General features: G+C 44.5%; 2 protein-coding genes across 2 annotated transcripts; both read right to left on the bottom strand.

Annotated features, from left to right (window-relative positions):
* Positions 1-76161: 76161 nt before the first annotated feature.
* On the bottom strand, positions 76162-125811 carry MRPS6 (mitochondrial ribosomal protein S6). Its single transcript, XM_084279375.1, has 3 exons — positions 125587-125811; positions 89649-89788; positions 76162-76799 (listed from the first exon to the last, which is right to left on the bottom strand). The coding sequence occupies exons 1-3, from the start codon at positions 125629-125631 to the stop codon at positions 76619-76621; spliced, it is 366 nt and encodes a 121-aa protein (XP_084135501.1). The 5' UTR covers positions 125632-125811; the 3' UTR covers positions 76162-76618.
* Positions 109617-111758, bottom strand: SLC5A3 (solute carrier family 5 member 3; the record flags this gene model as incomplete). The annotated part of the gene is made up of 1 exon (XM_084279085.1): positions 109617-111758. The coding sequence occupies one exon, from the start codon at positions 111756-111758 to the stop codon at positions 109617-109619; it is 2142 nt and encodes a 713-aa protein (XP_084135211.1).
* Positions 125812-144179: the final 18368 nt, after the last annotated feature.

The raw sequence follows: 144179 nt of genomic DNA, 5'->3' as shown, positions 1-144179 counted from the left end.
GAGATGATGAAACATCACTTTAAGAGACTATATAATTGGTCTTTTTAGCTTCAGTTCCTCTTGCTCTTTTTTTTTCCTTTGTCAAAAGTGTTTATACAATAAAACTTCTGATAATTCAAAAGAAAGAAAAGAAAGGAAAAAAAGAAAAGAGAGAAAAGAAAGAAAACACAGAAAAGAAAGAAAGATCCTGAAAATCTGTGCGAAAGCAAACTGACCTCATAGCTATTGCCCAAGGGTTAGGGCAGATGAAGATATCATGTGACATCATATTCCTTATTCCCCTGCTGCACAATGTTTGTCTCTGAGCATCTGTCTCTGGACAATTGTGTAATACAAGGCAATGAGGTGTCTGCAGGATCCACGTCTCTCAAAGTGAAACCGGAATCCCTCTGCTTACAGCCTTTCTGGGCTTTATCAGGTCAGGCATTGTGAGGGTTTGTTTGCGCTGCCAGTTACATGCTTAGATACACAATTACAACTGTCCTTATAAGCAACAGATTAAATTGAGCTCATTACCTTGTGTAAAAAGAGATGATCCTTTTATGTTTCCTCCTGGTTTTCACCCTAGGCACATATGAAAATCTTTTTCCTCTTCTAAGGACTTCTTTGACTCTCTGTAAGAGACTATGGTTTTGCAAACCAGTTTTACACCTAGGGTAATGCAGCTGAAGTTACTCCAGTTAATGTACCTAGTGCACCCTGTGTCAGGCAGCCTGGTGTCAAACTGTGACTGGGGGAACTGGGAGAAGGGGAGGGGAGCTGGGAGGCATGTGGTGCTGGCTGCCACCTTGTGTGACCAGCCAGCACAGGCTCAGGATGCTGCCAGAATGCATTTCTTCCCTCATGGGCAGAGAAAGAACAAGCTGTACCAGTGATACAGCCTGCGATGCAGTAGCATCAGCCTTGGGAGAAATAATGCTCATGAAAAGTTCTCATGGTATACAAGTTAAATTAGGTTTCAGTCCCAAAACAGCGGCCTGACCTGTGTACAAATGTAGCACTGAAAGCACTTCAAGCTCAGCAGCAGGGCAACTCATTCTGCCTCAAGCAAGTTCATACAGACCAAGACTGATACTCATCCCTCAAGCAGACTTACACCCATGCCACTTTAGTTAACAGGCATTCAGACAACTCATGGTGCAAGGTGAAAATTGTTTGACTATAGATGTCACAAAAGCTGGAAAGCATGTTACCTGAAGGGCAAAATTCTGAACTCTCACACACATGCATCTAAACTCTCACACATATGCATATACACAAATAAATAACTTTCTAGTCTTATAGTACAATTAATTGCTACATTTTTTTTCTGAAGCTAAAATAATCTGGATGGAAACAATGCCCATTCAAAATAATAATCAAGGTGGAATGGAAGATGTGAACTGCCCACTGTCTTCAATGAAAGCCATGTGGTGACATAAGTAACATTTTAGATGACAGGTCCTACCTCTTATATCTAGAGAGTTTGTAAACGTATGCACAGTAGTTTAAAATGAAGATGATGAAGATCAGGTTGGCCCCAACTATTTATTGCATAATTTACCCATTTGTTAGCTAGCTCCTTTTATAATATCACTGCTGTGAAGAGTACCACAGTTCTATTGGTTTCGTATCGTTTATCTGGGATGGAGTTGGAATAATGAGACCCAGTTTATATATGTTTCTTTAAAAAAAGAGCTGACCTGTCAGCATATGAGCAGCTTGACTGGAAATAGTCTCCTGCTTAAAGACAGCCATGCATGTACATGTCCTGCTGAACTAGTATCTAGAAGGGTTACTTGCAGTCTACAAGACAAAATAAAACAATTATTTATTACTTGTAATAAGTATTAATTATAATAAACTGATCGGTCAATTCAATTAAAAAATCACTTTTAAAAACCTGCTCCTCCCCCAGCTCAAAAATTACTTCTTCATAATGATTTTTTATGTGAAATATTACTGTAAAATATTTTCGAGCAGAGGCTGATGCTGTCTGACATACTCAAAACTACTGCCACATTTTGCAGAGACAGAACAAGATTGAAGTTCATGAAGTCCAAATTTCTTGGACTTATCTTTTTCTTTCTTAGGGGAGAAAATTCAAGATGCATCATAAACTGACAAAGCCTCCTATAAATGTCTCCCTGTTCTATAAAGTATCATTACAATTTCTTAGAATGAGTACAGCTTTCAATTTACAGTAAGGAAGAATTATGATAGGAGGTGGGGATAGGAGAAACACCTTGTAAGGACGCGTGGTTAGTACTTAAACCACAAAACACTGAGTACATATCAGGCCCGATTCTAAACTGATAAATGTTCTTGGCTGCAATTGTTCTGCTGCAGGTAGTAAATTAATTTTTTTTAATGAGGGTTTTATCCTAGTTTTCTAAGGAGACCAGGCTTATGTATTCACACAAACTACCCATTGTCACTGATGCCTTTTGAAGCAACTGGCCAATTTACAAAACTTGACAGAAGTTTCAAAGATATTAAATTTGCCCAGTATTTCATGGAAATGGGCAGGCTAGTGAAGGAGGCACATTAGTGCAAATTACTGCAAGGTATTATTAGACACCAGAGAAACCACACACAAAAAGATGGCTCAGAGAAAACAATTCCTCCTCTGTTTAGTAGGTCAAATAACCACTTGTTTGTGTCTCTCCACAATTCCCTTTTTTTTCTTTTTCCTTTTTACAGAGCAGAAACATTCCCCAACATCCTTGTACGTGCCTGTCTTTGAAAAGTCCATTACTGTGCTCACCACCAACATATTGAAGTTTCTCATTGTTTCTCTTAGAGCAAGAAGGAAATGAAATTATTCCCATTAGAGTGTGGGAGCTGGGTAAATGCTACAATGGCACAAGCCAACCTCCTCACTAGATCACCTCCCTACTGCTTTACAGGCCCACTCTGCTCCTGTCCTTCTCAGGCTTGCCGAGGCCCCCTGGGCTGAGCAGTCTAATTGTCCAGAGTGGATTAGCATATGAAATCCTGGTTTAAAATAAAATAAATAAAATTAGGCGGCCTAATTCCAACATCTTTTGAGCTAAAAAGTCCTGGAGTAAGCAATGACAGAATTTAGGCACTAGGCATGCTGAAGTCATGCTTATCACAATGATGGGAATCTTCTTAAGTGATGTTTACCCCGGTGGGAGCCTCTAAGTGTGATGAGCTCTTAACACCAGGTAAACTAACATAAGGGTTTGTGAGCTCATGAGCACAGGAGAGGGCTGACCATCTGCTTCAGGCTGCTAAGAACAACCAACAAATTCAAGGTCATCAACCCATAATATCGTTCATATTGCTTTTAATAGACCACAACCTTGAGCTCCTTTAACCGGTTGCTCCAGCTGCCACTTGGAGTTTCTAGCAGTGCTTTCACTTGCTAACTCTTTCAGACAAGAGACTTCTTGCTATGTTGGGTGAAGTGTTTCTGTTCTTATAGTGAGATGTGGGTCCCTGACTGCGAGAGAGAATGCTCACCAGATAATGTTGGCAACTGCAAAATAACCCTTGCCCTGCAGTATCATTCTTGAAAACAAAACACATTTTTTACAGGAAAAAGGGAATCATGAGAGACAGATCATGAAAGACCAGAGGACAGAGATTGAGGGAGTGCAGAGGAGAAGGCTGGGAGGTTGATTTAGCAAACCAGATGAGGACAGGTATTCCTATTCTCTTGCTATAGGCAGAAGGCCATCTGGAACTGGGTCTCACGGGATGCTGGCCACTTCATGTAGAGGCATCAAAATAATTTCTTGTCCCCCTGCTCGGTCTGTGAGAAAACAGTGTACAAAAGTGTTCCTCTGCAATTTACTAATGGTTGTGAGATGCTGCTACAGAAATGTGTGGATCCTTGCTGTAGGCAGGACACTCTTCAGATCAGCCATGAAGAGGCAAGTTACAGGAAACAAGCTCTTCACTGAACTTAAAAGAGCTCAAAAGCATATCTCCAATCCCCTCACAGCCTCAGTGAAGAGAAAGAAGGGTCTAGATGATCTCCAGAGGACCCTTCCAACCCCTAGCATTCCGTGATTCTGTGACTGAAGTGGAAAAATTCTTTATTCTGTTGTCTTGTGCTCAGTCGGATGCATTCATGCAGTGCTCAAGTATCAATACAAGAAGGACCACAAAAAACTTGGAAAGATGATGCTAAAATAATGAAAACACCTGTAGCCAAAAAGCTAGCCTTTTGTTTGGATCCTGTCAGGGAAAACTTAGCTTTCACTGTCCTTTCACTGATGCAGGCTTAAAAAAATCTATCCAGCCATGCACGACCAGCAGTTGAACTGTAAGCGTGTCCAAGTGCTTGAAGTACACAAGTCTGTGTTAAGTGCTCCCGTAACCTATGTGGGAGGACAGAAGAATAAAAGACTCAAAAAAGCTTAAAAGCAAGATAGTGCAGGTTGCCTAGAAAACAAGACTGACTACTAGTCAAGAATAGAATTAAGGTTTTTAGCAAAACGTTGTTGAGTGGCTGAAGTTTGGGTAAGCAGAACCGCTGTGACCTAAACATGGGGCATGTCCCAGACCATAGAAATCTACAGCCCTTTTTTTCTATGAAGAGCTCCTTTATCTGAAGAGGTGGTTGGCTTTCACAAGCCTGCTTCTGTGAAATAAGACTGCTCCAGACTAAGAGTGGGGACCCAAACTCAGTCCTGCGGATCCCACTGTTGTGATAAGCAGAGCTCTGCTGTCCCGTGGATATCTGAGGGAGGACCATTCCCACAAGTAACATTGCATGCTCAGCTTCCAGGGCTATTCTGTTTGGGTTGTCATGAACTGATGATGCTCAGCAGCAGTTTTATAAAATGAAGTTAACAGATTTTTTTTAAATTTTTTTTTAAGTGATGTTGCAATTTCCCTCTCTGACAAATTTAACAGACTAAGAAAGATTTCTTAGTGAGAAGTATAATTTCTTGCAAGAATTGTGTTAGAAAAGTCAAGCCCGTAGCATTATACAGGACAGCTGAACCAGTAAAGTAACAAAATTTGAAAAAAAAGAACTGTGTTTTCCCTTCATTTAGAAGCACAAATTCACGGGTAGGAACTTAACATACATTTAATTGTACATGTATATATAGAATTTTCTAGGAATTTTGTCAAGGTACAAAATCAGGCTGGAGAAAAGACTAAAAGGAATTTGAGAGTCCCATACTTCCCAGACATTTGTACCTGGTTTGATAGGCTTATAATTAGCACACAGTTACTTAACAAAAATAATCTTACTAGGTTCCCATTACTTTCATCTCAGTTTTTTAACTATTGTGATATTCCTCCAGGCTATTGCATGACACGCCAATAAAAAGGCAGGAGTACAATAGTTTTCTTTGTGTTGCTGTCTCTTAATCTGCAAAACAGATGCAGTAAGTGTGCTAGGCACTCCAGATTGCTTTCAGCAAAAAACATAACTTTGGCAGGTTAGTACTAGTTAAGAGGCATATGGTTTGCTATTCTCTGTGGAAAGATAGCCGTAAGTCAGCCAGAAAATTCAGATTCTTATAATTAACAACAGACAAACATTTGGCTAAAAATTCATGAGGGTTTTTTGTTTGTTTGTTTGTTTTTTTGTTTTGTTTTGTTTTTGCATGGCTTTCTAACCATTTATCCTTCTCTCTTCTTTTTCTTTTTTTTTTTTTTTTAGAAAAAAAAAGAATAAAACCCACACAACTCTGTGATTGATGGAGTAACTTATGTTGCAATTATCATAACGATGTCCTTGTTATTGTTTCAGAAAAATGTTTGGGTTTTGCTACCACCCTCTTCAGATTTGACATGAATTTAAAGATGAAATGAAATAAATCTAGATTCTTATAAATCATAATTTGGGGACAGTCTTTTTTGAGTGAAGCCAAGCTGGCCTGTACTTTGCAAACCAATCAGCGAGAGAGAATAAAAAAAACTTGCCTAAGCTTGACACAAAGACGCTGACTTTAGAGGACAGGCCAACCACTGAACTTGTATATACTTTCCATTAGCTTTCAGGGGAATCACGTACGTGCTTCAAGAGCAGAGTCTGGCCTATTGCATCTGGCCTGTTAGAGAAATTATGAAGCTTTAAAACTTCACGCTGAGAGGGACAAAGCGCATCCCAAGCAACAGAAACACGACACTTCCTGACCAATATGCTTGTGGCATCTAGGGCTCTGCTTCAGAAAAGCACTTGTGCAGCTGGTGGGTTTTTTTAAGCTGCTGCATAAGCCCAAGCAGAGGTTAGGCAAAGCCCTTGAGCACGCACACATTTTGACAGGCTTTCCCGCAAGCCTGGCAGAGGTAGGGCACAGATTCTCCAGCAGGCACAGAGGCAGTGACTGGTGACAGCCAGCATGGCTTCACTAAGGGAAAATCATGCCTGGCAAATCTGGTGGCCTTCTGTGATGAAATAACAGAGATAGTGTACAAGGGAAGGATGACAGACACCATCTTCCTGAACTTGTGCAAGGCATCTGACACTCCAGCATGACATCTTTGTCTCTAAATTGGAGAGACGTGGATTTGACAGATGGACCACTTAGTGGATAAGGAACTGGCTGAATGGTGGCACTCAAAGACTTGTGGCCAACCGCTCAATGTCCAGCTGGTCAGAGAATGGACTGAGAGCAGCCCTGAGGAGAAGGACTTGGGGTGCTGATCGATGACAAGCTCAGCATGAGCCGGCAGTGTGTGTGCCAGCAGCTCAGAAGGCCAACTGTGTCCTGGGCTGCATCAAGAACAGCGTGGCCAGCAGGTCGAGGGAGGTGATTCTGCCCCTCTGCTCTTGTGAGACCCCACCTGGAGTGCTGTGTCCAGCTCTGGGGTCCCCAGGACAGGAAAGACATGGAGCTGTTGGAGCGAGTAAAGAGGAGGGCCCCAAAGATGGTCAGTGGGCTTGTTCAGCCTGGAGAAGAGAAGGCTCCAGGGAGACACAATTGCAGCCTACCAATACTTAAAATGGTCCTACAGGAAAGTAGGAAAAGGACTGTTCGTCAGGGAGTGTAGCAATAGGACAAGGGGCAATGGCCTTAAGCTGAAGGAGGGCAGGTTTAGGTTAGATGTTAGGAAGAAATTCTTTACTATGAGGGTGGTGAGGTGCTGGCACAGGCTGCCCAGAGAAGCTGTGGCTGCTCCCTCCCTGGCAGTGTTCAAGGCCAGGCTGGATGGGGCTTTGGGCAACTTGGGCTAGTGGAGGGTGTCCCTGCCCATGGCAGGGGGGTTGGAAATAAGATGATCTTTAAGGTTCCTTCCAACCCAAACCATTCTATGAGTCTATGTATAAAAAAGGACAATCCATACCAAAAAGCAGTGTCTCCCTGTGACTGTTGTAAAAAAAATGAACACAAAAGTTGTGGATATGCCCAAGATAGGCAACTGGAAGGGATCTTGGCAGCACTGACCTGCTTTCCTTACCATTGGACAAGAACAAAACAGGAATTCCCCCCTGCCTGGGCTTTTACACCTGCTTCAGTTCATCCCCTTCCCACAAGAGGGTGATGGTCCTCCCTCTCCGGGCAGTAGCACAGGAGTGACTCCCGAGGGAGGTGAGACCAGGTGGAGCCGTTAAAAAGCTCCAGAGCACACAGTGAGCTATAAACCATGGCTGTGAAGGTGCCTTCACACTCCAGTTACCTGGTAAACAAAACCTGCAACTGCTTTACTGCAGCCTTCTGACAGGCTCCTGTTAAAAAAAACAGGAACTACCAGTCCAAGGATGGAGCTGGACCCATGCTAACATCCCTTTCCCTCCTGGATGCTTCAGGCCTCACTGTCAGTTTGGTTGCCTGGCCGCACTCTCCCTCTTCCTCCTATATGACCTCCTCTTCCTCCCATGGCAGCAGCAGCACAGCCCCCCAGTGTGCCAGAACTGGCATTACAAACACACACAAGAAATGATTCAGTAAATCAGTCAGACAGCACAGATTCCCAGCGCAGCGCCTTGTTGTATGTGGATAGCAAACATTATTCACATTCTCAGTAGTTCATTAAAAGAAAAGCCAAATCAAGATATTGCTGTTTTTTCAGTTTGCCTGCTTCCAAATACCTAATAATAAAATATTAGTTACATTAGAAATGATTCACACAGAAACTGGGCTTTGAAGGGGAGAGAGGCATAGTTAGTACGCAGTAGAAAAGGCTGCCCACATGATTTGTTAGCTCTGGAAGGAAAAGAGAGCAGCTAGCACAGTGGAGTCCTGGTCCCAGCCTAGGGCTCCAGGGCATGCCTGTAATCCTCCTAATAAATAATCTTGAACATATTGCTGAACTCAAATTTGGGTCCCAGGAGCTCTCCCAAGCTCTCCTTCCTCAGCAACCTTACAGTCCCCATAACAACCTGGCTAGCTCAGCTATCCCTGTCTTTCTCCACAGTCCTGTTTCTCACTGCTCTGTAATAAAACACTCAGTTTTAAGCCCTAAATCCTTGTCCCTCTTCTCTTCTCCCATTTCTGCTAACATTCCTTTCTCAAGCACTCCCTTTTGTCCCTTCAGCCCATCCTCACAGTGAGATGACCATGCTAGGACCGGGCTGACAAGCCAAGTGCACCTCAGAGGTGCCTGGCTGAGGTACCTAGCACGTCTGCTCCCAGCCCTTAGGCTTGAGATCATGTAGGAGTTTTCCTCCCAGAAAGCAAGAATATGGCTTTTCCTCCCTTCCTCTGTCCCAGAGAAGGCTGTCCCCTCCTCAGTCTGATCGTGTTTTTACCATAGCAAACCCCTACTGCTGCAGAAATTAAGAGTGTTGATGGTCCACTTGGCCAGACCGGATGCTACTCAGCCACACGTTGTTCTCTGACAACTTTTGGTGCGTGTTTGTTACAGCTAGCAGGTTTTAATCTGTGCCTCAAAAACCCCTTGAGAGGTTTGACAGAAGCACTCCTCCCCACCTTTAAGGGCATCTGCAAAAGGACATCTTAAGGTCCCTGTGCAACACTTGATGATCAGCGAGTCAGCACCTTGCCCATGAAGTTGTAGGGGGTCTACAGTCTGGAAGGACTTGAAAGCTCCAGCACAGGACGTTGGGGGTAGTTTGTGCCCATGGTGACCAGTGGGAGAGACTGCCTCTGAAATAACATGTTGCATATCTGCCTGATGAATCTGTAACAGCTTGTTATTTCTTCCAAGCTTCTAAATCCTATCAGACATCTAAAAATCTTTTCGCTCCCCTCCTTTTCCCCTGTCCTAAGCGATTATAAAGAACCAAAGATCTGGAAACTATTTCAGACAAATCAGAGGGAATTGTCAACCTACTTTGGCCGATTTATAAACTGAAAATGTATCGTTATCCTGAATGATGGGTGGTGGAGGGCAGTGGACTGAGAACAGGCAGAAATAACTCGTCTTTTCTCGCGCTGGTTAAAAACTATTTGTTTAGAAATGTTGCTGCTTGGAAGAGAGAAAGAAAGTCTTTTGTGGTTGTACCTTTTCTTTTTGTAAGCCGCCACTATAGGCAGAAAGCCCTGGTATCCTGCCCGTAACACAGCTAGGCCCACGCTGCACACGCATCGGCTCGGTGCCTGCAGAACAGGCTGCGGTGCCCCAACGCTCTGCACCTTTCAGCAGAGAAGCTCAACTCTTCTGCAGACGCTGCTGGAGTCGAGTGGTGGAGCGTTTGCCAAAGGCAAAATGAGAACAAAAAGCCCTTCTCTGTCCAGCCACTCCCTGCCTGCCTCCCTCCCTAACTGCACAAAAAACAGTAATTCCGTGTGTGAATAAAACATGTTTGTGTACTTTTGGACAGTGGAACTGCAGAATTCAGCTAAATACATCCCTAATCTGTGAGAACCAAAGCACAAGTGCTCTCCTTTCTCTCCCCTCGCCCCTAGCCATCTCTTTCAACAAACTCACCCTTCTGAGCCATCCATTCATTTCCCTGAGGTTAGGCTGCTGCTTAAAAGAAATGAAATGTTCAAAATATGGTAGAGTAAAGCTATTTTGAAGAAAAAGAACAAAAACTGGAATGACCATGTATCTGTCAAAGCCTAATAACTAACACCGTGAATTTCTTTCCCTGACCTGCCTTTGTCCATTATACTTTGACATTGAGCGAGGCTTTCCAGGGCACTGCTACACTTCATGAGGCCATGCCCAATTTTTAGATGCTGGGTTGCCATGGGGAATTCACAGCATCCAAGATACAGGGGCTTCCGTTCCCACAATGAGGAATGAGAACAGCACGCCTTCAAGCAAGAGCCACAAAGTACAGTTTGCTGAGCCAGCCAAGGGAAATGCCAAAAACATGGGTATGTCTCAATATTGTCCCTCTCAGGACTCAGATGCCATCAGCAGTTTTCAGAAAAGTCCTCTCCCTCCCAAAGCCAGCTAAAGTTTTCTCAGTAGTGTAGGCAAAACTGAATTTTACTGCTCCAAAACTAAGGGGCATGAGGAGGAAAGAGGTAGACAAAAGGATAGTGCTATATAGAGAACCAGGGGATGGAGACTGGAAATCTAGGTCTGCTGATCCTGCTGGTTTCCATGGAAAACAACTTGTGACAGTGATTCTTGCTGCCAGGATCATCACAGTCCCAGACATCCAGACTCTTCCCTGGGTAGCAGCAGCATCCTGCCCAGGCAAAGGAGGCAGTGGTGTGGTTTTGCTCTCTCATCGCTGCTACGTAGACCGCTGCTATAGATACCTGAAAAACCTGCCTGTGCCTGGTCTTCCTATTTAGTGCATGATAGTACCACAACTAGGCTCCTCTTTTCTGAATATATCACCTTAGCAGCTGGGCACATCTGTAACGATGGACACTGCATGCGGCCACTTGTTAGCTCTGCCCCAGCCAAGAGTGTGCAAGCTGGTGCCACCACTGAGCATGAGACTGCACCTACCTTGCACATCCAACAGCAAAGCAGACCTCCTCACTGCCAGCACAGCTCTCACCCAACACGTAGAAGTACCTCATAGGGCTGGCTCGGGTCCCACCAGCTTGGTGGACGGGGTTGGCATGGCATTGATCTCATCTGCTTCCACAGCCATATAAACCGACACTATGTCCCCCCTGCTGCCCTTCCTGTAGGTTCAGATGATTTTGCCCCAGACACGGCTCCAAAGGGACTGCAGAGTGAGTGGTCCCCTGGGAAACCTGTGGTACAGATCCACATCTGATCAGGCAGGACAGGGAACTGGACCCCTATGTCACACAGCAGGGATGAATGGGGGGAGCCTGGAAATAAGAGGGGTACTCCCAGTCTTCCTTCCCCTGATGGATGATGTGGTACAGAGAATGTTTTCTGGGCACATTTGCTCAGAGCACAGGGGGTAACACAGACTGGGAGCCGCAAGCTTTTGATCTTTAGGGAAGCTGGGCATGAGACAGGGGCTTGTTGCTTTGACCCCATCAAAACATACTGCCATAGTGCCCAGAGTAGGGACCTTAGCTGCTTTGCCATCAGAGAGGCAGATGAACACTTCTGCTGCCCCTGAGGTGACTTAGCACCGGAGCTAGATTTTGAATCCAGACATTTACAGTGAAGCTAAAGTGGCTGTGTCCCACTTGGGCTGCCCAGCAGAGCTGAAGTATGCAGTGTCAAGGACTGTTTCATCATTCCATGAAGGATGAGCCACGCCAGTGAGATACATTGCTATGCCTATATATACACCCTAAGACAATGGTTTTGGTCAATCAGTATCAAGAAACGCTATCATATGTCTGATTTTCAGCCACTGACCTGAAGTTACATAACAAAACCAAAACATTCATTTAAGCCTCTCCATAATACAGGGGTGTGCGTGGGGAGACGGGGAGGGGGAACCAAAAACAAATAAGTTATTCTTGCAGATTTGATGAAAGGTTCATGGGCCAAACAGTTTTGCATGAAACCCAGTAATTTTTACTTCCCTGCTTAAACTTGAAACCAGCCAAATTGTGTGTGGTTTGTGCTATTGCTGTGAACAGCTTATATGGCCATACTAAGAGCAGTTGTAATTATACTATCACAGCTATACATTAGTTAATAAACAACATATATAATCATATAAATACCATATTTCGATGCCAGGACTTGACCAGTTCAAGCAAATTCAACAGTGTTTGGCACAACAGAGCATTCTAAGAATTTGTACATAATCTGCTTTTTTGCAAACCTTTTGAGAAGGAGCTATTTACACAGTAAGCATGTTTTTCTTCAAGAGATTATACTCCTTCCAAGTCAATTAACTACATTCCAATGAAAACAGGGAGAATTTTAAATAAATGATACTAGCCTGATCATAAAGAAAGAGAGGGAGAAGGAAAACACAATGGAAACTCTGAAATTGTGGTTGGTTAAATAAAAACCCTTCTGTGCACAGCTGAAAACATTTTCTCTCCTAAAATACCGACATTTTACCATGGGAGAAAGAAGAGCAGCATTAATCTTACAGGTGTTTTCACTTGCTTTGCTTGCCAGAGTGTCTTTGTTAACTGTCTTATGTTATGATTGCTATGTTAAAGACATTAATTACACAGTTCGGTTACAGAACAATTGGGGGGGAGGGTGGGGAGGAAGGCAAGGGAAGTCTCCTGTGGAATCAGGCAAACTGCAGGATAAACCAGCCAGGATCGGGGTACAGCAACTTTTCTTTGCTGAAGGCACAACTGACCTTTCCAACATCTTAGGTAAACAGTTTATCTTAGCATTAGACCACAGTAGCACCCCAAAAAATTACTACCTACCATAGGAGATGAAGATGGGTTTCTGAGGCAAGGTGTCTAGATGGCCATTACCCAGGAACACAGATGCAAGGGGACGTGATCAGAACATGTCAAAAGGAACATGTCATCCCAATGGGTCCAGTTTGCTGTGACAGCTGCTACTCCTGGTGACACCACCATGTGAAGAGCAGCTGCCTTTCAAGTGAAATTTGGCAGACAGCAGCTTCCATAGTAGCCCAAGACATTAAGAGGCTGAAGGAGGAAAACTGCACCATGTAACCTGCCATCTTCATTACTGAGAAGGAAGAGGACACACAGTTGGAAAGCAGTCACACACTTTTCTCTGCAGTTATATTTGAACAAAAAGGAAAATCCTGACAGCTGAATTCCCTCCCTCTGTGTGCCTCAAATCCACCAGAGGGGAGCCAAGCTGAGCTGGGAACACTGAGTGCTCAGCTCTTATGTGAGTGAATAAATTCACATCTCAGTAAATGTCCCATTACATGCGGGCATCCTCTGAAGGTATAGCATTTACATAAAGCCAGGGTGCCAGAGTCCTTGGGAAAGGACAGCCCCTGGCTGCCACATAGAGGAAACCACTAGGTATAGAACAGGTTTGGATGCCATTGACCTGTAGGGTGGTCACTATGTACACAGAACTTACAGGTTTCATTTCTGGTACTTTAAAATCTACACTCAGCTGCACATGCCCAACCCTCAATATTCGGTGAATACCTATCTGCCTACAGGCAAAGGCAGAGCCAACCCTCAGGTTCCTCCTCACTTGTCACATTGATAAAGCACGAGTCATATTCAGATGTCAAAAAGGGTCCTTCTGCACAGAACTTTAAAAAAATCTGTACAAGCCTGTCTTAGGTCAAATCCCACCCTACTGCATTCTACGTCCCTCCTGTGAGAACCCCCCTCTGAAAAGGGAAAGACTACTGTTGTTGTTATTTCTATTCCCTTAACACTATGGACCAGGGCCCCTTTATTTTAGGCACTATACAAACAAATTACTCAAACAGCCCTTCCCTCGGGTGATCCCCGAATAGGAGTGCATAAAATCTTTCATTTTTCTAGACCTCCCACTTCCTACAAGAACATCTACTTACATCACGATTTATGAATGTGAGAAAATAGCTGAAGTTTGTCTTTTGAGAGCTGAGCACTGCCAAGGTTAGAAAGAAGCTTTCCTTGGGTTCATACATCATGCAGTGGTAGAGTTCCTTCTCTGGAGCATGTGGTTCCTGGTTCTAATCTCAGCTGTGGTGACGACCAGTGTGTTCAGCTACTGCATGAGAAAGTTTGCTAATTGCCAGTGTCTGTGCTAGCGTCTGACAGATACAGCAGATGTCACGGCCAATTTTCAATTATGTGCAGAAATAAACTGCATACCCTGGGAGAAACCAGAGCTTCCAGGACTTCCTCACCCCCAAAATCTTAGGTGTTTCATCTGTTTCCTAATAAAAAGCAAGCATAGTGAAGAGCAGATTAATAAAAAGCTCTTCTAGCTCTAAAGTTTTAATAGTGAACGTGAAACACCCTTCCCTTTCTTTCACATGGACTGTGGCATCTCTTGCAGCCCAAGAGGCAAGCAGGAACTTAAGGCCTTGAAGAACAGTGCCCTCTTGGACTGTTAGCAGCTCTATGAAGAGCTGTGCTTGAACTGCTGTCCACCACCACTGTGCATTTATTTCATGGTTTTATTGCCTGTTCACTAGACAAGCACCCACTGTTCTTGCACCACTCCCACATTCAAACCAAAGGCACACAGGTCACCTTTGTACATGCAAGCTCCGCTTCAGTAGCTTGGTTCCAAGGAAGTTTCACTAGGCAACTGTGGTTCTCTCTCTTGGCCAACCTTAATGTTATAACAAGCCTCTTCTAGCCAGTTTTTCTTGACCACCACACCAGCAATTAGCTGAACAACCTCCCTGGATTTCTGCATTATCCTCTTGTTTTCTAAATCAAATTTAATAATGTTTCCAGGAGTTGAAAAAATATCATAGAACAAGCTACAATTGCTTTTTGTCTTTGATGCCTACCAGAAGCAAGTCTTGACTAATAGGGGTCCTAGCAATTGAATTCCACGTTTTTGTTTGTTTCCTTTCCTGGTGAGCTGCTACAAATGAAAGTTCAGTTTCCCTGGCAAATTCCATAGCTGTGTGAAGTGTTCTTAGCCTCCTTTCACATCTTGGTCTGTAAATCTAAGTCCAGCTGAACATCTACAAATTGGCCGGCTGTTAATTTATCTTGGAAAGTCCCATGTGGATATGCCTGGAACCTAAGTTTTCTCAGGTCCTCAGTTCAGATGGGGCCCCTTTTTTTCTCTTCTAAGTCTCATGGCAAGAGTTGGAGCCAAATATGGATATATCTTATCCTACATCCGGGTCTAAATAAAAACTGTGCCACAAATCATATTTCCAAGATATTTTTCTTCAAGCAATTTGTCTTTTTTTTTTTTCCTGAGGAGCACATTCTACCGTACTGTTAGAGCTAGTTGCTATTAGGCTTGTTTATGGAAGGAGGAAAAAACTAATGACAACATCAGAGAGATTCTTTGGTGAGATCCTATTTACAAAGTATGCCCACAAAGTCCTGTTTCCCAGAAAAAAAGTAGAAACAAATGACAGCAGAACATTTTCTTGCTCACAGTTACTAAGTCTCCCCCTTCTGTCAGTTCTGCTTTTTCTCATGATGACATTCTTAACTGTTTCTGTGTATTTGCTTGCTTTTTCTTGTGTGCTGTGACTGCCAGTGGCTGTGGACCCTCCATTTTGCAATTAGGAACAACTCAGCCCTTATTCCTTAGCATCTGACTAGGACTCATCTATTTTTTTCAGCCCCTTTCAGTACAGGGCAAGGATTTTGCCTCAAGGCAACTAGTGACACCTTCCTATAAAGTGCTCAATATCACATGCTATATTCTGCTCTGCATCTTCTGAGGCCATAGTTCACCCCTCAGTCATGTGAAAACTCTGTGCTGACAGGTCACGTAGCAGTTGAAGGCATGGTCATGTGGGCAGATTATGAAGGGTCACTGCTGTTAGCTAGGTCACACAGCAGTGATTTTGTGCCATGGACATGTTGCCAGGAGTGTCCCAGAGTGCCTCAGGTTCACCTCCTCACTCATTTTTCCCAAGAATGTTAGGATGCCAGCAGAGGAAGAGCAAGACTGTGGGGTTGATGCTGGCTTTGTACCTTCTGGACTGCTCTGACTCTGGCTACCCCATAATGTCACAGGTATTATAAATTCTGACAGTTTCTCCAAGACTGCTTCTCTGCTATTCTCACAGCCCTTCTACCCCCAACCTGTTTTATTCCCCAATTCCTAAAACATTTCTCATGATTTAGCTTCTGAAGCTACATCAAAGTCCCTTATCATTCATTATCCAGTATCTCACTGTGTGCAACCTTCATATGTACCTCAAAGAGGCTGGATTTAGACCTTTCTCAATCACAGCAATAGGTTTTTGTTGCCTTTTTTAGACAACTGCTTCAGATCATGTCTACATAGACATGTACAGACAAAAGACATGATGTCTTCTGTATCCTCTGGGATGGCTTCATGGCCAGGTATGCTAATTTGACTTCTGAGTGGAAGTCAGGCCTGACCATGCAGACATGCCCTCTGAAAGGCTTTCTGATACTCACAAATTCAAGTCTGGAAAATAAGTTTTACCTTGCACATTCTCCTTCATGTCATTTCCAGAAGCACAAACTCCAGAAAAACAAAAGCATCCCAGAAAAATCAAGGTACTGCATTTCCCAGAGCTGCAATTCCCTTCACCTTTCTCTGAAATGTAAAAGGAAACAATTTTTTCTTCACAATATTCATCAACTTCTTGATGTGCATAAAAACCTCCAAGTCAAGATTAATCTACCCAAAATGTAGGCTTCCCCCACTGCATTCACCAACCACTGAGCTAGGCTTCCTTTGTAGTCAGCCAGCTGAGGTGCTTTGCAGGGCATGATTCATCCCAACCTTAAGCAGGTATCTAAATTAGGGCAAGAAAGACCTCAGGGTAGCAGCTCTTATGCAGACATCTACCCCCAGACACCTAAAGTTCAATAACATGAATCCCACCTCCAGACACTTTTCAGCTGACCCAGTTTATCAACAACTGTCATTTGCCTTAGCAAAAGGCAGACACTTTCATCTGTACTTTTATTTCTGTACTTTTATTGAGAACTCCAGGCTTGTACCACAGATATCTGGGAAAGACTAGCCCTTCAGACAGCACCAGGGGCTTAATAAGAATGAAAACGTCTTCACAGCACAGCTGACTTCCAGTTGGAGCACTCACCTGGACCTCTGTCATCTGATTTCATGCACAGCTGCATTCCCAAATCAAATATATACTTAATCAAGTACTTACAGGACTCTGAAGTATGTATTTTGCACCATTTCAGCCCAAGCTACCTGCTATTTACTTACTATTATTGTTCAAACAACTCCCAAGACATATATGGAGCTTTACAAACACATCAAGCAGATAGATCCCAGTCCATAATGCCTGTGAATCTAAACAAAACATAGCAGCAAGTGAAGACAGACTACTGTGTGAGGGCTGAGGAAATGGTTACAACCAGCAAGAACAGTTTGGTATAAACTTAATATTTAGAAAAAAAAAATAGTTTGCACATTTTTAAGTTGATATTTCTGGCCCTGGTATTTTATGCTTGAAAAGCTTCTTCCTGACCTGTCTGTTTTCATTTGCATTGAACCATTTGCTTCATCGGAGTTTCCCAAGAGACTGCAGGGCTGTCACAAACTCCCTGCCACTCTATTTTAAGCATAATATCAATGTACTCCAGCATTGGAAGTCTTGGGAGCTGTCTCCACCCTTGCTGGCTGCCAGGGAGTGCTGACCACAGGGCCCCCCTCCAGTTGTCTCCTAAGGTGCTTTCAACAGCGGCCTTCCTTGGAAGACGCCGCTCCGTTTCCCCATGGCTGGCAGCCTGGCTGGGGAGAAAAGATGGGAAGAGGTTCTGTGCCTGCTGCACTTCTCCACACAAGACACAGCAGACCAGCACCTCTTTTGCTGCCTGTGCCAGGCACGGGGGAAACGTGGAGGTGCTTTGCCTGACACCGGGCAGGGTGTGCAGAGGCACGACAGGAGCACGGCAGTGCTGCTTCTCCCCGCACCTCTGCCCCTCTCTGCACTACCACGGCTTGTGCTGAAGGGGCACGGGAGGAGATGGGGAACCACTCCAGACCCAGACTGTGACTGTCTCCCTGTAACCCCACAGGCTGATGATCCCAGCCCGCTAGGCAAGATTTCTCTGCCCTGCTTGGCAGGAGAGCAGAGGGAGCCAGGCTGGCAGGAGACAGCAAAGCTCACTGCAGTGGGGAATGCCACCAGCACTCAGGGCTCAGCCTTGTCCTTCCCTGCCCTCAGCCAGCCTCCAGCCATGCCAGCTGGGCCCCACAGGCAGCTACACCATTTGCTGCAAAGGGGAAGAGAGGGGCCGTATGAGAAGCCCGTAGCAGAGAGGGTGGGTCTGCTTGTTGCTCCTCTGCAGCCCAAGGCAGCTTCAACTGGGTCCTGCCACAGGCAGTCAGGGAGATCAGAGCTGCTATCCACTGCTACCTTGTGGGTATGACCTTGGGAGCCCCAACAGCTGACAGCACTGGTCTTTTGCAGTAACAGATAGCAATGATTTTAATTAATATTATAAAATATCTTAGCCTAGACATGACAGTTGAATATGATCATACGGTCTTGTCCTGCTATAAATAGGGTTTAAAATATGTTTATTGGCTACCTGACTAGCAGGGAATTTCTTCTGACATTTTGACCCAGCTCATCTGTCTCTAATATTTCTGATCCTCAAACCTCTGTTTAACATCTTCTATAGCACTGCCTGCAACAGCTGTTCATCCATCCTAAATGACTACTCTCATGCTTATCATAATCTGTCTCTAATAGTAATTACACATTATTCTCTCTATCACCTAATGCTAAATCCTGAATGTAGGCCTAGCAAGACAGTTAGGATTAAGTGATACCACACCTTATTAGACAGCTGTTCATGTGGGGTCACAAGGCCTTCTACTTTCTCTCTCCATCCCTCCCTGTCTGGATGTCCTGAAGCTTGTGCTCAGTACATGGGCTTGCAGCAGGAAGAATGCCTCTGCTGAAGGGTTTAACATGCAATGGAAGGCATTGGGGAATGTCTGACCACCAACTATGGGGCCAAAATACTCATTGGGTCCACGGATACCACCGTGTTTCAAGCAGCACCAGCAATACAATATTTAAAATTTCTTTTATAATAAGAGATTTTCTGTCCTACCCCCAGCCAGTATTGAGGTTGGAACACATGTCCCCTTTTCCCACAGCTGCCAAGACCACTGTCACACCCTTCCTTCAGGAACAGCCATTGACACTGGTTCTGCACATGCCAATGACATACCCACTGTGGTTATAACTACAGGCACAGGGGGCCACACAAACATCCATAGCATGCCTATGTTGAAGTCTTTTGATGAGACCTGATGTCACCCAGCCTAGGGATGCTGATGATTCTCCTAATGATAGTCAAGGTCCAGGAGTGCCTGCCCATTACTACTATCCATGAAACACAGGGACGAAGCTCCCTGGTAGTCCAAGGACTATTGACCACTATAATTCTCCTTAGCCTCCCTTTGGAAAGCTTGCAGGGAAGCCTTCGACTGAGAGTAAGTTTTTCCACTAGCTGCAGAAGGGTGAATTTAATCTCTAGTGCATGCATACTGTACAGTGGCATAAATTAAAGCAAAGTGGAGCTGAGGAAATCAATTAGAGTGGAGTCTCTGCAGGATTTAGATAGTTTGCAGTAAATAAGGCCTGAGGCCACACACTGAATGCTGAGAATGAGCAAGTAATAACAAATGCTGCCCAGTCAATGAGCACCATCCGGCCAGCATGCTAGAGGGGCCATCATGTCACAGAAAATAGAGCATACAAGTGTGTGACTGGAAACCACATCACACTGCATACATGCAAGCAGCTGGGATGGACAACACACAAGCAATTTAATTCTTCTTTTTGCAACTTCTGAGCACTTTATGTCCCAATCTTTACACTTTCTCATTTCTTAGGTTGAAGGTTCTGATACACTGTAGGGCAGAGACTTATTTATCATCAGCACTACCTTCATCAAACCCAACTCTGAGTAACAACTAGTGGAACAGCATCCTGAAGCAATCAAGAAGTATTCAAAAGAGGCACACGGGAAGTAGCTCATGGAAATGTACTGGGCTGGAGCACATAAAGTGTGCCTGAATTGCCCCTGGGAAAAGCATGGCTACATGCTGTTTTGCAAGAGAGGCTGCACTCTGCAGAGAGGTAGTTCAAAACTCAGCACGACTACAGATTCTTTCAAGTGCTGCCATAGTATCTTATTGTGGAAACATATATGGATCTGCAGAAACTTATTTCACCTGCCTTGAAGGGACTAAGATACACAGTGCAACCTTGTAAGGGCTGACAGTTGTAGGACATCAATAATTCAAAACCTGTATATGACTCACACTGCCCAACCCATCCCCCTGAGGTTGCTTTTACTTAATATTCACAGAAGGCACATTGTTATTTCTTCTTCAAAAAAGTCATGAATAACTTACCATTCATTACCCAAGCACTTTTTTTTTACAATTGACTTCATCTAAAAGAATAAGTAAGCACATAAAATGTTGATTTCCCAACCTCTTAAAATCTTCTTAGTTCATTGTTGTTGAGCACAAAAGTATTATTCAGTATCTCTTAGTTTGCAGAGGACTAAATTTTTAGGCTTTTGTTTAAAAGGCTTAACTTTGTTTTGTAAGCAATATTCACCTCTGTTCCTAAAAAAGTAACCTCATAAAAAAAGAAAGCAAAGCCAGACTAGATTAACATTTCCATTAATAATTTCCATATTAATATATCAGAAGTCACACTTCAGGCTACCAAAGAAATGTGGACTGCTAGAGTCCTGTTACACCCTTCTTGGCAGAAGATGGTAAATTCTCAAGCACTCCAGCCTGGATCATTTTAAATGTCTCAAAACAGAGTGGCTTCCTCTACCCACCACAGGAAGAAGCAATTTCTCCATTGCAGGCTTCTTCCATGGGAAGAGGTGGAATCTGTCACCAGTCAGCTGCTGGTTTTCTGCTTATGAATCATACATGAACCAACTGGCAATGGCACCTCTTTGAAAGAAGCATGAGGTTTGTCATCAGTTACCACAGAAACAGTGATTTTCACAGAACTGGTTTACCTGACTGATCTAGAACATTATTTTGGTTTGAAGACAAGTGGCGGAATCACGATTGGGTTAGGCCATTGCTTCACCATCACTATCAGCCAAAATGAAACCTCAAAAGGGGGTCTTGCCCTTAGCCCCCAGCTGCTCAGTCTTATGCCATGTTGCTCACTTCCTCCCATTATCCTGTGTGTTTGAGATGCCATGGGGAAGCAAATTAGGATACTGATCTGGGTTAAAACAAACCTTTCCTTATTGAGAGGGTGACTAACTTGGACCAGTTACCAACCCAGTTCTCCTATGGCCTTAAAAACACTTGATTTAATGTGTCCAAGAGAGGGGTGGTGTGGGAATTGAAGCTTCTTCACACTGAAGCAGTGAAAGGGCAAGACTGTTTCACTGACTGGTTTCTGCTAGTACAAAATTATCTTGGAACTAAAGCACTCGTGTCACTGGATGAAACAAGATGCTACCCTGAATTTGCCTCTCATCACAGAATCACAGAATGGTTTCCTCTCTGGTTTAAGATATTATTTTACTTACATAAACAGCTAAAACTGTGGTATCTCCCACAAGGTATCCAGGGGCTGGAGTACCAGAGTACCTCTCCTATGAAGACAGGCTAAGAGAGTTAGGCTATTTAGATTAGATATTAGGAAGAAATCCTTCCCTGTGAGAACAGTGAGGTGCTGGCACAGGCTGCCCAGAGAAGCTGTGGATATCCCCTTCCCTGGAAGTGTTCAAAATCAGGTTGGATGGGGCTTTGGGCAACCTGGTCTAGTGGAGGGTGTCCCTGCCTATGGCAGGAGCTTGGAACTAGATGATCTTTGAGGTCCCTTCCAACGCAAATTGTCCTGCAATTCTTTGATTTTGCCATTGGCAAATGTTTTTGGATCTGTTGGTCTCTGAGTTCAGAGTTGCTGGGTTTTTGTTGCACTTTGTATTATCTTCTAGGAGGTGGCTTTGCCAGAGGATGGATTTTCATTTTGAACTCAATTTAGAGTAAAGGGCTACTTCAGCACTGTCCTCAGCAAACTGTTGTTTGACTCACAGAATGCTCTACTTGCTATGAGCCAAAGGGCTGACACAGGACATGTGTCAGGAGAGGACTGACAAGGCACAGCAGGAGTACAAGAGGGACATACAATCAGGGCAACACTGAGAAGATTTTAGGCAGAGTATGGGGATGAACAGAGCATTTACTCACTGCATGGATGTGTGTTTGATTCAGGTGATGAACCAAAACTTTCTAGGCCTCTTCTGCACCTCGAGGAGGAGTAGAAAGTCCCTTTCCTTTTCAGGCTTTCCAATGGAAAGGGCTCCAGGATATGGGGAGGTTCAGCTAAGCCCAGACCAGGGCTGACACGTCTTCTGGGCAGTGCTCTGTGCAAAGGGTACATATCAGGTTTAATCACTGCTGGCACTGCAGTAGCTACACTAGACTTCCTCCCACAGAGGGGAAATGTACTTGGAGAGGGAAACCTTCACATAGGTCTTTTGTATTGTAAAGACCCTCTCTTGCCTCTGGCCATCCAGTGTTCACAGGCACCAGGCTCCTGAGCAACCTGATCTAGTTGAAGATGTCCTTACTCATTGCAGGGGGTAGAATCTTTAAAGGTCCTTTCCAACCCAAAACATTCCATGACTCTGTGATTCATCTGGGGCTGAGGTGCTGGCAATGCAAGTGCTGTGGGTGTGCAGAGCCTACCTGCAAGAGGTGTGTTCTACACTCCTATTTAGGCTGCCACTGGTAGAGGTGTAAGACTTGCATTTGCCCATGTACCTGATGTGAAGTTGCTTTACCAAACAGTATCATAGCTTTTGACACAGTACCCCATGACATCCTTATCTCTAAACTGGAGAGATGTGGATTTGATGGGTAGACCATCCAGTGGATAAGAAACTGGTTGAAAGGACGCAGCCAAAGGGTGGTGGTCAATGGCTCTATGTCCAGGTGAAGGCCAATAACAAGCAGTGTGCCCGAGGAGTCTGTCCTGGGACCAGTGCTCTTTAACATCTTTATTCTTCAGTGCATCCTCAGTAGGTTTGCAGACAACACCAGGCTGAATGGTGTGGTTGACACAACAGAAGGAAAGGAAGCCATCCAGAGGGATCTTGACAGGCTGGAAAGGTGGGCCTAGGTGAACCTAATGAGGTTCAACACTGCCAAGTGTAAGGTGTTGCACTTGGACCGGAAGAATCCCAGACAGAGATACAGACTGGGAGAAGAGCTCCTTGAGAGCAGCCCTGCTGAGAAGGACTTGGATATTATGCTGAATGAGACACTTAACATGAGCCAGCAGTGTGCTCTTGCAGCTCGTAGGGCCAGTGGTATCCTGGGCTCCATCAGGAGAGGAGTGGCCAGCAGGGACAGGGAGGTGATTGTCCCTCTCTACTCTGCCCTCGTGAGGCCCCATCTGGAGTCCTGTGTCCAGGTCTGGGGCCCCCAATACAAGAAAGATGTGGAACTGTTGGAGAGGGTTCAGAGGAGGGACACAAAGATGATTAGAGGGCTGGAGCACCTGCCCTATGAAGAGAGGCTGGGGGAACTGGGCTTGTTCAGCCTGGAGAAGAGAAGGCTGCGGGGGGACCTCATTGCAGCCTTCCAGTACCTGAAGATAGCATGCAAACAGGAGGGCAATCAACTTTTTAGCAGGGTAGATAATGGCAGGACAAAGGGAATGGATTGAAGCTAAAGGTTTAGATTAGATATTAGGGAGAAGTGCTTTACACAGAGAGTTCTTGGCTGCAAGCACACATTGCCAGCTCATGTTAAGCTTCTCCTCCACCAACACCCCTAAGTCCTTCTCCTTAGGGCTTCTCTCAATCTATTCTCTGCCCAGCCTGGAGTTGTGCTTGGGATTGTGCTGACCCACATGCAGGACCTTGCACTTGTCCTTGTTGAACTTCATGAGGTTCACATGGACCGACCTCTCAAGCCTGCCAAGGTCCCTCTGGATGTCACCCCTTCCCTCCTGTGTGTCACTGTACCCCACAGCCTGGTGTCATAGGCAAACTTGCTAAGGGTGCACTTGATCCCACTGTTCATGTCTCTGACAAACACATTAAACAGTGCCGGTCCCAATACCAACCCCTGAGGAACACCACTCATCACTGGTCTCCACTTGAACATCGAGCCACTGACTGCAACCCTCTGAGTATCAAATGCTTTTCGCGAGTCCAGGTAGATGTTGTCAGTCATTCTTCCCTTACCCAACTACACTGCAACCCCATCATAGAATACCATCAATTTTTTCAGGCATGATTTGCCCTTAGTGAAGCCCTGTTGGTTGGCACCAATCACCTCCTTATTTTCCATGCACCTGAGCAGAGTTTTCAGGACAATGTGCTCCATGGTCTTGCCACACACAGACATGAGACTGGCTGGTCTATAGTTCCCTGGGTCTTCCTTTTTTCATCCTTTTTAAAAATGAGGGTTATGTTTCCCCTATTCCAGTGGGAACTTCATTGGACTGACGCAACTTCTCAAATATGACGGAGAGTGAGTGGCTTAGCCACTTCATCCACCAGTTCTTTCAGGACCCGCGGATGCATCTCATCAGGTCCCATGGATTTGAGCACCTTCAGGTTTCTCAGATATTCTTGAACCCGATCTTTCTCCTACAGTGGGCAGTTCTTCATTCTCCCAGTCCCTGCCTTTGACTTCTGTGTCCTGGGCAGTGTGACTAGAGCCTTTGCTAGTGAAGACTGAGGCAAAAAATTCATTGAGTACCTCAGCCTTCTCCATATACTGGGTAATCAGGTCTCCCATTTCATTCCAGAGTGGGCTACATTTTCCCTTGTCTTCCTTTTATCACTGACAAACCTATAGAAACTTTCTTTTTGTCCCTGATGTCCCTGGCCAGATTTAATTCTAAAAGGGCTCTGGCTTTCCTAACCTGATCCCTGCCTGCTCAGACAGTTTTTTGTGCTCTTCCCAGTCTACCTGTCCTTGATTCCACCCTCTCTAGGCTTCCTTTTTCCATTTGAGTTTGCCCAGGAGCTTCTTGTTCATCCATGCAAGCCTCCATGTGTTTTAACCTGACTTTTTCTATGCTGGGATGCATTGCTCCTGAACTTGAAGGCAGTGATCCTTGAATAGTAACTAGCTGTTTTGGCCCTTCCTGGCTTTGTTCCATAGCACTCTACCAAGAAGGTCCCTGAAGAAGCCAAAATCTGCTCTCCTGAAGTCCAGGGTAGTGAGCTTGCTGTGCTCCCTCTTTGCTGCCCTGGGATCTTGAACTCTACTATTTCATTGTCACTGCAGCCAAGGCTATCCTTCAGCTTCACATCCTCTACCAACCCCTCCTTTTGGTGAGAACGAGGTCCAGCACATCACTTGAAGGAAGAAGTTAATGCATTCCAGAAGCTTTCTTCGTTGCTTGTGCCCTGCTGTGTTGTCCCTCCAACGGATATCAGAGTGATTGAAGCCCCTTGTGGGGGAGGGGCAGGGCTTGTGAACATGAGACTACTCCCATCTGTCTATAGAGGACCTCATCCCCTCCATCTCCCTGGCTGGGTGGCCTGAGACAGACCCCCGCTATAATGTTCTCTGTCCCTGCACTCCCTTTAATCCTGACCCATAAGCTCCTCACCCATCCCCAGATGCACGCTAGTGAATAGCGCAGGTTTTAGCTCTCCCATCAGCTGCCTACAACCAGACTAAGCTTGAAATTTCCAGCAGTGGTCTGCAGTGGCAAAAAGGGATGCAAACAAAGTAAACATCTGGAGATCTGTAGTGCCTAGGCAAGATCAGTTTCAGCAACATACCATCAATAAGTGCCCCAAAATGCTTAGAAATTATTTTCTAAGCAACTGCGGCTTTGTCTCCTGCCATCGCTAAAACCTGACATGTAACATGTACATGTAACACCATCACTATAAACACAGGGTAAATCTATGTAGCAAGTGACTTCCAACTGAAAATGCCATGTCACTTCTAAGTTTATGTATGAGTGCATATATATATATAAAGCATAAATATTGATATATACACACATATATATACAAAAAGAATTTTCCTACATTGTTATGTTATGGGCCATATTCTTTAAAAAAAAACCAACTCTATCACACAACACACAGTGAACTCTTTGCAAAAATTAGCAGTTTGGTGTCATATCAGATGCTGCTTGTTATTTTTTTTTTTTTTTTTTTTTCAAAATTACCCCAGGTGGGTATAACCAAGCACTGGTATGCTCAATTTAGATGTTCATGTTTAGATTCCATGAGGGAGAAGTTAGAGCATGACACAAGCTACCAGACTAAAACCATCTTTCATGTGCCTCTAGAAATTCAATAGAAGAAATTTAGCAATATGATCTAAATTCCAGCAGCCTTGACAAAGATCAGCTCAAACCCCTGTTGGGCAACATCTCACACACTCGAAACTGTTCTGGTGTGTGTGATATATTCCCCGAGCCAGAACTCAATAGCACAGAAGTGGGTGGGAGACCTCAGCCTTGAGGTAGGACCACAGACCTGCTTGGCATTTCAACTCAGAGAGTGTAGAGCAGCAAGAACTGGTTTTATCACATGGCCAAAGAGAGGGGACATCTGGTTCAATCTTCTCATTAGACAGGCAGAGGCAACCCTTGTATCAGGGCTCTCACAGTTCAACAGTCAGAGAAATCAAGGGTCCCCTCTGCGCCCCAAGCTGTCTCGATGAGCAGTACCATTGCCCCAGACACTGACACCCCTTGTGCTTAGAGGACGCCATTCATTACCAGCACTTTCCCAGTGACAGCATTTTCCAAATAGTGTAAAGGAAGGAAAGAAGAAAACTAGCCATGGACTTCCTCTCTGGTGACAACTCGCCAACAGCAGAGGTGAGCGACCCTGGCAGCCCTCTGCTGATGTAGACACATGTGGAGGCTCTGGCACATGCATGGCCAGTGCCCTGCTCTACCTCAATAGTTGTCAAAGCTTCTGAGCACTGCTTGTTACTGCCTGTCACTGCCTACTGTCGCCTGCTTTGAGTATGTGGACTCTGAAGGCCTAGCTTTGGCAGCACACAGTGCTAGGAGCAGCATACTCACCATGTTTTAAAAATAACACCATGCACGCCTCGCACCTTCGCTTGAAAGATATCTAAGTGCTTTATAAATATGCATGAAGCAATCCCCAGTGATGTGCCAGAGATGTTCTATAGACTGTGCTGAGGCATGTTCCCAAGAGTGAGGATCTGCAGAGGCAATTCACAATAAAGAAGCATTATTATTGCCTGTTCTTCCCAGTTCACCTTGAGAATAAGATGTAAATACTGTAATGGCACCTCTGCCTGTGTCGTTTGGGCAAAGCAGCCAGCCTCAGAACAGCACAGTAAGGAAAGGAGCATTTAGATGCAGCTCCCAAGTTGTATTATCTCTTATGAAGACACAGCCCATTGATTTTTCTGCATGTATAATGACTTCTATTGCTCCTCAATGTACACTAAATCACATTCCTGCCTCTGCTGATTAGTGGAGACTTCATATGAGAGCTTATACTCAACATACTATTGCACAAACCCAGAATTATAAACAAAATTAGTTTCCAAATCATGGTATCAAGTAGTTTGGCATCTACCTATCTAGCCAGCTCTCTGTATCTGCAGTTTGAAGGTGTTGAATAGGGCAGAATTCTAAATTTGGAGAGCCTGATGTGATCAAATTGGGAGCAATCTGTTTTGTGACTATGCAGTCAAGTGTGTGAGCCTGGCAGGAGGAGATTAAACAAGATTGGGGTGTAAATTTACATTAGTTGAAAGTATAAATCGGGCCTTAGACATGTTAGGCTGACACTAGGCCTGTAAATAATGACACAAGCACAATAAACAGACTCTTGGCAGGACGCTGCCCTTAGGACACAATGGTAGAGACTCCTGAGATTTGATGAAGGAATAGAAAATAACCAAAAAGGGATGGGAAATGCTATCAGTCCACAGTATGTATAAAACAGGGGACTATAAAAATCAGAACAACCTTGAGGCCTCCCTGATCTTTCTCAGCTTCTTAGCTGCCCACATTCCACTTGCAAAGTCGTAAATAAAGAAACGAAGATTCTGAAGCACTTCAACAACAAAGCAGTTTCCAGGTATTCTATCAGCAAGAGCACTTTCTAGTGTTTATCACAGAGATAGAACAGCAAAAACATTGTGCAGGCCTAATCTCATTGGCCACTATAAGATCAAAACCAAAACCAGTCTCATCTGTCCCTCAACTTCTCTAAGTTAACGGCTTTGCTCTACATTGGCACTTTTGAGTCCTCTTCTGAGGTAGAGAGCTCCAGAATCTTTCCAGTTAGTCAAAACACTGCTGTCTAGGATGCTAGGATGTGGATAAAATGTCTAAATAAATAAGATGCTTTTTACTTTTTTCCCTCAGAGATTCATATGGGATTTTTGTCCTCTCCAAAGATGATAACCACAGAGTTTATTTGGTCAGCACCACTGAGGAAGAAGGCCTTTGACTGGTTTGGGAGTAGGTTCCAGGTTGCTATGCAGTCACTGAGGGATGAACAGTAGCCCACCTTTCCATGTACTCACAAAGACTTTCAGTCCAGACCCATGTTCACATTAGCAAGTAAACTGGAGTGAAAGGACATCTGTACAAGAGGGAAAGAGAGGAAACAAACACTAGAAATATTTGTGCTTATCCACCCATCCATAGGAGCTGGTGTCCCTATGGCTTGCTGCTTCCACTAGACTCAGGCCACTCAGTATGCCCAGCATGGCCTAGAGTGTCAAATGAATAACTGCAGAATGAAGGGACTACAAACTCTGCTTCCAGTGTGTTTTGGTCAAGTCTACGCAACATGCCAAGACTTTTCTCCTGTAAGCAGTCTGATTCTGTCTGTACCCCTCCTCCTCAACAGATGCCAGGCTCTACCAATCAGTTTTTTGTCTCTTCCTTTTCAGCCACTTGTACATCCCCTTGGTAGTAATCCAGAAAAAAAGTCTCCATCTTGCTTTCTGGCATACTTTATGGAGCACTAAGAGCACACAAAACAGTCTTTCTGCTCTGTCTCTGTGCCTAACACTCCAGCATTCTCAAGCAGCCACCTATAAACTGCTTAGCTTCTGAAGTCGTGGTCTGAAGCGTGCCTCAGTGCCAATTTTCTAAATCTCTCTACTGGCTACATGTGCCTGTCAAATTTCAAGAGTTGCTAGGCAGGCCAAATAGAGGCAATTTATCTTGGAAAAATAGCAAAAGGCATGCCCCTGACATTATGGCATCCCATTGCGAAATCACAAACATGGAAACACCAAAGCTTCTCAGCAAAACCTCCAAAAGAATTTTATTTCTTTTTAATGCAGTGTGGACAAAGCAACAATTTTCAGTATCCTTATTCTTGGCAATGATTGAACTACTCTAGGCAAGTTTTCCCCAAAAACATCAATCTGAAGTGGCTAATTGACCCACAAAATGCCTTCTAAAGTGGTTCAAGATTGGCAAAACCAAGTAAAAAATAATAGGTTTAAATTTGGACAATGCAGGAGACCTACCTGTGCTATTCATGTGCATGTAAATACTTGTGCATGTGACAAGAGAGACTAATTAATTTTTCAGTCCTATCCTATTCTAGCACCAATTTGGTGCTAAATTCACTAGTTTGGCATCAAAACAGTCTCCTGGGGTAGCAAGAAAGGTTGGAGCACATCCAGGTTTCACCTCCACTGGCTGTCAGGATGCTCACAAAGATGTGTAGTCAGAGGTAAGATATGCTGCCAATGCCAACAATTTAGAAGTAGCTGAAGTGCCCAAAAAGCTAAGAGGAAGGACTGTTTGGAAAAACAGAGAGGTTCAACACACTGTTAGCTTTTTCTAAAGTTAGGCAAAAATGTAACATTTTTCTCTAGACAGGAACAGTTTCTGGGGAAAGGGGGAACATGCTGCCTTACACCAAACATTTCCCAGATGCTGTACGGAACAATAGGCCTCTGACAAGCTATCTTAGCTGTATCCATCTGCATCCCAAATGTGAAACACTGGCACAAGTGAAAATTCAACTGAAGCCTCTTCTGCTCACACCCAGAATCTACATGGTGCCTCACAAACCCAGGCATGCAGCCACCACAGCCATGTGCTTGTGCAGTCCCCACTACACTCTTCCATTTCCCTCTGGATGAGGAAAGGTTTGTAGCTGGAATGACTGATGTGATGGGTTAAGACAGAGATTTTGAGTACAGGAGAGTTTTTTCCTGCTGTCCTCCTGCCATGGATTTAACATTTGTCCTTTCTTCAAACAAGGTGTTGCTCTCACTGTACAGAGAATGACTTAGCAAAGGCACAAACTTTGCTGCACTCCCGGAGACGCCTCCTTCTCTCACTCAGGTGAGACCGTGTATCCAGCTGCATCCAGCTTAACTCGCAAATCACCCTTAGGAGGTAATGGGCAGGCTGTCAGGAGGAGGCAGTGGAGCAAGCCACATGTGCACGTGTTTATGGCTGCCACCTGCACAGGAATCGTCATGCATTTAGCTGCTATGGTAGTTCTCAGCAGATCCAGACTGGGAATTCCTCTCTTTAGCAGCCCTGTTGTGACAGCAGATCAGTATTTGCAAGGAAAGCTGGTGTTCAGCTTTGATACTTGTTAAATGTCACAATGAATAGTGGAAATAAAAAAGCAAACTCCCCAGTCAGAGGAGGAGGGAAATTCAACTGGAGTTACACCCCTGAAACTCAGACCTCTATGGAAGGGAGACCGTGCACACTTTCCCAAGACTCCCATGCATTCACTCTCAAATCTCGCTCATCTGTCCTGTTGTGCAGTATACAAATTTATAGGTCTGTTTTCCTCCTATTTATTTTGTTTAGTATCCCATTTCTAAGGAGCAATTCACCGTGCATTATGCAGCAGCTGCCAGTAAGTCACTAGGATAGACAGCCTTGTTTTCCACAGGGAAGTGTGTGTAGTCAGAAAGAAATGAAGCATCTAAAAATAATGCCCTTAACACTCTACATGCAGCTGGTTTTCTCCAATTTTCCATTGGCCTGCTGCTGTATGCTGATGACAGTGTAAGAGGAGATCAGAGAGCCAGCTCAGTACTTTTCCATGGAAGGATGAAATCTCTAAGAATAACAATTTATCAGAGAAGCTGTGTCTGTTTGACCTGGCTCATTTTCAGAGATTAGAAACCAAATAACTCACAATGTATTGTGTTGACTTTGAGGGCTTTTTTTTTTATCTAAGAAGTGATTTTCATGTTTCATCAGTTCTCAGAGCAGTGCGGGGGGGGGGAGGGGAGGGAGGGAAGAATGCACATCTGTCTTCCAAAGTGGATCAGTGAGAGGATAATAACAAATAATGATAACTTACCCACGTGGAGTGCCTTTCATCTTGAAGGATTCCAGAAATGCTGTAGTTTGTGGTCCAGTCCTGAACTGCTGAAGTCACGGCTGAATTCAGTGAGAACAAAAAACATAACCCAAGCCATTGCAGCATCACTGCCACCCTGCAGGTAACCAGCTAGCCTATAGCTAGAAATATATATACATATATATATTGCTGGGGAAACAAGTGCTTTTGAACTGACTAGTCATATGCTAGTTGAATTTGTATGTTCCTGCTTTCCTGGAGCAGAAAGAGATCTGACACAGAAGCATCCAACAGCCCTGGTCTTCCACACTGCCAGATGAGCAGGTCAGTTGAAGGGAGTGGCAGACAGCCCTCTTGTGATGGAGGAGAGAGTCATGAAAAGGGCTTGGAAAAAACCAAACCTCATCAGGACAGTAACTGACAGACTTGTTATCATGACCTCACTGATAGAAACAGACCCTGCATCACTGGCTACACCTGTACTAATAGACTGCACAATGGTAAGGCCCATGCACTGACCCCGAGGTGAACTGGCACAGATTGGCCACATCTGTGCTATTAAAGTCTCTTAGCCCACAGATCAGGATGGATGTATTCAAACTGCCTGTTAGGAATGGTCCTAATGCCACTTGTCACCAACACCCCAGGAACAATTAAATCGTCAACTTAATTAAACATCAGGGAAAATCAAGTTGCAGTGCCTGGGCTTAGACCCTTTTAGTCTTTATTTTACTAATATAGAAATAACTAGTGGCTTCAATGAAGTAGTGTCCCTTTTACTCATGGGCTGGCCTATGCCCAAAGATGTGGGTGCACATAAAGTCAGGGACAAGCTGGAAAAGGCTTAAACTCCTTGTGGGTATTACCAAGGCAAAGCCTGCCTCCATGCAAAACCAACAGAATAGAAATGAAGTGACCAAAGATGCTTTCAGATTAGGCTACTGAAATAAAAGGACTGGACAACCCCTCTTGTGAAGACAGACTGAGAGAGTTGGGGTTGTTCAGCCTGGAGAAGAGAAGGCTTGAGTGACACCTTATAGCAGCTTTCCAGTACCTAAAGGGGGCCTACAGGAAAGCTGGAGAGGGGATGTAGTGATAGGACAAGGGGTAATGGCCTTAAACTGGAGGAGAGTAGATTCAAATTAGATGTTAGGAAGAAATTCTTCCCTGTGAGGGTGGTGAGGCCTGGCACAGGCTGCCCAGAGAAGCTGTGCCTGCCCCATTATCCCTGGCAGTGTTCAAGGCCAGGTTGGATGGGGCTTTGGGCAACCTGGGCTAGTGGAGGGTGTCCCTGCTCTTGGCAGGGGGTTTGGACTAGATGGACTTTGACATCCCTTCCAACCCAAAGCATTCTGTAATTCTATGAAAAAGCAAAATCCATACAGCAGCAAGGAGTCAGATTCCACCGTTGGTTACCTCCACGAAATCAAAGGCATTTTCCTTTTCTGTCTCCTCCCCATCCTCCTTTGCACCATACAAAAACATTTCTATTAAGCTAATGAGATGTACATTCCATCTCTTTCCCAACTTGAGGCCTGACTACTTTGATGACTCAGAAATGCCAGGTGCAACTTCAAAGCAACAACTCAGTAGGTTATTATGATAGAATCTCCAAATTAGATCTCAAGGATGCACATATTAAAAATATAACGGCAAATTTGGAAGATATGAATGCATTGCTTGAGCCCCTGGAGAAACTGCTCACATTCTCAACAGAGAACTGAAATAAAACTACCTGGCTTCTGTGGTGGAGAATGATATCAGGATTTCCTTGGAGGAGTCTCAGTGAAGTCCCCAGCCAACCTAGGGTGCAGGGGAAAGTTCTTTCCTGTCTCAGTGGACATCTGTCAAACAAAATCGGATACATTTTCAAGGACTCTGCCAAATTTAGGCACTGTACTCCTGCCTGCCTGTCATGACCAGTCCGGAGGTCATGCAAGAAGAAATAGTTCTCACAGCACAAAACCAAGTGAAGCAGATTGCATAGCAACCTACTCTTTTCAAGTGTAATACAAGCTTCTCCATTCCCTCCAGGAAAATCCAGTCTACGTGCTATGATGCCACATCCCATCTTGAGTGCTAAATTTGTCCAGTGCACAACATCTGGGAGATATTCACATGCACATGAAGAGCCCTGTCCTGCGACACAGAGGGAGGAGCCACGTGGAACCACACTTGCCCTGAATGTTTGCCAGGCAAAATAGCACCAGATACTATATATAAAAAGGTGCAATTTAGAGGCACAAATCCACTCGTCCTGAAGGCAATGGCAAAATTACCATCTGCTGCAACCACTGATCCTTCAGGAGACCCTCAGAAGAGGCAGCAGTGAAGCTCTGTCATTGCATTGCCAGCAGAAGTTCAACAACATGGTGGTAATACGTGGAGCAGGTGGCCAGCAGTCATTTGCACAGCTGTTGCAAATGCCTAGCAAGGATAACCCCAGTGAGAATTACTAATAAATTTAGCCCTTTGGAAAATACTTATGGCTCATATCATAGTCTGAATTTATGAGCTGGGCAGCAGTATAATCCATTGTCATTAGGGATGTGGCTCTTTTCTCATCTAGCAGTCTCCTTCCAGATGTTTCTGTGATATTTTTATGTTAATTTTCTTTCCAATAATCTCATTTAAGAATACAAATACACTCAGAAAAAAAAATTAAAATATGCTGCTGGGGTGTGTGCCATATGCTGCTGCAGCATCCCCCAAAAAATTCAACTAGTCATCATGCCATGCCTGCACACAAGTCTTAGGCCCACTCTGAGTACAGCACCATCAAGACGCACTTGGACAGGAACCTAGGCTGCACTTAAGAATGGCAAAGCAGATCAAGATTGCTCAAGTCAGCCCCAATAATAGTCCCTTCTTTCTCCAGAAATACCTATCAGATAGCAGTTTCCTATCTTTTCCCTTAGCCTCTCTTCAGCCAATATCTGTCACACTGCGGAGGCCAATCTCATAGCATGGTAGGTATCCCAACTGTCCCCATGAATTTAGAGATCAGAAGTACCTAAAGAGTTAAGGTTAAGTGTCCATCAAGGTACTCTGACCCCTGTCAGATTTTGCCTCTTGTTTTGGCCTCCACAGGATCTGTTCTCAGCACAAAGTCCAGTGAAATCAAAGGAAAATTTCTGAATTTTAAGTCTTTGCCCAGGATAGACACGAAGTGATCGAAACTGTGAGCAAGCCAGAGGGTTATATGCTTTGAAAAAAAAGTGGTTCTTAGAACATTTGGATTTGACCATTATTTTGTTCCACTATAAAATTAGGCTGGGAAAAATAAATGTATGTTACAATCAAATAATATTTATTTTGTTCTTTCATGTTTACAGCCTATAATAATGAACGTGTACTGCCTTGAAGGCAACTCTAATTCAAGGCAGTCTACTCCATAAATCATGGTTTCTGTGAGAGAAATAGAAAAAAGATTAACTTTGATGTCCTGTAGCCCAAAGCAGAATTGTTCGTGAGATACATGCTACTACAAAGAAAGGAGCCTTCCAGGTGTTGGCAAGCTATGCATGAAAATAAAACTTTTAACATACAGTAAAACTGTTGTTGGTTATAGGAATATTCCCATAGATTACGATGTCCATCTGAGTGCACAGGACAGCCACAGGATGCTTGAATGGTCTCCACAGCCACGCGAGGAACTGCAGGTACAGTATTATACATGACTCCTGCTCTCGTTTTTTCAGAAAGCTGAATTTGCCAAATACTAACCTGGCTACACTGGACTAGCTCAATGGTGAGTGTGCAGGGGGATGCTGTGCTACTCCAAAGGCTGGTAGAGCAGGAACGCTCCCACACTTCAGCACAGATAGCCACCCTCCTGAAACGCAGAGGATGGCAGTCTGACCCCACCGTTGTTATCAAGCTGGGAAAATCATTACATCTCCCCACACCTCTGTGTCCCAAACAAACACTCTGTCAGCCTTGGTGATTTGGGCTGTGTGTTCATTCAGCCAGGGACTTTTTTCTCCAAGGTGTCTGTACAATTCCTGGCACACTAGGATCTCTAGACACTCTCGCAACACAGAAACCAGTAAGAACCATCACTGTGCCCAGAGCCTGCCAGGGCAGCTGCTGGGGCTGCGTCCTGGAGGCACAGTTGTGTAATGCCTCCACTTTTAAGTGTTATGACTTGAAATTTCCATTCAGAGCCCATTCGGCACCACTTGAGGGGGAACAAGAATTACTGGGTTAGACTACACTTGGAAGCTCCTAAGTAGGACACCGCTAAGGCCAAACTTTCGCCCTCACTCTGAGCTCACGACTTGTGAGCTCTTGCCTATTTACTCCAGTTTTTTTTCTTTTATCTTAGTTCTCACACAGAGCAGGGATCATCTGTAGCCACAAGGCTCCTTTTTCACATCTGCAGTTACCAAACTCTGCCTTCAGGTAGATAAAGTATATCTGCATGTTGCAATAGAGAATGCTGTCATTTTCCCACACTTCCTTCTTTTTTTCTGGGTAGGTCCATCCACAATCCTCAGATTTCTCACACCTGTGAAGGCGCCTCTTCATATCTCCCACAAGGGAAAGTTGTGAAAGGTCTAAAGTTTCCTCTGTGCCCAAAACAGCCTTTTCCCCATCCTGTCAACATACCCCTTCCTCACTTACCTATTCCTTAGCCCTGATTCAAACAGGAAAGAGGGTCAGCAGCACACAGCTTCTTTGGCCTGGTGGTGCAATCCAGAAGAAAAGAATAAATGACCTTTTGAGCTATGAACTTGCTTAATTCTTATGCCAGTATTACACAGTAGTTGTAGCTAACAGAAAACACATACAGTTAATGCAGCAAGTACATTCCCAAGATGGGGGGTACTTTGCTTGAACTGTTCCGGAGGTGACTGAGGAGAACAGGACTTAAATAAAGCCTCACTGAAGGTGGTATGTTCTCTCACCATGCCTCCAAGAATCTGCAATACTGGGGAACAAATAGAGCGGATGAAAAAGGAGTGAAAGTGTCCCTGAGCCCCCATAAATCTGCCCCAGAATTGGCACAATAAGAGTATATTAAAAAAACAACATTGTTTACAAGCAGCACATGAATGGAAAAGAGGTCAAAAATAACCCCACAGAAAGAAAGATGTGACAAAATGCCTACCCAGACATGGTCTGTAGTCATGTCTTTGCTCTAACTGCTTAACAGGGAAAAATACGTGAAAATCACCTGATTTCTTAATTAGGCAGCAGAAAGATAACTTGGCCCAATTCTGTAACCCTGAGCAGGAGGTCATTTCTGGTGAAGACAGTCTAGTGGAGTAGGCTGAGCTCCCTTTGCCTTTTTCAAGGCCTATGACATTCATTTGCAGGACTATTATCCCCTAATTAAATACTTCAGCTATTTTCCCCCCACCCTCACGATCCACAGCAGTGCCAGAGCTTGGCAATCGTGTGCAACTGCAATAACAAACTGGCAAATTCACAATGGAAGTAAACCATTTCAATTAAGAGTCAGATTTCATTTTTAAGCATCCAAGAACTTTTTTAACCAGAAGCAAAAGAAACCATTTTCCTCCAAATTAGGAATCTGCCTACTAAATGAGAAGTAGCATAGGGCTGGTACAAGATACCCTTTATTGCAGAAAATTTGGTGGAATATTCCACTGTTATATTATTGTTGGTTACAAAACAAAGAAAAAAGAGAACAAGAGAAAAGTTTTAGAGAATAAAGTGTCCAAACATCAGTTTCAGCTGTGCTTTTGCAACTCCAGTGAGGCCAGGATAACTCAGGGACATGATGCAGGATTTTGACTATACAGTGTAGTGACCACTTCTTACAGGCCTAAGAGGTATGCATCTCACTGGCTGGACAAATTTCTGGACTAGAGCACCTGGAGAAAAGGGGGTTGAGAGGAGACCTAATTGCTCTCTACAACTGCCTGAAAGGAGGTTATGGAGAGGCAGGGGTTGAGCTTTTCTCCCTAGGGACAAGTTATAGGACAAGAGGTAATAGCATCAAGTTACACCAGGGGAGATTTAGATTGGATATTAGGAAAAACTTCTTCCCAGAGAATGTTGTTAGGCCAAGGGAGATGGTGGAGTCTCCATCCCTGAAGGTATTTAAAAGACAGTTAGATGTGGTGCTTGGACATGGTTTAGTGGTGATTAGCAGGTTGGGGTGATGGTTGGACTTGATGATCTAAAGGATCCCTTCCAACCAAGACAATCTGTGATTCTATCATTATAGAAAGGAAAGGCAGGAATAAACATGGAGATTCATCTGTTCTCTATCAGGTAAACCTATGAGACACAAATAAGGGAAAAGATGGCTTTGTTGAAAATCAGGTTAAAAACAGAGGTTAAAAAAATGAAACCAAAATTGTGTTAGAAAGATCACCAAAAAATGGAGAGGAAATTTTTTCTTGAACAAATATAAGAAGGACCCAAAGAGAATATCTGATGGTACATGGGCATCTCTTGGACAAACAGTTCAGTGGGAAAATGTCTACGACATGCTGAGGGCAGCTTTCTATTTTAGGTGGAGGAAGATGGTAAGCTTTGACTACGCCTTTTGTCCAATTCCAACTGATTGACGAGTGACAAATTGAGAGATAATTTGAATGAAGTGGCAGAGTTCAGTATTCTAAGAAAAAGGAAACATGAGAGCGGCAGACAAGGAATAATAGATCTCAGGAGATCAGACTTCACCAGCTGAGCAAGTGTCTGGTAGAGTCTTCTAGGAAGATAATTGGGGATAGCTGTGAGTTAGTACTAAAGGATACTAAATGGAACGTGCAGTGGCAAACCACAAGATTGAAAAGAAAGGTCTTGATGCAACCTCTGAGCCTGCAATGCCGAGTTCTTCAGTGACCAGAATATAAAAAAAAAAAAGAGCTTGTGCAAAATAATGAAAGCAAAAGCACGTAACTAAGGATGAGTGAATTGGAATAGATAAAGCACAAGGTATAAAAATGAATGAGAAGTGACAAGGGATATAAAGGTGATTAGAGATAAATTAGAGGAGTAAAAGTGGTGTTTTTCCAAGCAGTAATGGAGAAGAGCTCACAAAGGTGTACAGTATATGATAATGCACTTCTTTCTGTGTTCACCAAAAATAAAGTTAACTGACTTAGTATTAACAAAGAAATAGCAAGATAGGCCACAGTGTTGAAAACACAGGTTAAAAATATTTCAACAAATTAAAGATGTTTAAACTGCCAGGGTTTGAGGAAATCCTCCCTCGCATGGTAAGGAGGTAGCTACAGTACTCTGAGAACCTTGAGTGGTTCCCTTGAATGGCTGGTAGACCGAGAGCGTAGTACTTCTCTTTAAAGAGGATGGGAGAATTTCAGATCTGTTAACAAAACAGGAATCCCTGGGAAGCACAAACTCTTATTAAATAAAACTACAATTTTTTCAACTACCCAGAAGATTATAACAAATAATTACACTGGGCTTGTCAAGAACAATTTTTGCCAGACTAATACAACTCCCTCCTTAGAAAAGATGACAAACGTAGTGGATTCAGGGACTTTTTGGTACAAAGTGTTGCTTGGCCACTGGCTGCTGACTTACATTATCTTCAACAAGCTATGGTCTAGGTCTAATTCTGGGCCTGTCTGGTGGGACTTCTCAAATAGGAGAGAACAAAGCACAAGGCCCCTTGCAAACCTTGCTATGGCATGGGCATGAGGTGATTGTCTGCTGTGTGACAATGCTGAAGTCAAATTTGCTGAGAGGTGCTGCTTGAAGTCCACAGTTCTCCTACTCTGACCTCACAGAAACAGTCAGGTTTTTAACTGAAAACACAGCAGAGGTAATATTAAAGGAGGGCTCCTCAAGAGCCAAGTGCTGGTCCTGCATACTACATGGACTGGGATTTCCTGCCTTAGACATAACCATCACACTTGGGTTAACAGCTCCTCTACTTAGCAAAGGAGAGCAGAAAGGGGAGTAAAGCTAATTAGAATATAATATTCTACACATTCCCTGTTGCAGAACAGGGAGGAGAATAAAAGATCTCTCAAGATGCTGTTCAGCCCGCTATTTCTAAGATTTTTAAATATTTTTTTTCCTTCACTGTTACAGAGCTTTTTTGATTTCCATAGAAAAATACCTTCTTTATCATTGATGCCAGCTGAGTAGTGTCTGTGTTCCTCTTCACTTTGCATTGGCTCAGCTTACTCTCAGCAACAGACCATAGCCAGGCATTCAGTTGAGTTAGAAGACAGGCGTCCTTTTACGTGCTCATACATCTTTGCTTCTGCAGTAGGGAAGCTGGGAACTAGTGAAAGAGTGCTTGAAGGGTCGCGGGGAAAGCCATTATGTGACATGAAGGAGAGATTCTGACTAAGCCAAGACAAGCACGGGGTTCTAATATGAAAGAGAGAGAAGTTAAGGGAGGAATGATGATGCTGTGGGAGGAGGATGCCTTGCAAGACACAAAAATGACAGAAATGGTAGAGAATTCAAGAGGATGAGTAGGGAAAGACAGCCAGCAGACACACATTCCTACGGAGGAAACAATTTTGGAAATCTCATTTAACTATTCATGCAACCTTCTCTCATATGTAGAAAAACACACACATGGTGCTCACAGAAAAAATTTATCCAATTTATGTATGTTAACAAATACACACAGATAATCTCACTTACCCCCATGGTCCCAGAGTATGTCCTGGTTATATTCTTTATCTAATCTGATGTTGGTCAGAGAGTGAGACCAACATAGGATACCTTAAAACATCAAACTTCGAAGATGGTATCCTTGGGCATCCCATATGGTCAAGGGACAGATAGAGGTTTCTCCAAGAGGAAATTGAGAGCAAGAGCCTGATTTACACATCCAGAATCATACTGTGTAGCAGGTTTCCTCTCTGGATTACACAGCATAGGAGCCATCCTTCTGAATTAGATAGCTAAAATTAGTGCAAGTATGAACTAACGTGTTTCAATAGAACAAAGTATGTGATTGCTTTCAGAACAGACTTGGAAGTTCAGGTCATTTTTACATAAGAAACATACAAATATTTAAATTCATTTGCAGTCTTCCACAGAATTTTTCAAACCTTCGCCACAAAATTGAAACCCTTCCACAAGCTGTTTTCCAGTTTTCTACAATAAAAAAATACAACACCAAAGATTCAGCAAGTCAGATGACAACTAGCCAGTTTGTTTAAGTTTAGGTTGCCAGACACAGGAAGATTTTTTAGCTCTTGGTTTTCCTAATGGAAGACATGAAAATGTAATTAAATCCAGATATTTTTACCAAGGAAATTTCCATTTTAAGAGCCATTTCAAGTTAAAATTTCCACTGAAAAGACATTCTAAAGAGATTTCTACCCAAGGCAATTGTGCAATATAAATATCTAGACTGGATAAGAGAGAACAAAGTAGATGTTTTGATTTGGCAACAATCCTAAACACGAGCAAACTCTGACCATACAAGTAGTTCTGCAGAGGACACCCACTGCAGGACCTTGCAGTTGTTACACTAGATAATCAAAACAAAGGCACAAACATCTTTGCATTTGCTGTACTTGGAAATTGCCAGTTCTTGTGTTTAAAATGCTGCTTTGGCTTACAGTTGCGCACAAGCTCATCTGGTGGCCAGTTACTTGTCTAAGATGCTGAATCTTCTCTAAGACCTGAGCAAAGGACAATCATAGATTTAGGCTGTCACTCAGTGACATGCTTTCTCAAGACAGACTAATGTACCAAATAAATGAGGTGCCTTCTGTGAAAAATACACATTTATTTTATTAGACAGACAGATAATGTTTGGAGAGTGTTAAGAAGGTAGATTAATTGCTTTGCAGTGGGAATTAGTAACCAATTCATTGGTGAAAAAGTTATTTTATTGTGAAGAAGAGCAACCGAATTAGGATAATTCACATCATTTTCATTAGTAAAGATGTTTTCAGTCTGAATAGAGATGTTTTTGTAGCCAGTAAGAACATCATGTGCATATAAAGAAGCAAAGTTTCAGCAATTCTAACTTTAGTTCTGGAACAATAAAAGCTGAATAGCTACTTGGTCAAAGATATTCTTTAGACTCATGTTAGACCCATCATTCTGTGTTCTGCTGTATTTCACATGGACTGTGACTACCACAGGCAGAAAGGCCAGTCGACATCTGGATTAATCAGTAAAAACAAAAGAGAAAAAAATACTTCAGAGCTGGACTTCGCTATTTGTTAATGCCAGCACGCAGGCTTGGGGGGTGTTGCAGAAGACACACTTTGTATTTCCCTCTATTATGACAGATGCATTCTTATTTATTTGTATTGGATATTATCACACATCCATCCAGTTACGATGTAGTCAGGGCAGTGGATGTATAACAACATGTTCAGCTATCTTGGAGACCCACAAACCAATCTGAATCGGTGCAAGTTTTGTGCTTCTCTAAACAAGGTTACCAACATGGTGCCTACCAACAGAGGTACCTGGAGACACAGCAGTCAGCAGTGCAGCTGCTTCATGTCTGGGTACTGGGCTCTGCAGTAGGCTTCCCAGCACTGAGCTAGGCAGCCAAGCTCATTACAGTGTGCCTAGGGATCTGCCCACACAAAGGGATTCGCAAGAGGCAGTTCAATGGACAACAGATGCTTCAGATGGCTCAGAGGAAGCGACAAGGGCATACATTCAAACACTACACCAAGCCCAAGGCTCAGCGGCCTTACTCCGAGTTGTAGGAAGTACTTGCCTCCATGTCACTCCACTCTGAACCCTCCCCCATTCTGAAGCACCTCAGCATTTCCTTTCAGGGCTAAGCCACAGCTGTCCTGCATGGATTACCACTGCCATCCCAGCCAGTAAGAGGAAATGACGGACCATTCATCAAAGGGTTTGAGGCCAGTTCCCTTTCTGGTGAGATTCACATCTCTCTCCCACATGAGCATACCAGGCTAGTTTCTTCCACCATGTGGGTTTTCCTCTCAAGGGATAAACAAATAAATAAAAAGCTTGATTCAGGTACAATCCAGTCCCACAACAGAGCATTGGGTCTGGTGTAGAGCCCTCTCCTTCCCACCAGTGAAGTACAACAGGGTTTCCCTAGATCTCAGCTCTCTAAAGGATGTGGTTAGAGCCTGTAACTATCAAGAAGCAATCCATCACTGACTGTCAATGAAAGGTAGGGGCTTGAATAGCAGAGACAAAAACAGAGAGAAAAATTGTTCAGGTTTCTCAGTGACAGTCAGGCTCTTGAAGGCACCTCAGTTGGGGTGGCCAAATCATCAGCCATGTCTGAGACAGCCTAAAGAGTTTCACTCATAATAGAACAGGTGAACTAAGTAACCTGAAGGCTAGAAAACACAGAGAAAGAAATAATCCACCAAGACCAGTAGACTTGAAGAAACTTCCTGAAATATATTTTTGGGAGTTACAAAATCTGAAAGGCTTCCAAAATGCAGAATATCATTATAAAGTTATAAGACAGAAACTGAGAAGAAGATCCAACACACAGGACTCTGACCCCAGAAATCACGCTTCCAGGAGGTAGGCTGCCTGATGAAATCTGTGCTTAGGCGGGTTCTTTTTTCATGTGCCTGGCTTTTCTGCAGACACTCTGCTGAAGATCAGAGCAACAGGATCAGCAAACGGCTACCCTGGAAGATGTCTTCTGAAGAGAGGCAGGAAGGAGGAACAGCACAGATGGAGCCCTCGGAGAGTGGGTGTCTAGTTATGTGTAGTGTCTAGGGAGAATGAGGATGAAGAGCCTAGATACAGCTAGACTGCAGGGCTAGCTGGACTGATACAAGGAGACATCTCACAGAAGACACGGTGCTGGATACTGCTCAGACTGACACAACCAGTCCACAGGGGTTTAAAGGAGCAGGCTGGTGGGTGTCCATCCAAAGGTGGCTCTCTGCAACTCCAGATCAGTAGACACCAAAACCACAGATATCTGGCTCAGATATCTGCTAAATTTCCATCTCCACGTGACATCCTTAGTATGAAGCCAAATAATTGGTGATGCACTATCAGACAGGCACTGAAGGTTTCTTTGCCATTTAAAAAACACTCTGAACTGACCCAGGTTAACTTGAAGATATTTGGACCTTTTGGAATTTCTTTTAGGTACTTCTGCAAAGGAAGCTGATTTCTAAATCTTTGAGCTATTAAGAAATTATCATCAAGCCAGAAACATCAGACAAATGGAAAAGTTGTGATTTAACATCTTGAGTAAGAGTGATCTGATGTCTGAATCTCTCTTATGATGCCATGCCCCTAGCTCTTCAGCCCCTCATCCTGCATTTCAGAGAGCAGAAAAACAACAGCCTCTGACTGCAAAGAGGAATAACTACCACTACAGTACTGGTCCTTTCCATGCTGGAGGACACATCACAGCTCTGAAAACTAGGTTAACAACTGTGTGCACTTTTAGCATCAAGCAAGGCCATGCCAAAGGGGAAACAATCAATAGAATTGGTTTCTGTCTTTATAAATGGCTGATAATTGATTAGTAAAGCCTGATACTACTTTCACAGATTTCAGTCACAAATCTCTGTTTGCATGAAATGAGAGGAAACCTTGGGAACACAGTAAGGTTTATGCACTAGTGTGCACCGAATCAGCGAAGTGGACCTAGCAAACAAGTTGAAAAAAGTAAAGCTGCATTCAGGATTGGATTGGATTGGATTGCTTGCCCTCATTTTTACTTAGAGGCGCACAAAGAATACCCAGAGGATTAGCCAGTTCCATGGTTAAAAGCTCCAGTGCCCTGCCAACACTAGTTCTCCCACTGTTACTGTCTCTGCCAGCAGCCTAACGATGGGAGATTTCCTCAAGTATGCTACTGTAGACACAACCACAGTGTAAATAGTTGGGCTGCTGCTTCTCTGGAAAGCCAGCCATGCCAAGAACTGTCAAACAGCAGCAACCAAGGTGGATGGCTTTCTGCTCCCTCTTGTTCACAGCAGTGATGGACGAGGTGCAGAGGTTAAGCAGGTTTGTCACAGGGCTCACGTTGTTGTGAGTAAACATTTTGCTCTCGTTCAAAATAATGAATGCCATGGTTCAGCCCCAGGCAGTGGCTGAGCACCCCACGCTGTTCCATCACCCCTCCCCTGGGAGGAGAAACAGACACAGCCCCGTGGGTTGGGATAAGGATGGTTACTGAAACAGCATCACAAGGGGAGCAACAACAGAGCCTGGGACAGAACACACACACGTGGTGATAACACAGAGCACTTTACCGACCTGATGACTAACTGACTGCACTCAGACTGTCCCAGAGCCACACGGGGCCGGCCCTCCCTGACCAGCCCCTTTTATGGGGGCACGATGTCATGTGGTGTAGAAATAGCCTGGGCCAGCTCAGCCCACTTGTGCTGGCTGCGCTGGCTTGGCCGGAACCAGGACACTGAAACAACCAAAAAGAAAATGAAAACAAATTTTAAAAGAACTGCATCTCACACTTAAAAATCATACACAAGTACATCCATAATTGCAGCAACCACAGGAACAGAGAAGTAACTTTTGGGTAGCCAGACCCTTTTCTCTCCTGTTCCATCTGCTCTTCAGCCTCTCCAGAAGATGTAGAATCCTAAGAGGATAGACTAAGGCTGAGTACAGGAAAAGAGTGTATGGGACAGACAGAGACTCATCTACCTTCAAATCAGCCTCTTACCATAAAGATCTTCACAGCATTGCTCCAAGTTTCAGCTTTTCTCACATTTAAAAGTTTGCCTTTTGCAGAAACTACTCCCTGCCCTGTTCTACAAAGCAGCAGCACTGCCTTCCTGCTTAGCAACCTTGAAAAGTGCCAGGTTAAGCATTCTAGAAGCTGGAGCTGCCCATGGACCCATAGACCAAAACCACATCTGGCTCGGATTTCTCCAAAATTTGTGTCTCCACACGAACTCCTTAGCAGAAAAGAGAATATTTGGTGATGCACTATCAGACAGGCACTAATGGTTTCTTTGCCATTTTAGAAAAACTCTGTTTATGGATGCGACAGAAGATAAATGACCTGCTTTTCATTTCCAAGAAGGCTGCTTTATACATCTCTAGTAGTCTAATAGGGGCTTAAGTATAGTTTACACCAACTAGTATCTACCAGATGACATGGAAGCATTAATATACACGAGAAGCAGGTCTCCCCCTCTATTTTCTGTTTGCACAAGAAAATTATTACTTTTATGTTTGCTTGCAGTAAATGCCAAGTATTATAATGTAAATAGACAGGGCAGTAGGAAAGTACTTAGGGAAGATGTACCAAATTCATTGTTTGCAGTGATTCTACTAAGTTCAAAAACAGACCTAGCAATTAATTTGCTTTGATAGAATCATGTTTTTTGTTACACTGTTCCACATATTTAATTAAGTACTAATCCACCTCCAAGAAATCAGAGTAAACTAAACTAGAGAGCCATTACCTAAAAACATGACTAGGAGCCAAGCATTTGAAATTCATTTATTGATACAAAACATAAGGCAGACTTCCAGCACAAGCAGTCCCCCGGGTTTAATCTTAAGATCTATAATGAAAAATCTCTTCTCTTTACCACTGTAGTCTTTCATCTCTTCCCAGGAGGGGAAGAATCATCTTCCCAAACCCTCCCTTGCGGTCCTAATTGTCAAAAGGGAGTTTTTCTGTTACTGCAGCACTGCAAGGCTAATGAATTTACTGAAGTAAAGATTGTATCTGACAAAGACCAACTACTGAACTACAGCAGCGTACCGACTCCCAGCCATGTGTTCTGGGCAAATCAGCTCCAGTCAAACCAGCATCACAAGTTAGTTTTCATAAAAACAGAGTTTGTCACTAGCTCAAGAGACACTGTGAGATAAAAAAAAGTTTCATATAGGGAAGAGAGTTGCTCCTCACCTGGAACTGAATACAGACTGTTGCCTAAATCAGGGCTGGGGGATTTGCTAGGAAACTGGCACACTTTCAGAGAAGATGACTTTTCTCTCACAGGTAGGATGGAGTGGATTTTTGTTTACCTCAACTTGTGGAGAGGTTGGGGTGCTGGAGTTGGGCTAAATTGACACTGTGGACTTGCACTGAGGCCAGCTGAGATGGTCAGGATCATGAGGAGATGTGACCTCCAACTACATAGCTTCAGTTGCTGCAAGCCCAGCTGTTGGACCTAATTACCCTAGCAAAACTGGGCTCTTCCCAGGGTGTCCAGTTTCCCTTGATGGGGGAAAGATTGTTGCTGAAATAGCACAGGTACAAACAGCCATATTTAGATGGACCCTGAATGAAATGCTTGCTGTTCTGCAGCATTCCTTTACTTGGGATTTTTCTTGTCCAAGATGGTTTGGTCAAAACAGCATTCATTTACAAAGCCTCACAGTCAATCCCAAGCTTGCTTTCTCAGGAACTAAAACATTTTGGAGGGAAATTACAAATATGTGTGCCATCAGGACAGTATTTTCTGCCCCGCAAACCTCTCCAAGCCCAGCAAGTGTTGCCCTAGGCCAGCAGCCAGCCTGGAAACTGGCCAGCCTGGCCAGCCACACTAGCCTCCTCAGCAAACTGAAGGCCAGTTCTCAGCACTGGCTCGAGACTACAAGGGAACCAAGAGATGAGGGTTTAAAGTAACAGAGTGGCAGTGGAAAAGAGACTGTCTCAACCTTTAAGGCATCCAAGAGACCTGCAGAGTCCATTGAGTCATCTTTGTATGACTGTAGTTAGCAAAACAGAGTATGACTTACAGGTATATTTATGCTACAACTTTGTGCTGTAATAACTCAAAAAACTGAGTAAAGCTTTCAGGACTCAGTCTTTACGATGTTAGTGAAAGAGAAACCACTTAGCACTGATCAAGACTACCAGCTTTTGTGGTACACAAAAGGTACACATTACCTTACCTTTATGCCCTCTCCTTGATAATACCTGATCATTTTAAGTGAACTCTGCAGACACAAATACTCCAAACCAAACCAGTTTGTGGAAGTACACAACACAGTAACTGATGAGAAGACTGGGCTGTCACTGTTCCACCATGTCCAGTCACCTGAAGTTCAGCAAGGGGCTAATTCCCCTAAATGAACACATTTTTCATAGCACCTTGGTGATTCAGATTCCTAAGCTGTTTCCACCGAGGACAAAAGATATTTAAATGTAACAGGATATAAATGTTTCAAGGTCAGAAGTCCCCTCTGGGGACTTCCACACTGTGATGCTGACTGCTGAGCTGCTAAGTCACTGAGTGGAAGCTGTAATGCTGTGAGCACCCAGCCCTTCAGGGAAGAGCTGCTTCCATTTCCATGAATGCAACAAACAAGGAGCCACCTAAGCCAGCCAACAGTTAAGTTCCAAGGACTAGCAAATTCCTTAAATCTGCCAAGAAAGAAAGTGCCTACATCCCATTTTCATCCAATAGCTCTTTTGTTACTGCACTCCTCCAGGCCATGGAGTTGGTACCCACTTAAAGTTGAGTCAAGTATCTCCATTTTTGGCTTGGATTGCTAATATTGCTGTTATACAGCTGTATCTAGCCCTTGGTACCAAAATAGCTTTAAAATCCGGACCTTATGATCCAAAGTTTCTCAGAAGTTAACAAAACTATGATTCCTGTATCCTCTTTGAGGACAATTATTTTAAAGTTAAATTCTTTGAATGGAAATTAAAATATTTAATCTGTGATAAACATCTGGACATCCCCTCTGAAAAGCATGTAACTACAGGGATACCTTTGGGTATTCCATCCTATTTTAAACTATTTTTGAAGGAATGATTCACAATTTTTGGTTTGTTTCCACTTTATAGCAAGGATAAGTACATAGCTCTTAAATGTTTGCAGAGCTGCTAAGCTCAAGAGACTCAAAAAGAAATTCATTTTCTAACAGGATTGTCTGAACGAAGGTGCAGTCAGACTCATCAGTGCACAACTGCTGAACTGGACAGGTCTGATAAATGCACCAGGGTGGAGTCTGACACAATGGCAATGGGATTTGGAACGTGATGTTTGGCTCCTTGTGACTCTGTGCAACCCAACCAGCGTTAAAGGAAGCAGAACTGGAGTGTTTTCTCTGAGCTTCTTGTATTTGCTGATAGCCCAGATACAGGAAAGAGAGGCGTCAAAGAGTAAGGAAGGCCAAAATCCCCCCATCCACAGCCACACACACATTTGGAATGCAGCTCAGCAGGGAGGCACCCAAAATCATTGTTGGAAGAACAAAGGCAAGTTTTAGATGACAGGCATTTCAAACAACAGAAAAGTTTGAGGAGACCAATAAGAATAACAATTAGAATGGGAAAGGATTAAGTGGCCAACAGAAAACAACAAAAGGAAAATTAACATCTTTTCAAAAATCACAAAGCAACTTCAAAAGCAGGGTAAGAACAATGAAAACCCCAAATTATACACAGTTTAGCAGCAAAGCTCAGAAAGAAATGAAGTGACTCCTGCAGAGAAAGGGTGTGGGGAGATCTTATAAATTTACCAAATTCCAAACAGGAAAAAAATAAAAACCATTCTCACACACATAGCCTGGTAGGCAGCCAGTACAACTTGGTGCCACGATTTTGGAAGGCCACATTCTAAAGTCCATTTCTAATGCTAATAGTTTTGCAAAGGGGAAAGCTAGAAAATGAAACCATACTAGCCAAGTCCAACTAGGGTTAGTAGGAACTGCCAACTAGTGACACAGCAGCACAAGGTGCTCTGTCACACCTTGCTTTTGTGCAGCCATCATCTAGTCAAACTTCAACAATTTGGGAGGAAAGCTTTTATGACAAGCACTAAACTCAGATGGAATTCTGACATTTATTTTGAAATTATCATACAAAATTTCCTAGAATGAGATTTGGTGTTGATAAATTATCCCACCACTTAAAGCAAAACCATTCCTCTGAAGAACTTTACTACTCCTGTATCATTGGATAGAATGTGTTAAAATTTAGCAAAGGCCTAAAACTTAGCCTACCTGTGTTATGGGTTTACATTCTGCCATAAAAATCCAAGTGAATTTAATTATAAATCTTAGAGGAACTACACTTCACACATGCTTGGCAGAGACTTCCTTAGTTTCAGCAGCTAACGATTCCAAACCTTTCTTCTTCTCCAAACCCTTTCCTTCCACGTCTCTTACTGTTTGTCAGGCTGTAGATAAAACCAGGGAAGACTTGCAAGCTCTGGTTTGGGCTTCTCCAGGCTGGCATGAGGCTGGACACTAGACCTGAGAGCAGGAAACTGATTTGCTACTCTTGGATGCTGCCCCTGTTGGCATCCAACAGCAGAGCGACTCAGATGATGAAACAAGAAAAGAGATTCAGGAGAAGAAAAAAGAGAATATTGAGATTCAGAGACAATATGAGAGAAATTGTGACAGAGAGTTGGAGGAAAGGACTGGAGCACATCAGGAAAGTTGCTCTTTGGATTAGAAGCTGGAGACAGTATGGAAAGGGGGAGCTGGAACCCTAAGGCAAAGAGCATGTGACTGGCAGCCACAAGGATGGAGGGGACAGGGGATCTGGTCCTGCTAGGGGCAAGAGCAGGAGCCACGGAAGGTAACAGAGAAACAGTTGAAGGGGAAGCCACAGAAACTGATGTGAAACTTAGAGATGAGGAAACAGACACTGGCATCAAATGACTGGATAGACAAGCTAGGCCGGGGAGCAGCTGCAGAGAAGAAGAGGAAAAAGGGAGACTCAGATTTTACTGGTGTCTGGGCATACACAATATTGAGAAACATAAGTCTGTTCAGGCAAAGAAACCGAGATAAGAAGTCAGGGACGAAAGGGCTGGGAGCAGAAGAACAAGATTGAAGGGGAAGCTGAAGAAAGGAGACTGCAATGTATAATAAACAGGGCATGTAAGACAGGGCTATATCATGGAGTCAGGCCACAAATAAAAAACACAGGATAAGGGAGAGATATCAAGCAGAAAACTGGAGTGCTCTGTGCATCAAAAGCAGTTCCTGGGGGAAGAGAGGAGAATTACAAATCTGCCAAGTGAGAGCAAGCCAGGCCACAGAATCAAAGTCAAGACCACTGAGAAGGAGAGACTGGGACAGGGCAGGAGAATGGGTCAGCAAGGAGAGGGCACAAGGAAGGACAACGGAAAGGTGGGGAACATGAAGCGACACCAGAAGGCTGTGATATAGCTGAGCACTGAACAGAACTGAAGGTGCTCACAGTCCACCTTTCCAGTGCACCTGTGAGACACATTTGCTGCTGGTCCAGACTGGGAATAGCAGCTGCCTGCCACTCTTTGTTAGTGTAAGTATCTACACACACTGTGAAGTTTCCCTGCACAGATGAATGTCTCAGCCTTAGTGTTCAGAGGGTTGGACGCAGGATCACTTTCCTTTTTTCCCCGAGCAAGCGAGGCACTTGCAGACAAGATGACTGTGTTCAAAACTTGCAGCATTAGTGTAGAACCCTTCTTTACAGATTCACAGAAGCGCAGAACAGTAAGGTTTTGAAGGGACCTCTGGAGATCATCTAGTCCAAGTCCCCTGCTAAAGCAGCATCACCCAGAGCAGGCTGCTGGACTGTGTGGGTCTCGAATATTTCCAGAGAAGGAAAGTCCATAACCTCTCTGGGCAGCCTGTTACCTCTCTCATATCTATACACTCAGGTAACCATTTTTAACAACACAATCAAAAGCCATTTTTCTTTCAGCTTCATGCCTCAATCCACGTGTGGAATGGGAAACACTCTCTTAACAAACACCTATTCAGTAGTTTGTTTTCCCATAACTATTCAGCACTGGCAAACATTATTTACAGCAAACAATTTGAATTGTCTCTGAAGAGAGTCATTACCTTGCACAGTACATTTCCTTCAACGTATATCCTTAAATATTTCCTTACTCACTTCCTTACTGATTTCCTTTTCTGCAGCATTTACAGTGTTAGCATTTCCAAGGCCTAAAGGCTCAATAGTTTCTTCAGGAGCCCAAGAATGCAGACAGACATTTAAATGGAGTTTTAATAATTAGGAACAGCATTGCTGGGAGTGTTTGGTATATTGCCCTACATATTTGTCTGTATTTGAATAAACACCTTTGAAAAATCTGGCTCTCTGTGCTTGCACAACATCAATTCATTTATTTTCACAACACTTCCCGGAGGGCAGGGCAGACAATATTAGTCCCTCGTTAGGAAACTGAAGCAATGAAAGTGTCTGGCCAGAGTGGGTGCCCAATTTGAAATAGGCAGGAATTGCTTTCTGTAGCATACTACTGGCAGCAGTTCTGCATGTGCCTCAAATGAGCCCCAAGGCTTGCAAGTAATTCAGGAAATCAGGAACACACCATTCATGGCCACCTGCGGTTGCATGAATGATTGTCCCAGGATCACATGGAAGCTCTGAGGCAGAGCGTGGACAACAGCTTGCACTGGAGCGGGCCAGCATGAGGCTTTTCTTTATCAGGCAGTTGTCTTCCCGCCGCCTGCAAGCCCTGACACATATTCGTACTTCAGTGACAAGTGACAAGACTCCAAGCAGCAGCCTCCTTCGCTACACCACGATTCATCTCTGGAGGAACAATCCCGTCCTACAGACTGCATCCTGTTAAAAACCCAGTGTAATCCCACTGTATATTTGAGAAGGTAGCACAAGCAGTGCTGAACCCAGCCTTGCCTAACTTTGGAGTGAACAGGAGCCTGTGCACTTTCTTCAGCTTGAATCAGTGTTTGTTTCAGAGCCATGCACCTTAGAGCCTGGACACGGGGTGAAGATCCCAGGCAGCTGATTCTGTTGACAGCCATACCACAAGCCTGCAGGGCAACTGCAGCTCAGTTACCTACTTCCCCAGGTCTCCCTTTGCTCTTCTCTAAAATAGGGATGTTAATATTGACACCAATTCTAAAACCTTTTGAGAGCTATTTGAAAGTTAGGCATTATTACTGTCATTGCACATAGCAGGTTTGATGTACAATCCATACGTACATGTATATTTAGTGGCTGCTGAGCTGATGGAGGTGACACACCAGGCTGAACAGACCACTGCTCGGGTAAATCCTAGGTTCAGGTCTTCAGCCAGCTGAGCAACATCATTCCATGGGCTGAGGACACAGAGACATTGGAGTTTACACCTTAATCCCACACTGAGTATACCATACTATAAAGATGAAAGGATCTGATGGAAGGACATAAAACAACAAAAGAAAAATCAGTGGATCAAGCTTACAATGCCAGTTTTGCTACTAACCCACTACTAACCTGAAATTTACATAGTTGAAATTCCCCGTGACTTGTTCACAGTCAGCACAGAAGCTGTGTGCATAGCTGATCTAGATGTCAACGTAGCTTTCTCGCTGTTATTTTATGCAAGACATCACATCTAAGCCAACAAGCCTGGTGTACAAAGGGAAAAGAACAAGCTCTCTGAGTTAATAAAAAACTAACATAAGCCTTGGCATTCAGAATGATTGTCTTTGATTACTGTACCATTAAACTGACATTGGAATGATGCTTGGACTGCACTTGAACTTTGTAGCCAATTGCATCAAAAACTGAGATTTGCTCTTACTCACATTTTTGAAATGCAAAGCATCTTCAGAGAGCTTGCTTCTAACCCATCTAGTTTGCATTGTGTCATATTGTTACAGATTGGTCAGGAACAGATTTAGCTCCAAGTTTAAACATCAAGAGTAATTTAATAAAGGTATTCCCTTTGGATACTGTCTTTGAAAACAAGTAGGCATAAGTATGTATGACGACATGGCTGCACTTTAGCAAACCAATGGCATTTTTCTAACTTCTTCTTCTCCCTGTTATTTTTCTAGATTTCCATTTTCTAGATACAAATCATTATTAAAAAAATCATTCTGGTTGATGAGATTTAAAAGCAGGATTACAGAGAGATCGAAAAACTCCAGTCAATTGGAGAAAATAATTTGCTACTCAACAGATTTGTGCTTTGTTGCTGATCAGAATGTAATAAAACCCACATTAATACCCACGTTACTGAGCACCATAATACCACACAAGAGCAACAAGCACACACTTGATGAGATTACAGTTCCATACATTTGGAACTAGCTAAAGGAAATACTTCTCAAACAGGTCCAGAGCCTGTCCGGGGAATTTTCCGCAACAGAAAGTAATTGTGATAAATAGCACAACCATCTCTTTGAAAAGAACAGGATGGTTTTCTGGCCATTAAGCAGCTATGCTTGTGAAGATAAGGACAAATAGAAACACACGCATTCTTTCCAAGGACAGCCTTATTTTTTCAGTCTTGTCTGTGGCCTTCAGTGACAAGAAGCAGCTCCAGAAATAAAGCACTGGTCTGTTGCTGCAGTTAAGTCCATATTCATCTCTCTAAGTAACCTACTTTAAAATTTCCATTGCCTGAGCCTGGCAGAGAGCTGGCCTAGGGCAGGATTCAGGCCTCTAGATAAGCTTTAGGTCAAGCGTGAATCAGAGGTAAAGTGTTTATGGAGTTTGGGGACTGCAAATCCCAAAAGCGGTCGGATAAGAGTTCATGTAAATGTTAAATCTTACAGGATCATCTTTCTTGTAAGCCTGATGCCATCTTGGGCCATAACGAAATGTGCAAACAGCTTTAAAAGAAAATTTCTGAATACAATGTAACCCAAAACCGAGAGAGCCAAGCCTGGTGCTAGGAACCGTTATCCAGCTCTAATGCTGCTGCGAGCAGCTGATTAGCAATCGCATTGATATTGGACGTATAGCAAACAGCACTGGGCTGATGGCAAATAGCAGTCAGACCAGAGGGGCAAGGCTGAGCCTCGCTCTGCTGCCAGAGAAGGTCAGTTCACTTTGGCCAGAAGAAAGGAGGAGGAACAAGGAAAGGGATACCAAAAGTGCAACATCTGCACACATCCACCTCAGCATCTGCAAAACAGTTGCAGCAACACACTCTGTGTGTAGACCGCCAGAGATTTCTCACCCCTGAGCTAAAGACTGCACCGGGGCTGAACAGCAGAGTTAGCCTTGCTCCCTGAACAGAACTCTCTGAACTCCTTGCCCCTCAGCCACCCCAGCGCTTGGAATAAAAGCAAACAGAAAGGTTGGAGTGGAGGCTTCCCACATGTGGGTGCAGTGCCAAGACACACACTTCCCCCCCCCGGCCCCTGCCAAGGCTGGTCACATCCCCTGCAAATTGGCCAGCACTTCTCAGAGCCTACAAAAACTCCTATCCACACCTGGGTTTTACCACCTGGTTTAGTCATTGTGAGGCCTCCAAGAGCAAGGACCAAGGAGGGGCACAGATGCTGTGCCACCCTAGTAACTGTATTTCCATCCCAGCGAGGATTTCTGTCATATCAGAGAGAGATTTACAGCGTTCTTTTTGTAGGAAAACACATCTATTTCTTAGCAGCACGAGGCTAATTCCCTGCCTCGCTGCCTGCTGCTAGGCTTTGCCACGTTTTACTACACTGGACTACCCATTTTGGTGCACTGACAGTTTCACTTTCTCTGCACAGTGTGTGTTTTTGAACTCACTCCGCAGCACGCTGCGAAGCAGACAAGGGAGGGGGGAGTAAAGAAGGAAGGAAGGAATGTGAGAAGGTGGTTCAGCCCCATGGAAATGTTGCACTTCCCCTGAGATTAAGCTTCTGTTTTCTCAATAGTCCCAATAAGGGAATCTAAATGTTTAGCAGAGCAAATCTTAAAATAAGATTACATGTACCATGTTGTCCCAGCCAAAAACATTACCCCTGCTTAGCGGCAGCCCAGATGCACTGGCATGAGTTCACACCAACTTGCTGGTGGGTGCAGAGAGAAGAATAACTGTTTGTGTCGTCTGCCTGCAGCTTCTCCACTGCTCACAAGCCCCGTGAAAACACCTCGAGGGGCTGCTCTGCATTATTTGCCTGCCACTGTACATGCAGACGGCACTTTGTGAAAGGAGGGAAGGTCTGCTTCCCTGTTTCGGGAAATACCCATCACGAGGCAGCGGAGCCCTGCTGATTTCAACCACGACACTTCTGCTGTACGGTAGACCCAGTGTCGGTCCATGTCCCCGCCCTAAGCACCTTGCAGTTTACAGCCAGAGCCTGCCCAATAGACCTGTGGCATTCGGCCCAGGCCACACGGACAAACACTGGCTACTGAGCTAAAACCCTCACGGCCCTCTCTGTGTGCCTGCACCTGAGAAGGAAGTTACCTGGATGACTGGCTCTCAGGAGCACATGGCAAGGTGTGCTCAGAAAAGCATTTATAAAAAAAATAACAAAATCCTGAGCGAGTTTGTAGTCCTTCTCCATTCATTTATACTCACTGGCTGTGCTGACTGAATCAGACACAGTCAGTTCCCAGCTAATTTCCCAGGTTCAGCTAGTTGAAAGCAATCCAAACTCAAGTTGTCCACTGTACCCTCACAGTTCCCACATGCAGTCTACTACATCAAGGAAGCATCCTACAGTTTCATGCCAGGGAGTGCAGTTTCTGGGAAAGATGCCACTACTTCTTCTAATCAATTGTTTTAAGATGACACTACTTCACCATGGCTGAAAGTGCCACTCTTGGGGACATATGAAAATAATTCCTTCATTTTTAGGTCAAACATTGCCCTACAGCACCGCACAGCCCACATTACAAGAGAAATTGAAGTGAGAAGAGGCCCATTCTAGTATTGCGATGCCCAGAACAGAGCACAGAGCTCCTAGTGTGGTCCCATCTGGAATGTCATTTAATATCCAAGTCAATGAGGTTTCGAGTCAAGAGGATTAGCTTAATCCAACTAGTCCCCCCTCCTTGGGGGTAAGGGAGGGGAGCAGTAGTTTAGGTTTCAACCTCAAGTGATACCTCATTCATTTAGAAAAACCCCCAGCTAAGAGAGAGAATGTAAGGCCTGAGATTTCTCACACACAAAAAGAAAAAAGAAAACCAGCATTAGCAAACCCTCATCCATCTGCTATGATTGATAGCTATTTATCAGGCCATAAAGAAGGAATGAACAGACTAATTCAATTTTGCCTTAGTAAAGGCTCAGCTGTAAGGGAAACCTGAGCTTGTTACAGTTTTCGTACTGAACAACAAGAAATATTCAGGCAAAATGGATGCTTCTGAATGCTTTGGGCCTGAGGAGCAGCTTGCAGTACCTGAAGCAGCACCCCTTCCCTTTGGTGCACCCATTTGGTTAAGAAGTAAACAAGGCACACCTTATCTGCACTAGATCTCCCTGCCCGCTAAGCCTTCATTAGAAGCTGGGCATATGTAAGAGAATTGGGATGGATTATGCTAGGCAGCATTCCCAGGAATTGGATCAAATGACAACACTGGCACCTACAGAGGGCCAAGGAGGAACAGCAGGAGCCAAAATTACCCACCTTGCCCTGCAGCCCCCACCGTTACAGCAGCAAGGCTCACCTCTGCCACAGAGCTACAGAAAGCCTTTAGCCTGGAATCAGTGAGAACACACAGAGGTTGGAAAGCACCTGAGGAGCTGCCTCCTTCTGAAAGACATCTCACCTCAGGCAAACTCACCAGGACTAGGAGTTGCCAGAGCACATTTGTTCCCAGCCTAAGGGTGTTTTCATTGCAGTACAAATTTGCCGATTCAGGCCAAATCCAGAAGCTCACAAACGGTCTTTTCGGTGGCCTGTGCCTGTCAATACCAGGCCGCACGTGTGCATGTGCTGTCATGCACACAAGCAGGACTCCCATTAAGCCGCTGTAGTAGGAAGGCCTATGCTGAGGCCATTCTGATCTGATGTTAAACTGAGTTTGGGAGCCAAAATGTAGGTTTCTTTCAGACAGCTAACACACTTCTTGATTTCACAGGGTGCAAAAGGTGACTGGGAAAATGCCAGAGCTAAAAGAATTTTCCAGTAACGAATCCAGTTCTTATAATGATACCTGCCTGCAGTTTCCCAGTTGCTGAGCACAAACAAGGTAATAACTCAGTGAATTGTTCACATATAATCAGCCATCTAATTGTGCATGCCACTGCCAGGGTGGACTATGCAAATCCACCTGCAAAATTAATATGTGGGTTCTGAAAAGTGAACTTTAAGATGTCTATGGTGAAAGGCAGCCAGCAATGTCAAGTTCCAAATGTCTTCTATGACCTTATCATGAAAATAAATGGCACTCAGTTGAATTCTTAATCCTCTTCTGACCATTTGACTTTGAGGTGACTTTCCCTAGAAACTTAACTGCCCTCCCTCCAGTCATCCTTCACATCGCCGTGAGACCATATATAAACTTCAGGAAGGTTCTTCATCAAGGTAAAGTGCACCAGCTCTGCTCCATCTCCTGGAACAGTACAGAAAGTCGGTCCCCTCTTTTCAATCGTAAAGCAGCTGACAGTAATTGCTTGTTCTGTCTTGCTTCCAAGCAAATGAGAACAAGGACCTAAGGAACAATAGAGTAGAAATGACACTTGTGAAACAAGCATGTTGTAAGTCCTAGATAATCAACTATGACAAATGCATTCATAAATGTATAATTGTTACATGAAGCAGGGGGGGGAAGGGGTGGAGAGGTACTGTGTTCAGACTCACAGACCATTGAAATTAGAGAGGGAAAAGAAACAAGCCACCTGGGGCCAACACAGAATCATCACCAATGGTAGCTCATTAATACAAGGCCCTAAGGAAATAACATATGGCTAAACAGGAAAATTCAAGAGGCTATTCAGGCTGGACTAGCATGCAGTTGCATGTTTTGAAAACCAGTCATAATGAAAGCAATGATAAATGACTGTGAAAAACAAGAGGGAAATCAGAAGAGCCAAGATTGAGTTTGAAAAATAAATAGCCCAAAGTATTAAAACAAATGGACTAGAGGTCCTTTCAGGATTTGTCTACATTAGTGCTTCGGTTCAGATCAGGACCATGCTTTTGAAACAAATCTCTTCATCTTCACTTAATATGCTGTGTTCATGTCTCAGAGGAGACAATCTAGATTCTTCTCAGATGAAACTAAACTTGAAGATGCACTCCAGGAATAGACTGAATGTGCGCCCGTTGCTAAGTGGTGGTCACTTTATGGGACCAGGCTAGAACAAATCTAAAATAAAAGCCACTGGAAGTTAGTAGTGTGTGGATCCTGCGTCCTCATCAGCACCAGTCTCTCAGTTCCACAGGCCTTCTCCTGCTGGCCATCAGCATGTGCTAGTATATCCACAGCCTCTGTGTCTCTGAATCTTGAAATGAGAATCTGAAAAGAAAACTGAACCAGGAAATGTGTGAAGTAACCTGGGAACTCACTAGACTGGTGAAGCTTTAGGGAAACCATCAGAACAGGGACTGTATTTCTGAGAAGACGAAGGATTCCTTTGCACCCACCTTCAGCACTAAAGATGTTGCTATCCCAAGTGTACATATTTAGCTCCTAAAACTGTCTGACTAGGAGATCAATGTGTCAGCAATAGTGCCTTATGCTAGAGCACAGGAATGAGTGTAAAAAGGACCCACTTTCTAGGTTTACCTCCATGAGTCTGAGTGAAATCAAGCCAGATTCTTACATAAATAGCAAATTCATCAAAACCAGACCCCATTAGAATGGCTGGGAGGATAGCAGAGTTTTGTACCTTTATTTCAGAAAGCTCAAGAGCTAAGTTTTAACTACTAGGTCTCACAGGTTAAAATAGTTTAAAACAAGATGACCCCAGAAAATCATTCAGACATGGTCATTTCTCACAAATGTGCTATCTGTCCTACAAAAATCATATGTCATCTCTTTTCTAGAACATACTGGTAAGGGCACTGGAGAGACATTTGACAAAGATCTGCAGGAACTCTAAAGACCCCTAACAGAGGCCCTGCAGAAGGCACTACAAGTCTGGGGTGGATGTGACTGAGTCACTGCAGTTTGATGAGGCTATCTGTGCCACCATAACAGAGCAACTTTCCCTTAGGTGTCCATGCTCTGCAGCTACAAGCCCAGGTAAACTCATGCAGCAAAAATTATGCAAAAATCAGGAAGCAATGACATGAAAATCAAAAGCCAATTTTCCTCATGACCAAAGGTGGCAATGAGACCCTTCCAGAGCCAGCCTAGGTCAGCTGTCTTGAAACATAAGCACTGATGACCTGGAAAGTGAATTAAGCAGGGAGGCAGCAGCATTTCCAAATGGTGTACAGTTATTTAGGTTAGTCAGGCAATAAGATTTTCCAGAGGAATGGACAGTAGCTATATGATGCCAAGCAAAATTTAATGCTCATAAATAATACACAGTACAGGGGAAAACTGTCTTTCATTGTTGGGGAACGCTGCCAGAACCACATCAGCTCAGCAAAGGGCTGCGTGTGCCACTTCAGATGAGCCCAGGGTACCCTGACTCAGGGTTTGAGTGCAGTCAAAGAACTAAGGTATTTTGGCTGCAGAAGAAATGGCCTGCAGAACAATGCAGAGAGATTATCATTCCAGCTTCCTACACAAGCGTAGGTGGCAGGCACAGCTGGGAAAGGGCCCTGGTCGCCTCATTTCAAAGTCAGCATCACAGAAGTCACTACTGATCACTGACCTCCTGTTGTCCTCTTCCATCTGCCAACTCAGACGAAATAAGCTAAGTTAATTTAAACAGTTTATACAGTAGGGTTTTGCCACCCTGGTAGACTCACTTTGATTGGAACAGGTGAAGGAGTATTCACACAGGCAATTATGCCATCAAATCAGAGACAAAGTTCTCTATGCAGTGAGGTGTGAGAAATAGCTGGGGACAAGCTTGGGGAAGTGTGAAGAGGTAAAGAATATGACAACATTTAACTGCAGCACCAGGAACGGGATGGATTGACTGTACACAAAATCTGGAAGACAGTTCCAACGAGGCTATTTGGTTATCTAACACCATTAACAGTAAGTGCATTTAATGCGTTTTAATGTGATGGTAGATAAAATGTTTTGAGTACTGGACTTATGAATCAATCTTTCCAGGCCTAGTGTGGTAAACGTTAAGCCAAGAGGGTCCAGAAGAGTAAACTGAGAACATGTGATCATTGAAATCTCTCCTTGGACATTCTGAAGGCCATTTGTGAGTTGTCCCAGCTGTTAGCACCCAGCAGTAAAACGCCTGTAGTCTCTAGAAACTCCAAAATGCACCTAAGGCTGCTGAAGTAACACTCTGGACCTCTCGCCACTACGCAGGCAGGGACAGGTAGTGGCCCCAACACTCCGAGATGAAGCTAAGCAAACACTGTGGTCATCTTGGCAGCTGCAAGGCCTTATCTGCTTAGATCAACAGCTCATTTCCCATGTATACATAGGGCTTGGGCTTGTCAGCACTCTCCATTCACTCAGACTCCACCAGGCTCTACCTGACAGACATTCCGGGAGCAGTCTGAACTCACCAGGAACTGTCACAGGAGAGGGACACGGAGAAAGAGTTAAAAGTAGACAGACATTTGCTATCACATGGTACTCCCACCTTTGCATTCTCAGCCCTCACATGTTTTTGGCCACTAAAGGATACATACCTTGGAATTGTTTGTTTGGGGGTGGAGGAAATGGGTGTTATGTTTATCTGTAACCGCCACCACTCTCATTGCATGTACCTGTTCTGGTAGCCAGGAACCAGTATGCCCAGTCTTGCGTGCACAAGTAAACAAAGTAAACAAAGTAAACAAAGTTACTTAGCCTGTGCTTACATGGTTACTTTAATCCCATACCCATCTATGCCACCACTGGCTGAGGCTTCCTTTTGCCCTTACCCCACAGGAGCACATCAGGATGCTCCTGCTTACTGCCCAGGGCTTTCACGCACCAAGAAGTATGTAGCCAAACACTGATCCAGATCAGGGAACTAATTCATCTGCAAACAGATTTATTGGGTTTTTTCCTGTGAGGTTGGCTTTCAGACAGTCAACCTGGCACAGCATGCAACTGCAGTGGCATTAATGTCACCAGCAGAAAGGAAAGGTGAGGGGAATGTGGTGGCCTTTCCAGCATTACCATCTGCTTATCTGCAGGCTCATACTTAAGTTCTCTCGCTGTCAAAAGAAAGTTAGGCATATACTTAAAACTGATCCTGTGTCTCAGATGCTACACAGTGCTTTTTAGCAGTTTTAATTTCTACCAGAAATAAAATTCTATTCTACTTGTAAAATCTCTGCCAGCAAGCTTCACAAAAGCAAAATTCTCCATGAATGACGATTATTGATACTATGTGATATTTGTATAGCAGCATGACATTATAGAATACAGACAAGAAAAAGAAAATTGCCTGAGATCATCTGACGACTGTAGTTCCAACAGCATACGTTCATTTCAGAGCTGATCAAAACTCAGAACTTCTTTTCTCACCGACGTTTGACATTTTGAAGTTTGGATTTGATCCAAGGATAAAACCAAGTATTTCAATAATTTCTCAATAAATGGACAATCTGGAGGAAAGCAAGAATTCAGAGCTATCTGATTTCCACAGGCAATTTTAGGACTTTGAATTTTCATTTTAAAATATATTCAGTTTTATTGAAGTTCTCTTGCTTCATATTTTCCTGTTATTTCATGACTAATCAATAGAATTATGCACTGACTAATACCGACATGTCATAATATGACATATTATAATTTAAATACCCTTCTATTCTACCAAAAAGGGGTATTTTTAAAACCATTACGGGCAGTTGCTGCCTAGTACCAATCAAAACATCTTTTTTTCTCTCATAGGATAGTTTGATGCTTTGACACAGAAAAGAAAGGAAGATAAAATATTTCAGTCAGCACCGAGCAGAAGCTGCTCTAAATTTCATTTAGAATAGAACAAAAAATAAAATTTCAGTGATAGAATGTTTGAACTGCATGTCATACTGTATGTACTACATCAATGCTAACAGTGCATACAATATCTAGAAATAGTTTTAAAAAATGAAAGATAAGGAAAAAATATTTTGAAATACAAAAGAATGTTACAATTATGTAAAATTAGGTTCTTTTCCAAAACAAAATGTGCAGCAGGAGGAAGAGAGTAGCTATCCATTTCATTCTGCTGTAATTTTAAAGCCCAAGTCTGGCTCCATCTTACTAATGAAAGCATTTTTCTTTGAAGCTGATGTGACCACTTCTGTGAAAACAGAAAAAAAAAAAACCCAAACAACAAACTGGGTCAGAAAATGTCTTTCTCAAAGAGAAGGAGGTGATAACAAATATATTATACCAAATTCTTCTATTTTTCTAACCACTTCTGTGTTACTACTAATTAACAATCACACCTTATCTCATAAGTTTTCTCCAGTAACCTTCAGGTGTCCTGAAATATATTAAGATAATACCAGAGTAATTTGCCCCAGCATCCCAACATATTTAAAGAGCCAAACTTAACACACAGCCTCTTTGGGACTTCTTTCATTTGTAAGAAAAGGTACTTATGCAGTATCTTTAGCTCTGACGATGCCTCTGCAGTGAAAGGGAAAAGCCTGAAACGCCATCTGTACATGCCAGTGACCTGACAGGGACCCACCAAGCGAAGATAAAACTGGAATTTGCAGCTGTGAAGGGCAGAGAAGAGGCAAAACACCCGCGAGCTGCTGTTGAGCAGAGGCACATTCCTCTTGGAAGATAAGGCCTCGGTGGGCGGCTCCTCAGAGTCAGCAGCTGGCCCGTGCCAAAGTAACGCACTGAAATATTGGTAATTTTCAGAAAGTGCTCAAGCATTTCTGTTGCATGAACTGCAAGGCAGGTTTTATTTAATTAGGTTTAAAACAAACCAAAAAAAGAGGCCAGGTTTTTGACACAGCCTTTCCAACTCACAGAGCAGTGCATGGCTGCCACTAAATCCTCAGGAAGCACCAGGCCCCACCACCCCCTCAGGCCCTACCAGGACTTCACTGATTTTCTAAGCAACTTAAAAAAAAAAAAAAAAACGAAGGTTATAAAAATAAAATAAATAGTTATTTTAGATACAGGGTCGAAACAAGTGGATGGTCCACTGTCAGGAGGCTGCTGGACTGGTATTGCTAACATCATTGCTGCCCCTTCCTGCTCACCGTGAAACTACCTCATGTGCTGGGCCCCCTCTCACTGCTGGCTGCCCAGTCCTGCAGTGAGGTGGACATAAGGCTTTCTGGGCATGGCCATTGCCACCTTTGTTCCTACATAAAGGTAGAACATCTCAATGTTTATCACCACAATCAGCATAAGGTGCTGGCAGGAAGCAAGTCAGTTAGTCAGGTGGTCCGCTTCTCTCCAGCCCCACCTTGCAAAGAGGCTGAGATATCAGGAAGCCCATTTACATAAATGGAAGAAATCGTTGTAATGAAGAGTGGAGAAGAGAAAACAGCTTCATCACTGGAAGCAGCCCCCCACCATGCTTGAGGCTGGATTTTGAGAACGTTCTCCAGACAGACTTCACAGTGGGCAGAGTTTGGAGACAGCATCTGGCAGTGACAACAAAACCCCACATATTCTCAGGGGAAATAAACATTTATAGAATCATAGAATCACCTGGGTTGGAAGAGACCCTTTAGGTCATCGAGTCCAGCCATAGCCTAAGCCTGATAAGTCTACCTCTAGATCATATCCTTAAAGACTTCATCTATACGCCTTTTAAATACCTCCAGGGATGGTGACCCCACCACCAACCTGGGCAGCCTATTCCAACGTTTGACAACCCTTTTAGTAAAGAAATTCTTCCTGATACCCAACCTAAATCTCCCCTGGTGCAATTTCAAGCCATTCCTTCTCATCCTATCGCTTGTCACCCGAGAGAAGAGACCAACCTCGACATCTCTGCAACCACCTTGCAGGTAGTTGCAAAGAGCAATAAGGTGTCCCCTCAGTCTCCTTTTCTCAAGAATAAAAAGCCCCAGTGTCTTCAGCTGATCCTCATAGGACTTGTGCTCAAGACCCTTCACCAGCTTTGTCGCCCTCCTCTGGACATGCTCCAGCATCTCGATATCCTTCCTGTACTGAAGGGCCCAAAACTGAACACAGTAGTCAAGGTGCAGCCTCACCAGAGCTGAGTATAACGGAACTGCATGATCTGTATCTTAATATTGTCCCTGATTTAACATAAACTATTTCATTAAAAGGTGGCGGTGTGATGGGGAAAGCCTTGTTCACATTATAACATCTCCCTACAAATCTTACCCTGAGAACAGCTGTCGATGAGGAGAAACGAGGGGGACTTTTCTCACAATCTGAGAAGGACAGAGTGTTACATGAAGGGAAAATGCTTTTAAAATGAGCAGTTAATTTCATTTCTGTGTGTCTATAAAGCTCATACGGGTTACAGTGACTTACGCTCAGATGCAGCCTTTCATCACCAAGTATTTTTCAAAGAGTTTTACAAGCTCATCTGCTTCTGTACAAGCTCACATGCACATTAGCACATTTCTGCCTGTTCCTGAGGTACAGCTGCCCAGTAGAGAAAAAAACCACCAACCAACAAAACTTTTTTAAAGCAACAGTGCAAAGCAGATAAGGAATGTAACAGCATGCCCTTCAGCATCCTCATTGCTCTTGCTGGGACATAGAAGGTCTTGAGTATTCAAGTGCAGAGTTTCGTGCACCTTTTATCAAAACATCCATGGCCATACTGGAACTTTACAGACCCAGATTTTATGGAGAGACTTAGAGGGTTCTCATGTCCTGGCCCTATAAGATATATGGGTATGAGTTCCAGTCAAAGTGCCTGCCTACCTGTGAGGCTCTAAATTCCAGATATCCCAAGCTGAACAACTTACGGACTCGGGGTGGGACAAACTCCCTGCAGCAAAAGCTAGTAGGCAGAGAATTATACAACCCATAGTTACTATTGCTTGCCTTGCAGTGGGCATTCTCCAGCCTTACAATCTCCTCACACCATCCTGATGCCAGTTTCTTCCCAGGCAATTTTTCACAGTTGAGTGATGCTTCCAGAAGGATTGTTTCCTGTTGTAGTGAACTACAAGCCAGACTGGAACAGCATCTTCTGCAGCTGGCTGCTGAGAGCAGAGCAGTGCAGAAATGAAGTCTCACAATACAAGGAATGAAATACTAGGTGGTTGTGCATATGCCAGCAGGCAGTTTTAGGCATAGAGTGAATGAGCAGTAAGTGCAAAAGCCAGACCCAGGTTGCTGTGGGGAAAAGGCATTACAAAACTATTAGAGCCTGCATATGGGGTTCGGTGCCCATATTTTGGTTAACTTCTTACTGCTGGGCAAACAGTTGGTAACTTTTGGCTGTATGGAGAAACTAAAGCCCTAGTATCTGTTAGCTAGCCAAGTAAGCTAGCCTAAGCTTTCAGAAAAGTGCCAAGACTTCAGTGTAAGGAAGGAATTTCCTGTGTAAGGGGAAGTGATGTGAGACAGGAGAGTTTCTCCTAGGTTCAGACACCAGATTACTGGATATAAAACCAAGACCCCAGCTTATTGTGACCATTCAGGTTCTTGCCATCAAGCCTCACTTCATATTCTTACCTTCTATAGTCCAACCTGCAGCAGCCCCATCTGCAGAGGATTTTCGTGGCCACACTAGTCCAAATACCGAGCAGTCAGTCCTGAAGGCTGACAAAGTTCTTTGCCAGCAAACTGGAAGTGGTGGATGCAAGGGCCACCTTATCCAGGCAGATCTCTCAGCTGTAGTAGTAAATCTTCATTGCTGGTCACCTTGACCTTGTCCACACTTGCAGGGGTAAGTGGTGTGAGCTGATAGCATTGAAAGAGCCCACAGGAACAGAGCTTGAGTGTAAAGTAATCCCTTCGCTCACCCAACTTTTCCTGCCTAGGGAGCAAACTGTTGCACTGCAGGTAATGGATGGAGACAGCAAACACATAGGGAGTGTGAACAGGGAGCTCAGGCTGAAGCATGAACACACGGCCTAAAGTAACTAGATACTACACGTGTTTTCCATGTTCATACCTTTTTATCTCAATTTATGGACAACTTAGAAGATCAAATGTAAGAGTGCCAAAGGCCATAATTTGGATGCTTTCTTTCTAAAAGTCATTTATATCCTTACTCTCTCTGGCATTTCCTTCTTCCCGATTTGCTTTTTAAGTTTGAAAGTTTTAGTTTTAAGGGTTTTGGTTTTAGGTTTTTTAGTCTGAGTTAGAAATAGCTTGAGAAAACACTTGCTTTATGTTATTCAAGTGTATTCTCAAACGGTTTCAGTATTTTCATTTTCTTCAAGTCTCTCCTTTTTTTTTTTACCAAAAAAGATCAAGTTTAGCCATCCCTCTTTCCCTTGCTTCATGTTTGGCATTGTTTATTCTCCCCCCGCCCAGATTCTCTCCATCTTTCTCCTGTTAGATGAGATACCTTGCCTCCTACTGATCCTCCAGGGAAAGTCTCTTGGAAGGAATAGACATACTTACTGGTAATATATACAAAGCTAGAAATAAACATAATAGCTATATAAATATAGATGACTTCCTGAAAAACGTCTCATATGACTGTTACTACTGATGTGAAGCTGTACATCAGAGAAACATAATTATGAGAAGTGTAAGACTTACAAGGAAGCATTTTTACAAGCACATCTTGACTTCTGCTTCTGAAAGTGACAGGCACAGTGCCTCATGCTGCCTTTTCCCCTGAGCTTACACCTTCAAGTCTGTGCTTCTTCCACTCTTCCAACAGTGGAAGCTGCAGAGAAGCTTGTCTACAAAAGCAACGCCAGAGATGGTATGGAAAGGTAGCAAAGCCAGTGGGCAGATCTGGAAAAGCCCTACATATAAAAAGCACAGTATTTGTTATTAAAAGAGATTGGTTGCTTTCCCATGTCATTGGAAGAGTGGAGAACCAGAGATCTCCTCTTCCTTTTTTAATTTATTTTTTAAGGTCGACGAGAAAAGGGGAGGATGCATTTCAGAAACTTAAATCCATGGATTTCTCAAATGCTCAAGTGGGAACCTACCTCTCACACCGATGGCAAGTTGCAGGAAGCCAGGCAGAAACAACACACGTTTTACAGTGAGAGTGATTAACCGCTGGAAGAGGTTTTCTAGAGGAGGGACTAGATTAGTCTTCACTTGAAATCTTCATTTGAGGCTTGGCTACCCTTCAGAGAGAAAATCTATGCCAAACTGAACTTGTTGGGCCAATTCAAAACAGTTTGGAATATGGCAGTAAGTAGAGCCTGTGATAGCCAGTAGATAAAATAAATGAGCAAAGGCACTTTCTGGCCCTTAAGGTGTGTATGACTCTATGAAGCCAGAAGAGTGCAGTTCTAAAGAAACACTTGGAGACTTGCTGTTCACTTCTCCTGATCTCCTCCATCGTGTCTGCAGAGGACATGATAGGAAGTTCCTCAAACAGCTCACTGGTCATGGAGAATGAGAGAAGCAGTCAAGTAGAAGAACTCAGAAGAATATACATTGAAGAAGAGATGAGAGAAATGTAGAAGAATATGTGAAAATTAATCTAATTATAGAAAGACAACTGAAACAGCTTGGAAGTCAAGTAAGCGCAAGTAGTTCCAAACTGCATTTTCCAATAATAGAAAGAGGATTGACATATCCAGTTTGAAAGGGTTTGTTTCCTAACAATGAGGCTGGGGAAAAAATATTCATTTAGGGTAAAAAGCACTGTAGAAAACCTACAAAGAACTGGACAAGGGAAAAAAGAGGATTCAGATATTTCCATTGAAATCCTGTCTGACCTCCAAGTAAAGGACAGGCCTTTGTTGTCAGAATCAAATGGCATCTGTTTATCTGAAGTCAGAAAAAGTCTTCCTCTTTCCCTAAGCGTGTCTCCAACACCCCAGCCTGGAGAAGCCAGCAGGCTTTCCATAAACTCCAGAAGGCTCTCAACCGAATGCTACAAGGTATTTTCAAATTACGGACGCACATAGCAAAGAGGAGAAAACTCATTACAGTTAATTGGCCCACCTAGAGAGTCTTTTCTCTGCCAAGAGTTGCCCTTTTTTTTAAAAAAAAAAACCAAAACTCCTCTGTTGCTAGCCCTGATTAAAGTCAAAACAGTTGGACTCTCAGTAAAATCTTGCGAAGTTTTTGCTTTGTCCTCGGTCTGAGGAAAAACTGCTGTCTGAATGATGAAATAATTGTTATGTGGGTAACCTGCTCAACTTTATTTTCAGGAGTTAAAAAAAAATAAAACAAAGCAACTATTTTTCAAGGCATGTATGTTAGAAATCTTTCAAGAGAATTCTGTGGAAAGCTCTGATTTTTGATCTTGGATGACATCAAGCAAGTTGTTGATCCTGCAGATTTTCAGGTAATTGCTTAGCTTTGTGCAAGTAAGCAGCTGGATTGAAACCAACAAGGGCAAGTGAAGCAAACACATGTTTTCCCCCAGATCAAAGGAGAAATCAATGGCATAGGAATAAAATAAAACAAAGCATGTACATGTGTTTTCAAGAATAAGATACCTTGATGACCATCTGGACTTCTTAATTTTCACCCTCACAAAAATAACTTAGCAAATACTTTTGGTGAACCCTTTTACCATGGACTCCAACTGGCTTCAGTGGGTTGGCCACATTTATCATTAAAAGAACCCATAACATTTCTGTGGATTCTCACATGAGGAAGACCACTATTGTACTTTTTTAAATACCAGTATTTAAGGACCATGTAATTCAAATCATAATAACACTCAGAGGGGGCTCTTGCTCTTCACAGTGCAATTAACTGGGGGTTTTAGACCACAGCTGTTTTTAGAGTTCCCAGAGGTCAAGAGGAATGTCACGTGCAGGAGCGATGGTAATACTGTGATTTACAATCCTCTTCACAGTCATCGGCCCCACTCATCTGCCTGTGATTACTCAGTGTCAACAGAGGCTGTGGAGAAGTCAGCAACACAGACCCACACAAGAAGTGCCACACTTGGTAGTGATTCACCCAGTGAGCACAGAAAGCCTTCAGAGAAACCTGCTCCAGACTTCCTCCTTGAAAGAGGGGCCATGTCTACACAGCCTTGTTGATGTGCTCCCCGGCACCCCGTCCCTGACCCTCCATGCTCCCCTGGCCTCACTCTGTCTGCAAGGATGCCACGAGAGCCCATCGGTTGGTATGATGGTCTGGGAAGCTCATCAGTGGCTTTCCCAGAGCTGCCCAAAGCTCTTATGCTCCCACAGGCTAACACAGTGCCAGCCAAGCCACTGCACACCCAAACTGCTCCCTGCCCCACCACAGACAGCATGTCTCCTCCAGGCTTGCATGTCACCCCGTGCACCAACATGAGGGGACTGCAGCAAGTTCTGGCCCCAGAGGGAAGTCTCATCCTGCCACCAGGCCCATGGGATTCCTCCAACCATGCAGAGCCCAGGCAGTGCCAGTCAGCACAGTGAGCCTGTTTTGGCCCAGCCCCGCATGCACAGGCCTGATACCATTTTGTCACATGCAAGGCTATTACTCCCCATCCAAGCCCTCTCCACACACCCCAGAACCTAAGCTGCAAAGCCAGGGTACTGCAGAGAGACAAACCCACCCGACGCCATCTCCAGTTCAGGGTGACACCAGCTGCCTGGTGTGGGAATGCACTTCCCAGCACAGAAAGACCCCAGGTCATACAATTGGGATCATTTAGGTTGGAAGAGGCCTTTAAGATCATCGAGTCCAACCAAAGTGATGTACTCGTCCCTCGGGAATGGAAGGGGTGGCTCATATGAGGATCCATGAAGCAACTCCAGCTTTGGGCCTACCCATTTACCAACAGCTGTGACACCCCTGATCTCTGCTGCAGGACAACTGTGCACACCTCATTCTGGTGTACCACCATTTAATCTCAGGTCTCATGAAAAGTTCAGGCAGCTCAGCTGGAGTGTCTAGACAGGGGTAGCGGAAGATGGTGGGGGTTCCTTCATGGGAGGTGGCCAAGGCAGGAGAGGCAGAAGGAGAAAGGTAGGTGCAGCGCCAGCACTCAGTAGCTATGACTCTGTGCACTCCATAACCCCTACAGCATATCCAAGGACCATCAAATGAATGTTACTGTCAGGTCTGTCAGTCACAGGTGACTCCTGCAGACTGCAGGCCAAAGCACAGCCTGAGATACCGTAAGATCTCAAGACAATCCCAAGCATCTAAGCATACGTTGAACAAATGCGCACACATCTTTCAAAGCCAAATCTTGGGCCCATCAATCAGCACCTGACGGTCCTTTTGGAGTTCACTAACTGGAGAATAAAATTACCTTCAGCCACAGTGCTAGTATCTCCCAGCAGCGCTGCCAGTATATCCATCCCAGGCACAGAAACCTGTCACAGCTCTATCTCCTGGTCCACTAAATTGCTTTCCAGCAAAGCTTAACAAGGGTGCCAGAGCAACCCACGAGTGATTTCTCTGAGCATGTGGAATAGCAAAGAGCCACCACACCAAAACAGGGGCAGCCGCTACTGACCTGGAGGCCAGTCAGCATAGGAACCCCAGCATGAAAAGCCCCATGAAGAAGTAGCAAGCCCCAACATACCAATCCCCCACCTTCTTGCCCTGCCTGCATCCTGCGTAACAAACAAGGCCTTGGGGGCTGGAGTTTCTTGAAAACTACTTTTCCAGCCCAAGATTATGCAGATTTTCCTTTCTGATGATAGTCCTCCTTTCTCTGGCAAGAATCCTAAGCTCTCCTAATGCGGCTCAAGATGAATCTGACCAACATCACGAGTGCACTAGCTCATTTTTGTTTCATTTCTTTTTTCACGTTTGGCTGGGTGTAGCTGTTACATAATTTTTTTCATCAATATAGGGGAGGGCATTATTTATAGGGGATTACAGGGATTACTAAAGCAAACTATTTGCATTTTCCAGTGGCTGGTACAACTTGCAATATCTTACCCTGCCTCGTAGTTAGCAAGTTGGAGGATCAAACAATTTTGGTTTGATTCTCCTCCAGCATGCTGACGTGGCACAAGTCTTGTGTCTACACTTTGAGCGCGTTGGGCACGGACCCATACCCACCGGCTGCTTCCAGTACTCCTCTGTGCAAACATACAGATTGCTTCAGGGCAGGAGGGAGGGATGTGCTTTGGGTTTTTTCCCCACAGTGTTCCTACATGCCTCTGTGGCCTGAACTTAGCATGGGTCCCTTCAGCTTCTCCACACAGACCCTTTACTCCTTTGACACCCTTTTCCATCCCACTGTTCACCCAGCATGGCCTGTTAGGACCATGGCTGCAGCCACTTACTCTTGAACGGGATGCTCGGCCCCATTCACCCCTCCACCCACGCGCTGTGAATCCCAGCACTTGTAAGGTGCCTACCTCCTTGACATTTAAGGAGCGAGTGTGTTTCTTTCACGACATTCCCACTCACTGAGCAAGAGAGTGGGAATGATGCCCATGCATTAATAAGATAATAAACATCCTGCTCTTTACATTTTCCTCAGTCATGTATCTCCCAGGTACCAGTGCACACAGACGGAACAGATTACATGTGACATTTCCATTTTGCTCGTCACATGCGAAGAACAGCGGAGCAGACAGCCTGCAAGAACACTGAGTGTGAAACAAGCCTTCTCCACCATGATGCACCCCACTGCTGCTTCCAAGGTGAATTGTGAAGGGAAAGTCACAAAATTAAAGCCCTTTTCTCCCTGCATACATCTTTCACATCAGCCCTCAGCAGAAAGTGGTGCTGAACTTACCTTGTTACCACAGTCAGATGCTCCGGGAGAGCCCTGCACACGTTAGGCATTCTCCACAGTGCACCAACCAGCCCCTGTGCAGAAGTGGCATGTGAGTCTTCCTCAACAAAAGTTCTGAAGTCTTCAAAAACCCTGCAAGGGTGCCTAAAGGACTGCCCCTGGGGTAAAAAAGTGCATTGTACTGTTGGGATACACCAGCTCCTAGAGAAGGCAACCAGAAGCCTTTTACTGATTCAGTGGAGCCACACTATCCCCCCAAACTATCTGCAACACAAACGTGTTGAAGGTTTTAATATGCCAGATTTTCCGTGCCAGTTAGCATTCTCCAACCAAGGCTGACTTGGCAGCCTCAGCACAACACAAAAATAACAGGGACAAAAACTCTCCCAGGTTTACAGTGAGCATTGCCTCCCATTAAAGATGCTTTTAGGAGGCAACCTTGAATAATTCAGAACTGGAATCTGTCAATGCATCACTCCTCCTCTTAACCAGCATTCGATAAGTGGTGACTCTCCCACTCCTCCACAGCACTGCACAAAAAGCTGTGCGAAGAGGAGCAGCAGTAGCCTAACCCTAGCTCCAGGGTTTTTAAAGGTCTGTTGAAGCAGCACTAAGAAAGCAACACATCATGTAAGTCACAGAGAGCAACATGCTTTGAATCTTCCCTTCATGCTGCAGTTGGGGAAATGCACGTTTTGGCTCTGCATCAGCCCTCTCTTTTATCCTATTTGAGCCTCAGAATTCTAAGGAGAGGACACAGTAACGATTCCCTTTTTCATTTCTCTTGTGCTCTTTCAGTGGGCGGAGGAACATAGCGCCAGTCCCAATGAATTTACCAAGCACCTCATTTGCTATAGCTTGTGTTTTTCCCCCAAGAGCTCTTCAGTCAGCTGTTACGTGAAAATCATGCCAGCACCAAAGTCTGAAACAAGTGAATCATAAGAACTAAAAGGCCAATGAAAAGAAACTCACATTTTAAGAACCTCACATTTTAAACAACTATCATAACTTTTAAGGCCATGATTACATGCTGCAAGTCCAAATTATCTGGGGGCATTGCCTTACGACTCATGAACGCTTATGCTGGAGACAGTGGGAGTGCTGGACAGATCCTAGGTGCCTCTCTGAGCAGGAATCATGGACTGGGCATGTCTTCAGAGAAATCCCTATGACTCCAAAGGGACTGCCTTACACTTCAGTCTTCCTTCCTAACAGAGCATAGCAACTTACTAAACAGAAACGGATCTCATTAAGTGAGAGGTGACACGGTTCAAGGGATCAAAGCCTAGATTTGACAGCAGGAGCCCACAAGTCATGTCGAGAGTCTAACTGCTCCTCCAACAATTTCCAAGCCAACACAGCCCTGTGCATTTGCTGTACCCAGCTCAGCCTGCAGCTCCAACAGTTTACTACTAGCAGAAGTCCAGTTGAAAGATGATTTTCAGAATGCCATCAAAACATCTAGTGACAGAAATACTCTGCTGACAATGAGGATCCTGAAACTCTATAAGCCCACGCTATCAACAAACAGGATTTTGGCAGACGAGTCTGAAGTATGGAAGATGCACAGGCTCTGTGTCCGTGGGAGCAAATCCCGGCACGCACAAAACTCCTGGGGGCAAGCCAGCAGCCACACTGAGGGCTTTGCAAGCAGAGTGCTGAGTGCTTGGACAGTGCAGTGCCCTCCGCCCGCTGAAGAATCTCCAGGGTACAAGATTCAGCCAAGAAAGAGAAGATCAGGGAAAAGGAGTGATTGAAGACATACCTAAGATCTTCCCCATAAAACCACTTGTGCTCATTTGTTTGCTGAAGGTTAAATGTCGAAAACATTCCCGAGCCAGGAAAACTGCCAGCTGTTATTTTAATACTTACCCAACTTAGTGTTTCCCCACAATCCACAAACAAGAAACCAAGAGTATCTAGGAGCATAAAAGCTACTTATTTTATCCACTTGAGGACATAACCTAAGGGTTGAACAGCCTCGCTATCGGATTCTTTAGTAAACAAAATTTGAAGTCCTGGTATCCAAACCGTTTAGGCCTTTGGGAAGGCCAGTGGAGTTTGACACTGTAGGTATTTGGCCACGGTTTGGCTGCACAGAGTCTTCTGGCTCTCCAGCGACACCACATACTCCCCTGAAATTTTATTCTTGGAGATCAAGAGCTGCTTATGGCCCAGTGGACCAAACCCGCTATCGACGATCAAAAAGGTGAGCACATCTGAAAGACATGCTAAGGTTTCCCTTCCTTCATAGGGAGAATTTATGACCTTTCAGGTACAGTTACTTGCTTTCTTCCATGGCACAACTCAGACTGTTTGCTCAAACTCAGAACTGCTCCAATCTTCCGATATGCGCCAGTGCCCATTCCTGCGTGTGCAGCTATGGAGAGGGAAGGCGCATGCTGTTATGCATTAGCTACCCAAAATAGCTGACTACCAGTCTGGGTGGCTGACTGGGCTGAACAAATTGCAACCCAAGACTCCTTCTCCTTCACCTCCCCCACCCTACCCCCTGTTAAAAAAAAAAATAAATTAAAATGTTCGTATTAGAAACTATCAATTATGAAGAAAATAGTACATCCAGATGAGAGCCAGCTATTCACCAGGCTTTTTATAAATAAATCCTGCTGCTGAGAAAGCACCAGTGCTTATGTAACCATGCACCAGTCCGGCAAGGACGGCTCTGCTTACGGCCACTGGTTTCAGTGGTCAGCGTTTTGATCCCAAAGGCAAAGAAGCCTTTCAGTCACTCCCCTGTGCACATTCAGTACTTGGGAAGACAGGAAAACAGGCTGGGAAACATCTCCTTATGCCTTGTTTCGTGGCCTGCTGGAGAGCACTTTCCCTCAGAGCCGGCACTGGTGTATTTTTCTGGGATCAGCTGAGGCTCGGAGAGATGTGCTACTGCTGATCTATTCTTGGGATGAGCTGGACTCAGGAACCCAAGTCTTCTGCTCTTGATGTCCATCAATCTTCTGCTAAGATTAGAAATGGCCCGACAGAAAAGAGGGGCATGAATGTCTGACTGCCCAAACACAACAAATAATGTCACAGATTTAATAATAAGCTGATGGGTTCATCTCTAACGAGCATCTAGGATGTTCCTACCAAATGCTGGCATCAACCTAGAAAATGGGACAAATTAAATGCAAAATTTAATACTACGCTAAAGGAAACTGAATAAAGACAAACACACATTTGTATGTGTACGGCCTCTGCTGACAATCTCCTTCATTTTGTGAAGCTGTTTTTTCCTTCCTAGTCAAATGAAACCCAGTGCGCAAAGTCCCAGACAGAGGTAAAGGGACTTTAAACCACAGGCTTCCTCTTCATCTATTTCAGAACAGCCTCTCAGAAACTTTTGAGTAAAACATTCTTCAAAACATTCTGTGTTTCCTTACTTGTAGGGTGCACTTTCCATGCTGTGAATTAGAATTTTCAGCAGAAAGGGCAGCCCAAGCCATAGCTTAGACTTACAAACCCACGGCTCCTCCTGGCTGACCTCACGCCCGTACGGAAGGAAGGTCTGTCCTACAAGCAAAAATCATTGATGAGAAAAGCTCTGCCTGGAGCAGGAACCGGTGCACGCAGCAACCACACGATCCAACCTGGCAGTAACTACGGGGGAGGAAAAAACCCAAAGCACACCTAACATAGATCCGGCTTTGGAAAGCGTGCAGTACATTCTCTCCATTCTCCCAACAGCTCTTTCCAGGAAGGAGACAAAATAGGGCAATCTGCTCCTAAAAGAAAAGCAGGTTTAAAAACAGGAAGAGAAAAACCATGGGGGAGGCACCCACCAAAACCACACACACACACACACACACACACACACACACATTCATGTCTCCTAAATAAAGATGTGCACAATGAAAATTTCCTCTTTCTTTTTTCTATTTCACTTGTTCCTCAAAAAAAAAAAAAAGAGAAGATACTGAACAGAAATGCTCATTTCTTTCTCCCCTCAAGTTCTGTACCAAAACAAGTAAAAAAAAAGCCCACCGAAAAACAGAAAACCCATCATCATCATCCCCTCTCCCCCTCCCCCAAATGACCCAGCTGCCTCCATAAAGGAGAACAGATGAACTTGTGATGAAATAGCACACTAGAGAGTGGCTGTCACAGGTCTCCAGGAATCTGACCTTGGCCTCCAGACTGGCCTTCCCTTTGGCAAGGCTGCAGTGTGGGAGGAGGTGGCTTCTGGATGCAGCTTATTCAGGTAAAGAACACCCTCCTTGCCTAACAACAGACTTGTGCCAGCCTTTTTCTAAGAAAGTTACACATGCACATGCTCCTTCGTTGGGAGAAATAGCCAGTGCGTTCCTTCGGCAGCATGGGGGACATATGGAGACCCTCCGGAAACTACTGCGCTTGTGTCAGACCTGCAGGAGGGTCGGACTACATTAATGTCACCTTTCCCACGCATGGCTGTTTCTTCTGGTTTTATAAGAGCAACAGACAGGCAAAACCTGCATTAGCACCTTCATCCTGATGTTTTCTCTCAGTTTGGAATACTGGCCTGGGTCTAGCTGATGGTAATACAAAACATCTTTCATTCTTCGCACGGTTACTCTCCAACCTGCCACTTGGAAGTTTCTGGACTTTTTCTATAGAGAATTTTTTTTTACCTGTACTTTGAACAGAGTTATTACCTTAAAGAAAGAAGTATGATGTGTCTTTTGGCAGTGATAGTTATTTTTTCTGGTACCTTTTCTGCTTTTAAAAAATGAGTCAGGTTTTATTTTTAATCGTGCTTTTATTACCTTTTTCCAAAACCAAGCAAAACCTCCTCAAACAAATCACAACCTATATTGCTGTGTTTACACTGTAGACATCTTAATCTCTTATGTAAATATACATATTCTGAAGTAATCTGTCTTTAGAAAAAGAGTGCTATTTTTAGCACTCTGATGGTGGATAAAACTTCATTATCAACGTAATGCTCTAAGAGAAACGAAAATCAATTTCCAGAGTTGTCAAATACCAAGATAAGCATGCAGATTAAGTCTATGCAAATTCTTTGAAACAAAAAGAAACCTTAAATGTTATAATAACTTAAGATAGTGCGCTATACCGCACACACATGGCCAAAACTGATTATTTTTGATGGACATTAATTATCACAATTGTTTTCCAAAGCAGGAATTAAAAAAGTTTCTTAAAAAATAGTTTCAAACATGCTATTTGGAATATTCACTTCTTCTTGGCAATTAGTTTATCTTCATAGTTGACTGGGATTATGCCACTGCATTCTTCTGTCTTTGATACTGGATGCTTTACAAACCCACGTCTAATTACATCAATATCACGTCCTAAATGTTCCATCATGGTCGATACAATCGAAGGTGGGCCCTCTAAGTCTATCAAAAAATACCTGCAATGAGAAACATACACACAATAAAAAAAAATACCTGTAGCACAAAAACTCGAATTCAAGTGTTCTGTGGGGCTTCTCACATAAAACTCTCCCATTTTTGCTTACATTTTAGCACCAGAACTGTTTTCAATAAAAGCTCAGCATTTTCTTATTTGAAATCAGGAAAAGTTCAACTGAAGCGGGCTCAGTCTCAACTCTTCTTCATTGTACAGCATGGTTTCCCCAAGGTAATAAAGAGAGTTCATTTACACATAGTGGTTTGAACAGCCTCTAAAAAAACCCCAAAGGTAGGGTGGCACATGCATCTCAGTTACACCACGCATTCTCCTTCTTGGAAATTTACAGCCCTGTTTCTTTGGGGAACCGACACCAGCGTGAAACATCGGAAGCTGATACACACACAGGCACGTTTTCTTCCTTTAAGGTTGCGCTCTGGAGCTGAACGGACAAAAAGAAACCCAGAGAGATGGACTTATCCCAAACTAGGCACATCTCCGATGTGAACACGCCGTCCATTTTCCCTCTGCCTGGGGGGAAGGCGAAGCGGCGCGCGGGCCGGGCCCCGCTTGCGCAGCTGGCGCTGGAGGAGCCGCTGTCGCGCTGACCTTGGGGGGGCTGAAGAGGTCACATTGCCACACATGCACCGCACGTACAAGATGCCTCGCTCCACGTAAGCACTCTGCGTCCACTGCACAGCTATCTTTGACTTCTATAAAGACAAAGCCGACCGCCTACCTAAGGGAAGAAGGACATTTCCTCCCCATTAATAAATTAGGTCACCAAGGTCTGTCCTGCAATAAACTCCTTTGCTGAAGAACTGAACCTTCTGAACGAGCTCAACTATAATTTTGCAAGAGGCTTCTAAAACACCAGAACACCAACACACAGAAAGCAGCCAGGTCTGCCTACTGCACTTCACAAGCCCCACTTCAGACAAGGGACACACTGTGCACCAACTTAAGCTCAGATATGCAAATTCACACTGTGCATTGACTTAATCTCAGATATGCAAATTCAGATCCCGCCTCTTAACAGGAGACTGTGCCTTAAATTCATTACCAACCTTATGTCTATTGTTCCTGCAAGTAAGGAGTGACCCAGTGCCAGCTATCCCACCAGTGTAAAAGGGAATGAGCCACGTCACTGGCTATCCCTCCTCCCTTGAAATGCTGTGAATGAACCAGTGCTGTCAATGGAGCTGCAACCAGCACTCTTTTTCATCACTTTGCCTGCATTTGGCGTGGCACTAACTACAGCATCTTAAAAAGACACTGCAACTGTCTCAGAAATCCTACTGAAGAGAACTAACCACGCACCTCATTTCCAAGACTGGCAGTAATTGAAAGACACTGCACAGCACAGCACTTCCCACCTAGCTATTTCATTTTAGTCTTAACGCAGCCTCCTACTAAAGCTCCCCGTCCCCCTAGTCCGCTCGAGCACACCTCCCCACGAAGCGTCAGTACAGCCTGAAAGTGATATCTCAAAATTAAGTCATGTTACCCAAACAGGATCAAGCATCCCGGTTTGATTTAAAAACTGTACCTAGCAGAGAGGAATTTGTTCTGCAGGAGGTACAGACTCTCACGAAGTCATCTATAGTGTGAGCATCACACCACAGTCCACCTTCATAAAGGTAACCGTGAACGGTAGGTCCCCAAGACCAGCAGCCAAACTCTGAGTCTGGGCAGGAGATAGAGGAGGATGGGGTCATGAACCCACACACTCATGTTCCTCATGCTGCACAGAGATCATTTTCACCCAGCTAAATGTGTTACATCAGAAATATTACACACAGAGCAGACCTGTCACACCAGAAATGACTCAAGCAGCATGTGCTGGATTACTGATCAGGGATGGAATCCACCCGTGGAAAACACAGCGAAGAAATCCCTCCTCAGGCAGTAATCCCCATCCTGATAATCTCAGTGGCCACAATTTGGCTCTGAAGTCTCTTTCAAAATGACCAGGCTGAAGCACTGAATGGAAAGAAGTCTCCCCACACCCCGTACTGAAGTGACGGGTCCTCCAGAAGAGATGCCCAGCTGGTGCGAGCTGCGGCAGAGCGTCACCGAAGCCAAGGGACTGGCGCCAGGTCGCGTCAGCGAAGGTGCTGCTCCTCTGACTGCAGCAGGGCTACTGAGAGCTACAGGAACAACTTGCCTCCAGAAGGATTTAGAGGGACTCACGGGGGCTCAGTTCTCCTCGCTAATCCTCACAGGCTTCGATGGGGAGCGAACAGGATTCGGCTTACTCTATTTGGAGAACTGACCTGCCTAGCGTTTTCTGGCCTCCAGAATGAGGAGATGCCGCCCGGTTAAAAGTTTAGGGAGAGAAACGATTTTCAGGCTCGGACAATTGGTCAGAAATGCTGCACAGCAACATCTGAAGGATGCACACCCCTTAAAAAGGGAAAGTCGTGTTTTCTGCTAAAGCCATTAAAAGCCACTGGTAAATTTAACAGATGACACTTAACTCTTCTCCTTGGGAAGAAGCCTTCTGAATCCTCTCACAGTTGCAATGAACAGAAAGGAGGGTTGGGAGGGGGAAGGGGGACGGAGGGGGGACGTATAGAAATTCTATCTGGTTATCCACCACCACTTTCATGCCCCCTTCCCGTAGCAAGGGCATCCATTTGTACGGCAGACCCTGCTGCTTGCTCTTTGCCACTCCATTTTAGTCCCACCACTTCTCGACCATTTCATTTCATTTCATTTCGTTTCATTCCTGCTTGCAAGCCGTACGCTGCTTTTCATTGTGTTCCTAAAACGGCAATAGTTGTGGGTTTGTTGTGTGTGGGGTTGGGGTTTTTTTTTCCCTTCTCCAAAGGCTGCTTTGCAACTTTGCGCTTTCTCTCACATTCGCAAAGGGTGGAAATTTCCACTGACGCACTGTTGATAACTGAAGGAGAAGGGAGGGGGGATGGGAGGATGAGCTGTTACAGCATATCTCTATGACTCCTCGCGTAATAGGTATTTTATCTGAGGATGCAAAAACGGCAGTAATTGGGGACAAGGAGAGTTTTTAAAAACAACCACCACTCTTCAGCCTTAACAAGCTACGATCGCGCGTCCCCGTGCCAAAAAAAGAGAGAGAAGGAAAAGAAGCCTGGCAAAAAAAAAGAGAAAATTAAAAATAAATTTCATCCTTAAAGAAAGCAAAGAAACTAACGGCGATGAAAGCAGTGACCAAACACAATTGCCAGTGCTATCCCAGAGGAGATCTGCAAGCCCTTCACCCCAAATCCGTGCATTTAAACCAGCTGTCAGGAGGCCGTGGGGGGTTTTTAACCCACCCTCCATACGGCAGGCAGCAACCTTAATTTCAGTGATCTGTATGGCCTGACACACAATGCTGTAGCTACTGTTTGAGTAGTAAACAAAAACAAATCCCAGAAAACCCTAAAGATAGGGAAAAATACAGGAATCCAGGAGGGAAACCACCTCATTCTTGCAAGGAAAAACGCAAAAGCATTTAGGCTCTCTAGGAGTCAGTCGAGTCATTGGGGGAGAAATGCAGGAAAATTCCACTGATTCACTACGAGGCCACGGTTATTTTTGTCATCCTGCTCGACAGTAAATAGAAGGATGATTTAAATACAGGACAGCAGACTGAAGCATAGTAAAACAATGCATTAACTGAAAAAAATATTAAAAGTCATGTGACCCCAAATAAAGGAGAAGATAACCTTCACCTATGAGAGGGAAAAAACCCCACCAGCCAATGAGGTTTCATGTATCCTTTCTAACATATTAAAAGCACCTGGATTGAAACTCACTTTTAAACCATCCTAGAATGTGAGTCTGTCAGCCTGGGGAGCCGAGGGAAGAGCACACGTAGGGTGGACTTGGAAGAGGCTGTGTGGTCCCATGGTTGTGGCCAAAAAAATGCCTGCATGCTTAAATTTCCCCTTTATATAGTGGTGGAAAAATCCGTGTAAGCTTGCCTGGTGAGGAGGTGGAAGACAGAAAACATTCTGATGACCAGGTAGAGGTTAAGCATCAAACAGGGAAGCAGGAACCCACCTGGAGGAAAGCAAGCCACAGCACCTGCCTGAGGGTAGGGAGGCATTCGTCCTGATCCTATAGAAATCGAACTGGTTTGCTACTGAACGATCACTTCATCTTTGGGACCCACTGCATTGGGGTTTGCTTTTCTTCTCAACTTCTGGCAATAGCTACCCTTCTGCAGCAGGGAAGAGTAGCAAGGGTAGCAAGGTCATGCTCAGAGGGATTTCCAGTTTGCAGCTGGAAAGCCTAGTGCACGTGTCACTTTTCGCTTTTAGAAGTCAGGTACAGAAGAGGTGGACATCCCTTAAAAATGACAAGGACAGCAAGTGGGAAGTACGGGATCAAAACCAAAAGCTGGTACCTTAGTAACTAACCTGTGCCACGGCAATGACACAGGTAATCCATCACGAGCAAGTGCATTTTACCACCTGCAGTCTTCAGAAATTTCATTTGCCAAATTCTATAGGTAGGCACCTGTCATGGGGCTAATTAAATAACGGAAGGTCGCTTTGCAACATCGCAGGCAAATTAAACAAGAAATACCATTACACTGCAAAGGAGAAACAGGCACTTGGAGTATTTGAAAAGCCATGCTCCCTGGGCAGCATTTGAAAAGTCTGGAACATCTGGGATAATTCATGACTGACCCCCATCCCGCCAAACGCGCTGTTTAAGGGCGGCCATCGCAACCCACCCATGTACTTGCACAAGGCGGCTACAGAATTTGGTGCGTCAGAAAATGATACCATTGCCTCAGCATCACCAGCTAGTGCACCCTGCCATTTCTTCGGAAAAGCTCCAAAACCGTGACGAGTTGTGCTCCCACAGGTGAGGTATGGGGGTAGGGGGGGGTCAGGGAGGGGGGAAGGGGGAGCCACTTCAGGGCTCTAATCACACGCACACTTACATGCATGTGCACATGGACTAAAGCATTTTAAGGAAAAGTAATGGCTCAACTCATCAATGAAGAAAGCCCCATCTAGTGGAAGAAGACAATCAATTTAGCAGAAAATACTGCAAACCTGCGCAATACGCAATTATTCAAACTGGTTTTGTTCTCATCCAAGTACATCACAGACCCAGAGCTCCTTTTTGCTTGAACAGATCAAGATGTTCTAAAATCTGAACAGAAACAAACCACACAGGTTGTCTGCTTGTCATAAATTTAGTTCAGTGGCATTAAGGAAGGAAAGCTGGCAACCTCTTTCATCTGCTTTTCTTTGCAATCTCATCTGTTTTTCTTTCCTCAATGGCCATGAAAATCATCAAGGGAGTCTACCTGCATGTGGCCAAACATGTTGGTACGTTTATCTGCAGGATGAAGTCCTCTAACTAGGATATAGTTTGTATTTTACCCAGGGGCTGGGGAGAAAAGAATCACAGAATTGCTAGGTTGGAAACAATCATCGAGTCCAACCATACCTGCCCTCTACTAAACCATATATATCCCTGAACACCTCACCTACCCATCTTCTAAATACATCCAGGGTAGGGTTGTTAAAACTTGTAAACACTCCAGAGAACAGTTCTGGTGGGCAACGATTATTTTCCTCTTATAAATAAAGTAAATAAAATTGTATCCAGACAGTGTGGGTTACTGGAAGACGCTTCAGCATCTCTTGTCCACACGGAATATATTCTGCCACAAGCTCCTTGCTTAAAAATAGGTTGTGTAAGCACAGTTCCTAAGCTCAGACTCTTTATGGAAGGAGAAAAGTTTGAAGATGTGGTGTGATTTACATCAATACATTTCTAAAGTATTCAGATGTCTTAAACAACGTGCTGCTCAGTTGCTGAAATAATTCTAGAGAATGTCTGGTGGGATGGGGATTTTAAGGATGATAGCCTCATAACAGCTATCTACTCCTTGTGCTTTGGGCCACGGGGTCACAGAGAAATGGGAGAGTCGCACCCTGTTGCCCAAGCATGCACTGTTGCTTCCAAAGGACAGCCAATGGCTTCAGACCCCCAACCACCTGGAGGAGGTGGGAGTGATTTGTGGGAAGGCCAGGTTAGGCTCCAAGCCTTCCCCACTGTAGCAGAGGGGAAGCTAGTACCGAAACTTGGTGCTACCAGTTCATCACTCTGTATCCTTGGGAAGAGACCTCCCTTCCTTGCCATTTTGCCCTGTCACACGAACAAGTCCCCAGCACAACTAACACTGTGACTTGGATCTTCTGGCTCCTGATCCTGTGAGATGCTCTCGATGCATACCCTCTGCTCCACAGCAGACCCTGGCAATCACCAGGGTCCCTGCACACCGCCTACAGAAAATTCCCTGTGCATGTGTTAAGATAAGCTCCCAAAACACAATTCAGCAAGAACAAAAGTAAGACCTGAGGAGTTTGCTATTTCAGAGAACAAGTGGGCTGATGAGATAACTGGGAGTGAACAGCAAAACAAAAAGATTAAGAGACAAGCAAGCAAATAACAAAAGAAAATTGCCATCTTTTCAAAATCAGAATTGAAAGGGAAAAAAAAACCCACAAGGCAATGAAAAACTGGAAAATAGAACATGGAAATTATTATGAATAATCAGAATTACACAGAGTTTATCTGCAGAACTCACAACAAGCAAAGTAAATGAAATCATAAAAATGTGGGGTGAAAAGGTCTAAAACCATTGCTGTATTACAGGTAGCTTAAATAGGGGAAAGCACACACGTGACAAAATAAAATAGAAGGGAAAGGCCACAGTCCTCTCCTGATTTACAGAACTGTGCTAAACCCGAGCCCAGACCAGGCTGATGCACATCACCCTTTCTACCACAGAGACAACAAAAGTAAGCGTGGAAGCAACATTTGGGGAGGAAATAAAATCACCAAGAAAAAAATCTCTAGGGGATAGCACAATGCCCAGTACTCTAAAACCCAGATACAGCTGGCCACCTTCTACTCCCCAAAGCCCCTGACATAGCTCCTTCCAGATGAAAAGGTTACTGCAAGAGAGCTGGTCCACAAAAGGTTCGAGCCATTACCTCCCTAGGGGAGCTTCTGAACCTTATTTTCTTTTAGAGATCTGTTTTGCAGCCACCCTTGTTCCATCTCCCCCAAAGTAAAAAATACCCTACATACCAACCACATCCCCCAAACCACCTCCTTTCCTTGATGCCCCGAAGCACGAAGTGTCACAAGCATGTGATTGAGGCACAGCCTGGCAAGGCCAAAGAAAATAGGTATGCCACAGAAGTGCAAACCCACAGGCTGTGCTACCGTGACCTATCATTTTGGAAGCAGTTGCCATATTCTCCAGCTCGGGACTGACCCAATACACAACAGCAGTTCTGCAATGCCATCACCCGACCCCAGCCTGGGCCCTTTACTTGCAACCTGCTTTGAAGGATTCACTGCTTCAGTATCATCTTCAACAGCCAACAAACACAGAGTTTAACATTCCTTGAATTCAAATACTAGCACACACCTTATTTAAATCAGTTTGCTTCTGTTTGTTCCAGAAAAAAGCGCCTCCTGACACATGCAATAAAATATTTTTTTAAAAGAAAATGCACGGGGGTTAAAGCAATTTAAATACAGCTCATTAAAGATTATAAACAAGCAGTGGCTAGTAGAACAAACATTTGGCACCCATCTCCCGCCCAACGGGAGATACAGTTGGGAATCCTTATTTACATTCCTCCGCTGCTTTTTCAGAGCTGGGGCGGCCATGGGCAAGTCACTCAGGCTCAATGCCACTCAGGCTCAATGCCTCAGCTAAATTTACATACCTAACCTTCACTGAAACCCACGTATCCCCATCGCATTCTATTCATCAGCAAGATGAGTAGCATTTGTTACAGTTCTGCGCGATGTTACTTGAATCACGCTCTTAAAGACTTCCAGAGCAGTGCATTAATGCTCTACTACTGCAGTTAGTAACACGGGCGTGAATTAGCAGCTAACTCAACTTCAGCTCCAGCAATCAGTAAACCAAAGATTTAAAAGTTTGATTCTTCAGATGTGTCTGCCCTGTTCCTGAAACTCACTATTTTCATACTTAAACGCAAAAGCTGTCGATACTGGGTCTCTAAAACAGGAGGGTGTTTTCTGCCAAGGGAGACGCATTTAAGACTTATATTTGTTTTAATATACCCTCAGTGCACATGCACCACCTGCTCAGTGAATGTCATTTCCTGAGAAGAAACAAGTCAATTATACGTATGATCCAAGGCCTTCAAAGCTGCCCATGGGAGTAGAACCGCTCACGCTGGTGACAGCTGCGGGCCCCAGTCCCCTATGGCAGGCTTTGAAAAATCTCAGCTGTACAGATCAGCTGGCAGGAAAATCCTTGTCCTCTGTAAAGTCTCCTGGATATTCTTAACTTTGTAACGTGCCTGTAATGCAGTACATCCAAGGCAGATGATGCCAACGCTCTACAGAACTCAGAGGGGGGAAAAAGCACACTTTATTAAGGAGACAACTACCTTCCCTATTGTCCTATGAATACATGTTTTCCAGTTTAATTCTTCCCTCTTCACTAAAGATGCGACCAAAACCTGGCCAGGTCCAGCAGTAGCTTTGCCATGCACATCCTACTTGTGGTCCCTTTCACTGTCAATCAGTCAGTTTTATGCTGTGCTGCAATAAACATGCAAATTTCAGTTAAAAATGGGATTAACTAAATGAAGAAAACGCACAGCAAAAACCTGGGAGAAGGATGACTGCAAGGCATGCTGCAGAGCGCATCGCAGTTGACCTGGGAAGAGCTGGTGCTGCCCTACGAATTGCCCTTGATTTTTATGAGGGGGCAAAGCTAAGCTCACTGCACTGCTGAGGAAGATGGCTTCGGTTGGGTTCATTGTGGCCTTCAGGCAACCGCCCCATGCTGGTGGGGGGACTCCATGCCATCATTCTGAGTGGCAGGAAGGCTGCTGGTGGTGCTGCGGCCCCTAGCACAAGAGCTGTCTCTATGAGGCACGCTAGTAACCTGTGACCCAGGCTTCAACTATTGTACTGCACTGATTTTCACACAATTTGTTGCTACGGATGTTGGCATTCCACTAATTTTCATGTAATTCACCAGCCAGAAGCTCCAAGGAAGTAACAGATTCAGTGTACATCCCAAGTCTCCAACCATCTACACATCACTGGAAAATAAACTAGCTGGAGCACTGCTAAGAATCGCAAAACTAAAAAAAAAAAATCCCACCAAATAATATAAAACTATGTTTTTAAAGGCAAACAAAACACAAAACAAAACCCCAACCAGAAAAAAAAGAACTAAGAGAAGCTTTGAAAGAGTCTCCCCATGCCCCAGACACACAGTAACTCTGACAGAAGCCCTTTCAAAAACTTCAGAAAAAGCCCAGATTAAGGAGAAGGTGACACACTCTATGCTACTTTCAACACTGGCTTGCTAAGAAAAGGAACAAAGACACAACTAAAAAATGGCTATGAAGGAGAAAAGACCTCAGGAATTCTTGGTAAATACAGGTGTATATTCAGATGAATGAGGTATCTTGAAAAGCCTATTTTTTTCCCCTTCATAACTTTGTCCTGTTAAGGAAAATACTGCTTTTTTTTTTTTTTTTTTTTACTGATTTTATAAGGTGGACCTAAAACTGACTTTTCAGTTCCTATTCCTAGCTTACGTTTAATATCCCAAGTAACTTTTTCTCCAGACCATAGAAAATATGGGATGGTATACAGGCAATCCACCATGCCTGCACACTAGACTGTACTCCTGCAAGAAAAATGTACAGAAATACAATTGTCCTGCATCACCAGGTGCTGAAACTGCCTGCTGCTTCCCTTTGTAAGGTCTCGAGTGTCTGGACTTTGAGTTCTCCAATTAAAAGCACACAACAACAATTTCCTGTAGTGCCCTCTCTCAATCACTTCTCCCTTTCAAGCAGCCAAGTAATTTAGGGGAGGAACTGTCACATTCAAATAGAGAGGATCCAAATCCAGGGCAAGCAGAACGCCTGCTAAATATTTAGAGTCACTTGAACTGGAAGGTGGAGGAGGAACATCACATCAGTGGTGACATTAATCTGATGGCTTCCTGCCCGTGTTTTCAAGACACAATGTCAATTATTTGCTACTAAAACCTTGCCTCCTTCAGAACACAAAATACGTCTGCCCCGAGGACTCTGTAAAGAAGAGGGTTACAGCCTACAGAACCCCTTGTCCTGTTTCTTAAGTGGGTAATCTGCCTCAGTGAATGAGTTACGGTAGTTTACATGTCTGAAATACTCCCTGGAGAAATGGCTTCTGTTCCCTGGGAAGAGTGACAGACATCACCTACCTGGACTTGTGCAAAGCATTTGCTGCCGTGCTGCACAACATCCTTGCCTCGAAACTGGAGAGACATGGATTCAACAGATGGACCACTTAGTAGAAAAGGAATTAGATGGACAGTCGCACTCAGAGAGTCGCAGTCAATGTCTCAATGTCCAAGTGGAGACCAGTGATGAGTGGTGTTCATCAGGTGAGACCAACAGAGTTTAAACATATTTTTCAGAGACGTGGACAGTGGGATCAGCTGCACCCTCAGCAAGTTTGCTGACAACACCAAGCTGTGTGGTACTGTGACGCACAAGAGGGAAATGGTGCCGTCCAGAGGGACCCTGACAGGCTTGAGGCTGGGTCCATGTGAACCTCATGAAGTTCAACAAGGACAAGTGCAAGGTCCTGCATGTGGGTCAGAACAATCCCAAGCACAACTCCAGGCTGGGTGGAGAATGGATTGAGAGCAGCCCTGAGGAGAACAACTCCTTGGGGGTGCTGATTGATGAAAAGCTCATGACCTGGTAATGTGCACTTGCAGCCCACAAGGCCAACTGTACCCTGGACTGCATCAAAACCAGTATGACTAGGAGGTCAAGGTAGGTGATTCTGTGCTCTGGTGAGACCCCACCTGGAGTGCTGCATCCAGCTCTGGGGTCCCCATTCCAAGAAAGACATGGACCTGTTGGAGTGAGACCAGAGGAGGGCCATGAGGATGATTATCCAAGGCTGGAGCACCTCTCTTGTGAAGACAGGCTGAGAGTTGGGCTTGTTCAGCCTGATGCAGAGAAGGCTCCAGGGAGATCTTACTGCAGCCTTCCAATACCTGAAGGGGCCTACAGGAAAGCTGGAGAGGGACTGGTTACAAGGGCATGGAGTGACGGGACAAGGGATAATGGCCTTAAACTGAAGGAGGGTAGATTTAGATTAGATATTAGGAATAAATTCTCCCCCATGAGGATGGTGAGGTGCTGCCCAGAGGAGCTGTGGCTGCCCCCTCCCTGGCAGTGTTCAAGGCCAGATTGGGTGGAGCTTTGGGCAACCCAATCTAGTGGAGGGTGTCCCTGCCCATGGCAGAGGGGTTGGAACTAGATGGGCTCTGAGGTCTCCTCCAACCCAAACCAGCCTGTGATTCTATGATCACTGCTAGAAAGTTCTTGTGATGCTGGTTATTGTATTCTCCATTCCTGGTTTCCCTGTTGGATTAAGCCAAGGCAGGAGTGCTGCCACCTAAATCAAGTGAAAACTGTCGTCAGAAGTTCTGAAATGTTACAAAGTGCCGAGTGCTTGAGGGATAAAAAAAAAGTCTCAACTTCAGCACTCAAAATTATTCTAACTTCATCCTCCTGCCTTAGCTCCCCACCTGTACAAGGCGAGTAATGGCAGCTCTTTGTTCAGCTGAAGCTGTCAGAAGAGACTTTAATGTTTATAAAATGCTTCTACTCCAACAGAAGGATAAGGTGATTAGTAATTCTGTTTTGAGACAAAGCTTTGATTAGCTCCCATGTGCAGCCAACAAGGCTTCACCCTAAAATGCAAAGCTAGCAGGATCAAGCCATGCTTTGAAGGACACCACGGAGCAGGAGTTACAGACAGTCATGGATACAATGCCACTGCTTTCAGTTAAGTAACAGGCATGTGGTGGAGATCTCTTCCCCTACCCTTTCTGTCAGTTTGCTTTAACTGACACCTGTCACCACTCCCACTTCACAGAAGAATGAAGAGGTCCTCAGAAGAGGGAGTGAAACCCTGAGTCATCCCTAGGAAGATAATCCAAGAAGGGCTTCACAGTAAGGTACATCCCTGGAGTCACCCCTCCTTCCCTGGTGCCAAACACCCCTCAAGGAAGACCGTAGGTAGGCAGGGTGGTCAACCAGCCAATTACAGGGATTAGGAGGATCTCATGGATAATTGTTATTTTGATTTCTGCAGGCAGCCCCAGCAGAGAGCGGGTTGCTTAGCAACACCTCTCAGTCCTTGGGAGAGCCAGCATCCATTTCGGAGGGAGCCTCAAGGAGCAACAGCACACCGGCAGCGTCAGCTAGCAGGGGGTGCGATCCACAGCACCTCCCTCCTGCACAGCAGGGGAAGCCCAACGTCCCAGGTGCCAATTCACAGCTTCACTTACATTCGGCGTCCTTGCTGTAAACAACAGGCCCATCTTTAACACCCCTCCCAAAAACCACAGCAGAAACAGGAGTGAGTCTTCCAGGGCACACGAGGTAATTAACATTTGGTTTGGAAGAAGAATCAATCCTGCCAATTAGCAACCGGCCAGCAGATTCAGCACAAACCTCTACCAGTAAACATCCTGACTGCCTTGGCCAATAGTTATGTAAAGATGACGTAACGAACCAACGCCGTGTGTGTTGGGGGAGGTGGTTCTGCAGGCCTGGTCAGCAGGCCGGTCGCACCACCACCACCACCACTTGGCACTAACGAAAGGCCGCCACACAGAACACACACACACACACAGCCACCCACCTTACTGAGATCACAGGCGCCACAGGTGCACTTCCAAAAACCACACAGAAGGCCAAACAAGGAGAGCAACTTATGCACATTTTAAAGGATTTTAAAGGGGGAAAAAAAAAAAGATCATCATGCATACCCTCCTCTTCTGTGGCGCTCCTTGTGCTTGGATATTTTGTAAGGTAAAGACCTTTCTCCCAGGTTTTCCAGGTTCCTCACAATGGCTCCCCTCTCCATAAGAGCCTCGACAGTGCGCTTCAGCACAGCGGCAGTCTCAGGCTTTAAAAGAAAAGGGAAGATAAAACAAAACAAAGAGGGGAATGTACACAGATCTGGTTATTCTTATTAAGTGATATAGAAAGGACGTCTGTATTTGCCCAGCCCAGTGGTGGAAGAGATCATTCCATAACCTGAGAGGGCAAAGCGTAAGCAGAAGCGGCCCTCCTCCTAAGGAAGAGATGTTTTTAAGAACAAACAGCCAGTTCCCCTGTGAATTACGGCAACAGCAAAGTTTCCACCAATTTTGAAGTCAGGCCCCAACAACAACAGGAAAAAGGAAACAGCTGATGGATTTAACTCACCTGGTGTCGCTTTGGCTGACCCTTGCACAGGTGTGAGCACAGAGATGTGGCAAAGAGCGGTTATGAATTGGCAGCTGCATTAAGCACCCCGGATTGTTTACACCCATTAGTATTGCCCACCCCAACACTGAAAGTGAGCCGAGGGGGAGGGGGAGAGAAAGGGAACACTAATCTGTGGCTTGCTACAGAGACAACAATTAGCACTGTGTTCATTTGAGGTTATTATTTCAACTGCACGTGCATAACAGACATTTGGACCCTCGGCGACATCACTGCACATCTCATTACCTTTGCCTAGCTGACATCCAAGCCTTTCTAAGAGTGAAGGAGCTGTCGTGCAGTAATTAGTCTAACACGTGGAGACTTCACTCCATAGAAAAACAAGCTTGAGGGACAGGCAGCCAAAAAACAGTAGGTAAAACAGATGCAACGCTTTCTTGCTCACTGCGTGTCAGGGCTCTTTAGAGAGCTGAATCATTTCGGCAATGACACTCAACAATATCTACGGAAACGTTAATAAAGTACAAATTAGGATGTTTTGAAAACAACTGCAAACTTATACACAAGAAATATGTTAAGGAATGGATCTCCTACAGGGAAGGGGAACTACATGGATGGGCAGCCGAACACAAACCAAACTGTATATCTTTCTTCTGTGCTCCTTGCAACACCTCACATCCAGACACATTCTCAAGTCTACTTGTCCAGTGAGATGGCAACAGCTGTGACTGGAAAAGTAATGAAAGAGCGGAAAATCAGCTTTATTCGGATTTTATTTTGTTAAATCCGACCACCATAATAATTTCACTGTCCCTTCTCAGCCAGAAGAAAACCTTCAATCACCTCATGTGAAAGATGACTAAAAGTTAGTTTCCCAAGTGTAAGGTAGGGTTGTACACCCTGAGAAACAGGGTTAACGCTCAGAGCCCTTAATGAAAACTGGTGGAAAAGGCGATACCAGCATCTCACAAGGTTTCTTTTGCAATTTCTTTTCATTTTCCTGAAGATACAAGGCAATGGGAAAGTTCCCAAGTGCAGAGCAGAGATGTTCAGTGTATGGTGTTTTGCAACACTAGCTGCTCTTTGAAAGACCTCATGTAGAGATGGCCTGAAACATTTTCTTGTGTCCATGGGCTACCTGCCCTGTGGCGGTCAAGAGTCAATCACGAGATCACACCTACTTCTCCTCACTATCCAGCAGACATTTTATCCCACTCTCTCCAGCTGCATAAACTGTTTGGGAAAATTATGTTCATCACAGAGCCTAAATAGTTCTAAGATCAGCAAAAATGCCCAGACTTTTCAACATATATTTTGATTATATTGTAAAACAACTACAGTGACCAGACAAGTATGCTCACATGTGAAAGCAGTGTTGCTACATCACCAGAATTATTTAATGCACCAAAACCACTGCTTCTCACAACAGACAAATACTAAAAGGTATCTCTTGTCACAGTGTGAAAAGCTTGGATTCGTGGATTAAAAAATGCTTAAGGATTTTAAGGAAAATTAAGGATACTAATTTAAATCATATTTCAGTTCAACTATCACAACTACAAACCCACTATTTTTCAGTTGACTTAGTACGGCTACCTCCATTATCACTCATTAGATTTTCAAGTAAACACTTCTCATGCTTAGGACCTCCTTCCAAAACATTTGCAAAACTAATTGGGTTTCCTTACAATTCTTTTTAGCCACTTGCCACAAAGCCATTCCCACAAATGCTACAGGAGGCTGAATTTCTGAAATTTCCAAAACTCTTTTGAGCTTACCTGCAACAAAACCAGTGTGTTCAAAACTTAGGAATGAGAGACTGACAGATGGACAGGCAGGCAGCAACTATATGGCTAGAAAAACAGCATAAAACTCATTCTATGATGTCATGTAGGCACTCCCATGTTGATGCTACAGCTGATGATGCTGATTGACCATGCTGATACTTTAATTCCCCCCTTTAAATCTATCCCTTGTCTCCTACTTTGCATCCTGGATTCGAATACCATAGAGTATCCCATCAACAGAAGGATCTTCTTCCAAGACTGGATTCTTAGCCTTCTCTATATACTCATATTTTGCATTACTTTTCATCCTCTAATATGTCTCACAGCTACCACCAAGCAGTCACATGTAGTGCGCTCTCTCTCCACAAACCCAAGGACAAAGGAAGCTTCGTCTTCCTCCAGAGAACTGGGGAGCTGCATGCATGGCAAGTTACTCCCTTTGAGCAGTACTCAAGGAGTGGGAAGGGTGACTGTGAAATCTGTTGGCTGAGCTGACAGGACTGAAGGTGAGGAACAGAATCAAGAAAAGGTAAGTACAGAGATCAAGTACTGTCTTCACAATAATGCCAGCAACTTGGAGAGAGCATAGAACAGAATCTCTTATTCTGCATTACACCCAAGTGTTGTTTTGCCATAGTAGAAAATGCTCTTTTAAACTTCTGCTACTCAAAAAAACATCAGTAAGACTCAGAGAAAAGTAGTAGCTTGGCTTTACTTGACCCTATCCTCCACACTCCACAAATGCCAAAAACACAAGGGGAGAGAGGGTAGCAGAGGCTCTTTTCTTTCTTAACACTTTCCCCATGAAGAATTTCCACCCAAGCTACTTATAGCTGGTTTATCTCAACTTACACAGGCACAAAGGCGAGAAAAGCTGGCCCAAGCTCTAGGCAGGTTTCATGCTGTTTCCATCAATGCAGGATCTCAGCACTCAAACTCACGTAAATCAGGAGCTACCGATGAAACACCCTCATTTGTTGTGAAGCAACAGCTTCAGACAAACCAAAACCTAGGGTAACAGAGCTGCTCGTGACATCTGTGGTTTAATGCTGTAAGAACCATGCCAGAACTCTGGCTTCAAGACAGAAGAGAAAACTGAGAACAACTGAGTATGCGAAGCAGGCACCAAGGTGCATACGGCTATCAAGAAGGTTCTGCCTCTTAAACAAGGATCTGACGCCTGCCATTAGGGTTGTACTCACCCACATTGGTAAGGGAAACGAGCAGCTTTGAGAGAAAGGGCAGCTAACCTAATGGCTTTAATACCTTGTGCACCACAGCCTACCTGTAGCGCTTCCAACCCTAGTCTTGAAAAAACACTCTTGGAAAGCAACAGGATCTGCCACTCAGGCCTTCCCCCGCTGTGCCACCGCGTGTGGCTGGGTTGCAGAAGCCTGTGCGGTGCTCAGGCAATCACCGCAGGAGAAGTCTGTCAGGTCAGTGAATAAAAACGCTGTTAAGTTTGCTGTTGCTACTTGTCTCCCACTTGCATAAGAAGAGCTGATCCATAAACAGAGCTCTGTTCAGAAGGGATCTTAATTGATCGAGAGCTTTGGACAAACAGCTCTATGTCCAGCAGCGGAGCTGTCTGACACACCCGTAACAACCACCAGATTTAAGTTAGAAGTTACTGGGTAAGGTCGCTCCTCTCCATCCCTCATACCCTCACACGACACTCAAGCTTCTTTGTCTGCTTTACGTATGCCAACAGATCAGCACATTCCCTGAGAGGCTGCATGTCCAACACAACGGGCAGTTGCCAAACACAATGAAGCCCAAGATCGAGCCCCATGTATTTTAAAGCAAAACAAAACAAAAAGAACAAGAAAAGAAAGCCGCAGATTTCTACATTAAGGATTGTAAAATATTATGTGCTTTTTGCAACCTCCCCACTTGTGGACGTACTTTGAAAACATAAACTAATTGTTGGTTTTGAAAGCTTGTCACTGTAATCCCTCTCATTCCTCATCTCCAAAAAAGATCATGGTTTATCATAGCTTGCCTAAAGCCATCGACCAAACTATATATAGGCTAGCCTTTGCTAACCATAACATCCACAGACACAGGTTCCTTGGTTTGCTTCAGAGCCAGACCAGCTGAGGACATAGGAAATGGTATGGCCTGGCTCCCAACCCGGGAGCCACAACATTTTTTCCTGAACAGCCAGCCCTAATTCCAGTACCACAGATGTGGGGAAGCGAAGATGGGGGAAGAGAAAAGGAGAGAATGGAAGCCGGTGCCAGGATATTGATGGTGGAAAGCAGGAAGCGCTAGCAAGAGTATGCAAGCCTTGGTATGTAATTCTAGCTCTGGTTCCCCCACTGTGTGCAGAGTCAAGCCAGAGCCCTTTCAACTTGCTTCACCCTCAGCGAACTCGGTGAACTCGTTAGGAAAGTTGGCACACTGTCATTTGGCCATGTGCGGTTACCTTGTCCTCAGGAAGGTACAGCCCCAGGGACCCAAGCAAGCTGTGGAAGCATGAGGAGGGAGGTCACTGCTGACTGCCCAAGGGCTTTTCCTTGAAAAACTGCCCCTGGAAGAAGTAACTCGAGGACTGTTGCCTACAGATCAAAATTCCCCACTCCTCTACCCCCGTGCTGTTTTAAACTTAGAGCTGCCGAGAAGAAACATGTCGGCTGGTGTGTCAGCCCTGAACCTGTCGGACAAAAAAGCCCTAACAAGAGGTATGCTGTATAGCATACTTTCTGTGTAGTTCCCTCCACAAATGAGGATCACCATGTGGTTGTACCTCCAGAGAGGCCACACACAGCTGCTGCTGATGCCACAGGAACTACATGCACGGAGATCACCGAGCACCTTTCCACAGAGTCCAGTTGAGTTTATTTAAAACAACGCTGTTCCCATGAAGTTATACATAGTTGTCACGCAAACCACAGCCAAACCCTAAGCACTTCCTCCATATCTCTGGCTTCTCTCTCCCCTTCTACTGTTCAGTCACTCAGCTTAGCATAACCACCACCCAAGTGAGCAGAAAGCTTGTTTAACGCACAGCCTTCTTCATCATTCATTAGAAGGACGTGGAGGGGGGTGCACCATCAACTACGGCCCAGGACCAAAGCCACAAATGCACAGTAAGAGCAAGCAAATACTGTAACACAGTGCCAACAACTTCCTTCTGAGGGGATGTTATATACCACCAGAGTGAGTATAAACTATAGCATGTTTTTTATCAGTCATACAGAGCTAACACGGCAACCAGCAAGTGTGTTAAAAATAGGCAAACAAAAAAACCAGGGAATACGCTGATGGCAAAATATCCTCTGTTCAACCAGAGGTCAAACAGACATGAGCTTGTCAGTCACAAAGCTGCGAAGAACAGCTTGGAGGCAAACCAGAAACGTGGCACAGGTTTGAAGTGTAGGCTTTGTAATGCTGATGCCTCCTAAAAAACAAGAAGCCATCTTCCCAATCCTAAAGGAAAGGACAATGCCCTGGCTGCAGCTGGAGCCACGTGAAAGGACTGCACCACTGCTCAATTTTCCATCTCATCAGCTGGCCAGAGGGAGCTCAAGAGAGGACAGAAACCGGATGAAAAAGAAGCCTTCTCAAGCCACCAAAGTTCCTCCAAAAAGTCTTTAGAGAGAGAAAAGGAAGGTGACACCAAATACTTAGTTAGGTCTAGGACTGTAGTCAAGTTCTTCTCGCCACTTAACTCAGTTCAACAGGAAGCATTTAAAGTCACTGGCCGCATCTCTGTAAATTACAAACAGAAAGAACTCCATCGTACTTCGCTTGACCTGGTTTAGTGGTGGGTGTCCCTGCCCACGGCAGGGCCTTGGAACTAGATGATCTTTAAGGCCCCTTCCAATCCAAACCATTCTGTGAATCTACGATTATCCCCTCAATGTGGGAATAGTAGGATAAAAATCACATCTTGTTTTGGTTGTTATACAGTTACAAAAGGTTCTTCTGACATTATTTACTGAGTTGGAAAGCAAAGAATGCAAAATAAAGTTGCAATTCAAAAGCAGCAAAACTAGAGAGGAAAAAACAACTCTTTGCCATCACTTATTAGATAATAAAATACTAGAAACTTATCAGTGAAAACAATATAAAACCCTCCCCACACACACATTTGTGAACTAGGCAAGATCAACACTGAGATAAGAACGAGCGGCTCTGCAATGGGAAACAAAGGGAAGCTAGAAAGTCATTTAATTGTCACACCCTGTTTTAGTACACAAGAAGACACAACAACAGATGAAAACGTAATCAGCAGATTAAGGACAGATAGCAAAGAGAAAAATTAGTGCTAATTTTAGTGAAAACCATAGCCAGGCATACAACACAGCTAGTGGCAGGGCTGTTCTTTATCTGCTCAGGCAAGAGGCTGGAACTCCTGGCGCAAGAGGCGAAGCTACAACGACTATAAAAACATAAACAACAGGGAACAGCGTCCCTGCGTAGGGTAGGGCCCGCTGAGGGATACGTACTATTCAGAAAAGATCAAAAACTGAGATAAAAATGGTAGATGAAGCAAACAGAAGATGTGGGAGCTGTGCTGCGCCCCTGCTAAAAACAACCTGCACGTGACCGATGAGCACAGTCAGGATGTCCGGAAACCAAGTGACAAAAATGTGAGGACTCTGGACACCTGCCTGGAAATTCAGACCCAGTTAGTCCATGGGAAGCTGGACACAGGGCAGCACTAGGTAGGGACAGAGGACAGAGGTTTCTGTAACTACAGTAGCACAGTTTTCTTGATATAGAATAAGGAACAAATGGGAGAAACCCACGTGATGTCATAACCATTTCGTATTTCCATCGCACTCCGACTGAACAAAAAGGCACAAGGCTATTCTAGAAATGGATTTGGCAAGTATGAATATGAATAGCACGTAAGTTATAGCAAGTCACCAAAAATAAGTCGAGGGGGGGGGAGGTGATCAAAACTGAATCAAGTCTGAATTAAAAATAACACCCCATCCTCAAAACAGATCTTTCATTAGCATTTTAATGGGGTATAAGCCAATAACTTGCAACTTCACCTGATGCAAATATGAAGCCAGGGACTTGGATGCAGAGGAAGCAGCAACTTTTAAAGTCAAAATGATGCTACTATCTCTTCTGTTCTGAAATCCACCTCTCTTCCTCAAAGAATCTAAATTCATATATATATATTTTACTTTTTTAAACTCAGCACTTAAGATCAAATGAAATTATTAAGGAAACTGAAGCAATACCAGTACCCTATGAAGACCAATTCACCGTTAAATTATTACATCAGTCTCAACACTGAACTTAACTGAATTTAATTAATTTTAGAGAGTTGATACTCTTGATAAAAGAACTCTTAAGAGGCGTCTTGGAAGTGTGAAGCAAACAGCAACCACATCCTTCATGGGCTATGATGGGGTTACAGCAAAGCAAGTTATTTCAAGTGTTTCTTACTGGAAACTGTTCATGTAACAACTGGCCACAACTTCAGAATCAATTAAACACCTTCCTTAAAACTCCATTTAGAAACTTACCCTCTTCTTCTCAACCACAATAGATTATAATAATGACACCCACGTAACACTCCTGGTCAGCTGAAGTCTACTTATCTTGCTAAGACCAGGCTTACCAGAAACTAAATGTAAGTTTTGCTCCACTCTCATGACTTTTAGATGTGAATACATTTCACCAAGTTTTACTTTATACTTCTATTAAGCTTAAACAATCAAGAGGGGAAAAACACAAACACCACACAACAAAAACCAACCAAACCACAGAAGGAGTTACTTTCAAACACCTCTTCTCCCTGGCCTTTGAATGCATGTGCATACACACACTCATGTAAAATTTGTTGTTTACAAATTCATGGTGTTTCTTAAGAAAAACAGATCACAGAACGATTTGGGTGGGAAGGGACCTCAAAGATCCTCTAGTTCCAACCCCTGCCATGGGTAGGGACACCCTCCACTAGACCAGGCTGCCCAAAGCCCCATGCAACCTGGCCTTGAACACTGCTGGGGAGGAGGGGGGAAAGAGCCACAGCTTCTCTGGGCAGCCTGTGCCAGGGCCTCACCACCCTTACAGGAAAGAATTTCTTCCTAATATCTAATCTAAACCTGCCCTCCTTTGCTTAAGGCCATTATCCCTGGTCCTGTCACTACTTGACCATGTAGACAGCCCCTCTCCAACTTTTCTGTAGGACCCTTCAGGTACTGGAAGGCTGCAATAAGGTCTCCCCAAAACCCTCTCTGCATCAGGCTGAACAAGCCCAACTCTCTGCCTCGTTTCAAAAGGTTTGGGCCTGTCTTGTGCTGGGGATCCCAGAGCTAGACCCAGTACTCCAGGTGGAGTGTCAGCACAGTAGAGGGGCAGAATCACCTCCCTCAACCTGCTGGTTGTGATATTTTGATGCAGCTTAGGACATGGTTGGCCTTCTGGGCTTAAAGTACATATTGACAGCTCATGTTGAGCTTGTCATCAACCAACACCCCCAAGTCCTTCTCCTCAGGGCTGCTCTCAATCCATACTCCCCTCAGCCTGGAGTTGTACTTGGGATTGTGCTGACCCACATGCAGGACCTTGCACCTGACTTTGTGGTTGCACAGGCCCACCTCTCAGGCCTGGCAAGGTTCCTTCCCTCCAGTGTGTCAACTGCACCCCACAGCTTGGCATCATTTGCAAACTTGCTGAGGGTGCAGCTGATCCCACTGTCCATGTCTCTGACAAATATGTTGGTCTCAGTACCAACCCCTGAGGAGCACCACTCATCACTGGTCTCCACTTGGACATTGAGACATTGATCGCAACTCTGAGTGTGACTGTCCATCTAATTCCTTATCCACCAAGTGGTCCATCTATCTAATCCATGTCTCTCCAATTTAGAGACAAGGATGTGGTACAGGACAGTGTCAAATGCTTTGCACAAGTCCAGGTAGATGTCAGTCACTCTTATCCACCAATGCTGTAACCCCATTACAGAACAGTACCACGTCAGGCACAATTTGCCCTTAGTGAAGCCATGTTGGCTGTCATCAGCCACCTCCCCCTTTTCTGTGTGCCTGAACAGTTTCCAGGAATATCTGCTCCATCATCTTGCCAGGCACAGACATGAGACTGACTGGTCTGTAGTTCCCCAGCCTTCCTTTTTTTCCCTTTTTAAAAACGGTGGGTTTATTTCCCCTTTTGGTAAAGTTCCCACTGACTGGAAACTTCTCAAAAATCATGAATAGCAGATCAGTAACTTCATCCACCAGTTCCCTCAGAACCCAAAGTTGCATCTCATCAGGTCCCATGGACTTGTGTACCTTCGGTCTCACACTTGATCTTCTCCTACAGCGAGAGTTCCTCATTCTCCCAGTCCCTGCGTAAACATTCTGCATTTCAATGAAGAGAATAAAGATAACAGTGGGAGCAGAAAAAGGGGAAGGTGAAGGGAAAAAGAAGACTTCTCCAACCTTGTGATACAGAAGACAGAATCACAGTCAAGTAGCCAGTGCGTCACTCACCATCTCCATACTTCTCATTGGTAAACCTCTTCCTGAGCACATTGCTAGGGGGAACGTGTTGCAGGTCACCAAATCAGGTCATCAACTGCCTGTCCTCCAAGCAATGAACTGCTAGTTTTAAGATACCCTGGAACTTTTTCGGAATTCTCAAACTTTGCCTTTGATCCCTCAAGCATTTGGACTCCAACTGCATAACCCTATGTATCCACCTTCAGAAGACCCTGAGATAAACAGAATGTAAAGCCAGGCTTAACCACACAGTCTAGATTCATCAAGACGTGCCTCAAGTTATCCTTAGGTAAGCTTATAAAAGTATTTTTAGACATATTCAGGACTTTAACCACCACAGAAAGCAGAAGTTTTGCTCTTTCTTCCTCCCCATCTTCCAAGATAACAGCTGAATGTTAAGAGTTTACTGCCATCTTGAGAAAGCTGTTTAATCTTTCTCTCGGTAAGAGGTCTTGTGAGACAATTTTACCTAGCAACATGTTTAATATGGCATAATTCCTATGAAAACAGGCTGTGGATGAAAAATAATGCAATCAATCATTCACACAACCCAACACCAGAATTAAGTTGGAACGTAAGTTTGCAAGCTTACTTCTCAAGAATGCTGCTTACACTACTGTATTTCTCAAGACAAGACTAATTTTAAGTAAGAATTTAATTCCACCTAAGATGTCTATTCTCAAATGAGCTCTTCCTTTCATCTCTCTCCTCTACCTCAGGCTTGCTTCCATCTCCATACACTGCGTGTATGGCTCCCTATGCATTCTCTCATCAGCTTATTTCAAACTATTCACTCACATTTAACATCACCTTGGAAGACTTTACAGACACTGATAGAAATGATGCACCATCAGGCTGCTATTTCCAAAGTAAGATAGAGCCCATCATCCCCATGCCCCAGAGGTTCAAAAGGAAAAAGATGCCTGAACGCAGAGCTAACTGCTTCTTCAGATGCCTGCCTGGCAGCAACCTCCACTAGTTTCTCTGAAAGCTGGGGAAGGGACACGACTCGAGCCACCATCACACTGCTGCTGTTACTTTTTGCTTCCCTGAATGCTTCAGGGACAAAGTCAATAGCATTATCAAGAAGGAGAAGGGCTTTGGTGTGTTGGAAATGGTTCAGAACATGACCGGAGCTCACAACTTAAGCCGCCTCCCTGCCAGGTGATACGGAGCCAGGGAACAGCTCACTCACAGCACACATGCAGGCAGCTCTGAAACCATGGAGATTCTTCCAGAGTAATTGCCCCAGGCACACTTGGTATTTTTCAGATCAACTTTCACACCTCTGTAATTGGGGGAAATCCGTGCAGCAGCAAAGGAAACAGGCTCTGCATGGCTTCCAGAAGATAAACATGAGTTTGACTGAGTCACAGCAGTGAAGGCCAAGCACAGGTAATTTTTATGTTCTCTGGGTTAGAGGCTTCCAGCCTTGGAGTGCCAGCAATAGTCCAGCCTTGGGAGAGATACCTGAGACTAGCCAAAGCATCCAATTGTAGCAGACGGGCATCAGGATATATTCCAACCAAATCCCCAACGCTGCAGACCAGGGGTTTATCACCAGCGCCATTCAGACTAGTCTAAGGCACCAAAGAGTTCCTTCCCATAAGGGAAATGTATTCTTCTCTAGCTCCTAACACGTGGTTGTTACACCCATCACACACATCTTTACCGCTGCAGAAGAACAAAGAAGAATTGTGACCAAGAAAACGCTGTATGTATGGGATTAGCAAAAAACCTTTCCAAAGACTGTGTAAGGACCACAGCCATAATTTTTAAATCCTCGTGCTGCGGCAGAGAAGCAACTATCTTTGGCTCTCAACCAGAACAATGCTTAAGATGGAAGTCACGTTTGTTTTGACCAACTGGTGCACACAAGTAAAAGTGAACCTCAGCGATTTCTTGCTCCGATTCTCCTGCACACTTACACCATACACACCGGGACACTCAAAGCTGTTTTACAAAGCTCATGTCATAGTTCAGGTAAGTATCAAATAAATAGTGGCTGACAAATTAAAGAGTTATAAGCACTGTGACCATGAAGTCAAATTGTCACCTTATCAGTCTATGAACACCTACAAAAGACTCCCAAAACCCCAAAAAACCCCACCAAGCCATGAAAAGCAAACCGCTAAGTACAACCTGACTGAACATGCTTGTTAGACAGGGAGAAAGCACAGAGCTGAAACCTCCTGGCTTGTTCGCTTTCCTGGCAGGAGAACAGGCACAGGGCAAACTGGGACAGCCACATCCAAGGAGGGAGAATTCACTTCAGAGCCAGCAGGCAAAGAGCACTCATTATTACCACCATCTCCTTCGTTTTTTCCAGTGAACCCTTGAAATAAATGCTGCTGCTGCAGCAGCATTTACTGAACCTGGCCACAACTCGCCTGGGCCAGGACTCCACGCCCAAAGAAACACTGAAGTCTCAAACATCAGTAAACTGGGGATCCACAGGGTCTTTGCTGATAGAACAAATGGAACCAGCTGGCAACAAAGAGGCTTCTCCAACCTTTTACAAGCAATGAAATGGAAAGCTGCTCACTGAATAATCACCTAATCCACCAATTAGGTGAGCAATTAACTAACAGCTAGCTAATGAAAACACAGGAGTCCAACTCCCTCCTAGAAGTCACTAATCCAAACTGCTGCTCCTTTTTCATCCCAAATCCAAAGCCACCCCTCCTTTTACCCCTTCCTTCAAACAACAGCAAAGCTTCCACTTGCCTTTCACAACACAGCAGCAAAGAGAATACCAACAATAATTTTGATGAATGCAGCAATTCCTCTGCAGCTGAAAATCTGGGTTCAGCATCCTTCTCAGTTTTTGCCCACATCCCATCTCTACAAGAACAACTTAATCCTCAACAGACAGGTGATTAAACACCAGGCCTGCCCCCTCCTTGCTGAACCACCATCAGCAGACAACAATGAAGTCATGACTCACACCATGCTTTCCAGAGTGATACGTTCATATACATCCTTACAGGGGACAGGGACAAGGGGGGAGAAGGAAGGCAAAGAACGCTTTTGGTTTCTGCTTACAGAACTCTGTTGATTTTTTTAATCCTTTTCAAATAACAATAGTTACAAGGCATCCTTTCCTCCCCAAAGGCAACTATCTAAGCGCAGACCACCACAACCTGCAAAGGAGAGGACTGCATTACACGTGTCATTCTCAGGCCACGACTGCTGGCACAGGCTCCTCAGAGGACTTGGGCCCCAGGACAGATTCCTGGATGGCAGTCAGAAACAAACACAACACAGCCTCCCCTCCTTGCAGGCCCAGAGGCGTACTGAAGCACAACTGGAGGTACTTAAGGATGCTCCAGAGTCAAAAAAGAGGGTGCCTATCCCACTCAAGACCTGATCAAGCAGCAGCAGAAGAGAGCAGCTCGAAAGAAGAATAAAACCTTTGCACAGGCCCCAGCAAGGCTGCTCTGCTAGATGAGGGTTCACTCCTATTTTGTTTTGCCACGAGCTGCTGCTCCGCCGGGTGCTTGGCGGGCAGCTTGCCTTGTCCTGCCAGCTTCAGGTCACAGAAAGCTCAGTCCAGCCCACCCCAGCCCCACCTCCCCACAAGACCCCACGGGCCTAAAGCTTTTCCAGCTGAGCTCTGCACCCAGATTTCAGATCCTCAAGCTCTTCTCGCAGCTTTAAAGAACCCGGTTTGGGTTCTTTGGGGTTGTTTACTCCTCCTCTGCCCACATGCCCCAGGCCTGCCTTTTAGGAGCAGGCTAAAAGGGGAAGTACCTCTGACTACAGGGATGCAAAGGAAGAATACGTATGACAGGTATGGACGGATTCTCCAAAACAGCTTCACAAATACCTATTCTGTTGGTTTTTTTCGTTGGTTTTTTTTCCTCTATTTTTATTGAAACTTTGTACAGAAGTTTTAAACATTTCCATACAATACTTTTAGACAGGACAAAATGCCATGGTAAAGGAATGTAAACTGCAAGAAACACAGTCTGAAGTATCCAAATACTCTCTAATAAGAGTTTTAGTTTGAAGACTAATGCAGTATGCAAAATAATATGCGTACAGTATACAAAGAACAGTATACACAGGGCCAGCAATGCTAACTATGAAAATTTTGCATCAGATTTACTTCAAAGATTTAGAGCAATATGATAATTCTATACACTAGACCAAAATTAAAGTTATCATACATCGTTTCTGTGACAAAAAGCTTGTCTTTATGGACAGTAGCAACTTACAATATAATTAAGCTGTATTAGTCTCATTAACACTTCTAAATCTATATTCCTACTACAATAATTTTTTTTCAGTATATTTTCTTACAAGATCTTAACAGACCTTTAAATAACACTTTACCAAAAAGAGATCTGGATCCATTATATTGATCTTATCTACATGCCCATTTGGCTTATTTGGAAAAAACAAAAAACAAACCAAAAACAAGGGTCAAGGAAAAAGGCAGGTTTCAAATGCTATATGATATCATTTGGTTTTGGTCTGAAATGTATTTTAGTTGAATAGTTAAAAAAACAAAAAGGCAGTTCATTAACTTGTATTTTATATAAAATCTGCAGAAAAATACAACAGCAACAAAACCCAAAAATACTTCACAGATATCTAAAAAAAACATTATATCAGAGATACAAGGTAAAGCAGCATCACTTTGACACTGTGCTTTAAAAATAAGATGAATGAAGAGACTGCTCTAGTGATATTAGAAAATTTGCTTTCTTCTTGAAGAAGACTACTAACATTTTGCACAGCAACTATTTTTATAACCACCTCATTTAAAAACGTGTATTCATAGACACAGAGAATTGTCATATCATTACCATTTTTGCTCAAAGTGTCTGACTTTACACAGTGAAACTGATAATGCTAAGTGTCACCAGATGTCACTATACCATGAATTCAATATTAGAACAGAAGTGAAGCAAATGCCTTTAAACCAACACCATAAAAGAAATAGAAAGTGTTTTGTAAACAAAACAAACCACTTTGCAAAACCAGAGAGTTCAGAGATCTCACAGTGAAATCAGAAATCCTAATTATATATGTTTACATTCTAGGACTACTCTTTACCTTAGGCCAATTAAAGCACATTAAACCACTTAATTATATACAAACATTTTCTTTAAAAAAAAATTTAAAACATTGCACACAAGTCTGCTTTTGAACATCACATAACAAGGTTAGTTTTATTTTCAAAACAATTACATTTAAGGGCACAGAACATACAGAATACCAAATTAACAGATGAGCATTTTTGCTTTGCTATACATGCTAAATCCAAAGATTTCCTCGAGAAAGCTAGAGCTTAGCAACTCTGACTTCTTCCACGTATCCTGTTCTCTGAACGGGAGCATCTCCCAACACCTCCTTTATCTTAGGATTTAAAAAAATATATATATAAAAAAAATAAAGCTGTACGTTTCAAAGTCATAAGCATCCTCTGCTTTTGAGTGTTCTCGCAGAGATCCTTCGATAGCTCTGCCCGCGCCACTGCAACCTTCTCACTAGGCAGTTACAGCGCTCCCACGAACCGCATCAGCAGTCTCACGCTGGCCCTTCTGGGATCGGGGTGGAAAGGGGCATACAGAAGCGGAGAAGTAGAAAATACACAAGTGGTATACTGCAAGGCCATGTTAATTTCTTACAAACTCTCACTGTTTCCTTTCAGGTATTAGCAAGAGCCGACAGGAAAAAGAATACTAAAGAAGCCCAACAAAAAAGCCTACACTTTGGCAGAGAACATAAAATCATTCATTAAAAAAAAAATACTTAAATAAGAACAGTCTCCCAGAATGTACTCTTAAGCTCTCAAGAAGTTTCTTTATTTTTTTTTTCTGTTTTAAATAAAAGGCTTCTAACAAATGTCTGGGAGAAAATTCAAATATCTTAACAGAAAAATAAGTTAAGGGAAACGACAACAAAAAAGGCGTAATTCCAAGACACCTTTTCAAGACTGTCGTCCTAAGCTCAAGGCAATAAATAAACCAGTCGCTGCAAGACAGAGCACGTGTCCTCCTGGATCTACCCCTGCATGACTAGCCAGTCCCACTGAGGTGGCGACGGCCTGACATTAACATCTGTGGAACTGATTGTCCATTATGGGAGACACTTTGTAGTTTTACTGGTCCAAAAAGTTGGTGCTTACATCAAAACACATTAACCTGGGTTAACACCTCTTCCATGTAGGTCATCATCAGATTAGCAAAGGCATGTTTACGCTATAAAAAAATCCTCAAGCAACTTCTTACACTAAGGTCCGTAACACAAGGCAAGGTACTGGCTCACCAACAGACAGTTTGCTTGAAGCCTCAGATATTTATTCTTTTTTGCCTAATAAAGGCCCTATATTAAGTGGTTATATGCAGCAAAGAACATCAGCAAGTTCTATGACCTCTAAGACATGAAAACAGAATACGACTGAAGAGGCCGGCATTAGGCAGAGAGTAGCATAGAAACATTTTTTAAACAATTAAAAAACACTGGAGAAGTGATTTGCTTAAAAGCTTCTTCACAATAACAGGTCTAAAAGTGGAGGTGTGTACAAAGTATTACTTTATTAAGATCCTGACTGACTGCCAATTACCACTGTGATTAATGTGGCGACTTGTTAGTTTGGCAAAAGTGAGAATACCTCTTATCTCCCAGTTAAGGTACCTCAGATTCAACAGTCTCCTGCAGCACACGTTTGCAAAGGACTGACTCCCTACTGCTGCCACAGGAGAATTTCACCATGGATCTGACTGTAGTTATACTGAGCAAGACACACAGGCATCCTGTGTATTAACTCTTTAAACAGTGTTCTCTTTCAATAGGCAACTACTTGGTGGGGGGGGAGTGGACAGGGGGCAGGGAAGGAATAAAGGAGGAAAAACAAGCCAGGAAAAGCCATTATAAGCAAACTGCTCTTCAGGTGGCAATAAAAGCCATGCCTTCAGCTTCATAACCATGTAAGGCACCCCGGGAAAGAAAGCAAGCACAGATGAAGCAATGGCAGCCAAGCAAAAGGGTCCCTGAGCTAACCTGGCTTTCACAGGTTAGGTGGCAACGCATTTGTTCGTATTGAGAGCAAAGAGGACCGGTCTGGAAAATACAAGTACCGACCGCTGATAAAAAGACATGCCAAGTTACTAAGGGACAGTGCCTGGTCCACAAATTTCTCTTTCCCTGTGCCAAATTTGGCATATTAGACAGATCCAGGACTTCTCAAGAAGGTATTATTGGACTGAGACTTATAACCCTCCACAAGCAATTTTTTTCATCCCACCAAGATCAAATTTTGCCCTGGATTATCCTACGTAGAAACAATTAACTATGCTTTACGCCTTTCTTAAAGCGCTGTCCTTCCCAATTCAGCCCACTAATGAAGTAACTTGAGATGCTACTAACATATTCCACATACTACGATTTCACCATTAAAAAGAATTTTAAATATATTTCTGAATGAAGCCAGCCACAGAAACCGTAAGAATGTGTGTCTTGTCACACTGGTGTTAACATCAAGACTCGGGTATGGTAACTGTCCTCTTCTACATGTATCGCAGCACCACTCCTACACTTACTACTGTACTTGCAGCTAAGAGTAGTCTACTTTCCAGTGGCAACAACTCATCAAAGTGGAGAAAAGCAGGGCGTATTGGCCTCTGTTTAAGGTCTCTGAATGAATGAGATTCAATTGATTTAAATCAACACCAAACCAAACAAAAACCCCAAAAAACTCCTCGAAAGTGGAGGTTAGTATTTCTATCCAAAAATACCTATTTTACATCATGCTACTAAAAGCCATGTGGTCAGCCTGAAGCTCATGGCACTGCGGTACTGGAAAGCAAACTATCTCTAGCAGTCAAAGGCAGAATTAACCTAAATTTATCTCCGCAGAGCTACTTTACGCACCAAGGAGACATTGCTGGACCCTTGAATCAAGGCTGCTGAACTGTCAGCATGGACCCTCAGACCGTTTTTTGCCTAGCTGGCTTGTGGTCTCTCCCGCACAAGTCCGGATAACAAACTCAAGAGCAAAGACAACTGGAAGCATTATTTCCATGGGAAGCCTGGATATGACCACTCTGTTCTGGAGAATAAGGGAGTTTAATGCTGAGCATAATGACACACTGTCGTCGGGCCTCTGCACCCAAAACCAGGCCCTGATTTGGTTTAGCATAAGGGCGAGAGGACTCAGGATGGTAACACTTTCTCCTGCTTTACCAAGGGGGAAGTGAACCAAGCTCTGCAACTTCTCTGTCCCCTGAGTTCCACTGACCCGCTGCACACACGTCCCTCCACACCTGGGAACTGTTCACCCCTGCCTGCCTTGGGCATGCATCCTTCTGGAGAAAAGAACCTCCACATCTGGAGACCTACTGATCGTCTGTGATTGCCTGGGAAGAGTCCCACTTCCTCCTGAGGAATCGTTAGGGCAGACCTCAATTGCTGACACAGATTACGACTCTGCACGCTCCTTATCGCCTGACACAGAATCCCACAGGAGTCATTCCTCACAAAAGAAGGTCTGACAGGGTGAAAGGGCAAGCGGGAGAAGACACGAGCCAAAAGGACTCTGGAAAATAAGGACCACTTCCACCTCTTTCCCCCACTTCCCCTTCCCCTTGTCTTCCCACTTGTTTTTCTCCCCTTACAGACTCAGTATGCAGCAAGAACAGAGCGGCAGAGTGTTTCCTTCTAGACATCCACAGTAGAGGAAGAGAGTTATTTTTCAGTATGCTTACAGAACTTCAGACATGGAAACTCTAACAATTCCATTTTTCCCATGTGGTAGAACCTATGTACAGATTTTTCTCTAAAAAGAGGCTAAGCCTAATTATGTCATAAAGGTTTGGAGACTGAAGAGGCTAAATATATACTCTTATATTTCAATATACTACAAAACCCCAATAAAAAGCATTTCTTTTTTTCCTCCCGTCTTCTCCTCCAATACCAGTTTTTCATTTCTAGAGTTGTTGGGTTTTTTTTTAAAACACAGCAACATTTCAATAATGGAATTTACAGTGCATAAAATCAAATTTAAAAAAAAAATACAGAAAGCTACTAATAGCTGAAATGTTTCAAGTGCTACTACAAGATGAGACAAAATATTGTCTTCTTGTTGCCAGAAGACAAACTGAAAAAACAACAACCAAACCCCAACCACTAGAAGCAGCAAGCAAAATTAAAAAGTGCTAGGTTGGCCAAGGTAATACAGCTGGGGTACAAGGAACAGCTACACAGTTATATGCATTGCAGCCCTACATTTCAGAAAATAAAAAATAAAATCTCCCAACACAGCTTTAACCATTTAGATTTTACACATTGGTAAATGATTACTTGTTATCTTCACCTTAATGCTGACTGAGCTCTGTCCCCTCTACTCTGCCCTGGTCAGGCCCCACCTGGAATACTGTACTCAGATCTGGGCTCCCTGGCATAAAAAAGACAGGGATCTCCTGGGAAGAGTCCAGAGGAAGGCTACAAAGATGATTAAAGGCCTGGAGCATCTCTCCTATGGGGATAGGCTGAAAGAACTGGGGCTGTTCAGCCTTGAGAAAAGAAGGTCAAGAGGGGATCTTATTAATGTTTATAAATACCTCAAGTGTGGGACACAGGGGGAAATGGCCAGCCTCTTTTCTATGGTCTGTGGAGACAGGACAAGGGGCAATGGCTCCATGTTGGAGCACAGGAGGTTCCGCACCAATATGCAGAAGAACTTTTTCACAGTGAGGGTGACACAGCCCTGGGACAGGCTGCCCAGGGGGGTTGTGGAGACTCCTCCTCTGGAGATATTCAAGACCTGTCTGGACGCCTACCTGTGTGACCTGTCCTAGGGAACCTGCTTTGGCAGGGGGGTTGGACCCGATGATCTCTGGAGGTCCCTTCCAACCCCTACGATTCTGTGATTCAAACACAGCCACCTGCCTGCCTTTGGTATATTTATACATGTATACACAGAAAACCAAAAAGGTTAGTACCACAAATGGAAAAAAAAAAACCAACCCACAAACCCGCAGGGAAAAGAAAAAAAAGAAAATAAAGATTCCACATGACACGTTCTGCCTTCAGCAGAGATAAGGACAACATCTCAAATGGTCTCTAAATAGGCTAAGGTTGAGTTGATCTTACAATTATAGCGTAAACAATGCCTGGGTTGCAGTTATGTTATTTGAAAAAACAAAAACAAAAATAATAAAAAAAAAAATCAAAACCAGAAGACAACAACAAAATCTCCAGAGACCTGTATCAACTTCTGTATGTTTAGCCATACCCTTAAAAGTTCACTATTCACTCACAAAGAGAAATAGACAAACATGAATATTCCAAGCGAACAGACACAGACCAGTCCAGTATTTAGTAATAGTTTAACTTTTGGAGTCTCTTCCAGCATTTGTAAACAAACAGTCTCTTCCTCCATCTCCCGAACAGCTCTCTTGTTCATGGTTTTACTTTTAAAGCCACAGAACCAATCTATGAATTTCAAATGTCTCTCTCTCTCATCAGTCTCTTCCTCACGCTTTTTCTCCCCCATCAAAGCCGCTTGTCCGTTCGAGTAACAATCCACCGGCGTCTCGACTTCGGAGTGACTCACGGAAATCACCGGGTTGCTGTCATCTCTGCAAGTAACCAGAAGATTGATATCCTCCGGCTTAAGATTTTTAATATTTTCTTCCGACTTGCCGTTTGGAATGATATGGTTGGTGTTTTCATTGCACTTGAAGATGCTCTTTTCTTGTGCTTTGTACAGCTCCCCCTTGGCAGCGTTCTCTTTCACGTTCCTGCTTTTCACGGCCCAGAAGGTGGTGGTCCGAACCTGCTCCTTCGTCGGCGGAGGCGTGAGAAGGCTCACCACAAAGGTCACGATCCCAGTGATCCAGAACAGAGCTGTCGCAACGTACATGTAATGGATGTTTTTGATAAAGCTTGGCCTGGTATCCGGCTGGTTACACTCGGGAGCGCGATAGATAAACGCCAGTACCAACCGTATGGCTCCGAGCACAAACCCGGCCATTCCACCATAGAAAGCCCCCTGCTCATTGCAACGCTTCCAAAAGATCCCCATAAGAAACAGAGCAGCCACCGGTGGGGTCAGATAGTCCGCTACCTCTTGAATATAAAGGTACATCTGACCACCTTGCATTTCTACAATGATGGGGACCCAGGCAATGCTTATAACTACCATGAACGCAACAAAGACTCTTCCGACAATCATCAGCTCTCTAGATGTCGCGCTCTTCCGGATCAGCTTGTAGACATCAAGCGTGAAGATGGTGCTGGCACTGTTGAATATGGAGTCCAAGTCACTCATCAGTGCAGCGATCATCACGGCCATCATCAGTCCCCGCAGACCAACCGGCACAAGTTTCATCACCAGGCGTGGGTAGGCAATGTTAGAGCACCCAGCTCTGCTCCCGCAGACTTGGAAACAGTGTTCTGGGTTAATGCAGGCGATGTCATCTGCAAACAGTATTCGTGAAATCATCCCTGGGACAACTATAATAAACATCGGCAGCAGCTTTAAGAAGCCTGCCATCAGGGTGGATCCTTTGGCATGAGCAATGTTTTTTGCAGCTAAAACTCTCTGCACTATGACTTGGTCGGCACACCAGTACCAGACGGAGGCTGGGGTCTGTCCCAGCAGAAATCCAGGCCAGGGAATATCTTCGTCTGTTGGCTCGCGCAACATTTTAAGAGCATCGGGCTTTGGGTCGACATTGCAGGAATCAGTATTGGAAATGTTGTAGGTTAACAAGATAGACGTGATATTTGGTGACGCTAACATGTACCTTCTTTTAACTTCTTCAAACCCACCAACCTCCATAAGACTTATGATCATAAGTGTGAGGGCACCAATAATCATAAGCAGGGCTTGAAGGGTGTCTGTGTAGATGACAGCCACAAGACCTCCAGTCACAGTCAACAGCGCAGTCATTCCAATAAGGAGGATAACTGACAAATAGAGGTTCCAACCTAGCGACTCTTGAATAAAAAGTGCCCCTGAATACAAGTCAACTGAGAGTTTGGTGAAGATATAAAGAATTAGAGACAATGCTGCAAAATAGATTTGAATTCTATGCCCTCCAAAACGCTTCGACAAGTATTCAGGCATGGTGTACACTCCCGACCGGATGTAGACTGGGACGAAGACCCATCCTAAAAGCTGCAAAAGCATTAAGGCGTTGAATTCCCACGCACCTACTGCAAATCCACTTGCTGCTCCAGATCCTGCGAGCCCAATGAAATGTTCACTTCCAATATTGCTCACAAACAAAGAGGCACCGATAGCTACCCAGGTCATAGAACGCCCTGCCAAGAAGTAGCCACTTACGGTGCTCCGATTGTATTTCCACATGGCAAAAAAACCTATGCACATTACAAGCACGAAGTACAGTGCCACAATGGCAATGTCTGCTGTTTCCAAAGAAGCCCTCATTTTTGTAAACAAAATGACTTCGCACAGCTGACGTCCACTTCTCGCCCCCCAGCAAACGTCTTTTAAGCAACACGTGAACCAGTTAACATATATCAACACTGTGGATCAAATTCTTTGTCCCTTGGTTTGCTGTCCTGATGCTGCTGGTTGTGGTACATTTACTTTCTCCGCTTCTCAAATGGAAATTTGGAACTTAGCACGCACTTTTAATCCACATTCCACAAGAGCATCAGCCTTAACTCAGTTGATGTAGGAGAAATTCTTAGTTGCAGCTAAGTTTAGTGAGGCCTACTGTACCAACCCTGCAAGGCAGCAAAGACAAAAGACAAAGATTGAATTAGAGAAGAATTTCATGAATGAGAAAAAATTTGAAGTCTAGCAAAACAATGACTGAACACCACAGATTTTTCCCCCTCATACCTCCTGCTGTATTTATGCAATCCATAATACACAATTAAATATTAGTAAAACGAAATAGTAATGCCTTTTGTAAGTCAACTGTAACTTTTACAAGTACCTTAAGAGATGCAGCAATTCTTCAGTATTAAAGGAACAAAGCAAGGAACAGAAATATTTTATTTTTCGTTAGAGTCTCACAAGTCTAGTTTTCAAGCCACTAAACAGGACTTCCTCTTCCAAGCAATCCTGGGGGACTGAGGGGGGAAGCAACTGCTAAGGAGCATTAACCTGGCTGCTCATTCCCTGTATTGCTCTAGCACTGCACCCCACAAATTTTGGTAGATCCTGACTTCGCATGCACACACTTGAGACACCAGCTGGCTGCCAGAGCTAAAAGAAAAACCAAAGTGAAGTCACAATGCTGTCGAGAAACTGAATAACCCTGATTCTCCAACTGATCTTAAGTTTATTCCACAAGTTTTAGATTAATTTGCACCTGTCTGGGGTACAAATGATCACTGGGTTACTTTACATGATGAAGGCCCTTCATATATGTGCCATGTAATCCAAGTGAAGAAAAATCCCCATTCCATCAAGTGACAAAAGTGAAACTATGTGTGACATCTGGTTCTAGGGTATTTCCATCTGCCACGTGCCTTTTGACGTCCGCACCCATGTGGTTACAGGACTTTTTGGGAACACTCTAGACACAACAGGAAAAAACAGCTGGATTTTGGAAGCCCTTGGTTGCTGGGATGCTAGGAAGCGCTGTTCCCAGCACCATCTATTTGCATCCAGGCATGAAGAGGAAGCATACCTGCCATTCTATTCTTGACCCTGCCGCTCCCCCGCCCCGCCTCCAATCACACCCAATTCTACCCAAACATGTCAGCAAACAGGCATTTATTGGCAAGCAGAATTGAAGTACTCAAATTGGAGGAATGGGGATAATAAAAATACTTGCTGGCAGACAACCAGACAGGTGGGAAAGGAAAGGGCACTGAAGAGCTGCACACTGGCTCCTACCCCTGCCATGGAGGTAGGATGCTCCTATCTCCTATTTAAGCCTTGGGAGGTATATTTACCTATAACCACCTAAAACCACTGAATGTGTTGAGAAGAGTCTTACGTCCATTGCTCTCTACTTCCTACAGTGAATGGGCACAGCAAAGCAAGAGATGACCAAAGCAACTGGTATATGACATGAACAGGTGTCTTTAATATTTACAATTACTACACAAGAGTAAGGAACAGGGTCTGACACCATTCTTCTTTCCCACACACTGGTAAAGGTAATGTAGGAACACAAACAAACAAACAAACAAAGTAACTTTTTTCCTGACCAGAAGTCTACCAGCTTTAGAAGCATCAGCTTCAGGCATTATTTCCCCTTCCGCTTCATTCCAAGAAGCGCTCTGGCCCCATACTGAAGCTCAGAGTTCCCTATTAATTCACCTGTGATTAACACAAACACCCAGATAACATACCCTGCACCATTTGGGTGGTTTCCTGTTTGGCATCCCTGGAGCATACTCAGTTTATTTTAAAAAGAGCAAACAAAAGCATTACACATCCTCAAACAGACCGTAATAAAAACTACGGCTACCCGGCCCCCTCTGCTTTGCTTGGTGCATTACTGAGGGCGGCCAACGGTGCCGAGGTGAGGCTGTGCACTTCTCATCACGGCAGATGGGCTTTTTAAAAAGTAAGCTTCGTGAAAACCACAACTTCAGCCTTAAGGAGAAATTCACAGTCGCCTTATTTGTACAAGCTGGCTGTTTTTCAACAGTAGTTCAAAATAAAAAAAAAAAAGAGAGATAATAAGGGTTCCCCACCACAAACCCACATGAGAACAGAGATATTCATTCTGGTGGAGCTACAGCCAATAATGAGGGACTACGGAGACAGGGCACAAAATGGACTGATTACAGTAGTGTGCTAAATTTATCATGCTCATGAGCCTCAAACCACAGATGCATTTCAAATCCTTCCACAGAAGAGTTCACATTTACCCCCACCCGCAAACGCGGCAGAAGTTAAATAGTCTATTAGTTTAATCCAACACAAAATTATAACCACTTCAGATCATATGCCACCATCAGATACAAGTATAACACACTATTCTTAGGTTTAAGCCCTTTGAGTAACACTTCAGTATCATTGCATCTTTTACTACAATCAGCTAAATTTTCAAATGCAACTGCATTACAATGTTTATACCAAACGATAAATATTTTAAGGAAAGGGGATGAAAGAGAGTTTACTGAGGCACAGCAGAAAGAAAAACTACTATCCAGACAGACAGAATAACGGGCCCAGCTAACAAAATAGTAATAACCGGTATTTTCCCTCTTGCATTGCCCTGCTCTGCTACTAAAAAACACTAGACCTGAACTTTAGCTCACTTCCCAACACCTTCCCTGGGGGTTAATCAGTGACCTTGCAAAACTACACTGAAGAGTAATACGCATAAATCACAAAAATACTTGTTACAACCACGTCTATTTGCTACAGACCCAGCTCATAGTACGACTCTTACAAGCACATTCAACACCTCTGGAAACTGTGTAAGGAGAAGATGAGGCTGCCCTTGAATAAATCGTGACATTTCTCAGTTAGGATACTTGCCAAGCTACTGCGGGGCTCATTCTTACCAAAATTTAAACAATACGTGGAGTTTCTTGAGCATTTTCCACCAGAAGGTGCAGCCAGTCCACATTTTAACATCATCAGTCCACAGATACCTGAACCAGCACCTTTGTAATAAACACCTGAGTTTGGCAGGGTTCAGCTCACTCAACTGAGCAGGAAGGTGGAAAGTCTTCAGTAGGTGCTACGAATTTCCTATGCTGACACTAAATTACTGTACTAAAGTAGCTTTTTGTACCAGTTTCCTATTAGACCTAATTCTAAAATAATCCTGGAACTTTTTTTTCATTAAGAAAATGAGATTCATCCCTCTGAACTTTCATCAAGTTACGACCTCAAGTCTTAAGAAGGACTTTTGAGACACCCCATGCGAGCCTAATCTCAAGTTATTGGAACAGCGTACATTGTGGCACTGACAAAAGAAAAAGACGACAGCAGAAAGACAGCACTGCTGCCAAGGACTGTGAATTCTTTTCCCTAAGGCTGTTTTCTGGCTGGATCATATCAAAAGACACAAAACAATGTGCTTCCCTCTTGTCTGAAGATAGAGGGCCACAGCTTTGGTGAAACAATGCATATGTCTCTCCAACAGGCAGCCTGTCCTTTCAGAAAAAAAAAGGAAAGAAAAGAAAAAGTCTCAAGCAATTCCCTGAAGACATACTGGATAATGTGGAGCAGATTTAGGGTGGGATTTTTAGGAGAAATTTGTATGATTGTTTCAAAGGAAAACTTTCTCCACAGTGCTTTTCTAATAAGACTGGTCTTTAAATATACCAGAATCAAACTGCTTCGGCCCTAAAGTGGCTATTTCTTTTCTGCTCAGCCTATTTCTCTTCTCAGTAGATGGGAAGTTTCCCAGCTGACTTCCCTTTTATTTGCAGTCATGATGGCCAATGATTTAAGGGTTAATTTCAGGATGCAGATGCCCACACCACACAGGAGTATCCACTGCTATAATCTGTTAGCAGAAGTAGTACATACTGTGTTCGCAGATTTCCAAGTAGCTTTGAGGTGCTTTCCTAGAAACATTTCTCCACCCCCACTGTCTTCAAGCAGGGGTATGTTAACTCACAGCAGCAGCAGCAGCATTTTCCCTACTGAACAACTCACCTGCATGAAAGAAACACACCCAGACTGCCAGATCAACATCTACATGGAAAACATTACCAACCTCTCTTCCAGAAGGAAACAAAAAAAATAGAAAAAAGAAACAAAGAATTAAAGTCTCATGCCTTGGCCAGACCTGTACAACACTCAACCCCTCGACTGCGCTGTTCAGCCTGCTCACACTGCAGGCTACCTGCTACAAACATGCAAGCGAGCTCCTACCTGTCCACTGCTGCACAGTAAACTCAAGGTTGTCTGAGGTAGCCTCTCTCTCAGAGGGAAAAAAGAAAAAAGCTTCATTCAATTTACTGCAGGGCTCTAAAACACAAAGAAAGGAGCACAAATGTTCGTCCTAGAATAACCAAAGCACATGAACTTATCTTTTATCTGCTACGTGCCCTTAAGAAAACAGGGGCTACCCATGCCAGCTGCTCAAAGCCCTAAGCATCCAGGACTGCAGTTTCAGGACTCTCACTCGTAAACCAGAAGCCAGGACAGAGGAGCTGGGCAGGAATCCCACCTGAGACAAACAGGATACGTCACAGGAAGCAGCAAAGCTTGAAGGCAGAAGTTGACCTGTAGCATCTAAGAAAGAAGTTAAGGTCTGGACTGGCATTCCCAGCAGCTCGGCGGGCTGGAGTAAGAGAGCCACGTTTATAAGTTACCTCAATCAGCAGAGACCTGACTAACCTGTTTGCCACACGTGCTCCGCTGCCCAAAGCGGTACTGCATCAACACTTCTGCTGGCCTTGGAGAACACAGGTGCAGCAAAGGCAACTCTATAAATCATCACTACCATAAAAGTCCAATTTGAGGTGCAAGGTTCAAGTCAGTCACTCAAAGGAGTTGTTCTGAACACATAATGGGTGGGGGGTTTTTTTGTCTGAGGGGGTTCAGGAATCACTCCAGTTCTGGTCTTCATTTTACTGCAGCATCAGAAAAAGCAGCTTTCTCCACAACACATTCTTCTTGATTCTTTTCAAAAGGACTGCTGAAGGAGACACGAGAGAAGTAAGTAACTTCACAGCACACAGTTCAGCAGAGGGAACACAGAACTACATCAAGTTTGCCAGTCAGAAATGTAACGCTACTGCAGAACTGCTAGCTGGAGTACTGAAGAGTACAGTGATCACTGTTGCTTTTAACCATTCTCCCCCCGGCCCCAATCCCAATCGTTAATCCCAATCCCAGCCGATCAAGTCACAGATTGGGCTGGAAGGAGCAGAAGGAAAAGGCTGCAGTTTTATTGACACATTCATTCAGCTCCTCGCCAGCAGGACAGGAGCTGCAGTACTGCAAAGCACAGAGGTGCCTTGCTTTCCAGAGCACTGGCAGTGCCTCAGCAAACCACTTACTGCCCCTGCCCATGTGGCATTCACACCAGGCTTGCTCCTTTCCCCCTGATCCAGTACTCAGCACTCTGTTGGGAATAAGGGGCTATGTGCTTCCTCTCTTAGGAGTACTACTAACAGCTTAGAGGGGGGAGTGTGGGGTAGGCAACATGATGGAGGGGAAGAGGTAGAAAATTTATTTTTATTTGTTAAAATAAAGATACCAGAAAGGAGCACCTACTCTGTGCCAATTTGGGCATAGTGTAGTTATCTTATTCAGGTCTTTATTAAGACTATTCATTAGTTCAAGTCAAAACTGGTAGCTTAAAGAGGATATGTAGGCAATTACTTCCTTTTACTCTTGTCAGCCCAGAGTAGTGGCTTATCTTTACACAGGTGACAGATGTTATCTGGGTTCTCTGAAGACAGCAGAAAGCACAGCTGCTGCTCAGCACCTCTGAGGAGCTGGGCTACTCTGCCCTGGCAAACAAACAGAACAGGCTTCCACCGTAACACAAGGAGATGTCTACCAGGGGCCCAAATGCCCCAAAGACAGGTTGTCACAATAAGCAGCTCCATCCCTCAGCAAGGAAACCATGCTTTTCTTTGCAACTGCAGTCAGGTGATGTTCTTCCTTCTACACAGGAACTGGAAGCAGAAGAGGAAAAAGGGTACTGAGAAGGCACGTGGTCAACAATAACTAGAGAGCATAATAGGGCAAACATGAAAAGCAAGCCATTTTAAGAGGTTGGAGTAGTGTCTCCTCCAGAAGATGGCAAAAAACAGAATACATCACACAGCACCAGGCAGAATTTTCCCTGCCAGGTAAGCATGTCAAACACCAGCTGACATACTAAGTTTGAAGCTGCAAAGGGACACTGAGCCAAAAGACTCAAATTCCTTCTTGTGGCAGCATTTTCACTGCCACTGGCAAGTACTATTTACCTAAATTAGTTCGATGAAGTACTTAAGCACTGAGGGCAACAGTCAGAGAATGAGTAGAACAAAACAAAAACATTAAGTATTTGATTTCCATAGAGAATCTGTGATCACATAATCAAGTTTTCTGGGCATAGAGGACAAATGTTATCACCCTGTTGGAAGCACGCCACCAGGAAGCATTGCAAAATCTCTACTGCTGAAGATGACCGTTTTCTTTAGCTGCAAGGTACAGAGGTGTGATCCAGTTGCTGGTTGTCACCATTCAGCAGCAACTGATGTAACTGGCATACTCCTAAACGTGAAGATTTACCCTATTTGAAGGGGAGATTTTGGCTAGAAGAATACAGAAAGCAGAAGTTCCTTGGGGAATGAGAAAGGAGTAGGGAGAAAAGTCAGTTCACCATGCAAATGGACAAAATTCTTCCTGGAATTCCTAGGGAAGAAACCCCCCCCAAAAAAAAAAAATTCATTGAGCTTATTTAGGGCTTTCTTTAGTTCTTATTACATACATATCTTTGAGAACATAAAGCATCACCAGTTTAACTGAAGAGTGAGACAGGTTTCACAGGCATGTATTACCCCAGAATTCAAGTCTGAGGCCCTACAAGCTTCATAGTCTGCTGGGTGCTCTTGCAAGATTTATGACCCTTCTTGGGGATTTTAAGACACCAAAACAGTGCTTAAAGTCACCACTGTTACAAAACAACTAGTGCTATTCTACATCAAGCTCTGTCATTACCTGCATTAAAAGCTACCCAACATTGGTTTATTTTTCTAATAGTCTCAAACACAGTCCCCTCCTGGTACCCTTTGGTTTAAGTTATTATTCCTTACGTATCTGCAAAACTGAAGCACAAGGACTGGCTTGCAAGTGTACAAACCAGGATTTAAAAATAAAAATGTGAGAAACAGCTGAACAATAGCTCTTATAGAGTCCCTCATCATATTTCTTCGGGTTCATGATCTTTCTTTTACACCATCTGCTTCTTTCCTTCTCTTCTCCTCACCAGGGGTGATAAATCTCCTTTAGTATCCCATTTCCAGCTCTTGCCTTACTCACCGTATCTTTTACTAGTTATGTAGAAATTAAAGGAGGGGAAATAACATTTCACCTACCTGTCCCTGCCTTTCACCTTCTTACCGGCTCTTCTACAGAACACACCCCAGAGACATTCCTGCTGGTCCACTGGGAAATGTGGTTTTAAAGGCAACAACCTGATACCCAGTGGTTCCTGCTGCCCAGCACAGAGGCTGGTATATGCAGCTCCATCAAGGAGCTGCTTCTGTATAAGCAACACTTACACTGCCACAGCCTTGCAGCAGAGGAGGCCTGGGCAGCTGGAGTAACAAGGAATCAGCAGCCGACTCCGGCTGGAGTCTGACAAAGAGCAAAGCAAGTTACTTGATCAATAACCAATAGCTACCAAAGTACTTTTTGGGTAGAAATTGCTCTGAGACAAGGGAATTGGAGAAATCAGCTCCTGAAAAGAATATGCAGAGAAAGCAAGAATTTCCATCATTACAAACTAGAGTATGTATGATGTATTATAAGGAAGCAAGCTTACACACGTGTTCATACTTGAATTAATTCAACAGCTTTTTCTAAGTGATGTAATGGACATCTTTTAAAGCATCAGTTCCTTTTGAGGGTTTTTACAACAATAGTGTTTAACCACAACAGGTTCTCCTTTCTTCTGCTTCAACAGTTAAAGGACAGACGGCCTGCTCCATGCTGAAGGCTACAGGCATCTCCCCGTTTCATGTACAGGACCCATCCACACGTATACACACACATGGTGAATAAATGAGGAGATCCACACAGCCAGGAGAGAAAAGCCACATCATTACACAGGTAACAGGGGCAAAGAGGAGAAGTTTTATCCTAAAGGTCAAGCTGCCATTCCTGCCCACTGAAGCCTGCCAGTCCTGGCACGGGCATGAGGCCCTGCCCACAGTCCTGCCTCAGCACTCGGGCTTGTGGCTCTACAGCCTGGGGAACAAGAGTGGCAGAGTTAACCACTGCACCCCATTACACCCTCTCAAAGTACATCACTCAATACACTGCAGAAGCCTGTACAAATCTAGAGGCTTGAGTCCCTTATTCTTGCTATCAATTTAGTGCTCACTTTGGACAACTTTGCCAAATTCACCTAACAACTACCTGCTATAAAAAGGCTTAAACAACTTTGTGGAAGAGCCTAATCTTCCATCCCTCCCCCCAAGCCCAGCACATACCCCACACTTGGCAGAAAACTTATACCAGGTCCACTCTCAACTCCTGATATTCTGTTGGTTGACATTTACCACCTTTCATTCTCAAATGCTGTCTCACACATTTCAAAATCCCATTATTCTTATGGAAATGCTTTAGGCAGAAAACAAAAAGTTGACTTGTACAGGAGAGTCAACACTAGGTCTTATAGCTTTCCAACCTTGCCTTTTAGTTCAAACTCTGGTCTTCTTTCCAGCACCACCCTCGACCGCATCACACTGTGAAAAGCCTGTTTCAGCCTACTACAAAAGTCAAAGGAAATCAGGGAGAAAACTTTTGTGCAATTTTAACCTGCTAAGTATGAGAGGTGGGAAAATTTTACAGTTCAGTTATAAGAACAGGTAGGTTCACCAGAAATAAAAGAAACTAAAATCAGCATCTGCCTGCTTACTGCCCTCTTCACTCTACTCCCCCCCCACCTTCTTCCTAGCAACTAAGATATCAAAAGCCCAATTGCTGCAGCTGCCCACACAGCAATTAAGTGTAACAGTCAAGATGTCAAGCAACACCACTGCCCATTACTTTGGCTTTCCTAAAATAGGTAACAACCTCCACAGCAGGTAGGGAGTTTTTGAAACATGGCAGCCCACTCCAAAGTCAACAAACAGATGCTGAAGACAAGTTGCACTGTGTGAACAGATTCACTGTAGCATAGAGAGGGGGGTGGATGGGTCCTCCAGTCTGGGCATTTGCTGAAACATGGTAATTAGGTTTTAGGCTATGTATTTGTCATTTGTTACAGGTGAAGTGTGGGAGAGGAGTATGCTGCTAATAAAATACCCATACACTTCCTCATTTTTAGTGAAAACACTGTAATATTAAAGCATTCTCAACCTGTCCGTTCACGTCAGTTCCAGTTACAAAGTTGTTTTGCTGGAGACGGGTGTCCCAACTCGCAAGAGTCGAGGAGCAGCAGCAAGAACAGGATGGAAAGGGACACTGCCACCTTCTCTCTCTGTCCTAGGTTCCCCCGGCTGCCACCTTCCCTTGGTGGGTGTCTCGCATTGCCGCCCTGTGGTCACTCTGCAAAACAGCACCAGAGCAATAGGAAGCCATTTCCAGCTCTTCCTTCCCTTTCCCCCCCACTTCCTTCCCCGGGTTCTCGAGGGAGTTTCGGCAGGACAAGGAGGGTAGGAAGAGGAAGCCTCCCTGTCCTTTCTCCAGCAAGGGACACAACTCCTGCTAATTTGCTAGTGGATCGCTACCCTTTCCTGCTGCAGGCCCTGCTCTGCCACAACCCAAGCCAAAGATGACTCTCCTGGGAGAAAAGTTAAAAATAATTAGAAATTCATCTCCTGCTATGAATAGTACAGTTTAGAGCACAAACAGCTGCGTCTTCCTTTTGCACCCCTACCTTTCACCAAAGGTGTAGTCGTCGACTCGGGCTCTGAAAGGTTTGGGCACGCGGGGTTTGCACACATCTGCCCGCTGCTGATAACGCGGCTGCTGCCGCGCTCCCCACGCGCACCCCTGCCGTTTGTCACTGGCACGCTGGCGCGCAGACAGCCACAGGCAGGAGCAGAACCCACTCCTTCCACACCAGTCTCCTTCCAGTCGCTTCACCGGCCGCCGCAGACCCTTCTTTCCCCAAAGCACCTCTGCCACACACTCACAGGCAGAGGAACACTATCCGAGCCCCTCGCGCTGCAGCTGTCCTTCAAATACAGTGATTCCACAGAAAGAGCAGGTGGGAGGGAACGTGTATAGTTTATTTATTTGGGGGTGCTTTTAAGGGGGTTTTCTATCTTTTCTTTTTTTTTTCCCCTAACAGTTAATGCTGGGGCCGGGGGCAGTGTGGGGTGGTGTGCTCTGCTGGCGAACAACTCTGTCCACAGGCAGCTTACAAATACGGTACTTCAAGTGCAAGTCAATTACCTGATCACAGGCTACCTACAGACCAGGACAGAGAATGGCTGCTCATGGTTTGACTTCAGAATAAATTAATGAGCTTTTCTGACAAGCACCTGCAGACAACTGGTGACAAAGTTTGAAAGCACAAGTTTTCCACCCTCACCAGACTCTCAGGCGTTGCACTTTTAAGACACAAAACAAAAGCTGAAGAGGCTCTGAGGAAGTCTGCCAAGAAGCAAGGGGGCATGGAAGCATTAGGTAGGACTGAGGGGTCACGCTCACCCTGTAACCATTTCCAGCCTAGCTGGGCAGGGAGGCTCCCAGCTCCACAACAAACTCCTCGTCTCACAACAGAAAAGAATGAGGAGGGATCCCCACCTTGAACACCAGCAGTGCCAAGGAGCAAATGAGTTTAAAGCAAGAATGAACACAAGGGATTTATTCTGCCTAGGTCTATGAGAATGCCAAGGTAACTATTAAAAACAATTGTGGGTGGGGAAAACCCCACAGGATCATTAAGCTTGCCTCTGAAGGGAGCAGTCAAAGTCTACCAGACTGTAGCTCTGAGACAGTTTGCGCTCAAGCTGCCAGGGAGCTCACAGGAGTTACCAACAGCTCTAAAGCTCAAGAAAGCCAGGCGGCAGGGGCTTACCTCTTTTTTTTTTGCAAGGCAGGGGAGCTGCCAGAGATCAGGATGGATGCCACAGACACCAAGAGAAGAACCAGCACTTGCTCAAACCTCAGAATAAAGCAGGCACTGGTGCACGCAGCTGCTGCACAGAGGGACTGACCCAGCAGGACAGCAAACATCCACCCTGGGTAACTCCATGTGGAAGCACTAGAGTGAAGAAGCAATGTAATCTATTCAGGACCGTGTATTATCTCTCCGACTTCTACAAGAGGGAGTTTTTTAGTCACTTCATAATTTCAGACTGTTTTACTAGCTCCATACTCAGGTCACGATGCTTTGACTAATTTACATTAGCATTATAGTCAAGGTTATGCACTGCCATGGGGGGGGGGGGGAAGGTGGGTCATTACAGCAACCCCTTTGTTGGGATTCAGTGACACTGTGTAGCAGCATATAACCACTACTGAAGTTTTTTTCAAGTGTTCTCATTACACAAGGAAGGCAGCCATGGAAAGATACTGGAACACAAAGAAGCACCTAGATCTGGTGTATTGTCAACAACAACAAAAAGAAACAAACGAGCATCTAGAAATGGACTCTAAATTTTAGAGTTACAACAAGGGTAAGTTTGAAACAGCAGTACACCTGAACCAGAACATAACTGTTTTAGCATAGCCACAGGGCTAAGTAACACCTTAAGATACACCTGTCAGGAAAGAATATAGTACAGTGTCCAACTTCAAAGAGGAAAAGGTTGCAGACATTAAATCCTGAGTGCATCGACGCTCATTAGAAGCATCTTACAGCTAAGAGCTTATCCTTGTGCCTCTGCACTCAAATCCTAGGAACCAAAGATCCTCTCCACCAAACAGTGCTCCATGGCACTCTTTCAGAGTAGTCCATTTATTCACATCTCAGTATTATGTCAGCTTTGCTACGCTTTCTCTCCTGCTCTGCATCTACAGCATCTGCATGATGCATCTCCCACACTGACAGTAGGTATACAAAAAGCATCCCATCACCTTACCTACAGGTTATACATGGATGGAGCTGGTGGGAAAAGGTGGGGGGAGAGGAGGGGGGCAAGGGGAGGAATACATCACATGTTGACAACCAGAGTCCACCCAAAGCAGCTCGTCAGAGCCAAAGCCGCTCTGTGAGGTGATGCCGCAACGTCACCAGATCGCTCCCAGTTGCTGTCTCTCTCCACTAGAGGACTCACCTGAGAAGCTTTACTACCGCTCCTGCGGTTAAGCCAAGCCAAAAAAAAAAAAAAAAAGCCAACCCCGACATGTGGATGCTACATGTAAAATGAATGGAAATGTACTAGTGTATGTAGCACACGTAATACATGAAGACAAGCCCCCGCCACTACCGAAGGAGCGCAGCAAGGCTCCTTAGCTTCCTGTTACTCTGTGACAAGCATGTGTGTTCATGGCGGTGAAGGTTAAAAGCCAGAGCAAGCGTGTCCACGCTGGGTCAGATCTGCGGGTTTACAGCCTGGCAGAAGCGCCGCTACATTCCGACACCAGCACTGCATATTAAGCTGGAAAGTAGCAGATAAACAAAGGCTACGGAAAGTACTAGAGAAGGGCTAGCATCAGTTATTTTCCCCCGTTTTTCTCCTCAAATAAAGGGGCCCATCTACAAGGAGGCGTTTCTATTTTCTTATTATTATTTTTGCGCCCAAGTACACCACCCCCCTCCCCCCCACCCCCACCCCCGTTTCAGCTCTTGTAAAACAGAAAGAGCATCACAGAGCCTCTCTCGCTCGCACCACGGCTTATCACCACGCCGCCAAAACCGGCGGCAGGGGCTAGCACCCCTTCCCGCGGGCGATACGGCGAGCCGTATCGGCGGGGCTCAACTGGTGTTCGGGGCGGCTGGGAGAAGAAGAGTATCTCGAGACTTCCCTGTCACAGAGCGGGGGCTGGAGAGGCAGGGAAGCAGCACCCCACGAGGGGAAAAGGAAGCCTGCCGGAGCGACTCCTTGCTTTCCCCAAGCAAGGCTCACCGCGAGGCCTGCCAGAGGCGAGGGGACCCGGCCCGGGGCTGCTGCCACCTGGCAAGGTACCCCAGGGAAGCCACGGCAGGTGCTGGGGCACAAGGCAGCGGAAAGCACCGGTGCTGCAGAGGCGGGGGGGGGACCGGCACCAAGGCAAGAGGGGCAGAGAGCGAGCAGGAGTTCCCTTGCAGCCAGCCGGGGGAGCGTGGGGGGAGGGAGAAAGGCGCCTGCCTCGCAAAGCGTGGGATGTGCTTACCTGAGGACCGAAAGGGAGGGGAAACGGGGGGGGGGGGGGGGGGGGGGAACTGCAGCTCCCGGGGAGCAAGCGGGCAAACTCCCCCAAGGAGCAGGGGCGAAAGGACAGAAAGAGGAAGGGGAGAGAAGGCAAAGGAAAGACACACGGGAGCCCCGACCGCGCTGCGCAACTCCGCTTCAGGGCGCGGAGAGCGGGACGGGGCGGGCAGGGCTCGCCTCGGGCGATGCAGCCGGTTGGCCCGCCCCGCCGGGCGCTCGGCGGCGTGCGGCTGCCGCGAGAAGGCCGGCACGCTGAGGCAGCGAGGGGACGCCGGGGGCTGGGGACGGGGGTCTCTGTTAGGTCCCACCTGGCTCCCTCCCCTCCCGTCTCCCCCTCCCTCACTCACCCTCTGCATGGCTTTCAGGATCAAAGCCAGTTCATAGCGGGGCATCTTAGAGCCGGCTGTGGCGGGAGGTGCGGCGGGACAGAGGGCGGTGGGGAGGAGGAGGGGGCGGCGGCAGCGACGCCGGAGAAGGAGGAGGGGGGGAACCGGAGGAGGAAGGCGCGTCCCCGGCGGCAGGCGGTACTGGCGGCGGCTTCTGCCCGCGCGGCTCCCAGGCTGTACAGGCACCCGAGCAGGCGGCGCAGCTTAAAGGGCGCCGGCAGCTGCGCAGGCTCCGCCGCACCGCCCCCGGCCCTCGCCAAGCACCGCCTCCGCCGCGAACACGCCCGCCTGTTAGGGGGCCGCGGCCGGCGGCACCACTGGCCCGGGGGCTGCCCTGCCGCCGCGGCCCGGGCTGAAGGGGGGCGGGAAGGGGGGACACCCGGGGCCGGGGAGCGGACCTTAGCCGGGCGGGCCCAGCCACGCTGCGGGCGCCGCCTTCCCCCTGCGCCGGTTCGGGCCCTGCGCCGCCTTCCTCTTTCCCGCCGCGGCGGCGGCGGCGGCTGTGGCTGCTGCAGGGAGTGGAAATTTCCACTGTGTCCGCCCCCCTCGCTCCCCCCTCCGCACACACACACACAAACCAGAGACCGCACATGGGTGCGGGGGGTTGGAAGGACAGTGCCGGCGGCACAGGGGGGGCCCTGCGCCAGGCTCCCAGCCGGCGCCTCCCACGGCCCCGGCCTTGTGGCCGTCGTCCCCACGCACATGGGTGGGCTGCCAGCAGAAGCACCCCTGTGCTGGAGGGTGAGGCGAGGCGAGGGTGCCTTGTGGGCCAGGGCCACACGTGTGGGACACCCCCAGCTCCTCCAGAAGCTTTTACGCCCCAGCACCTCAGGGGGAGGCACAGGTGGATATGACCCACGCCTGGGTGTAGGGACCAGGGGGGCAGCAGGGCTGAGGTAAAACTGCGTGGACAGAAGATGGCTGGCCTTGACGTCTGAGTGCTCCAGTTTCCTGGCAAAGCTTTTGCAGCCGACAGTGCTCGGCACGCACCCTTGGCACCCTTGGCCTTGTACTCGCACACAGCCATCAAGGTCTGTGACACGGATGCCCTCTGGCAGCAGCACATCTGACACTGGCATCCAGCCGCGGCTGTGCTGGAAGCCTACAACCACCTGTACCCACCAAAGGGGGATGTTTGGGGAGCCTGGTGGTAGCTCCAGCTGGTTTCCACAGTATTTCTTTTCTCCGCAGTGAGATGCGTCCCTCCAGGGTTACCCCTTTCCTTCCCTCATGTATACCCCAGATCACTAAACACAGGACAGAGGCTGGCTTTAAAAGGGTGTGAGCTCAGAGTGAGTTTCTGCCTGAGGTTTTGAAGCCCTCATCACTTGTCCCGGTCTGCCTTTGGAAAAAAAGGAGGCAGGGGGTGAGCAAGCAGAGCCACCGTGCCACGGCAGAAAGGGAAGCAGGGAAGAAGGCAAATCCTGAGACTAAAAAAAAGTTACATGAAACAGCTATTTATGAAATACCAGCCTTGTCCCTGGGGGTGGCCTCAGCATCTCACCCGGGGAATCCCAGCCATGACCTTCCACAAGAAGCAGCAGGGTTGCTTGCACAGGAGTGATAACCGTAGCTGGTGACATGAATCCCAGGTGCAGGTGTTGCTACCAGACAACTTTTCCCAGTGCTTTTCCACCACGACTCGCAGCAGAGCCAGCACTGGTAGTGCTATGGGCCTTCCTCATCCTCAGCAGATGTGAGTGCTAGGTGTTTATCTACAGGTACCATGCCCTACAGGCACAACAAAGCTCAGGAGGGTGCTAGGAGCCCTGTTGTGTGTAGCTCCAAGTCACCACCTCCTCAGGATGAATTGCCTATGCAGAAATGTTTGCACATATTACCAAACTCCCACCCCCCAGTGCCTAGGCAGTAATTGGCAGTCAGCTGACAGGTATAATTTACTGCATGTTGGTGCTTTCCACATAACAAGCCCTCCCTGGGTTACTTTGTTTGGGCTTTTTTGTTTGTGTGGCTTTTAGGTTTTTTTAAATCTCATGATGCAGGGCCTGAGCCTTTTTTTCCCTGGTTCTGAACAGGTGCCCTGTCAGTTCTAGAGGAAATCCAGTTAGTTTGTAAGTCATGATCCCCGATAGAGGTGAGAATGCCCAGGGAGTCCCTGCCATACAGGCACGAATGGACAGCCATTCCCACCCGCCCAGTGCACCCTGCCAGTGGAGGCACAGTCACACATGCACCTCGCTGTTCTCTTCCCACAACATGAAACCCCAATGCCCTGCTGCTCTACCAATGCTCTGCTCTGCCTTCTTAAAACAAAACACTCCTCTGCCAGAAAAAAGGAAACGTGTTCAATCCCTGTTCCCGAAGTCTTTGTCTCTCGTGTGGAACTTTATGCAAATCCCCAAGTCTATATGCTGAAATACCCAGTGCCGCTTTCAAATGCCAATATTTGATTCTCAGTTGGATATACATTTATATTCACCATTCATACTCACTTATAACTCTATTCCACGTGCAAGCCTTGCAAATACACATCTGCATGTGACCAACAAACCCTCTTCCCCATTTTTGTGAATCCCACCCACACCCGTACTTCAACGCTGCGGCTCAAGACCCCGCAAACGTAAGACTGAGCCAGAGTCCTCTTACACCTGTGCCTGGGATTTGCTCACACGTGCAGAAACACTTGTGCATGGGACCTGATCAACAGGCTCACAGACAGGTCTTCTTTTATATATTTTATAAATATATGTATCTTTTATATGTTTTTTTCACTGCATGCTTGAGGGTCTCTCATGCATATCTGCGACACACATGCAGCGTCAGTGTCTGGCTGAATGCCACTACATGTATGGGTGTCTGGTCCCATGCACACACCTACATATAGCTGTGCGCACATGGCCTGACTGCTGCATACATCTTCAGTGTCCTGGACGTATCCTTGTGGGATTTCCTAATGTTTTCTGGCTTTCTCACTAGTGATGTAGTGTGTCCACCAGGCATAAGCCACCTTGAATCTCACAAGTTTGTTTTTCCCCCTCAAAGCGCTAAACACGAGTATCCAAAGACCATAGGAAACCCTCCTTTAAAAGTTAAAAGCACATGGTTATAGAGGAAGGTCTGAAAAACAGGTAGTGACCATGCCCTAAATACTCAGTAAGGAAATATAAACTTCCCTAATACAGATTTATTTTTTTTGCTTTTTTTAAGTAAAAAGTGTAAACTTTAGACCTGAGAGGCTTAAGTCATGACTTTTTCGTGACGGAGCTGAGGGTGCTACAAAGGCAGATTGTCCTCTCTGCATCTTAAGTGTCTTTCACATCCCTATGCCAGAGAGCAGCAGAGAGAGTGCTTAGGAATAATGCCATTCTTTCTAATAAAGCACAAGATAAAAATCTGTCCTCTTGTATTCTATAGGCATATGTAAATACAGAACCTATTCTGTGAAAAAAGCTGTTGGAAACGTTTTAGGGAATTTAAAGAGTGCCATGCGGCAGCTCACAGGCTCCTAGAAAAGAAGTCCAGCATGGCAGGATTAAGGAGGGAGATGAAAGAAAAAATTACTGAACTTTTCAAACCTCAAAATTACCATTAATAGCCTCTCTAAACACAGCTATATTGCACTTTGATGATCTCTTTCTTACGATGAAATACATGTAATTTTGAAACAAGCACTCAGTGCACCACAGAAAAAAAACAATTCTCCCCTCTTATTAAAAGCTTTAATTTGTAGCCATGATACACTGCACAATATCAAACTAAAATAAACATTTATGGCAGGTGTGGGACTAGGATGTTGGCTGGTTTGAACTTTAGATCAGGACAGATTTTCAGAGGTGTTAGCAGAAAACAGGAATTGCCTGTGGAAGGAGTAATTATGCCACCAAGAGTGGTTTTGTTTTCTTGCACCAGTGTTTGTCTATAGACTGAGGACAGGGGTACAGGTGCAGATACATGCCTTTTGTCCCCAGTATTTACTCACCTTCTCAGGAAGGTTGGTAGCTGAGCACAATGCATTTGAGGTAACAGGAGGCAAGCTAGGTAGTACAAAGCCTTCATGGGAATACCTGCACAGCTCTGCACCCATGGCAGGGATTGCAGTCCGGGCATGTTCCAAAGAGGTCATGGGTGGAGCTGGGTCAGAACAGTGAAGTATCAGAAGTCATCTGGTCCCAAGGGAGCAGATGAGTGAGCAAAGCTGAAGTGAAGGAGATAGTATTAGTATATGGGGCTGTCATAAGCTTGGACGTAGGGCTCCTGAGGTATCTGGCTGGGAGTCTGGCTCTTAGACACGCAGGCAGGGTTGCCCCCTGAGGAAGGATCAACAGGCAGCAGAGCTAAGATATGAAGGCAGAGTGGGATTGTCAGAGTAAAGTGTGGATCAGAGACTGGAGCAGGGATAAGTGGGAAGGAATGTGGAGATTGTGATGTGGTGCTCTCAAACTGGGACTAGGATCTAATGAAAGGATATGAGAGAAGGGTGAGACGAAAGAGAAAAGTAAGAATGGAAGGAAAAAGACTAGTGTGGAGAAAGGGTGGTCTTGAGGAAGACAAGGACAGGGAAAGGTGGGGTGGTAGGAAACTGAAAAGGCTGTGCTATAAGAACAGGAAGAGTCATGTATTTCAGAGCTTCTAATGAAACCACAGATCTCTGGATTCCCCACCCCCACTCAACCCCGCCAGCAGTCCTCTTCCGTCAGCAGATACGTGTGAATCCCACCACAAAGTAAATTTGTCTGATATTCCTCCTGTCCACGCACATAGATGACAACCCGCCGCTCTTACCAGTTTCCCTGTTGGCTCCCAGAGGCAGGGAGCTCTGCGGTACAGCTAAAGGCCTCAGCCCTAATGACACCTACAACAATGTGATGCTGCAGGATGGAAGAAGGCTTGATGTATTACTTTCTTCCCACTGTTTGCTTTTATAAAAGCTAGATAATTGCACATGTAAAATCTGCTTTAAAGGAGGACTAGGTTGCAAAATCAATACTACATAATGAGGAGTGTTATTTTCCCCTTCCTCTCCTTTGCATATGCATATGCAAAGTGTATAATTGCGTTCCTTTCTTTCCATGGGATCTCTGCCACATTTATTTTTCAGGGTGGAGCTGCTCTGGAGCTGCGTCAGGACTACACAGTGGAGGAGGCCGCTGTCTACAGGAGTTTTTCCACATTTGTTTCAGCAAATGGAAGATGCACAATAAATGCCTGAGCAGGATCATGTGGAAAAGGATGAGCTCTTGGTTAAAACAGCTGAGCTCTGCCTTAGGAATGGATTCAGTCCCTCCTTTGCCACATAGTTCCTGCATGATGCTGGATAAGTCAGTTAAACCACACTTCTTGCAGGTGGCCATGAATTTCATGCTCTGAGTTTCTGGGTATCTGAATTGACATTTTCTGTTCTAATTTGCAGAAGTGCTGAATGATCCCAGATGGAACTGAATTCAATTGGGTTTAGACATATAAAGTGCTCTGAATAAAGAACGTATCAACTTCTTGAAATAGTCACTTGAAATATTGCCTCAAACTGAGTAAGCAGAATCTGCAAAGCCTTAAACAACAGATAGTTCCAACCCAAGCCCATCCCAAAACCATCGCACCCAAGAGGTAACAAAATGCATTTATGGGTGGTGATTCTTTTCTACAGAGAGGGGAGGAAGAAGCATCTTTCTTCTCTTCAGCCTGATACCCTCCCCACCAAAACCCCCAATACAGGGTGGTGCCTTGACGTTGCTGTGACTCACCTGGCCCTCTCACAGAGACGCTCTTCAGCTCCTTTGCATGTGTGCTCACGGTTCTGCCAGGTAGGACCATGAGCAAGTCAAATACATCCGCATACTGGTGAGAGTGACATTGGAGGGGTCAGGGGCTCGGACAGTGCTCTTCCAGGCAAAGGCAGTGGCTTTGGCATGCAGGAAATGAGTTGTGGTTGGGAAGGTGGAGTCACCAGAAGGGCTGGGGTGAGTTTTCAAGAACTGCCAGGTTAAAAAAAAAAAGTGGGAAGAGAGGGCTCAGCTGTTTAAGGAAGTCTTTCACCTAGGAGGTGGTGGGCAGGTCAGTGATACAAGTCCAAAGGTAATTGTAACAAATGGTAGTTTATGGGGAATGCAAGATGATGAGGAAACATCTAGAAGTGCATGAGCACGTAGAGGAAGACGCTGAAGTGAACGTTGCAGAGCCACAGTAGGTGCACCATCAGTTTCTGTGGCTCAGCTGACAGGCAGCAACTTGTTTAAATCTCAGTAAGTGGCACATTAGCCCTCCAGTGTGACCTTACACTACAGCAAACTAAGGGCAAGAATAAAAAGCACAAAAGGAGCCTGTAAGAATAAATTCAGAAAGGCCAAGGCAAAGGAGTAAAAAAGAGAGGGTAATGAGAACATATTTCTGTGGATTAAAAGTTAGAGCAAGGCAGTGGCAAAAAAAATTATCTACCCTTCGACAAGGATGGTAGAAGCTAGTAAGGGCTGACACAGAAAAAGCCAAAGTGATTAGTGTCTTTTTCCCCTCACTCCCCAACAAAAAGCATTAAATATGATCAGCTGACTAACCATTAATGTCTAAGGCTAAAGAAGAGAAAGAAGAGAATAGACTACTTCAGTAAGTCAGTTATTTCCCAGTCAGCCAGACCTGACAGAGACCAGCTGAGAGCATGCAGGAAACTGGCTGAAGCTATCCTCGAGCCACGAGGGATCCTTTCCTGTAGCACCTGGGGAATGGAAGATGGGAGGCAGGTGATTGCAGTGCCTGGTCTTAAAAAGGAAGAAAAGCTGCTTGAGGAATATAGGCAGGCAAAACAACCTAACTTGAATTGCTGGAAATATATTGAAACAAAAAAAAGTTAAGCAAAGTGCTCTTTTGTGTATGGAAAATAATGAAAGATAAGTAGAGGCCAAGAAAGATTTGTCAGGACTACATCATGCTGAACTAAGTTAATTTCCTTCTCTGACAAGTAGCAGGTCTTATGGACAATAGATATTACATATCTTGACTTGAACAAAGCTTTCAACGGGGTCTCTTGTGATTTCTTGTAAGTGAGCTAAAATGAAACTATTGTAAGGTGGACTCTTAGCTGCTTGAAAAACAAACCCAGCAAGACTCAAAGAGGAATTATCATCAGTTCATTGTTGAAGTGGAAGAATTATGGGAAGCAGATCCGCAGATGCCCTTCCCGGGACTTGTATCACTCACTATTCTCACTGTGTTTGGGAAGATGGAGTATCAAGCATGGCTACCAAATTTGTGGAGAGATTTCTGCAAGCACCTTGGCAGGGTTAACATCTTCATCAATTGAAGAAATGGTCTGGAAACAATAGGATTCAGTGTAGTAAGAACAGGTGTGCACTATTGCACTTGGGTCAGAATACACCCCCAAATGGAGAGGGGCCAGCAAGGCAAAAGACCTGCACAAAAATGCTGTGGGGATTTTGGAAGAGCTCAAGCTGGCTTCGAATGAACAATACTGTACTGTGTACAGGTGTGGAAAAGTGAGCTTAGAGCTGAAATGTATGCATTCTCTAGGTCAGATATGTGAAGGAGTTTCCCCACTCCTACTCAGCACTGGTGATGTCTCAAACTGGAAAATTACTGATTCACTTTGATCTCTGAACTCAAGAGAGGAAGAGACAATTAGGGAAAGTCCTGAGAACAACAAAAAAAGTACTACAAGTCTTTAAACATTGCCCCTGGAGGGAAATCTCAAAGAACTGCATTTGTTTAGTCTAGAGAAAAGGTGACTGAGAAGAAACATGATAACAGTCTTCAAATATGTAAAAGGTAGTGTGGAAGGCAGTAGGTAATTCTCAATGCTTAGAAGGGAGCAGGGAGCTTAAATAGTATCTAGAGTTACAGTTTCTGCTAGTTTCTCCCAGCTAGGAGGCTAAGGAGGCATTGGTGTTGGTGGAGGTCACCGAGGCTTTAGCACTGATGGTTTTATACACAGCTGGAAAAGGCATCACTTGGATACTGTTGAGTGTGTCAGCGAAGAGGGGTACTACACCCAAGGGCAACAGCTTGTGAGGCAGTATCTGAAAAGCACACGTAGCATGTGGAACTACGGGAGTGTCATCATTGGATGAAGCATTTCTCAGCCTCCAGTATGTTCTTTCAAATGCATGCAATCTCAAAGCAGGGAGAAAGAAATCAGATCTAACAGGCAAACTTTGCAAGGTTTCTGACCCCTAGATAATTTATTGACATCTCTTCCTACCTTCTATAATTGTAAATGGGCACAGGCTGTGCCAGAATGGTGGAGTTACTGCCACAGTGCTTTCCTGTCACAGGTAAAAAACAGATTTTAAGCCTTCACTGGTAACTTATGCAAATAAAAAAAATATCTAGCTACATCATGCGCGTTTCTGGCAAAAGGAGCTTGAAATCCCATCACCTGGGAGACAACCAAGTAAAGCGTTTCCCCTTTATGAGAGGACTGAAAGGTTTTGTCATGAACCTGAAAGACTGTTTCTGATGCATTGCTTTGCAAACATTTGGGAGGCAACGGTCCTTATCCTTGTCCTGGCAGCTCGCTGTTCTGAACAGCCGAGCCAAGAAAATGGTTTTAGAAGCAGCAGAGGTACAGAGAGGGACAAGTGACATGCATCAAGCTGCACAAAATATGTATGACATCAGCAGGAGTAAAACCCAGGTCCTTCTGATAGGTCATGCCAGTACCATCCACCTTCATGCGCTGCTCTCACCCTGCAACAGTCTTGGTTTCAACAGTGACGTTTCCTTCACAGGGAGCTCATGTGAATGTTGTGTTTTATGTCGGCAATGACCGCAGACTCTGTAAATGGCTAAGGCATCTTTCTGGTGCTCTGAAAGTGATAATGTAATTCTGTGCAATTAAAATGACGCCTCCTACATGCATAATGCCTCTCCCTAGCTTTACAGCTGTTTGCTGTGTTCTCTGTGAGGGCATTTGTGGATAATAAAATGTGTTGTGGAAATATAAGAACGTGAACCAGGAAATCTAAACTGATCCAATTGTCTAATCTAGTTTAAAACCTGCATTTTCTCAGGGGAATCCCTAACCCAGATTAATTTAGAGACGTGATGAGGTTTGATCCCATCACCCTTATAAATCACACGTGCAAACCCCATGCTATTACATTGCTATTAATAGTGCTGACATGTATATGTATGCTCATAATCTTGTAAATATATGAGAGAAGCACAAAATAAATAAGCAAATACAATTCGCCCTTGTTTCAGCAGAGCCCACCTGTCTCCTGCATCCCAGGGGAAGCCCTGCATCATGGCTTCGGATTATTCTCTTCCCAATCGCTATGAAGGAGAACAATGTTCAGCCAGTCGTTGTCTCTGCCTCTCTTGCAGAGACAGCAACTTCTCCTCCAGGTTACCATATACCCAGGTTGTTTGGTTGGGGTTTTTTAATTATTTTTCCATTTAAAAATTGCATCTGGGCAGGAAATTCAGATTTCATATATTTCTTCAGAATTTTCAGATATCAGACAGTCTGACTGGAATTATGACTCTGAATATGGCTGATAGTTATCCAGCTATCATCAACTTACCTATTTCACACCAGCAGATCACTTGTGTGCTTCATGAACGATGAGGCTGATGCTTCCAAGAAGCGTGAGGGCTACTGGGTGTGTATCGTGGAGTTATCACCTGTGCAGGTCTTGTGATGCAACAGAAATCCTTTGGATTTACCATGCATTTGCAGACCAACTATACCACCTTGCAGAGCAAGTCAAATGATTTCAAAAGCCTTGGGTTTAGTGCACACATGTTATCCAGAGCACACACAAGAATCCCCATGAAAAAAGTAGCCTCCGTAGGTCCCCGTGGAGATATGAAAAACACTCGTTAAACAAGAAATAGCTAAGGCTAAAACTTAACCTACATTACGCTTTTTCAAAGGTGCAGAGGAAAGGGCAGGTGAGAATCTGTTGAGGAGAGGAATATTTGAGAGAAACAGGCCGTTCATGCCAAGTATCTTTAGCAGGTGAGGAGGCAAATCTGCCCCTCCCCAGGCTGCCTGCCTGGCAAGTAAGCTAGCTGTGACATGCTTTACTCCCACCTTGAGAAGTGTTACATATCCCACACCGTTCATTCCACAGGATTAAGGAATTCTTTCTTGGCATGACAAAGAGTGTTCGCCAGGCACCTTCTCTGTTTCCCTCTCATGCTGCCCGCCAGAGGAGGATTGTTGTGGACGAAAAGGCCTTGCTATTAGTCTCGGCTTCTTGATTTCAGAGTGACAATTTATAATTGTCCATAACAAACAGGATCCCATATTTTTTCCCAGTATTAACTTCAGTGAACAGAGGTCACTGGAGTCATACGACACAGGAATGTAGTCCTGGCAATATTAAGAGAGCTCTTCAGTGCGATGTGAATAATTTCCATTTTAAATCTTTCAGATAATGCAGTTATCTGCACACGTGCAACCTGCTGTAGATGCCTGAACTGTTACAACCAGCAGTTTTTTATAGGTGACTAACGCAGCTGTCGTGCGATGCCCACAGTTCACATCTGTGCAGATACACTGGCCTTTACAAAGATCAGGCTCTTTACAGGTGTTCAGTGTCACTGCTGTCATCTACCTGGGCATTATGTAGATTTTAAGGATTTTACAGCAATAATTTTTCTAAAACCATTACAGAATTTCTGGTAATTCATATTTCTGACTGGATGGGAATCCAGTAGCAAAATGTCTTTTCAATAGCACTTCAAAACCCCACACAGCAATGAGACTTCCAAATGGAAAGCAAAAGCCAGAACATTCATCTGAACTCCTCCAGGATCTGGAAGAATTGGGGTTTGGAATGAAATTATAGACCCATGTCTGACCCTCCCTTTATTTTTTGACAAAAGAAAAAACAAAGTCTTGGAATAGTTGTGAGGCAGCCCGATACACACTGCAGCGGAATGACTTTGAGAATCTCTTGGCTCGTCCCTTCTCAACGAACGCAGTCAATTGTGTCACTGAAAAATGATAGATGGCTTACAGAAGGTTAGCAGCTGGCTAAGGAAGCATTGAACAGCTCAGTGTGAAATCAGGCAGGACCAAGACAGTCATGGTGGGACAGGAAAAAACTGGGTGCAGACTGGAACACAGGAAGTTCCATCTGAACATGACGAAAAACTTCACAGTGAGAGTGACCCAGCACTGAGACAGGCTGCCCAGAGAGGCTCTCCAGTCTCCCTCTCTGGAGATATTTAAAACCAGCCTGGATGTGATCCTGTGCAGCCTGCTCTAGGTGACCCGGCTTTAGCAGGGGGGTTGGACTAGCTGGTCTCCAGAGGTCCCTTCCAAACACCTACCCTTCTGTGGCTCCGTGAAAAACACCGTAAAAGGCTAGGAAGCACATCGGCTTCTGCCACTGTTTAAACCACTGCCCCTTCATTAGGCCAGGAAGTATGAAAAAATCGCTCTAGATTCTGTAGGTTGTAAGAAATACTTTCTCCAAGCTGAAGTTCAGAAACCATTCCACTTCCTCCTAACAAACACAGCAACATTTTCAGTCACCCACTTACCAGTACCCGCTTTTTATCGTTAGAATAATCTCACATAGCACAGTCAAGAGCAGAGAGTGGGGCTGCATCCTTCTCTAATTTTGATCTTTCTGCACTTCTCAAGTCACGCATGGAAAAGCATGACCTCGGTGAAAACACTTGGCTGAGGATCATCTCTAACATGAAGGTATGCAGAACTGGTGCTCAGCCCTAGGGTATGGCAGTTGCAGGGGACTCAGGAAATGTGCAGACCACAGGGATGCTCTCTGCTGATAGACCAGGATCATCCACGACCTTTGGGAACTAAGACTCCCGACAGATTTCTAAACCACTTGCTCTTCCTTTCTCCTCCCCCTTGCAGGTTCAGCTCTGCCAGGACAACTCCCCTAGATCTTACAAAACCAAAATTGTTCAGGTTTTTTATTTAATGTCACATTAATCAAGAAGAGAAAACACTGTAAACGAGCTAGGAAAAAGTGTCCAGGTGGGGAAAAAAAATGATCACCATAAATTAAAGTTTTACAGATGCAAAATCATCTCAGTGGATGTTGGGAAAAAACACACTGGGGAAAAACACAGTACAGAAGATTGTCACAGTACAAAAATGCTGATACTAAAAGAGGAGAGTAAGCTTTTTCTGACACTACCATAGACTGATTTGGAATAACCTGTCAGGCTCACCCAGATCCATTTCTTTTCTTAAAATAACAAACAAGCAAACAAAAACATAACAAAGTAGTTTGCTGTATTATCCCAATGGAACTTCCTAGCTAAATGCAATGATAATACTTCTGGTTTTGGTATCACTTTCTTTTTAACTGTCCTACTCAACTACAAGTATAACTTAAATTGTTTTAAGACAAGGAACTGATACAAGTTTACTATTTTTTTTTTCATACAGTACAATATAATGAACATATATATACTAAACAAACAATCACAGAATCAGACAATGTTAGGGATTGGAAGGGACCTCAAAAGATCATCTAGTCTTTACATATTTATAGACATCAGTGAGGTCACCCCTCAGTCTCCTCCAGGCTAAAGAAACCCAGCTCGCTCAGCCTGTCCTCATAAGGAATATGTCACACTCCCTTAATCATCTTTGTGGCCCTGTGCTGGACTCTTTGAAGTAGTTCCCTGATCTGCTGTCTTGCTTTTTATTACGTTGTTTTTTTCTTTTGTTTTTAATTCAAATAAAATATGGGATTCTGTGAAATTATTACCACATATCTACATGGTAAATATGTTCAGCTATATATCTAATTCCTAGCAAATATAATCAGTGCATGGATCTATTATATTTAAATCGTGGGTATATTCACACCAATCTACATTAAGAACTTAGTGGCTTTGAAAAGCTAATGAAGCTTGTAGCAAATCTTCAGCATAATATACTGCATATTCCTCAGTGAATGAAGTGATAGAACAGTACAAGTCTGTCTTCGTGACAATTACAGGCCAGTTCTGCATTTGTGAGCATGAAACTTTCAATTAGTCTGATTTTTTCAATGGGATTCTACCACAAAACCCAGCCTGAAGTAGGAATCAGGGCTTCAGTAATTGACTCAATAATTTTTGCAGTAAAGGTGCTCCACCTGGGAATGAGAGCAGACTCTGACCTCCAAAGCTGAAAAAAACATGGTCTCTGAGGATCAGCCCAGGGGTGTTTTAATAGCATATGCATCATTTCCAGTCATAATGCTTGTTGGCCTTTTTATACCCTTAATGGCATCTTAGCTATCCCATTGCCTTCAGTGATTTTGCGGAGAGTTAACTCAATGCAGGACAGTAAACAGCTCTGGCTCATCTGCAAGAGAGAAAAAGGTCCAGCTTGTTCTATCTTGTCTTTTTTTTATTCATGGTGAAGTAACAAAGCAAAAGCCTTGGAAGAAAACACTGCAACCAAGAGATCTGGGTGTGTAAAATTGGAGAATCGACTGTTTCTTCCCTACTTTGAATAAAAACTCGGAAGCCTCTCTCAGGACTGCAACCTCATAAAAAAAGGAGAGGAAAATGATACAGCCAACAGATGAAAACAGTTTGCAGCATCTCTTCTTACAGATACCAATCTGCGTCCAAAATATCTAACTTCTTAGCTTTCGAGAAAATCAGTGGGATTTGCTTTCTAACTCCAGCCCTGCTGGGGCTGTTCTGCAATTTAACACACAATTTAACCACACAGCAAGCTTGACAGGAGCAAGAGCATGTTGAACCTGAGCTACAAAGCGCAGCGAGTTAGGACAAGCATGGAGTCTGACAGCTATACACACAGCCCTCCCGGGTGTGCCTGTGCCTGTGTGGCTGTGTGTGTACACACACATGTGCATGCACACGTTGTTGTCCAGCAAGAGAGAATGAAATGGGACTGTCTTTATGAGGTAGCACAGTGATCCTCAACAGCGCATCCCATTAAAATAAGGATTTTCAGGTGTATTTCAGCAGCTACAAGTGCTTGGGAAGGAGTGACACCTTTTTTTTTAGTGGAAGGGGAGCTAGCTGTCACATTTACCGGGACTTGCAGTGCATGCAGGGCAATGACAGTGTTGCCACTGCTACCAAAATTGTGGTGAGCAGGAACAGAACTTTTCTTTCAGAGCTGTATGTTGTATCAGCAAAATGCGGGCTCTGCTTACAGAAGTGAAGATTAGCTAAGTCACGGACCAATTTCTATAGCAAATGTGTGTGAAAAACAATATATGAGGAAGATAGAGCGAAACAGATGACAGTTGCAGGAGAGTAGGAAGTCAAATAGCCCCTTGCAGAGATGTTATGAATGCTGATACACGCAAAAAAAAATGATTCTAGCAATTCCCATTTCCGCTGGTGAAATGAGATACAAAAAAAAAATGGGCACCATGAAACAATGAACTGTATCATTGCTTTATGGGATGTGGAATTGTCCGTATTGTGTAATAAGATGTTACAAGTTTGCGAGGCAGAGCAACTCGTGCTATTCTCAGCAGAATAACAGAGGGGGAGGGAGCAAAGCAGCAACACCTGTCCTTGGTTTTTAGCAGTGGAGCCTGGTTAGTTCCCTCCCTGCACAAAGTTGTGCAGAGGGTATGATACACTCACTCGGTGTTGCCCAAAATCACTTCTTTCAGCTGGTGCTTCTTTACCGTGTCACATTCCCAGTTCTCATGGAAAGCCTAGGTTATAAAATAAGAGGTACCAATTACCTACCTCATGTTAATAGGGCAGTAATGCACTTCATTTTACCCAGTGCTTTACACACTCTTCCTCTCCAATATTGGTAATGGAGCAGCTGACAATATTGGCATGTTTCCATTGGCACCACCACCCACTCATGCTCAGTGCTGTGCCAACATCCCCTGATGTAAAATTAGAACAGTAAGACCACATCCTGCCTTCCTTTGTCTGCTCACCTCTCTAGGCAGCAGTCGCAACTGAGCCTGCACTGGCCACTCCTATGCACGTAGAGGGAAGGGAGGACAAAGGGGCCGCTTACCAGCACTCCCACAGCACGCTGCAGCAACACAGACTGACACCAGCAGAGTCACTGACCCCTGCAGACACCGGTGGTGATCTGGGCAGCATTCACACCAGGGATTTTCTTTGCTGACTGAAAACCTCTTAAAACACCCTGATTGTTCCTCTGCCCATCGAACACGTGGGATAGAGACTGAAGTCTGAGCCATAGCCTATGATTAAATGACCTGATATTCTTCACTTATCTGGGGTACCAATACAATCATCTTCCAGTGGTTCCTTCAACTTCAGAAGCTATGAATACCAGCCATCATCTTTACTGGCTATGATCATTTCCATGGCAATGCTGTTATTTGTCTAGTGCTCTGTGTGTGCCAGGCACTCTGTGAAGAGGAAACAAGACAAAGCCAAAACTGTTTACAGTTTAATGGCCTCTGTCTGCAGCCCATGGTAGCACTTCTACAGTAGCTCCAAAGGCATGCACGTGTGTGCACACACATGTACATGTTTACGGAGGAGCTGTGGGGCTTAATTTTCAGACAGATCAAATCCATGGTTCAGCTCAACAACCAGCCAAATAAATGCTAGGGTTGGCAGGCATATGTGGGAGGAATGAGCATGTGCAGAAGAAAGAGCAGCAGAGACAAGGTGAGACCACATTTTTGGTGGCAGTGTTAGCATAAACTGTGGAACTGCAGTACCACCATCATTGTAATCTTGTATTTTTTGGTGGCTTAAACTGCTGCAGAACTGGGTTACAGATGCTGCAGAGATGCGAGCAGAACAATCATGCAAGCATTATCACTGGTGAGTGTGGGCTGCAGAACCAGAGGATGGACACACAATACAAAATGAACAAAGAATTATTAAAGGAATGAAACAGAGTCCAGTTACCTGTAAGAAACAGTAGCTCTGACCTGTGTAGCATTTGTGGTGGATTTTCAGACATCCACACTGGAAAGAGCAATAAAAATTGCACTTACAAATGCATTGGAAGTGACAAATGCCTGTCAGCAGTGCACTAGGGCAAAATTTGGCTTTTGTAACCTTAACTTCCTGGGCTCCAGACATTTCTCAGTCTTGAAGCTGAACAAGCCCATTATCAGTCATGAAAATGCAGAAGAAAGTGGAACGCTTTAAGTTTGCTTTCTTTCTGATCTTAAAAAAAACCAAAACCACAACAAAACCCCTCCAGACTTTTACCACTTTGTAGTTGCACTAAAATGAATCATTAACAGTCATGAAATTTTTCCATATCATACAAACAATGGTCCCATATTTCTTTTTTTTTGTAGATGATTTATATCTCTACTTTCATTTTGCAAGGATCGCAACAGGTCTAGTTATATTTATAGATAGAAATATAAATACAGATATCACATGGTTGTCAAAGATTTGAACTGAACCTGTTGATGTTCTAATAGGTTCAAACCCAATTTCTTCTATGATGTCACCAAGAACCACTGTTTATTATCCATAGTGGGGTGTTACAGTTTATAGAGATTGTCTTTGGTTTCTCAGATTCAGCAGGCTCAGATTCATAATGTCTGTATCCTCAAAGGATCCAAGTAATAGCCAGACTTTTTCATCCTCTGTCACATCCCAAGATCATTCCTTAGATAGACAATCACTGAACACACCTTGCCAGAAAATTCTATGCTTTCTAATACTAGGTCTTTGTCAACAGATCAGCTCAGCTGTTTTGGTATCCAGACTGCACATGAAAGAATGATCCATTTGTTTCTCCCTCTTCAGCTGCCCTTAGTGACAACAAACAGGTTTTCTGTACAGGACTCTGGAGGACTAATGTATAACATGTAACTTGGCATTGCATGCTTTGAGAGTGGTGTTTGGAAACAAGGAGAAAGTGAAAAACAATATGTTCTGTGGAAGTTTCCTTCATGTATATATTTTATCTGCAACTGTGAGGTACAGAGGCCAAGTTATTAGAGGTGAACTGGAAAAGAAGCAATAAAATGCCATTAACTTTTGAGCTTTAGAAGTTAGGGATAGAAATGACCTGTAAGACCTCTGCCAGAGAAAGATTGCTCCTTCCGGGACTGCGGTAAGTACACCAAATAGGGAAGAGTAGTGAAGCCTTGAAAAGCCAGAATCAACGCTCAATACCCTTGGTAACTATTAAGCAGGTACCATACTTTAACTCTGCCATTCTGCCTGCTTGTCCATCCCCTGGTCTTCACCTCTCGTCCCTCTCCAAAGTGGCACGCTGTTCCGGTGGGCGCTGCTCTGATCCCATCATTGCCCACCCACAAGCTGCACCAGCGCAGGAAGCCAGCAGCACAGAGGAAAGAGGAGGAGGGGGGAAGTGGACCTTCAGAAACAGGCTGCTGAGGTTTCGTGGGTGCTTTTCAACAAACAAATAAATGTTACAACACAAGAAAATGAGAGGCTTTTCCAGGCTGAATATGGATGAGGGATTTAATATGAAGAAAGCCTACTATCACTATATAGTCGCAATATTTTCATAAGGATTTGTCCTTCAGAGAAGGATTATACAACTTTACTCATTACAGGAATGTGAAGATTAAAGTTCCCAAATGCTCTATATTTTTGAATTGTTGTAATAAATGTGCCAGGAATCTGGGGAGATTTCCAAAATGCATTTTAATCCATAGTAGGCTGAAAGTTGTGCACTGTAAGCAATTTTCATTGTTAGATAGAAGTAAATATAAATTACTGAAGAATCAGAAAATCCTGTTCCAACCAGCAGCTTGCACAGTATTTCAATTGTATGCGTACAGTCTTTTGGAAGGAAGGAAGGAAGGCAAAAAAACTGTGATAAACTACCACTTAATGACACATTTTCAAAATCTAGATGTTGGTTTTCATATAGAAAAGCTTTTTCTGCACCTCCTAAACTACACAAATAGCTTTCTATATGCAAACTAGCATCTGCAATATGTACACACCTTTATCCAGGGTGGTGCGTACACAGAAATAGATGTGAAAATTGAGACTTAGAATTGTAGAGGCCAAGCTGATGTCCCTTTCAAACTTAGTTTTCGGGTACTAATTTAAATATATAAAAGGGAAGAAATAGGGAGTTAATCTTTGCCCCCTCCCCACTCTCCTGAGCAAGATGTGAAGGGGTCAGAGCAGAAACTATTATCATAGATAATGCAGTTCCCTGGCGTATGAGTCATACACCAGAGTGCCCACTCCTGTGTGTGGACAGAGGGACTTGCAGCACAAAAGGCTCCGAGGAGGAGGAGGAACTGCACTTTAGCAGCCCCCAGCTGCTGGGAGGCTGGAGGTGGAGCTGGCTGGTGATAACTGGATGAATTGTTTCCATCACATGGTTAATGACTCAGTATCATTATTCCAGAGTATTTATTTTTTCATCCCTACCAGCTCATCCAGCACATTTGTGTCAAAAAGAATGGGGGGACTGGAAGACGGGAGGTAGACATTTGGGTTCGCAACCTCTGCTGAGTGAGCATCGTGCCTTTTCCCATGCTGCTGGTTTGCCCTCTGTAGGGTTGCAACACTATGACTGTAACACTATCAGAGATTCCCACTGACTTCAGAGAAGCTTGGATCAGCACTCAGGCACTCCTCAGCCAATAAATATGCCCGTCTTCTACAGCAGCAAGGAACTATAACCCAGCTGCCTGTGTGCACGCGTATTGCTTCTA

This window comes from Gallinula chloropus (assembly GCF_964237585.1).
Source record: "Gallinula chloropus genome assembly, chromosome: 1".
Classification (NCBI taxonomy): domain Eukaryota; kingdom Metazoa; phylum Chordata; class Aves; order Gruiformes; family Rallidae; genus Gallinula; species Gallinula chloropus.
Note: the sequence above shows the minus strand (reverse complement) of the source record. Positions and strands in the feature narration are given on the sequence as shown.

Coding starts and splice junctions, on each gene's coding strand:
- MRPS6 (XM_084279375.1), bottom strand. CDS start 125,631: ATGCCCCGCTATGAACTGGCTTTGATCCTGAAAGCCATGCAGAGG. Junction 89,789..125,586: donor TCCTGAAAGCCATGCAGAGG/GTGAGTGAGGGA, acceptor TTTCTTTTAAAG/CCTGAGACTGCCGCTGTGCT. Junction 76,800..89,648: donor GAGCGCCACAGAAGAGGAGG/GTATGCATGATG, acceptor TTCTCATTGCAG/GTATTTTTTGATAGACTTAG.